At 40.5% G+C, this 138855-nt stretch overlaps 1 protein-coding gene across 2 annotated transcripts; it reads right to left on the reverse strand.

Moving 5' to 3' along the window:
* Window positions 1–9101: 9101 nt before the first annotated feature.
* CLIC4 (chloride intracellular channel 4) lies at window positions 9102–98309 on the reverse strand. 2 transcript variants are annotated; one of them, XM_082398480.1, is made up of 6 exons: window positions 98042–98309; window positions 52211–52320; window positions 34667–34792; window positions 27886–27992; window positions 13407–13588; window positions 9102–12701 (listed from the first exon to the last, which is right to left on the reverse strand). In XM_082398480.1, exons 1-6 carry the CDS (start codon window positions 98111–98113, stop codon window positions 12537–12539), a joined length of 762 nt encoding a protein of 253 aa, XP_082254606.1. In that variant the 5' UTR covers window positions 98114–98309; the 3' UTR covers window positions 9102–12536. The 2 variants fall into 2 exon arrangements, with proteins under 2 accessions (XP_082254606.1, XP_082254607.1); XM_082398481.1 differs by lacking the exon at window positions 98042–98309 and adding an exon at window positions 97507–97530.
* Between the last annotated feature and the right edge of the window lie 40546 nt (window positions 98310–138855).

The following is a 138855-nucleotide window of genomic DNA, read 5'->3' on the forward strand; positions in this document are numbered from 1 at the left end:
AAATAGAAATAAGATTAAGTTATCAAAGACACTGCTCCCTGCTAGCTGAAGCACAGAGGGATGGCATTCGTGCACAGGCGCTGGGGGCGTGTAAATTCATGAGATATTTCTGGCAAGCCACTTAGTGATTATCAAAAGCCTGGAAAATGTTCCTACCTTTGGTTCACTTTTTTTTTTTTTACCATTTCTTTAGAAACTTTTCAGCAAATAATTTGGTGATATTTATCAATCTTCTTAAGATGTTTGTACTTTTGACTCACATTTCTGATTATTTTCTCCAAAACCTAAAAGTTGAAATTCGGCCGAAGATGTATGTACGTAAAGAGATGTTTTCTGCAATGTGAACGTGTAATAATGAAAAGCTGGAAAGAACCTAAATGCCCTACAGTCCAGGAGCTGTTGAGTCAATTACCGTGTGTCCATATGACTGAAAGCATTGGGTAAAGAGCCATGTAATATTCAAGGGTTCCAGATGACGTGGGGAAATGCTTATGATGTAATAGGTTTGCAATGGGAAGCAAGCTCTAAACATCCTAAAGAAAAAAATTTTAGCCAATAGACTGGAAAATACGCCACCTCTGGGTGGTGAATTTGGGGGAAATTTGTATATGTGCTTCTTTACCCTTTTCTGTACTTTCCAAAATTTCTACAATGTGCAGAATTACTTTGATAATCACTTAAGCAGTTAAAAACCTGTAAAAAAAAAATTATTCTTGATACACTCTCGATTTTCCTAGTGAAAAGCAATTGTTCCCTTTATGAATCGGCATAAGGTAGGCTCAATAAACATTCGTGAGTGAATGAATGAATAGTGCTTTTAAGTCTCTTGTGAATTGTTTCTCACCTTCTGCTTTTATTGCCTGGTTATTTATGTTTATGTCTTTCTCCCTTATGATGCTGGAAGTTCCCAGAAGGCAGAAATCACGTGTCTCCGTTCATTCACATCTAGCCAGTGCCTTACGTCCAGGAGGAACTCAAAGTGTTATTTTTTAATGAATGTAGCATTTCATAAGTTAAGTGTGTTTTAACATGAGATAAATATTCTGGATGCCAAAGACTATGTTAAACCCATGTCTTATGAAGTAAGGAAACTCACTGAAAGCCATGGACAAGGGGGTCAAGAAGGGGTTCTAGTGGCAACTCTGCCCCTACCTGGTAGCCATCATGTGTTTATGACAAATCCGCTGTCTAGTCCTGAGAGCACTGTCCTAGGAGTCCCCATGCTGCAATTAACTACCTATGGGGTCTTGGGCAAGTCACTCATCCTTAGTTCATTCAGTGATGAACCAAAGGTGCTGGAGTATTTCTAGCACTGCTGTCACTATGATTTCTAAAAAGCATCTGATAATGAAAGTTGGTTTGGAATAGCAAGGTGAAAGGTATCTTTAGAACATGGCAAAATTCTTCTTAAAAAGAAACCAATAACCTCTATTGATAATCAAGTCAATAATGTGCACCCAAGAGCTGGGCGCCACTTCATTTACATTTTGTCTTTATCTTCGATTTTTAAAATAATTAAATAAGGCAACCTTAAGGTTCTGGTAAGGTCCATGGGATTTCTGGAGCATCTGTAGAGATGAGGAACAATTCCTCTACAGTAAACGATTTCAGAGAATGCGATCACATCACTGAAGTGCCAGTGAAGGCAGGGAATGGAGAGGGCCCTGGGCTTTTCTTCTCCTGCCCCTTCCTTGTTGGGGAGACCTCCGTTCATCCACAGCAGGGTGGTTTCGCTGGCTTACAGTGACCTCTGCAGACAGCAGGGAGTTGCTGCACGTCTGTCTCTGAGCCAAGGAGGTGGAGAGCCCCTTCTGCTCTCCCTGGCTTCCCAGAGTCCCCCCTCACCAAGCAGGACCATCCCTATTACACAGAAATGGAGCGCCGGTCCCTGCGCTTGGTACGTGGTATTAGAGCCCTTAGCTCTGCTTGCTTCGTCCCCACTTCCCTGTGCGCTTGGGAGGCTGGAGCTGGGCATGGTGCAGCCTTCCTACTAGAAAAGTCTGCTTGGGGAGCTCCGGGCTGCTTCCACCGCCGGGCCAAGAAATCAGCCTTCCTGAGTCCCCAACTTGAGCCCCTCCCAGCACAGGAGAGGGGACAGCACGGAATCCAGCGCCCTGATGGTTAAGCTCTGGAGCCAGACGGCCTCCATCCATTCCTGGCTGCGTGAGCTTGGGCAAATTACTGAACCTGTGGATGCTTAAAGTTCCTTATCTTTAAAATGGGGTTAATAATCATCTCTACCCCAAGAGACTATTGACAAGATTAAAAGACTTGAAACAGTTATATATTTTTTAAACATATTTATACCTATATGTATATAAACTCAGCACGATAACTGGCGCATAGTGTTTAAGGGAAACCATTTATTCTTACTTGATTGAGGAAATCGGAGAACGAGGGAACACTGGAAAAAACGGAAGTATATTCATTTCTTATAAGAAATGGGATCAGAAACGAGTCACTGGCTTTCCCTTTTTTTTCCCCCAAAGACAGCTCGCCTCCCTTGAGGCCACTCCTCCCTCCAAGGCCGTCTGCAGAAGGGACCCCCCTCCTAGCTGTCACGTTCAGCTCTCGGCGCAGGGCCCCTCTCGGGGAGGCGTGCGGGCGGGTCTCTTCCGCAGGCGGCAGGGCTCTCGCCGGTGGCGGTCAGCTGGGCGCCGCGCGGGGCGCCTTCGGGAGCTGGACCCGCGGCCCCGCACCTGGCGCGGTGGCGGCACGCGGCCGGCTGTGGCGCGGGCGAGGCGGGGAGGAGCCCCGGGACTAACCGCGGCAGCACCTCTCCCCCCCTCGTGCCAACTGCCACCAGACCTGTTAGTTTTGCTTCGGAGGCGCTTTCTCCAGCCGCCCCCCGGGGCGGCGAGAGCCGAGCGCGTGCACAAGTGCGAAAGGGCTGCGAGAAACGGGCGCGCGCGGCCCCGGCCGGTTGGGAGGGAAGCCAGAGCTCCCGGCGACCTGACCTCAAAGCAGGGTCCCGCCCCCGAAAAAGGTGCGAGGGGGGCCGGCCCGGCCTCCGGCGGGCTGCAGGCGCCGGGGTGTAGATTAGCGGCTTTGGGGGGAGCGTCCGTTCGCCACAGGAAGGAGGGAAGAGGCCGGAGGTGCCTTCACAGCGCGGCAGCCCTGACAGATCTGATAAAGAGGAAGGAAGCCCTCGAAGCGGCTGAAACGAGCTGCCGGCTCCCCAAACGGACGAGGTCCTGCAGCTGTCACAGCCCTGCTTGCAGCCGCGGGGCAGAAAGGAGGGGAGCCTGCGCCCCCTGCCGGTCGTTTTAGAACGACCATCTCGGGCAAGGAAAGCCGGCAGGGCTTGGGGAAGCGGGCGCGGCCACTGCCTCCTGGGCAGGAGGTGGTAAAGCCCTTGGGATGGTAAGTCCCCAGGGGAATGCGGGGCTTGTCTGGGCCTGGATCCTCTACCTTCGCAAGACACCTGCCCCACAGAAGAAACACAAGAATAGGTTTGCTCCAGCTGGGCTCTGCTTACCTGGCAACCCAAGTTCACCCTAATGAGAAAAGTATCAATAAAAGCACTTCTCAAGATTGCAGAGCACGATCTGTACAGTGCTACATTTCTTGGGCTCTAATTTTGCTGTCACTCACTAGCTGTGTGACCTTGAGCAAGTTTCTTAACCTCCCTGTGCCTCAGTTTCCTCATCTATAAAGTGGGAATCATAGTCTAGATCTCACAGGATTGTTAGGAAGACGGAGTTAATATATGTAAAGTGCTTAGAATAGTTCCTGGCTTACCGAACATATGTCTGTTAAATTAAAATGTTTAAATTTCACTGTAGGGTGTAGGCTTGTTGCACTTGCTGTAACTGGTTCCTTATTCTGGGGATTTTCTTGCTGTCTTTCAATCAAACTGATTTCTAGTTCAATTCCACTACAATCAGAGAACATACTTTGTATGATGTCACTCCTTTGAAATTTGTCGAGGCTTGCTTTATGGGCCAGCGAATGGACTACTTTGCTAAAAGCTCCATGTGCACTTGAAAAGAATGTGCATTCTACAGTTATTGGATGTAGTGTTACAATGTCAATTAAGTCAAATTACTTAATTGAGTTATTCCTTACTGTGTGTGGGGGGGGGTGGGGGGGTGGTTTATTTCCTGCTCATTCTGTCAGTGAGAGCTATGTTAAAACTCTCCAGTTATGATGGTGTATTTGTCTCTTCCTCCTTTCAGCGTCATTAACTTTTGCTGTATGTATCCAAGGCTGTGTTATCAGATGCATATAAATTTAGGACTGTTGTATCTTCGTAATGAATAAAACTTTCATCATTATAAAAGTACATTATACATGGCTGTATTATAAAATGTCCTTTGTCTCTAGTAATACTTCTTGCCTCAAAGCCTGCATTTTATGATTAATAGTTACATCTGCTCTCTTGTGTTTGCAGTGTCAATGAATTAAATCCTTTAATTTCAACCTTTCTGTGTCCTTATAAAGTTTGTTTCTTGTGAATGTCACATATTGGGTTTTGATTATTTTAAAGAGTTTCATACTCCCTTTTAACTGGATTGTTTAGCACACTTATATTGAATATAATTAATGGTGTAGGGTTTATAGCTAACCTTTTGCTGTTTTTCCAAGTTGTCCTGTCCTTTGTTCCTTTAGTCCTTTTGTCCTTTCGGTTTTTTAAATTTACTTATTTATTTATTTATTTATTTTTGGCTGCATTGGGTCTTCATTGCTGCGTGCAGGCTTTCTCTAGTTGCAGCGAGCGGAGGCTACTCTTCGTTTCTGTGCACGGTCTTCTCATTGCGGTGGCTTCTCTTGTTGCAGAGCACGAGCTCTAGGCACGTGGGCTTCAGTAGTTGTGGCTCGCAGGCTCTAGAGTGCAGGCTCAGTAGTTGTGGCGCACGGGCTTAGTTGCTCCGCGGCATGTGGGATCTTCCCAGACCAGGGCTCGAACCCATACCCCCTGCATTGGCAGGTGGATTCTTAACCACTGCGCCACTAGGGAAGTCCCTGTCCTTTCTTCTGGATTCATTGTTTTGTTTTGTTTTTAATTCCATTTTCCCCTTGAATCTTAGATTTTTAAGTTATTCTCATAATTATCTTAATAATACCTAAGTTTCCCTAGAGATTACAGTATTTATCTACAATTTATTACAGTTTTCTTAAATTAGTACTTTTACCGCTTGCCAAATAATGAAAGGATCATACAAGTACATACACTTAAACCTTTCTTCCACCCTTCCATGGTGTTATATATGTATAATATATAGCCACTGTTATGTATTCCACATTATATAATTTTTAACAGTATATGTCTTCAAGACATTACTGCTGCTTAAGTAGTCAATACTCTTTCGTATTTGCCTATATATTTACCCTTTCCATTGCTCTTCATTCTTCCTTCTGGTTCTATACTACCATCTGGGGTCATTTTCCTTTGGGCTGAAGTACTTCCTTAAGTATTTTTGTAGCACAGGTCTGCTGGTGCTTAATTCTTTCAGCTTTTGTCTGTCTGAAAATGCCTTTATTTTGCCTTCCCTTTAGAGAATATTTTCACTAAGTTGGCAGATCTTTTTCAGCGCTTTAAAGATTCTGGCTTCCAAAGTTTCTGCTGAAAAGTCAGCCAACGCTCCTTCAAAGGTTACATGATATTTCTCTCTGGCCATCTTTAGAATTTTCTGTCTTTGGTTTCCAGCAGTTTGACTATGATATTCTTAGGTGTGGTTTTTTTTGTTTTGTTTGGTTTGGTTTTATTCCATAATGAGTTTGCTGAGATTTATGAATCTGTGGGTTGATGTTTGTCAACGGTTTTGGAAAATTCTCAGCCATTATTTCATGAAATATTGCTTCTGCCCCATTCCCTTTTATGTCTGGGACCTCAGTTACATGCTTCTTATGCTCTTTTGTTTGTTTTGTTTGTGCATTCTTCTTACTCTCTGCTTGAATTTTTTCTATTGGCCTATCTTCAAGCACTAATCCTGTCTTCTGCTGTGTGCGCTCTGCTGTTAAACCCACAAGATGAATTCTTAATTTCAGATTTAAGCTTTTATTTCTTTTTTTTTCCAAACAGCTTTACTGAGGTATAATTTACAAACTGTAGAATTCACCCATTTTAGATGAACAAAATTAAATGATTTTTAGCAAATTTATAAAGTTGAGCAGCCATTAGCACAATTTTTTTTTCCTGTTTCCTCTTTAAGAATATATTTTGGATGACATTTAAATTGAACTTTGATTCAAATACAAGGGAAATCGACATCACTAACTTTGCCAATCAACCTGTGTATACACTGATTATCCAAAAGTTTTAAGCAGGCAGAATTGCCCCAGTTGTAATTTTTTTTAATTGAGGTATAATTTATATATCATAAAGTTTACCCTTTTAAAGTATACAATTCAGTGGGTTTTAGTATATTCACAAAGTTGTGCAATCATCACTACTGGCTAATTCCAGAACATTTTCATCACTCCAAAAAGAAACCTGTACTCACTAGCAGTCACTCCCCATTCTCTCCTCCTCCAGCTCTTGGCAACCACTAATCTACTGTCTGTCGCTATAGATTTGTCTATGCTGGCCATTTCATATAAGTGGAACCATAAAATATGTAGCCTTCTGTGTCTGGCTTCACTGAGCATAATGTTTTCAAGGTTCATGTTGTAGCTTGTATCAGTACTTTTTTAATGGTCATTATATCAGTATGTTTATCCAGTCACTGGGTGATGGACATTTAGGTTGTTTCCATTTTTCACTACTATGAAGAATGATGCCATGAACATCTATGTACAATGATGTAGTTTTCAACTCTCCTGGTTATAACCTAGGAGTGGAATTGCTGGATCATAGGGTAGCTCTATGCTTAACTTTTTGAGGAACTGCCGAACTGCTTTCCAAAGTGGCTGCATAATTTTACATTCCCGCTAGCAATGTATGAGAGTTCTAATTTCTCCACATCACTGCACTTATAATTCTGTCTTAACTATAGCCATCCTAGAGGGTGTTTTTTGTGGTTTTTGATTTACACTTCCCTAATGACTAATAATGTTAAGCTTCTATGTATTTATTGGTCATCTGTATATCTTATTTGGAAACATGTATATTTAAATCCTTGCTCATTTTTTAATTAGGTTGTCTTTTTATTACTGAGTTGTAAGAATTCTTTATGTTCTGGATACTAGAACCTTATCTACAATCCATATTTAAAACAGACCGCTCATGTCCATTTGTGGTCAATTCCCTCTCCCACCCCCAGTGACTGGCAACCACTAAGCTGCAGCTGCTTTCTGTGTGTTTCAGGTAAGCCTTCCCTCTAATGAAATTTTGTCTCCTAAGTATTGTGTCATCGTGGGAGATTTCACTCTGCCTCTTGGAGGCCCTGGGCTTAGCTTCTAGCATGGCATGTAGAGCTCTGGAATTCAGCAAATGTCCTGTGAGAAAACCAGTCACATATTTAAGATGTCTCCAGTTTCCAGTATGCCCTATCACCAAGAGCCTTATGATTTTCTTTTACCCAATAGAGCCCTCTCCATGGGCCAAACCCAATCCTCACTTCCAGGCCCAGAATCAGGAAATGCCCCCAAAGGAAAAAATGGCCAGACCATCAGTTCACCTCAGAAAGGCTTCCTCCTCTGAAATCCAATTCATTTAGTCCTTATTGCTTCCAGTTTTCCGATGTTTAAAAATAGTATTTTGGTGTTTTAAACCAGTTTTTTCTGGTAGTTGCAGCAGAGGTGTTGTGTTTGTGTGACTTACTATATCCTACCCAGCAATCACTGTAAGCTTTTAAGACTTTATATCTTGTCAGGCAAGTTTCCTTTCTTTCCCTCCCCCTTCCAGATATATGTTGGCTATTTGGGGGCCACACTTCTTCCATATGAATGTTTTAAATCCATTTATCTGTGTTCCCAAAAAATCCTCTTGGGATTTTGTTGGGAAAATATACTGCATTTATAAATTACTTAAGACAGAATTGAAATTCTTATACTTTTACATTCTCCATCCATGAACATGGTACACCTATCCACTGAGCAGGTTTCTACTAGGTCCTTTGATAATATTTTGTACTTTTCTCCATAAAGGAACTGCACATTCTTTATTAGATTTGATCCTAAATATTTAGAGATTATCTTTTAAAGCACTTCTAATTTTTTAGAATAGGTAATATATTTATGGTACAAATTTCTAAAAGCTCAAAAGTATACACTGACAATTTCCCATCCATTTTTCTCAGTCACCCAGTTTTCTTCCAGAAGAAACCAATGTTACTAATTTTTAATGTAGTTAATATTAGTATATAGTAATTATATTGATTTTTGTTCCTCAATCTTGTATCTAGTAAGCATCTGAATTTTATTATTATTATTATTATTTTGGCTGCCCTGGGTCTTCGTTGCTGCATGCAGGCTTTCTCTAGTTGTGGAAAGCAAGGGCTACTCTTCGTTGTGGTGCACGGGCTTCTCACTGCAGTGGCTTCTCTCGTTGCAGAGCACGGGCTCTAGCCACACAGGCTTCATTAGTTGCAGCAAACAGGCCCTAGAGCACACGGGCTTCAGTAGTTGTGGCTTGTGGGCTCTAGAGCACAGGCTCAGTAGTCGTGGCGCAGAGGCTTAGCTGCTCTGCGGCATGTGGGATCTTCCCAGATCAGGGATCAAACCCATGTCCCCTGCATTGGCAGGCGGATTCTTAACCACTGTGTAACTAGGGAAGTCCCTGAATTTTATTATTTCTAATAGTAGGTTATTTTGAATTTCTTTTTTATATGCATCATTTGCAAAGAAGTCATTTGGTCTATTCTTTTCCATTCCTTATTCTTTTTACTGATTTTACTGCATTGGTGTAGGATTCCTCTAATAAAGCAGCTATGGAAAATAGCTGAATAATAGCTGTGATAGAAGGCAATTCTGTTTTATTTCTGACTTTAATGAGAGGGTTTCTGTTTCATATTTATATATGAAATTTGCTGTAGGTTCTTGGCAGATGTCTTTACTGGGTTAAAAAAAGTTAATCTCTGGTCCTATTTCACTAAGAATGGATAGCATGAAAGTTTTTATAAATTATTTTATGCACCTATTGAGATGATCATATGGGTTTTCTCCTTTAATCTACTAAATGTGCTGAATCGCCAGTCATGAAAAAAAGTAGTCTCAAGTAAAACACTTTTTCCCCAAATTGTTATTTATTTTCATGAGGGGGTAAAAAAGAACCTTTTATGATAGTGAAAATATACTTTATTTTTTAATACAATAGCTGCCAGCAATATACTGGTTCCAGAGAGAGAAAAGAAAATATAAGCATTCTATAATAAGCTTTCATTTTCCTTTTCAACTAATTTAAAGAAAATACTCCAATTCCATTCAACATTATGATTTGGGTGAGTTGAATTTTTTTTCCATGATAAAAATATAATTTTGACAGCCTCAGCCTTAGTAATTTGTAAGGGATGGAATAAAAAAGACCATATAGTATAACAATAATGAATGCTTCCCTCTCTTTGAATCAAATACTGATTATAACCAGTGTACGAAATTGGTTAATCAATAAACTTGATGAAATTGTGTATCAAAATGTTCATGAAAAAATACATTTCTATTTCTTCTCGTTTTTACCATGTAGATATTTTCTAAATGGATATTTTAAATGCACAGAAATAAAAGCTATCTACATGCAACTCTGAAGAGATTCAAAACAACAGAAGTAAATATGCCTAAATTCTAAAGTCAATCAACTGAGTGTAAGAATAAATGTCAGAAACCTCTTCATTGTATACAGATTGCTCAAGGGTTTAAAGATAGTTGTATTAAAAAAAAAAAATAATAAAGGTACTTGTATAAACCAAAGTTACCAAGAAATAAAATCTTACATGAATTTTATCACTAAAGTCAACAATCCTAGTAAAAGAAAATAACAGAACTGTATAGAAAATCTGCACCTACATTTTTTAAAAAGGGAAGTTACATCAGCTGAAATAGTAGACAGCTTTCCAAATGTTGAACACAAAAATTTCTCAGAATCCCTTGGAAATTAGTAAGCTCTTCCATTCAGACTCTAATCTCCTTGTTTAAATGGAACAAAAGGGGTTTAAATGAAGGGGGAAATGATTCAGTAGTGGTAGAAATAATAACAGATGATTTCTACTGTGTCAACCCATATACTACATGAACTGCCATGAAAACTTTCATGTCCCAAATCTCCCAAGACATGAAGCTATGATCTTTCCACAAATGTAAGATGGGGTAAAAAGCATATTCTAGGATCATCTTTCTTACTAGCTTTTGTCCATCTGCCAATCTCAACCTCATCTAACTTCCCTGATAAAGTAATAAGATCTGTCTTTCAACAGAAAAATAATTCTGCCTTCATCAAAATTATAACAGACAGACCCTGCCTTCCTTGGACATCCAGAGAGACAGCCAAGTACAATCATGGGATAAATTTTTAAAAAGGAGAAGAAGAAGAAGAAGAGAATAAATATCCAAAGTGGAAAACACTTCACAACTGAGTTTCAGAATGTGTTTTTTCATCCGTTTGGAGGACTGTAGCTCTTTGCTCATTAGCCTTCTACTCTGCACCACTTAGTCCACTGTTCACTTGAAATAGACACCCCCACTTCTCTTGAATCTTTTCCATGCTTTAAGCTATGAGGCAAGATTCAATATCACCTGATGCCAAGTTACCACTATTGTAAAAGTAAGTGAAAAGTGAAGATGGCTGTCTGTGTATTGGTGCAGAGGTGACATATTCACCCACGGAAGCTACTGCTATAGAATTTCTCAATATATAACCTGATAATGCTTCTTCCTGGAACAAGATAAATCATCATCCAACATTTTATTACAAAAAGGTGGGTACCCAAACTTTTGATCAGCAATAAGGAATTCTAAGAAAGGTAAAGCAAAGAAATCTCCCTGAGCCAAATGGATACAATATGGAGTTTTTCTTATCTTTCTATACCAAGCTAATCACTGATAAGTTTAAAAAATGCAGAATGCTTATTAAAAAATCAAGCTGCTTCCATAAAGCCAGTGCTTACTAAATGTTAGCATATCATAGGAAGAAAACACTGCCATTTTAAAGCAATATACTTAAAATTTCCAAAAGCAGCCTATGAGAAATAGCATTTCTTAAACAAGTTAGGTATAAAAATTACCAAAACATTATTATAGTCACAATCACAGTCTTTGGAGTATTACATAGAAAGTCTTTTTTTTTTTTTAATGAATAAATACATAGCAAACTTTTGTTTTATTTTCACCAAGTTCATCCTCCCTTGTTACAACACAAATAATTCCTGGTTTAGGACTTCAATTTAAGAAACAAACAAACATGAAGACTGCTATTCCTCAATGTGGCTGTAGGAAAATTTAATTGAAGGAAGTGCAATGATTGAGATTAGGCAAAACTGCAGTCAATATGTAGTCACCATGACAACTATAATTTAGTCCAAAAGAAGTGAACCATCCTCTACCCAAAGTCTAACAGTAAATGGGTAATCTATGTGTTTTACCTTGTTTTTAATATAGGATGGATAATGCATTCTTTAGATTATCCACATTAAATGTGCTTTAGAAACAAAATTCTACTTGATATTTTGACAAACCCACACTACATTCCTTAGGTTAATTTTTACATTACTAATCATTGTACTGCTAGAGCTAAATCAACTAAATATCAGTTTACGTAGTGTTGCTCAAACGATCTACAAACAGCAAGGCCGATGCTTACCTAAAAAAGGAGCATTTTTAAAATAAAGGAAGAAAGTAATAATGTTCCAAATGAATGGCACTGGGCAAAATATATATAACCAGTAACATATTTAGACAGAGAGTATCAGGTGCCCATTGGTTTCTCTCATATGCATAAAAGGCTTGAAGAAGATCTTGCAAGTATTGTTCCTCCCTCTAGACTTTTAGCTTCTACATAGTGTCAGATATTATAATTGATATGAAGGATAAATGCGTTTAGGAAAAAGTAAAAATCCACATACAAAGTAAAATAGCAAAATCTGTAGTGACTTTCTGTAGAAGGCTCTCTCCTCTGGTGGTAACATCCTTTAGTACATATCCAGGATAGACTAAATTGAAACAGAATATTTTGATACAGTAGCAATCCTTTCATATACTCTTACTAAATATTATAAAATTCCAAAAATACATAAATATTCCTTGTACCGTGCATTATGCACCAGTTTGGGCCTGATGAGGTTGTGATTACTATTTTAACAGTTAAACAGTGCACCTCAAAAGTTCTGCCATCTATACACAGTGAATGGAGACAGTGGTGAGGGCTCTAGAGAGATGGCAAACTGCCTTTAAAGTGAAAAGTTTTTATGGAGTGTCTCCAAATTAGAGAGGAGGATACAGGGTAGGGGAGGTAGGCAGGGTAAAAGAATTTTAAAATAATACTGCTTAGGAGTATATATTTAAAGATAGCTACTATACCTTGTCTATCCTTTATCCTAATCTGGAATAACTGCATGTTTGTGCAAAATAAAGTTTCTACTTTATAGGAAGAGGAGCAGTCTGTTAGGAAAAGCATGTTCTTAGTCAGGGGAAGATGTGAAGACATCTCTCTCGTAAGTGCTACTTTATTTGGTAAGTCTTTTGGCTACATCACTATATGCTATTTCAACCTCCTTATCACTGGGGCAGGTATTGGTGAACTCATCCCTACTATATGCGTTAGTTAAGTATCTCCAGATGCCGGTCATTCCTTTTGGAATATCAAAGTTGCGATATTTTTTGGCCACCACCTGAAATACAAAGAGATCAAAAGTTAACATTTCTATGCCATGTCTTATAAACCAGACATATATCTGATTTCAGGGCAAATTCTGTGAATCTCTGAAAACTGCTTCTACCTAAAGTCTGTCACCTTCATTCTAACTAGACTTTTAAATAATGATAAGGACTGTACACTACACCAGAGATCCAGAAGTGTGATGGTCATTGCAAATGCCTGCCTTGGCCATCCAGAGAAACAGCCAAGTATAATCACTGGATAAATACTTTAAACACACACACACTAGTTTAGATCTCTGTTTTTCTTCATCTTGATCTTTACTGCACAACCATCCTATATAGCATAGTGTTTCACACAATAAATGCTCAATAAATATTTTCTGCCTTGAAAAGAAAAAGCCAGGTGATCCGAGAACAAAGTTTGATGCTATAAGTCAGTGTAGCCACCACTTCAAAGTTATCTGTTACATCTTTGAATTTTTATGCAGTCACAGAAAAAAAAAATCCTATTTCTCACATGCCTTGATTTTAAGACATAATTTTCCATTTAATCAACCCTAGGGTGTTTCAACTATTGCCTGAACAACATTAAGTTACACTATTTGGGGGGTGCTAAATAGTGTGTGTCAGAAGATCAGCAAAGTTTTACACAGAGGAAGTGCTGTCTTAGTAAACAGATACTAGGTGTAATAGTGCCCCACATCCTGCAGGCCTACCTTGACAATGTGCAGTTTGGGCAGCAGGTTGCAATCAGCTAGTGTCATTTCATTGCCATCCAGAAATTTACGTGTGGAAAACTTAATGTCCTCCATACTATTCTCATCAATTTCATCAGGGAGGGGAGAATTCAGATATTCATCCAGTTTCTGCAGTGTTTTCAAGAGACCCCTCTCCAAGGCTGAAAGAAAGATGGAAATACTCTAAGGAAAACCACCCAAGCCCCAAGTAGAAGCATTACTCCTTCAGTCAATAACTATTTGTCAAATGTTTCTCTGACACTGGAGAACAAAACAGACAAGGTTCCTGCTCTCATGGAGCTTATTTACTTGGGGGAGAGAGATAAGAAAAACAAATTTATAGATAAAATTATAGATAAATATAAAAACAAGCATGATAACTTCAGATAGTGGTATCTATAAAAATTTGTTAATAACTAAATGCCCCATATACAAACACATCATGGCCCAACACAGTTGATATTTAAACTGGGGAAAAAAATGGGTGAGAAAATGCAAACCTATTATTTCAAATCTAGGAAAGAAAATCTTGCCAAGACAGATTCTTGCCCTCAATTTTAAGTCCCGTTCCCGTAAAAATATTTGGATTTATATCCATGAACTGTGTTAAGAAACTCCAATCCAAGCACTCCAAGCAGAGAAGCCTGAAGTTTTTGCACTGCCTTAATATACATAAGAAGCCAAAAATAGCACTATCTTATAATAACATGAAAAAGAGGTCAGATTAGAAAGTTCAATTTACAATCTGAATTGGAGGCCTCATTAGCAAAATAGATGAAGATACTATATGTTATAATTCAGAGAGAAGCGGGATGCAGCCACCCTGTATATCTAGAAAGTCAAGGTTAGTGACCCTTAGCAAAGAGGGGATGGGAACATCATTAGAAAGGAATATGAAATAACAAAAGTCAGATCCTCCCTTATCCCTTTTTGTCTTTTATCCTCTCAACTCACCTTCACCTCCCACTCCCAGAATAGATGAGTTCACACTGATGAGTACAGTACTTGGCCATAAAAGAAAGTTAAAATCATGAGGTGACACTCCATATTAGTTATGTTTGAATAAAGTTGGATCCATCACAGAAAAAGGCAAAGTTTTACATGCTGTATATTAGATATTTCACCAGCAACATAAATGTCCTAACCCTATACCTCTTCTTCCAAACTGTTCCCACTGACTCATCCCTTGATCCCTTCAAAGTAGTCCAGACAATAGATGGTAGTCTTAGCTAGGTAGGAGCTGTAGGCATTACAAGGATTTTAGAAGTACTTAGGAGATAAAAACCTACCGAGCTTGGAAACCAAACTGAATATGGAAAAAGGAGGATAGAAGTATTCAACAAAATACAAATGGAGGCCCTACTACACGCCAAGTTTTGTTCCAAGCATCGTTAAATTCACTACTGAATAAAACATAAAAGGTTCCTACACCCAGTTTATATTTTGGGGAATGAAAGTAGTATAGAGAAGCTGATCAACAAAAGATTCCCAGGGTGAATGCTGGTACCATTGCTGAGACATGTACCTTCCTAGAGGAGAAGCAGATTCAGGAAATGTGGAGATGAGTTCAGTATATGCTGACTTTGAGATGTCTGTAAGACATCTGAGCAGCGATGTCCACAGACAGTTGAGTTCTAGTCTGGAACAGACTAGGCTGGGGCAATATATTTGTAAGTCCTGAAAGCACAAATGAACGCTGAAGCCATGGAAATGAAGGAGAAGCAGAGGGCCTAGGACAGAACCCTAAGGAACATCACTGATGGTGTTGTGTGAGGCAGATAATACATTTTTGTCATTATTCGGCATTTCATTATATGATTATAGAATAAATATATATCCATTCTACTGTTAATGACATTTGTGTTGTTTACAGTTGGGGATTATGACTAACGGTGTAACAAACATTCTTGTGCAAATCTCTTGGTGTGCATCTATTCATATTCCGATCAAAAATGGAATTGTGGATGAGATATCTCATACCTGTTAGAATGGTCATAATCAAAAAGACAAGAAATAACAAGTGTCGGCGAGGATGTGGAGAAAAGGGAACCCTCAGGCACTGTTGATGGGAGTGTAAATTGGTGCAGCCACTGTGGAGAACAGTATGGAGGTTCCTCAAAAAATTAAAAACAGAACTACCATGTAATCCAGCAATATCAATTCTGGGTATTTATCCAATATGGAAACAACCTAAGTGCCCACTGACAAATGAATGGATAAAGAAAATGTGGTGTATATACACACACACACACACACACACACATACATCACATGCATACAATGGAATATTATTAAGCTACAAAAAAGAATGAAATCTTACCATATGCAACAACACAGATGAAACTTGAGGGCATTATGCTAAGTAAAGTAAGTCAAACAGAGAAAGACAAATACCATATGATCTCACTTATATGTAGACTCTTAAAAGACAGACAAACAAACAAGCTCATAGATATAGAGAACAGATTTGTGGTTGCCACAGGCAGGGGGTGGGCAAAATGGATGGAGTGAAAATGATGTAATGTATAGCATGGCAACTACAGTTAATAATACTGTACTGCATATTTGAAAGTTGCTAAGAGTTGTAAATCTCATCACAAGGAAAAGAATTTGTATCTACATGTGGTGATTGATGCTAACTAGATTTATTGTGGTCATCATTTCACATAGTATACAAATATCAAACCATGTAGTACATCTGAAACTAATATAATATATGTCAATGATACCTCAATAAAAAATTTTTTTTCAATTTTTTAAAATGGAGATGTAGGTTATAGGGTATGTGTGTGTTCAGGTTTAGTAGAAACTGTGATCAGTTTTCCAAGTTCGGCACAGCAAGCAGCAGTGTATGGATGTTCCAGTTACTTCACGTCTTCAACAACATTTGGTATTGTCGGTCTCTTTAATTCTAACCACTCTTGGGTATGACGAATTCAGTTTCATGTGTTTTCATATTTATGGACTCTTTGGATATCCTCTTTTTGTAAAGTGCTGTTTGCTCATTTTTCTCTTGGACTGTCTGTTGTACTGACTTGCAGTCTTTATATATGCAGATGCAAATCCTTTGTGGTTATATGTATTATGCATACCTTCTCCCTTTTCACTTGCTTAATGGTGACTTTTGATGAACTTAAGTTACTAAACCTAATGTAGTCCAATTTATTTTTTTCTTTTATGATCAGTACTTTGTGTTCAGCTTAAGAAACCTTACCTGCTCCCAAATTATGAAGCTATTCTCCATTATCTTCTAGAAGATATATTATTTACCATTCATATTTATATCTACAATCCACTTAGAATTGATTGTGTATGGTGTGAGATAGGGATATTTTCTTGACTCTATATTCTGTTCCACTGTTCTATTTGCCTACCCTTCTGTTAATACTACACTGTTTTAACTATTGTACCTTTATAACAAGTCTTGATATCAGGTAGTGGAAGTTTTCAAACACATCTTTCTTCAAGATCATCTTGGCTATTCTTGGCTCCTTACACTTCCCTAATAAACTGTACAATTAGCATGTTAATTTACACACACACACACACACACACACACGTGCTGTTGGACTTTTGAATAATCTATAGATTCAACACAACCCCAACTTGCAAACTGGCATCTTTATAATTTTGAGTCTCCCAATCTATGAATATCATTTCTTTTAAAATTTTTTTATTTTATGAAATTGAAAGAAATTTCAATTTCTTCTGTTTTCTATGTAGAGGCCTTGCCCATTTTTGTTAAATTTATTCCTAAATATTTGACATTTTTTATTGTATAAATATTTTTATCACATTTTCTATTGTTTCTTGCTAACATGCACAAATACAATTGATTTTTATAATAGCCTCATATGCAACCACCCTGCTAATTCACTTTTTTTTATTCTTATGGTTTATCAGTAGATTATTTTAGATTTTCTACATGTACAATTATATTAAGAATATGACAAATTTATCCCTTCTTTTATAAGTCTCATACCTTTCATTACTTTTTCTTGCCTATTATACTGGCCAAGACCTCCAGTACAATGCTAAATAGAAGTGGTGACAGTAAGCATCCTTCTTCAATTCTCAATTTCAAGAGGAAATCTTTCACTACTCCCCTATTATGATGCTTGCTGTAACTTTTCTGCAGATTTTCTGTCAGATTAAGGAAATTCCTTGCTATATCTTTTTTGCAAATTTTTAAAAAATAAACATCTTAATCATAAGTATTAAATTTTATCAAGTACTTTTTCTGCATCAATTGAAATGATCACATAACTTTTCTTTTATTCTATTATTGTAATAATTCAAATAGATTTTTGAATGTCCAAACAATCTTCCATTCCTGAATTAAACTCAACTTGGTTATGTGCATTATCTTTTTTCATATTGCTGGATTGGCATATTTTGTTTTAGGCTTTTACATCTATGTTTGAGAGAGACTGGCCTGAAAGTTACTTTCTTTTGATGTTTTTGTGTGGTTTGACCTCAAAAAGCAAGTTGGAAAGTATTTCCTCTTTTCTGTTTCCCGGAAGAGTATATGCAAGACTGATGTTACATCTTTCCCAAATGCTTAGAAGAGTCCATCAGTGAAGCCATCTTTGTGAAATGGTTTTTAATTATAGATATAAGATGATTCACATCTTGAATCCGTTCTCGCAACAATTTTCTTACACTGTACTTTCTGTAAATTTATGCAATAGTGTTTTCAAATTTATAAGCATAGGGCTTCCCTGGTGGCACAGGGGTTAAGAATCCGCCTGCCAATGCAGGGGACATGGGTTCGATCCCTGGTCCGGGAAGATCCCACATGCTGCGGAGCAACTAAGCCTGTGCGCCACAACTACTGAACCTGTGTTCTAGAGCCCACAAGCCGCAACTACTGAGCCCGCATGCCACAACTACTGAAGCCCGCATGCCTAGAGCCCGTGCTCTGCAACAAGAGAAGCCACCGCAATGAGAAGTCCGCACACTCCAATGAAGACTGACCCCCGCTCACTGCAACTAAAGAAAGCCCACGCGCAGCAACAAAGACCCAACGCAGCCAAATATAAAAATAAATTAAATAATTTTTTTTAAAAATTTATAAACATTGTCATAATATCCAAAAATCATTTAAATGCAAGATCTGTAGTAATCCCTTTATTCCTAATATTGGTTATTGCTGCCTTCTCTCACTTTTCTTAATTTTTCTTGTCAAGGATTTTATCAATTTTCTTATTAGACTTTTCAAAGAACTAACTTTTAGCTTTCCAAATCCTGTCACATTTGTTTTCTATTTCATAAAATTCTACTCTTTTAGTATCTCATTCCTTCTACCTTCTTGATTTGCTGATCTAACTAAACTCCTGAGGTGGATACTTTAAGGTTACCAATTTTTAGCTCTTCTTTTTTGTCATTCATTCATTATTTGGCTGCACCAGGTCTTAGTTGCAGCATGCAGGATCTTTAGTTGCGGCACACAGAATCCTTTAGCTGCGGCATGCGGGATCTAGTTCCCTGACCAGGAATTGAACCCAGGCCCCCTGCATTGGGAGCACAGAGTCTTAACCACTGGACCGCCAGGGAAGTCCCTTCTTTTTTCTAATATATGCATTTAGAGCTATAAATTTTCCTCTGAACACAGCTTTAGTGGTGGTAGCATATAAATTTAGACATGCTATATTTTCATCATGTTATTCTTCAACCCATGGGTTATTGAGAAATGCACTGCTTAATTTTCAAACATGTAGAAATTTTCTAGCTGTACTTTTGTTACTGATATCTAGCTTTTCTTTGTGGTCAGGGAAAATATTCTATACGATTTCAATTTCCATTTTTTAGAAAATTTTTCAGATTTGCTTTATGGCTCAGCTTTACAGTCAATTTTGTGTTCCATGTGCATTTGAAAAACAAGGGTATATTCTGCAGTTGTGGGGCACAGTGAGATTAAATTTATATATCAATGAGATTAAATTTGTTCATTGTATTATTCAATTCTTCTGTATTCTCACTGAATTTTTCTTTTTGGCAGATTCTAACAGTTACTAAGGGAGTAAGCTAAAATCTCCCACCGAGATTGTGGATTAGTTTATTTCTCTTTTAGCTCTGTCAATCTGGTTTATATATTTTGAGGGTAGTTATTTGGTTACACAAATTTAGAATTATTTTATTTTCCTGGTAGGTTAATCTTTTTAAATCAGTCTGAAACATGTTTCATTATCTCTTGCAATACTTCTTTCCTCAAAGTCTACTGTGTGCAATGTCAGCATAGTTTTGCCAACTTTCTTTTGGTTAGTATTTACACCATTTTACATTCAACTTTCCTGGGTCAGTCAGCCTATAGGTCTGTCTATTTATCTATTGGTGTCTATTTCAAATGTAGGAGGGAGGGAGGGAGAAAGAGAGAATTCCTTCTTGTACATAAGCAACACATTTTTAATGCAGTTAGCAAACTCTGTGTTCTACTTGGAGTATTTGAATCATTTACATTTAACGTAATGACTACAAACTGGTTTAGAACTGCCATCATACGTTTGTTTTCTATTTGCCCTCCTGCTCTGTGTTCTCTTCTTCTTTCTTGCCTTCTTTTGGATTAAGTTTTTTTTAAATTATTATTCATTTCCCCCTCTACCTGTGTATCACGCATTCTTTTTTTTTATAATTTTTGAATTTTATTTATTTTTTTATACAGCAGGTTCTTATTAGTCATCAATTTTATACACATCAGTGCATACATGTCAATCCCAATCGCCCAATTCATCACACCACCATCCCCAGCCCCCGTGGCTTTCCCCCCTTGGTGTCCATACGTTTGTTCTCTACATCTGTGTCTCAATTTCTGCCCTGCAAACCGGTTCATCTGTACCATTTTTCTAGGTTCCACATATATGCATTAATATATATTTGTTTTTCTCTTTCTTACTTCAATCTGTATGACAGTCTCTAGATCTATCCATGTCTCAAATGACCCAATTTCGTTCCTTTTTATGGCTGAGTAATATTCCATTTTATATATGTACCACATCTTCTGTATCCATTCGTCTGTCGATGGGCATTTAGGTTGCTTCCATGACCTGGCTATTGTAAATAGTGCTGCAATGAACATTGGGGTGCATGTGTCTTTTTGAATTGTGGTTTTCTCTGGGTATATGCCCAGTAGTGGGATTGCTGGATCATAGTATCACACATTCTTTTGCTAGACTTTGTTTCCTTGACTTAACTAAAGCTTAATTATAACTTTTACCACTTCCAGGATAATGCAAGGACCTTAGAACACTCTAACTGTATTTAATTTCCCTCCTGTCTCACATACTACTATTATTTTGTGTATTAATTTGACTTTTTTTTTTTTGGACTGCGTTGGGTCTTCATTGCTGTGCATGGACTTTCTCTAGGCACGCGGGCTTCAGTAGTTGCAGCACGCGGGCCCTACATGGGCTCAGTACTTGTGGCTTGTGGGCTCTAGAGTGCAGGCTCAGTAGTTGTGGTGCATGGGCTTAGTTGCTCTGCAGCATGTGATATCTTCCCAGACCAGGGATTGAACCCATGCCCCCTGCACTGGCAGGTAGATTCTTAACCACTGCACAACCAGGGAAGTCCCTTGACATATATTTTAAATCCCAGAAGACACTACTGTTCTATACAGACAGTATTCATTTATATTTTATAATATATTTATACTACTCTTTGCTTTCCCTTCCTTCCTGCATCTCTGGGTGTTCATCTGAAATCATTTTCCTTCTGCCCGAAAAACTACTTTTAGTATTTTGTTTAGTGTGAGTCTGCTGAGATGAATGTTCAGTTTTTGTTTATTTGAAAATGTCTACTTTGCTTTTACCATTTAAAATTCATAAATAAAAAACTAATATATTAATCATTACATTCTTATAGTATTTTTCAGTTGAAAAACTTGGTGAACATATGTTAAGAGAACTGATTCTCAGAGCAGCCATGGGACATAGGATGGGTAGATATTATCCTATCTTATAGATACTGAAATAAAGAGACTTTGCCTTTTCTCAAAATCAAAGAAAGGAGATCTGACATCTTGGAATTTGACTTGTTATGACTACCTGAAATTATAAATTGAACTGTGAATTTTAGAGGCTCACAGAAGAGGCAGTAAGAAAAAGCTGACTGGTCAGCAAGTATATGGATCCAGGGCTGTAAACATAAATGTCACATCCTGAGGCAAAAATAAAATATTTGGATGTGTTTACTTTCACTTTTGGAGGGTATGTCACGGCTTACAGAATTCTAATTCATTTTCTTTTAACTCTTTGAAGATATCATAACACTGTCTTCTGGATTCCACTGTTTCTGTTAAGAATCAGTGCTCAGTCTTATTGCTTTTACCTTGAAGAGCTTTCTCTCTGTCACTTTTAAGATTCTATCTCTGGTATTCAGCAATTTGACTATGATGTATACAGGTATAGTTTTATTTGTCCTGCTTGGGTTTTGTAATGCTTGACTCCATGGCTTGTTATCTCTCATCAGTTTGGAAAATTCTTGGCAATTATCTAACCATAGCTTCAACTCCATTTTTTCCTCTTATTCTGGGATTCCAGTTATACACATGTCAAACTTTTTTTATTGTGCCCCACATGTCTTACACTCTTTTCTGTGGTTTGTTTTTTTGTTGGTTTTGTCTTTTTATCTCTCTGTGCTTCCATTAGCTATTTCCTTCTGCCGTATCTTCATGTTCACTAATACTTTCTCATCATTGTCTACTCTGTTAAATTCATCTATTGAGTTCATAATTTCAGATATTACATTTTTAAATTCTAGAACTTCCATTTGATTCTTTTTTACAATGTCCAGTTCTTTGCTGCAATTTTCACCTTGTTCTTTTACTTTTGAATATATATAAGTTATTTTAAAGTATCTGATAACTGAATACCTTGTAGTTTTTAAATGGTTTCATAAAATGTATTAGTTGTATTCAGTCCTTGATATGGGTACTTTCTATTACTATTAGATTTTTAAAGCTGGTAAATTTTTAAACTCAGGGCTGGTTTATACTAAAATGATAGTCTACTAAATCATGAACTTCTTTCTTCATATTCTTGTTAAAATTAATGCATCATTCTTGCTCCCCAACTGTACTATATGTTCTTTGAAGGTAAAGTCTGTGTCTTATGCTTCTTCTTCGGCATATCCCCTTAAATTCACGGCACTTTACCTCAGCATATGGTGGACATTTGGTCTATGTCTGGACAAGACTGAGAAAGGCCAATAGTTAAGTATAAGAGTTTTGAGTTTCATAAATGTATGAAGGAAGTTCAAAAGGCAATTAGGTGAAAATGTAGAATAGACACTTTTAAAGTCAGATGATTGAAGATATTTATACTTGACTTTTATATCTTCGTGGGAAGCTGAGAATAAGGTAGGTACTACATATTGCTATAGAGCACGTAGCCATTTAAAAAATGTAAAAAAGAACTGGTAATATTTTTTACCTAGGTAAATATCAAACAAATTGGAATGTGTTATGTCAAGTGATAGACAACAAGATTAAGATCAAAGAACTACCTGTTTTATTAATAGAAAGTCACTCTAGCCATAGCCAGGATCAAGCTAGTTTATTTCTTAGAGAAAATAGTTAAGAAACAGGCCAATAGAACCCAGTAAAATAAAGTTGAGGAGTTAGGGGAGCTTAACTGCAACTGGGGAAGTGACAGGGAATCAAGCCATTTAAAGATAAAAGATCAAAAATACAAAGGCAATAAATATAACCTTTTATTACTTACATACAAGCTGTTAATAATGCACGCAGTCAGCTGAAATGTAAAGTTTATAAATTAACAAGAAAATGCAATGTGAGAAACAGCTACGTTAGTAAGGAGTCCAGGGCATGATGGAAAATTTTCATGGTTGCACTTAAAAAGAAAAAAAGGAGATAGTAGAATCTCAGGACTGTAAAAGAACAAACTTTTAAAGATTCAATATGCTTCCTGTCAAAAGCAGTGAATACAGAATAAATACATATTAGATATAAGGACTTGTTCTTTGATCAGATTACAATCAACAGGATCATGACCTATAAGGAAGATAATACTGAATTCAAACACTGAAATAATGTCTCAAACGGCACTTGAGTGGTATAACAAGTGCAAGCAAGTTTATGATCTCTGATCTACTCTAAATTAATCCTTTTCCTGAATTAACTCTCAAAAGTATCCAATAGAGAAATAAAATATCCTAAATTTCCAAGGTTTATAACATACAACGCTTATGATCCTACCTGTAAGGCATGGACTAAAATTCAGAAGCTAGCAGAACATTACAATTACTGCTCTATAATTTTGGAAGTAGCAAAGTACCTGCAATGAAGTTGAACTGCTGTACTCGACCAGTGTTAGTGATTTTTCATAGTTAAGAATGTCAGAGTAAAGGGTATATTAATGAAAACAAAGAATGCTGAATTAGTTTGATACAATTTTTATGTATCAAACTAATGAATGGACAACAAAACAAAGAAAAACAAGGTAAAAAGACAATAAAGTTTTAAAGACAAACCATCACAAAGGAATGTGAAATTGGTTAAGATAAAGAAAATGTCAAGATTAACCACTAGAAGGCAGTAGCAGTCCATCAAAAAGTAGCTCCTGACTAGGCCCGTGAGCCACAACTACTGAGCCTGCACGTCTGGAGCCCGTGCTCTGCAACGAGAGGCCGCGATAGTGAGAGGCCCACGCACCGCGATGAAGAGTGGCCCTCACTTGCCACAACTAGAGAAAGCCCTCGCACAGAAACGAAGACCCAACACAGCCAAAAAAAAAAAAAAATTAATTAAAAAAAAAAATGTAGCTCTTTTTTTTTTTTTAAGCTCCTTGTCTTTTGTAATTAAAAAGTAGCACTATTATTCTCTAATACCCCTACTATAGTAATGCCATATCTCTAAGGAGGTATTTCAAAAGTTCTCAAAAAAATTACTAAGTACCACAGAGGCCATACAATCAGTTTTTAAATTAATTGTGAAAATCAAAATATTAACACATACTCTCTCTCTCATACACAGACACACACAAACACACCAGGGTCAGAAGTGTGGGGAAATGAATACTTTCACATTAGTGGGAATATAAACTATTATAGACTTTGGAGAACAAAACCTTTTGACCTATTTGAAATCTAGCACAAGGACATTCACTGGCAGCACAGTTTGTCATAATAAAAAACTTGAGGCAATCTAAATGTCTATCGGTAAGGAAATAGTTAACTAAAAAATCCATATTATGGAATATTAAGCAGCATTTCTAAAAAATGAGGTAGATCTACATTTTGATATGGAAGTATTTCTACCATATAATACATGATAAAGATAACTGCAGAATGTATATATATATAAATACACATTTAAGTACAATGTGTGCATAGAAAAAAAGAAGGATACATACTAACTGCTGGGGAAGAGTTTATATGATGTGACTAAGAAGGGGCACTGAAATTTTATTAATTTCTGTACTATTTTAACTTCTTCAATAAGCATGCGTTATTCTACTACTTGTATAATTTGAATGAGTAAGGGCAAGGCAAAAAGCATTAAATGTAACAAGACAGTTACTGTTGTAGAAAAACAATATAATTTACAGTGAAGAAAAGAATTATGAGCACTTACATGGACAAAACTACTGCTAGTTTTTAAAGCTACTGCTAGTTTTAATAAAAGGGTAATCTTACACAAGCAATTTTTAAATGCCAGGTAACACATCAGTGGAAAACAGGGAGAGGTAATAAGTATGTAAACATGATTAAATACCCAATGCAGTTTCATTGCTACAATGATAAACAACCATCCTCTGATTCCACACACTTTTCCAGAGGGAGAGAGAGAGAGAGAAAGAGAGAGAGGGATGGAGAGAGGGAGGCAAGTAGGGAGGGAGAATAAATCTTGAATAAAAGGGAACTAATCAGAATCTAAAGATTCCTTGCCTCCATTTAAAAATGGGAATTGGGACATTATGAAATATGCCTCGGAGGCTATAATGGTAGATTTCATCACTGCTAAATTCACTGATCTCTTAAGAATATTATAAACATCAACAGACTAATAAATTATCTATTAGTTACATTTGGGAGCTTAATAAATAATATAAATGAATGAAATCACAGAACTGAAAAACACTTAGGAGATCTGGGACAGGTCATAATGAACCCATCCCATAAAAGGAATTACCCATTAATTTCTCTTTTAATGTTTCAAAAAAAACACAAACTGTTACTCCCAATCACCTTGGACATGTTACCGAAAGAATTATATGTTTCATCTATCTATCTATCTATCTATGTTTCCTTTTATTTATTTTATTCTTTAAATCATATTTGCTTACTTTGTACCCCAATATAAGCATTGGCCCTTCTCTTTCACTTTCACTAGCCCAATTGCTGTAGCATCTAGGCATCTAATCCCTTACTTAGAATTAGCTCTTAAAAGGTCTTAAAATTGTCCAAACACATTGGATTTTGTAAAACATTTAATAGGTTTTTAAAACTAATCAAGGGCTTGCCTACTCTGATTTACCATGTAAAATGACAAATCCATCTACATGTAAGTTGTTTATTGTTTCGGGGAATTAGAAGGTGGATGACTAAGACTTATTTAAGGCATTTAATTGCACGAAACAGACAGATAAGAGACCTGCAACAAATATACATAAGGGAGACCCATTAAGCTCCAAAGTGATTTGGAATACTGTTTTCTAAAGTCTCATGGCAGTGACAGGCCACTGTGGGGGGAAGTTGCTTGGTAACTGGAATTCTTATTTACCAATAGGTAATTTAATGTAAAAAGCCTTCTAAGTTCTGCACTGTGTAATCCATTATGTTGTTTGTTCTTATTGGTTACAGCATTCTAAGAACAGTAAGTGTAGGTGGCTACTTAAGACAGTAACAAATTGACAGGAAAAAATAGAATACAAAGTTATACTTAAATGAGTCACTTTCTCCCCTATTCTCTACCCCCATCCCATCCCTCAAAGCAATTGGTTTTTTTTTTTTTTTTAAGCAAACACATTTTATTTCCCTCTCCTCCCCACCAAGTGTCAAAATAAATTCAACCACCCTCTAGTTTCCAAAAGCCACACAGAGAAATAAAAACATTATGACTTTAACTAAGAGAGTTCAAAGAACTATGCAGCAAGAGCATCTGGGTGTAAAAAGAACAGTCACCTGCAGGAAGGAGGGTAGAACAGAAAAGATACTGTCTGTGGATAGGAGGGGCTCCAGTATAACTGTTTACCGAGTATATAAAATTCTCAGACAGAAACAGTAGTCAGAAAAAAAAGCCAATTACTAAGGAAAATTGCTCCCAAACTAAGGCAGCTACTGAAACACATTTAATAAGGCAGGCCTGAGCACTAACGTTTTCCCTTTTTTCCCTTCGCTATAGAAAAAATAAAAGCCTGAATAGCTTGGAAATCTACCCACTGAAATAACATAAGGAAATCAGCAAATGTTTCAATTTTTTAAAATATGTTTATTCTTGCTTAACCAGCACTGATATTTTTTCCCCTTTGGTATTCTTGCTCATTTGCTGCCATAAACTCTACCCAAAGAAACCCACCCAAGCTACCAAAGAGTCTAAAATTATGATGGATTATAGTGTCTTCAGGAGTTGGCTCTTTGGTTATTATTGTTACTTTTAATTAACACTAATCCTCTCTCTATATAGTTTTCCCCAGGAAGAACAATGCTTAACACCCCAAAGAGAAGAAAAGGGGAAATGACTGAATGGTGTCGTTAAGACAAGGTTCATTAAATGGGACCTCTTTCTAAGAGGCTTCCCTTTACTATATGTAAGTTTGGTAAATGAAATAATAAGAGAGTGTCTTTTAATAAATAAAAGAAGGAAGTTGCATCTGTACTACCGAAACAATTCTCACCATGAAAATATGACTTGAAACTAAAATCTTAATTTTAGGATACGGAGAAATTTGGAAGGCTGGTGAGTCCAAATCTCTCTTAGAGCAACTCCAAAAACTGCTCTTAAGGGTAATTAGCACAAAAATCCACCCAGGCTGACTTCAGGTTGCTGGTATGGATAATAAACAAAGATTTGGGAACAGTTTAAATTACGTTGTATCCATCTATTCCAACAACCACAACCACCCGGTCCACTGTTTCTGAGGCACCGCAGTTTTCTGTATAGCTCCCTTCGTGGTAACTTCTCAGAAGAATATGAGAACAAATTTATTCAAAAAACATTTTATCACACATCTACTTTATGCTAGGCACGGTCCCACTAGCAAGAAACAGAGAAAAAAGCAATTTAAGGACTTACCCTGCTTTATCCTCAAATCTCTGATCAACTCTGAAAGCCAGTTTTTGATACTTATGGGAATGTCTGGCCTCCAAAGTAATCATTTATAATCACTGTCATAATAGGGGTTTTTGGTCTTTGTTCCTGTTTTTGTTTTGTTTTGGGGTATTTTTGCGGGGCGGGGGGGAATGGTTCTACAGTGTTAATTCAATCATTTGGTTTTTTTACCTTCATTAGCCTCTGGCCTTGAATTCTTGATATATGCAGAGAATTTGGCAAAGATGTCCATTCCAGCGGTATTTGATTCTGGGTGTTTTGGTGAAAGCTTTAAGTACCTAAATGAAAAATGTAATAACGGATTATAGATCCTCCAAAGATACATTAGCATAAATTCTCTCAATCAAACCATTGTGCTAGCAGTTACTAGACATCTTTTAACAGTTATTACTCTAAGAAATGCTATTATCTGTTTTCCATGATATTTTTAAGATGTGTTTTTTCCTTAGGAAACAAAGTTCTACACAGTGCTTTTGTTCACATATTAATATTCTTGGCAACTAAAGCTCATCCACACTCCACCTCCATTTTATAAATTAGAATGCTGGGGAAACAGTCTACTTGTTCAGAGACTTGTGCCAAGCCCATGGGCGTCTTAGAAAGAGAACTCTAGAGCAGAGCTGTCCAAGAGAACGTTCTGTGATGATGGAAATATTATATATTTGAATTGTCCAAGATGGTAGCCATTAGTGACTTGTGGTTATCTGAATACGAATTTAAATTACTCATAATACAGTTAAAATTCATTTCCTCAGTTACACTAGCCACATTTCAACTGTAGAGCTTTCTCAAATAGGAATGCCAAACAGACAGATCTTTGGTATGCCACACACTGAGCCAGCCATGTATAGCAGTACCACAGAAACCTGACAGTAGGAAAAGAGTCTAAGCTGTCCAAGCTTAGGTTAAGGACAAAAACAGCAGGAGGCCGATCATTCACTTTCCTACACTCAGGATTTTCCAAAACCTCCCATATATTAAATATTGTAAGGGTGACAATGAACAACAGAAAAATAAGACATCAGGAATTTTGCTAACAAGTGCTCTGTTGTGTTGTTACAAAGTCTTTCTACTTTGAGAAAAGACATTCACGACGCAACAGCTTTTTAAAAAAAAAAACACACAAATGTGTATTTCTTATACTTAAATTTTCAAACACACATACCCAATGTTTATTTCTTCCTCAAATTGGAAAATACACGTGAAAAAGCCCAATTCTTTACTTCTCCCTTCAGCAGAGCTTGTATCAGCTCCAAGGAGTCAGGACTAGAGAAGTTCAGACTCTGAGCACCATTTTAGGGAAGACTGATCAGCTTAAAAGCCCTGCAAAACGGGCTGGGGGCCGGTAAGACTATGGAAAAAATCTTACATTGAACTAGTTTAGATTTATTCATATATTTTAAGATGCTGTCTTACTACTTTTCTTTAAATTAAAAATGAAAGTGAGGTATTTTTAGAAAAAAATTTGTTCAGTTGTAAGCTGTAGTTTCAGGTTAGTTTTTATATTCATATCTTTTACGTTTACCATTTTAAATTCAAGAAAAGATATATCTTCTAAATTAGACATAGTACTACATTGGTAAGGAGAATATAAAATATCTATTGAATACCAACATGCTCAAGTTATTTTTCTGTTTAATATCTATTTTTAAGCTTAAAGAGTTCTTCATAATTAGAAATGAAACTAATTATATAATGAGCTTATCAGTGAATGCTTATAGTAAATAAATTTCACCTGTGTGTGAAAATTATACACCTGTGTGTGTATATTATATATATGTGTATGTGTGTATATATATAATATGTATTTTTTTTCCTGCTAACTATAGAAAACTTTACCTTCTCTCTCTTTTTTTTTTCCCTGCCTGAGCTGAAACAGTTAATTCCAGCTTCAACATTCCTGGATTTCCCTTGACTATGAAAACAACCAGCCTCTAATTTAAATGTTTCCACCGCTTATAATACAGTACCTTCATTGACTCATTCCAAACAAAAAATAGTGCAAGGAACAAAATATATTGAAGTGCCTCTTCAATATATCTATGACTTCCTCTAGCCAAGTCCAAATTTACTCTTCTTTTCCCCAACCAATATTTAGCAGTACCAACTTTTTCTAATGAAGTAAACTTCATAATTCTCATAATAACTTATAGACAGGTAGGCTTGAATTACAGATTATTTATATATTCATTATTCATGCATATATTCATTTATTCTAATTATTAAGCATCTACTATGTGTCAGGAATTGTACTAAGTACTGGGGTTGTACTGATCAACACATAAAAGCATGCTTACTAGAGATCTGTTTTAATGAACAGGTAAAAATTAAAAGACCTGCAATCAGCATATCCTTTATTCATATGGAAATAGATGCTATTACAATTTTTAAGAAAAACAGTGTTCTCTAAAGCAGGTTAAACATGTCCTATTCTTCTCCTCCAAGACAATTAAATTTGTACTATTAATTTAATGCATACAATACTATAGTTACAAGAGACCACTCACCTCAATCTCTCATTTTGCCTAAAAGGAAATTATATTCCAGAAAGCTTACATACTTGGCCCCCAAATCACTGGACTAGTTAAAAGTATTGTCAAACTGAAACTCACATCTCCTGTCCCCAGGTCCAGTGTTGTTTTGTTTTTGTTTTATTAAAGATCAAGTTCTAAAAGATAAATCAAATGCTAAACTGGTAGGTCCAAAATCAGCTGTCAACTTTTTTTTGCATTCCCCCCAAACACTGGATTTTAATAATTCATTATTAGTTTTAGCAAACTGCTTGATAAAGCAATACTTTTCAATTATTATGAGCATTCACTTAAACATTTAACAAAAGGAAGGCAAATAATTAATAAAAGGCTATGTGTCAACAACAGAATAGACATGCACATCCAGGGTATTTAGACTTTCAGATCAGTCCTTTATCACATCCTGTATTACATCACTGACTGTTATTAATGGTAGACTAGCTAAGAATACTTCCATCCTTTAAGAAAGATTTCAAACATTTTCTCCTTTCTTGTGTTAATGTAAGAATAAAGTGTGGTTATACAGTCTATTAAATTATCCCTGTAAACTCAAGTTTCGTTGTATTTCTCTTAAAAAAAAAAAAAAAAGGCTTAACAACAGTTTATAGAACTCTTCTCCAAAATTATCTAGCTTCCTCTATCCTTCTATCCTTTTATCAGTAAGTTAGCCAAGTATACAAGCCTGCTTCAGTTAAAAACCCAAATTTCAAAGTTTTTTTGAAAGCTTTTTTTGGGCAAAGTAGTTCCTTCTTTCAAGCAAGGGGAACTGAAAAAAATATCCCCAGAAGAGAAGAAAGATAGTTTCTTCTTTAAAACCTATAGTTACCTTGACCAGCAAAAGCTCCTTGATTTTATCTTTTCATTAGTCTCTAAACTCTAAACAACTCTAGAATAGACAGTTGCCTGTATTTGTATTTGTCATGATTAAATCAGAAATGCTCACGTAAAAACCCCTCTGTTCTCAGTATCATCAAATGCCAAAAACATGTCATTAGAAATCCTAGATTCTAGTCCACCAGCTTGTACAACTCTTCTGCCTTTTGTCCTCATCCTATCTGGAAACAAAAAGGCTTACAATCAGCGTGAGTAGGATCAGCTAAGGACCTGAAGACCTCCTTATCCTACCGAGAAAAGGCAGCCAGCCCCTGGCTGCCCTAGAACAGAAGAAAGGAAGAAGAATGTATGTGATGGTCCCAGAAACACTTCCTCCTCTCATCCTCTAGAAGCAATTCTGCATGACAGAGAATATGCTGTTTGATCCGCATTTCACATTATGTGTTACAGAGCTCACTAAGGGCAGGTACTCCCAATCCAAACATGCTGTTCCAATGCATATAAATAAAAACTCATCAGAAGTTAAACCTCACCTACTTTTTAAAAAGGATTCATTAAATTAAGTTTGAAAACCACCTTCAGTCCCACTTGGTCATCACAGTAAAACAAACTACCTTTGCTTTCTATCTTACCCTTCCTCTAAACTTGAGCTAGCCTTCAATTTTGTACTCACTAAAGCACAATTCCAATTAGAGACTCACATTTTACCTTTTATAAAAGTCAAACATAGGTTTTTGTTTTTACTTGGCTTTGAAAGTAAGTATGCAAACTCTGCCACCATGAACTGTGAAATCCTGGACAAATTATTTGGATTACTCATCTTCAGTTTTTTCATAAAGTCTTTGAGAGGATTAATTGAGATAATCCACAAAATAATCCACAATGCACAGTGCATGGCACATAATTAGCACTTGAATGTTAGTTAATAATAGCAGAGGCATTAGTAACATCAAAAATACTCCCTTCTATATAAAGTAAAATTTTAAACTTTATTTAGAAACTCTCTTCAGAATATAAACTTCAACATAAAAACAAGGAAAATTAACCATAGAGAGAATTTAGTGGATTATGAACCCTTTATAACAGAAAGATCTCCAAGTTTTAAATTAAATTATCTAAACCAAAAGAAAAGATCATTTCTGGTTAGAGTATCTCTATGAATATGCCCAAATGAAATGAAGCTAAATTTTCTATATATGAAAAGCAAAATGAGGGAATTCCCTGGCGGTCCAGTGGTTAGGACTCCGCGCTCTCAATGCCAAGGGCCCGGGTTCAGTCCCTGGCTGGGAAACTAAGATCCCACAAGCCACGTGGCACAGCCAAAAAAAAAAAAAAAAAAAAAGCTACGGTGTCTTACAGAGTACTGGATGCCAAAAAAATTGAATATTTTGATATTAGCTCTACTATTTCTGTTAATATTTATTCCCTCTGAGAAAAATAAGAAAGAATAATGAAAATTATTTTTGTTGTTGTTATTGCTGCTATTGTTGAAGAAGAAGGCTAGAAGAGAATATGAGAAAATGCCCATTTTACTGAAATGGTATATAATGTTATCAGCATACTGATTTCAAAAACGTAAATATCCTTGGAAGGATTTACACAACAAACATTTTAGACAATGCTTTAAAACAACATACAGCTTCCTTCACAGAGAATGAATGTCATTCAAACTGTTTCTCTATTTATAATTTAATGTTGATACAATGATCTACAGTTATGAGAGGAAGATCACTTTCATTAGTGTCTGAGGATAAGATGGCAAATATGGAGCTTTCCTCAGAGCTGACAGACTTTAAGAATAAAAAGGGTAAAATATACATACATACATAAAAAGAGTAAAAGAGATCCAGTATGTTCTATGATGCAAAACAATATCTGAAAAGTTATTTCTACTAAGCTGAATGCATGTTCATAATAGTTCCTTACTTATGTGTATACAGCTTCAATTTATATTTTTACAAGGATCCCAGTTTCGATTTATCAGTATTCTAACTATACACATGGCCTGGAGGAAAAGTCAAATATAGTTTTATTAATGTTGGTCTAGAGAAACTTTACTAGGGATGGAAGGAAGGTTAGGACTCCTGGAAAGTAGAGATAAAAAAGTTTTGAGGCTTACATATGGCTGAGTCACTTCACTGTACAGCAGAAACTAGCACAACATTGTGAAGCAACTGTACCCCAAAAAATAAAAATTAAAAAAAAAAAGAAGTTTGAGGGTCTTAGAAAGACAGGAAGGAAGGCAGAGAATACGCTTTAGAATACACGATTAAGAAAATGAATTTTAAGCTTAGTATAAGATTGCTAAACAGAGGGCAATTCTGTTCACAATTGAAGATGGGCTAGTTGTAGACAGAGGCGTCATTATTCATATGTCTCCTGGCAGCCTTCCTGCCTACCATCCCCAACCCTGCATGCTATGCTCCAGCCACAGCTTTAGGTCCCCCAAAGAAACACTATTTATCCAAAATTATTTTTCTGCTTGGAACGTCTGTCATCCCTTCATTCACCTGCGAAAGGCCTTTTTTTTTTTTTTTCAATTAAAGCTCAGTTCAAGTGTTATCTCTTTCTATAAAGCCTTTTCTGATTCTACTCACTCTCCCACAGCACCACTATCTCTTCATACATATTTGACTGCACTTCTTGAGAGCAGGAACTATCTTATTAACTATTATATCCATAGGGCTTTGTTGCCCAGTAACTGTTTGCAGGATAAACTAATAAATGAAGGAATGAATACTGAGTAACTATTATTTTAGAACTCTCTGACCCATTAATCCCAATTCAGGGAAATTTATCTGTATATATGGAGGGTGAAAGACAACTAACAAGAAAAGGTTTGGGCCAGAAGAAACATTCCAGTTTTCAGGATAATGAAACTGGAAAAGCCTAAAAGAAACCAATGATGCTTTGAACCTATGCCAAGATTACATTATGATGCATAGTTGCAATTTAGGTAACTGTCATTACAGTACATCTATTCCTCAACTACACCTCACAATATAGTAAATAGTTGAGTACTTTAAAATCATTAACCATGTGGGCTAATATGCAAGACTGGGGGATCCAGAACACCTCAAAGAAATACATAAATAAAAATGGAATCCCAGGGACACAATCTAAAAAGTTAATTCCCTTGGGTGGTAGCTTCAGAAAGTTACCTTTAAAATGGCCTGATAGGAAATCTCCCAGCAACCTGTACCACACTCCTGCTTAGATATTCTGGCTGGGTTCAGTTTGAACCTTTCTTTCCCCATGTTTTCTTCTCCCTAAACTTCTCTCTCATTTTGGGACCTCAAATAACCAGTCTTTCCTGACCTATCTCATGTGTCCCAAACCTACTTTCACCAGGTACTCTATAGCTTAATCAGATTCCTACCTTTCTTAGTGTGGCTTACTGGCTTAGCTGGCAGCTAATTCTGACATTTGTGTAGCATTATAATGTATGAAGAAAAGTGCTAGTCATTCCAACTTAATGCTGTGACAATTTAACTCAAGTACAATCAGGAGAAATGTCTCTAAGGGCCAGATAAGACAAACTTTAAAGAGATGGCAATATTTCCATGCATATTTTCTTCAATACTCACTTGGGGGGGCATAAGACTTCTTCAAGAAATTCTTCAATCTTATTTACATCCGTTTTGACCTCATTGTTGAAAGTTATAAATGGTGGGTGGGTCCCCGGAGCCAAGTTCTGCAGGTCTGCAGGCTTCCTGTTAGGCAAAATAGTGGTCAAAATCAGGTCATTTTTTACTCTAACTGAGAAGCAACAATACTTTACATTCTCAGAGTGATTCTAAATTTTAAAATATATAAAAATGAATAAGAAATAGTATTTTTTCCACTAAGTATAACAGCCACAATAGTACTCTAGTAAGAAGCAAACATCCACAAAGCACATAATTTAGGGAAAAAAAATTTAAAGTCTTTGATTTTAACCAAAGACAAAGTTCTTCATTCTCATTCCAAATGTAACTGAGGTACTTATTAGAAATGGAGGTAGAATGAGGGGAAGAAGACTTGGGAAAGTCAGTCTCTAGTCTCAACTCTGGCACCAACTCACTGTGTAAAGATGGGCAAACTATAACTTCTCTACTTCTCTAGGTCTTCCTTTTCTTTTCTTTTTTTTAATAAGGAAGAAGAGCAGCTGATTCCTACAGTCCTTTTCCATAAGATTTCAAACTCAAATGCTACTTCTCCATTTTCCTATAAGTCCAGACTTAACAATGAAAAAGATTATGAGATTTGACTATCTAATATCAAAATTACTTCAATATATAAAAAATAGCATAAACAAAGGTAAGAAGCAACATAGAATGGAAAAAATAGTATAGTAAATAAGAAGGATTTTGTCCAAATTCATCAAAAATTCAAGTAGGTATGGGTCAAAATAAATTGATAAGCAATAGATAAGTGAACACATGGAAAAATGTCCAAGAACCCAATCATCAAAGAAATTCAAAATTAAATAATGAAGACATTTTCCTCCTATGAATTAGGAGAAACTGAAAATACACAGAACACTGATAAAAATGGTGAAACTGGTATGCTACCCTATTAAAAAGCAAAATGGCTCACCTAAGCCTACCAATGAATCCTAGAGTCAATAACATGACAGATATGGTATGCATCCTAATGATAAAATATGAGGTATACATCACCACCTATGAAATATTCTTACCAAATAAGTCAAACCTGCTCTAAAATTAAGTCTCCTTGGGCAGCTGTCTCTAAAATTGTGATCTAGGGGACCCTTTCATCAGATGGTCCATGAGGTCAAAACCATTTGCATAATACTGACATCATTTACCTTTTTCATTCTCATTCTCTCATGCCTGTATAGTGGAGTTTTCCATAGGCTACTTGGTGTGTGTCATCACAAGGTAATATATACAGAAGCAGATATGAGAATCTGTCTTCTGTTAAGGCAGACATTAGATAGGTACAAAAATATAAAACAATGCCACTCTTCTCACTAATTTTGTTTTGGAAAATACAGATATTTTTAATTCTTAAAAAAATTTGTCAGGGCTTCCCTGGTGGCGCAGTGGTTGAGAATCTGCCTGCTAATGCAGGGGACACGGGTTCGAGCCCTGGTCTGGGAAGATCCCACATGCCGCGGAGCAACTAGGCCCGTGAGCCACAGCTGCTGAGCCTGCGCGTCTGGAGCCTGTGCCCCGCAACGGGAGGGGCCGCGATAGTGAGAGGCCCGCGCACCGCGATGAAGAGTGGCCCCCGCTTGCCGCAACTAGAGAAAGCCCTCACATGAAACGAAGACCCAACACAGCCAAAAATAAATTAAATAAATAAATAAAGTAGCTATTAATTTAAAAAAAAATTTTTTGTGATAACAATGAGTTCATGATTGTTTTACTTAAATGAATTAGTAAATATTTTAAATTTCTCAGTTTTAATTTCTAATATAGTAAAATCAATAATAACGGAAAGCTCTTTGAGGTCCTCAGTAATTTAAGATTATAAAGGGGTCCTGGCAGGAATAAAGACACAGACCTACTAGAGAATGGACTTGAGGATATGGGGAGGGGGAAGGGTAAACTGTGACAAAGTGAGAGAGTGGCATGGACATATATACACTACCAAACGTAAAATAGATAGCTAGTGGGAAGCAACCGCATAGCACAGGGAGATCAGCTCAGTGCTTTGTGACCACCTAGAGGGGTGGGATAGGGAGGGTGGGAGGGAGGGAGATGCAAGAGGGAAGAGATATGGTAACATATGTATATGTATAACTGATTCACTTTGTTATAAAGCAGAAACTAACACACCATTGTAAAGCAATTATACTCCAATAAAGATGTTAAAAAAAAAAAAAAAAGATAAAGGGGTGTTGGGACCAAAAAGTTCATTTACAGGAAACACAAGGAGTTACAGAACAAAGTTAAATGATACCACAAGGAAGCAATCAGCCAAATCCAGAATTTGGGGCAATCTACAGTTCAACTAATTAGATTTCTATCAGTCAATGGCATGGGGACAAAAAGCCGCAAATGGGAGTTTGAAGGGATTGTTGTGGATTAAGAAAAATTTAAGAGACATAACAACCAAATATGAGTAGAATTTGTTTGAATCCTAATTTGAACAAACCAGACAAAGATAAGATATTTTGGAGACAACTGGGGAAACTGGATTGTATACTGGGAACTAGATGTTATAATGGCATTGTGGTTAGTTAAGGACATGTCATTATTGTTTGGAGATGTACACTGAAATGAGTAGAGGTGAAATGACAGGATTCCTGGGATGTGCTTTAAAATATTTCAGGGGAAAAAAAAAAAGAAAAGAAAAGAAAGAAAAAGAAGCAAAAAGGGGACAAAGCAACTGGGAGCGAAATCTTAACCGAATTGAAGTTATGGGGAAGTTTATTCTTTCTGTGTATATGTTTGAATACTTTCATAATTAAAAAGATGAACTTAAAAAACTTAAACTTAAAAAAATATTATAATATAATATATTGCTTCAAAGAACTTTTCCCCCTACTATAGACCTTCCTTCCTTCCATCCTTACCACAAATGCATGGAATTTGAATAAATAAAGGATATCTTTAAGTGTATCATGAAGGTGAAATACTTTGTCATTAAAAAGAATTTTTAAAATAGAGTGTACCCTAAAATCTATACTCAGCCCAGCTTTTCAATTATGGTCTTATTCATATCAATTCTCTCTCTTTCTTTCTTTCCCTCCCATTGCCCTGCACACACACCCTTGTCTCTCTCTCAATTTAGGTTTGGAAAGTGCCTCATCTATTACTACATTGTAATCAAATATATAAAGACTTATTAATTATCCAATTAGTCCAAATGTTCTAACTCAGAGCCTCCCTCTACTCAAGTTCTAGAGCCTATCTCCTTCCCAAGCCAAAGAAAACTAAGACTATCTATCAACTGCTACAAAAACCTAAGCTCCGAAAGAGAACTTTATTTTTTTTAAATTTATTTATTCATTTATTTATTTATATTTTTGGTTGTGTTGGGTCTTCGTTTCTACGCGAGGGCTTTCTCTAGTTGCGGCAAGCGGGGGCCACTCTTCATCGCGGTGCGCGGGCCTCTCACTATCACGGCCTCTCTTGTTGCGGAGCACAGCCTCCAGACACGCAGGCTCAGTAGTTGTGGCTCACAGGCCCAGCCGCTCCGTGGCACGTGGGATCCTCCCAGACCAGGGCTCGAACCCGTGTCCCCTGCATTGGCAGGCAGACTCTCAACCACTGCACCACCAAGGAAGCCCCCAAAAGAGAACTTTTTAAAGTCAAAATCTGATTTAATTTTCAACTCTTGATTCTTTTACTGAGCATTCCTTGGTTGGACAAGGTAAAGTTGAGCACAAAATGATTGGAATACATGAAACTTGAGTAAGTCTTCCAGATGCACATTTATTTAAATAGTGAGGTATGCCTATAAGGTTTCAGTAACTTTTATAAGTACTCAGCTCCAAGTCAGAACTAATCCTGTTCTGTTTTTCATTTCACTGTTTTTCTCTCCCCACCTCTGGCCATACCATGTGGCTTGCAGGATCTTAGTTCCCTGACCAGGGACTGAACCTGGGCCCACGGCAAGGAAAGTGCACAGTTCTAACCACTAGACTGCCAGGGAATTCCACATTTCACTGGTTTCTTTTTGTTCTTCCTTCTTACTCATCATCTTAACCACCTGTTCTTTGATCACTAAAGGGTCCAGCATGTCCAAGACCACAGTCAACTCTAATCTTCAAGTCACCCACTCATGTTCTCACTCAGACTCACATTTGTTCCCACTTATAATTTACTTCCTACTCAACTCAGGAAGACCTTGTACATAATCAAGAGTCCAGAAATCCTAACAGTTTAGGGTTTATATATTTATTTTCAAATCCTAACACTTTAAAGTTTAAAAAGGTAGCACAAAGGTAAGCAAGAACAACAGTATCTCACCACAGCAAGTAGGGCTAATAAAACTGTATAAAGTACACAAGAGAAAGAGAATACACACATTTCCCATCAATGCCAGTGACGAATAAGAATGTTCTTTAATCTCATCATACACAAACTGTGATCACCTGGAAGCCACTTTTCTCATTCCAAAGTTATAAAACATATCCACCAACATTTTTATGACTAACAAACAGTCCATTAATGCCTAAATATAAGGTAATAATTTTTTTATGAACAGGGTGGATTTAGGTAAGGGAGAAGAAAGAAATCAATGCTTTAAAATAACCCATAAGGGAGGGCGGCAAAATAAATAGCAGCTATTACTTCTATAATAAATTATGACAGCTTTCAAGATCTCAAATCAAAAATATTTATTAGAGGAGGGATAAAGTTAGCATGGTAGAGAAGAAAGAACCAAAGACCGAATAAAAAGGACCTGGTTAAAGTCCCAAATTGAACAGTTCTACCATTCACCAGCTATGTGACTAAGTAAATCACAACCTCTTTGGGTCTAGATTTCCTCATTTGTACTATGGATATAAGACTGGCTCTGCCTGTAAAGATCAAATCAAATAATGGGTGTGACAGTGAACTAAACTTTATACAAGTGATGAAATTGGCAGTTTTAAACTCTGAGTCTGATGGTTCAAAACTGGTTATCTAGCATTAACTGGTAATAAGAAATCTGATTAATATAGAAGTGTGTAAGTAAAGTGAAACCAGGCATATGTTTACCAATTTTCCTTAACATTAATGACTAGCAAATAGTCCTTCTTGTTTCTGCTAAAAGGCTATAAAGATTTTTTTTTTAAAGATGATAAAACTATTTTCAGGATTAACTGTTGAGATAAAGCACAATCATGTTAGGTCCTTACTCCAAGTGAAAGTAAATTTGAGAAGAAACTTTAATGCCCCTAACAGATCAGTAGACGCCAAATAAATGGACAAGTTGTACGCATTGAAGTGACTCACTTAGAGGTTGTTATCAAGTCAGCAAACAGATAAAATCTAAGATTCTTCAACTTCAAGTCCTCACTGGCACTCTAAGGTCTCGGGTGTTTCATTTGACCCACAAAGGCTCATTTTTACAGATGCTTCGCAGAAACTTAACATTTCAAGAACTGCAGTGTGAGAAAAATGAAACTGAATAAGCAATGGCTAAAATTTTCAGGGCACCTTTGGTTTTTTTCATAAAAGGTCTTCAATAAATATTCAAGAATTCATTCAAATTCATTCAAATGCTTCCCTTAAGTGATATCTAGGAAAAGCAAAATGCATAGAATTCATGCCTTGAGATGAGAGCGTGAATATTCTCCAATATCTTGGGGGCTTTTTATTTTCACCATTACTTACCAGAGTAAGTTTGTTTCTAGACGAAGAAAAGGAAATATATAAAGAGAAGAAACTAGGGGGGACCTTCAAGATGGCGGAGGAGTGAGACCTGGAGATCACCTTCCTCCCCACAAATACATCAAAAAGACTTCTACAAGTGGAACAACTCCTAAAGAACACCTACTGAACACTGGCAGAAGACCTCAGACTTCCCAAAAGGCAAGAAACTCCCCACGTACCTGGGTAGGGCAAAAGAGAAAAGAAAAAACAGAGACAAAAGACTAGGGATGGGACCTGCACCTCTGGGACGGAGCTGTGAAGGAGGAAAACTCTCCACACACTAGGAAGCCCCTTCACTGGTGGAAACAAGGGGTAGGCAGGGGGGAAGCTTTGAAGCCATGGAGGAGAGCGCAGCAACAGGGGTGCAGAGGGCAAAGCGGAGAGATTCCCGCACAGAGATCGGTGCCAACCAGCTCTCACCAGCCTGAGAGGCTTGTCTGCTCACCCGCCGGGGCGGGCGGGGGCTGGGAGCTGAGGCTCGGGCTTCGGAGGTCAGATCTCAGGGAGAGGACTGGGGTTGGCTTCGTGAACACAGCCTGAGGGGGCTAGTGCACCACAGCTAGTCGGGAGGGAGTCCGGGAAAAAGTCTGGACCTGCCAAAGAGGCAAGAGACCATTGTTTCAGGGTGCACGAGGAGAAGGGATTCCTTTCCCGTGTGCCCACAGGAGGCAGAGCACTGCCTAAGAGAGCTCCAGAGACGGGCACGAGCCATGGCTATCAGCTCGGACCCCAGAGACGGGCATGAAACGCTAAGGCTGCTGCCACTGCCACCAAGAATCCTGTGTGCAAGCACAGGTCACTACCCACACCACAGCCCCCGGAGGCTGTGCAGCCCACCACTGCCAGGGTCCCGTGATCCAGGCACAACTTCCCTGGGAGAACACACGGCGCCTCAGGCTGTTGCAATGTCACGCTGGCCTCTGCTGCCACAGGCTCGCCCTGTATTCCAATTATGACTACCGTACCCCTCCCTGTCCCTGGCATGAGTGAGCCAGAGCCCCCTAATCAGCCGCTGCTTTAACCCTCTCCTGTCTGGGCAGGGAACAGATGCCTGAGGGCAACCTACAAGCAGAGGCAGGGCCAAAACCAAAGCTGAACCCCAGGAGCTGGGCGAACAAAGAGGAGAAAGGGAAATTTCTCCGTGCAGCCTCAGGAACCGCGGATTAAATCCCCACAGTCAACTTGAAGTAACCTGCATCTGTGGAATACCTGAATGGACAACGAATCGTCCCAAAATTGAGGTGGTGGACTTTAGGAGCAACTGTAGACTTGGGGTTTGCTGTCTGTGACTGATTTGTTTCTGATATTTATGTTTATCTTAGTTTAGTTTTTAGCACTTGTTATCATTGGTGTACTTGTTTACTGGTTTGTTCGCTCTCTTTTTTTTAATTATTATTATTTTTTATGTTAATAATTTATTTTTCTTTCTTTTTTTCTCCCTTTTCTTCTGAGCTGTGTGGCTGACAGGGTCTTGGTGCTCCGGCCTGGTGTCAGGCCTGAGCCTCTGAGGTGTGAGAGCCGACTTCAGGAAACTGGACCAACAGAAACCTCCTGGCCCCACCTAATATCAATCGGCGAGAGCTCTCCCAGAGATCTCCATCTCAACGCTAAGACCCAGCTCCACCCAACGGCCAGCAAGCCACTGAAACAACCTCACCCACTGGGGGCAGACACCAAAAACAATGGGAACTATGAACCTGCAGCCTGCGAAAAGGAGACCCCAAACACAGTAAGTTAAACAAAATGAGAAGACAGAGAAATATGCAGCAGATGAAGGAGCAAGGTAAACACCCACCAGACCAAACAAATGAAGAGGAAATAGGCGGTCTACTTGAAAAAGAATTCAGAGTAATGATAGTAAAGATCCAAAATCTTGGAAATAGAATGGAGAAAATACAAGAAACATTTAACAAGGACCTAGAAGAACTAAAGAGCAAACAAACAATGATGAACAACACAATAAATGAAATTAAAATATCTCTAGAAGGAATCAATAGCAGAATAACTGAGGCAGAAGAACAGTAAGTGACGTGGAAGGTAAAATAGTGGAAATAACTACCACAGAGCAGAATAAAGAAAAAAGAATGAAAAGAATTGAGGACAGCCTCAGAGACCTCTGGGATAACATTAAACGCACCAACATTCGAATTATAGGGGTCCCAGAAGAAGAAGAGAAAAAGAAAGGGACTGAGAAAATATTTGAAGAGATTATAGTTGAAAACTTCCTTAATATGGGAAAATAAATAGTCAATCAAGTCCAGGAAGCACAGAGAGTCCCATACAGGATATATCCAAGGAGAAACATGCGAAGACACATATAAATCAAACTATCAAAAATTAAATGCAAAGAAAAAATATTAAAAGCAGCAAGGGAAAAGCAACAAATAACATACAAGGGAATCCCCACAAGGTTAATACATGATCTTTCAGCAGAAACTCTATAAGCCAGAAGGGAGTGGCAGGACATATTTAAAGTGATGAAAGGGAAAAACCTACAACCAAGATTACTCTACCCAGAAAGTATCTCATTCAGATCTGACAGAGAAATTAAAACCTTTACAGACAAGCAAAATTTAAGAGAATTCAACATCACCAAACTAGCTTTACAACAAATGCTAAAGGAACTTCTCTAGGCAGGAAACACAAGAGAAGGAAAAGACCTCCAAAAACAAACCCAAAACAATTAAGAAAATGGTAATAGGAACATACATATCGATAATTACCTTAAATGTAAATGGATTAGATGCTCCAACCAAAAGACATAGACTGGCTGAATGGATACAAAAACAAGACCTGTATATATGCTGTCTACAAGAGACCCACTTCAGACCTAGGGACACATACAGACTGAAAGTGAGGGGATGGAAAATGTATTCCATGCAAATGGAAATCAAAAGAAAGCTGGAGTAGCAATTCTCGTATCAGACAAAATAGACTTTAAAATAAAGACTACTATAAGGGATCCATCCAAGAAGAAGGTTGTAAATATTTATGCACCCAACATATAGGAGCACCTCAATACATAAGGAAAATGCTAACAGCCATAAAAGGGGAAATCAACAGCAACACAATAATAGTAGGGGACTTTAACACCCCACTTTCACCAATGGACAGATCATCCAAAATGAAAATAAATAAGGAAACACAAGCTTTAAATGACACATTAGACAAGATGGACTTAATTGATATTTATAGGACATTCCATCCCAAAACAACAGAATACACTTTCTTCTCAAGTGCTCATGGAACATTCTCCAGAATAGATCATATCTTGGGTCACAAATCAAGCCTTGGTAAATTTAACAAAATTGAAATCATATCAAGTATCTTTTCCGACCACAACGCTATGAGACTAGGTATCAGTTACAGGAAAAAACCTGTAAAAAATTCAAACACATGGAGGCTAAACAATACACTACTAAATAACCAGGAGATCACTGAGGAAATCAAAAAATACCTAGAAACAAATGACAATGAAAACATAATGACCCAAAACCTGTGGGATGCAGCAAAAGCAGTTCTAAGAGGGATGTTTATAGCAATACAATCCTACCTCAAAAAACAAGAAACATCTCAAATAAACAACCTAACCTTACACCGAAAGCAATTAGAAAAAGAAGGACAAAAAAACCCCAAAGTTAGCAGAAGGAAAGAAATCATAAAGATCAAATCAGAAATAAATGAAAAAGAAATGAAGGAAACAACATCAAAGATCAATAAAACTAAAAGCTGGTTCTTTGAGAAGATAAACAAAATTGATAAACCATTAGCCAGACTCATCCAGAAAAAAAGGGAGAAGACTCAAATGAACAGAATTAGAAATTAAAAAGAAGTAACAGCTGACACTGCAGAAATACAAAGGATCATGAGAGATTACTACAAGCAGCTATATGCCAATAAAATGGACAACCTGGAAGAAATGGACAACTTCTTAGAAAAGCACAAGCTTCTGAGACTGAACCAGGAAGAAACAGAAAATATAAACAGACCAATCACAAGCAGTGAAATTGAAACTGTGATTAAAAATCTTGCAACAAACAAAAGCCCAGGACCAGATGGCTTCACAGGCAAATTCTATCAAACATTTAGAGAAGCGTTAACACCTATCCTTCTGAAACTCTTCCAAAATATATAGCAGAGGGAGGAACACTCCCAAACTCATTCTACGAGGCCACCATCACCCTGATACCAAAACCAGACAAAGAGGTCACAAAAAAAGAAAACTACAGGCCAATATCGCTGATGAACATAGATGCAAAAATCCTCAACAAAATACTAGCAAACAGAATCCAACAGCACATTAAAAGGATCATACACCACGATCAAGTGGGGTTTAATCCCAGGAATGCAAGGATGCTTCAATATACACAAATCAATCAATATGATACACCATATTAACAAATTGAAGGATAAAAACCATATGATAATCTCAATAGATGCAGAAAAAGCTTTCAGCAAAATTCAACACCCATTTATGATAAAAACTCTCTAGAAAGTAGTCACAGAGGGAAGCTACCTCAACATAATATAGGCCATATATGACAAACCCACAGCCAACATCGTTCTCAATGGTGAAAAACTGAAACCATTTCCGCTAAGATTAGGAACAAGACAAGGTTGCCCACTCTCACCACTATTATTCAACATAGTTTTGGAAGTTTTAGCCACAGCAGTCAGAGAAGAAAAAGAAATAAAAGGAAACCAAATCAGAAAAGAAGAATTAAAACTGTCACTGTTTGCAGATGACATGATACTATACATAGAGAATCCTAAAGATGCTACCAGAAAACTACTAGAGCTAATCAATGAATCTAGTAAAGTTGCAGGATACAAAATTAATGCACAGAAATCTCTTGCATTCCTATACACTAACGACGAAAAATCTGAAAGAGAAATTAAGGAAACACTCCCATTTACCACTGCAACAAAAAGAATAAAATACCTAGGGATAAACCTACCTAAGGAGACAAAAGACCTGTATGCAGAAAACTATAAGACAATGATGAAAGAAATTAAAGATGATACAAACAGATGGAGAGATATACCATGTTCTTGGGTTGGAAGAATCAACATTGTGAAAATGACTATACTACCCAAAGCAATCTACAGAGTCAATGTAATCCCTATCAAACTACCAATGGCATTTTTCACAGAACTAGAACAAAAAATTTCACAATTTGTATGGAAACACAAAAGACCCCGAATAGCTAAAGCAATCTTGAGAAAGAAAAACGGAGCTGGAGGCATCAGGCTCCCTGACTTCAGACTATACTACAAAGCTACAGTAATCAAGACAATATGGTGCTGACACAAAAACAGAAATACAGATCAATGGAACAGGATAGAAAGCCCAGAGATAAACACACACACATATGGTCACCTTACCTTTGATAAAGGAGGCAAGACTATACAATGGAGAAAAGACAGCCTCTTCAATAAGTGGTGCTGGGAAAACTGGACAGGTACATGTAAAAGTATGAAATTAGAACACTCCCTAACACCATACACAAAAATAAACTCAAAATGGATTAAAGACCTAAATGTAAGGCCAGACACTATCAAACTCTTAGAGGAAAACATAGGCAGAACACTCTATGACATAAATCACAGCAAGATCCTTTTTGACCCACCTCCTAGAGAAATGGAAATAAAAACATAAATAAACAAATGGGACCTAATGAAACTTAAAAGCTTTTGCCCAGCAAAGGAAACCATAAACAAGATGAAAATAGGAGAAAATATTTGCAAACGAAGCAACTGACGAAGGATTAATCTCCAAAATATATAAGCAGCTCATGCAGCTCAATTTCAAAAAAACAACCCAATCCAAAAATGGGCAGAAGACCTAAACAGACATTTCTCTGAAGAAGATATACAGATTGCCAACAAACACATGAAAGGATGCTCAACATCACTAATCATTAGAGAAATGCAAATCAAAACTGCAATGAGGTATCACCTCACACTGGACAGAATGGCCATCATCAAAAAATCTACAAACAATAAATGCTGGAGAGGGTGTGGAGAAAAAGGAACCCTCTTGCACTGCTGGTGGGAATGTAAATTGACACAGCCTCTATGGAGAACAGTATGGAGGTTCCTTAAAAAACTACAAATAGAACTACCATATGACCCAGCGATCCCACTACCGGGCATATACCCTGAGAAAACCATAATTCAAAAAGAGTCATGTACCACAATGTTCACTGCAGCACTATTTACAATAGCCAGGACATGGAAGCAACCTAAGTGTCCATCAAGAGATGAATGGATAAAGAAGATGTGGCACATATATACAATGGAATATTACTCAGCCATAAAAAGAAACAAAATTGAGTTATTTGTAGTGAGGTGGTTGGACCTAGAGTCTGTCATACAGAGTGAAGTAAGTCAGAAAGGGAAAAACAAATACCATATGCTAACACATATATAGGGAATCTAAAAAAAAAAAAAAGGTTCTGATGAACCTAGGGGCAGGACAGGAATAAAGACGCAGACATAGAGAATGGACTTGAGGACACAGGGAGGGGGACGGGTAGGCTGGGATGAAGTGAGAGAGTGGCATGGACATATATACACTACCAAATGTAAAATAGATAGCTAGTAGGAAGCAGATGCATAGCACAGGGAGATCAGCTCAGTGCTTTGTGACCACCTAGAGGGGTGGGATAGGGAGGGTGGGAGGGAGACGCAAGAGGGAGGGGATATGGGGATGTATGTATACATATAGCTGATTCACTTTGTTATACAGCAGAAACTAACACAACATTGTAAAGCAACTATACTCCAATGAAGATGTTTAAAAATTTTTTTTAATTTTAAAAAAATCTAAAAACTGGATCATGAATACTCATAAAAAAAAAACTAAAATAAGAAACAGAAAGAAAGGGAAAGATAGGAATGAAAAGGAGACACCTTATAGGAGCTAATACTTTAAGCAACTTAAGTGGCTTAATTGCAATTAAAATTTAATTCACCACAAAAAACTGGAGGCCCTCGGGCTGGTGGCCCGGTTCCAGCTGCTTGGTATAAAATGAGTACAGCACAGCCACAGGACACTGGAGCTGGTCCTTAAAAATGACCTACTGTAACTAGTTGACTCACTAAAGGGAGAGAAAACAATACTAAGTATGTAGACTTACACGTTAATTGAGTTCCCTTTTAAAACTTTAAAGGTGTTGATTTTCAAGGCATAGAATTATTTCATACAAATCAAGGGAATGCTGGACACCAGATGGCAAATAAGCAAAAAAAGGTAACAACACAAATCTTTTGTTTCAGATCACTTTACTCCTATTAATTATCCTTCATTAGATTTGCTATATTCTGACTAATACTAAAGTCACTAACTGAATGACTGAATTGTGAACATCAAACCACACACACCAAGATCCCAGTTACTAAGTATTTTGTCTGTGTGTCCCATTCAACCTGTTAAAGGATTTTATTTATTGTGATTAAATGTGGTATACTGCTGATCTCTGTCTACTTTAATGTCAACTTGTGGAGCAATCATTTTAGAACAAAATAGCACCCATGAAAAGGTATCAAATTCAGCTTTTATAATGCTCAACAGATTTTATTTATAGTTTATAAGCAGAGTTTATACTGACAACAGGTTTAGAAAACCTTTCACTAACAATCCATTTTTCTATTTCAGCTCTTAGTGTCCTCAACAGGATTTTTCATCTTTGAAATTACCTTGAAAAAGAACATAAAGACATGTGGCAGTGGCAGTGGCAGTGAAATTCTGTCTGTCTCTGCCTCTAACTCTCTCTGTCTCTATCTCTCTCTGTTTCACACACACACACAGGGTATGTATACATGTGATTCAGAATGCATTCATGAGACCCATATCGTGAATTGTAGGACCATTCTAACGAGGGCTTCACGTAGCCCAAGTCAACTTTACGAAGGGGAAGAACAGTCTGTACTTTCCTGACTGACCAGCAGCAGGAAATGAATGATTTCTCTAAAAGGCTGGCCTGTTCCACTCCACTTAGTCTCTCTGTATGTGTTATTCATGCTGCTGTGTACTGAAGATGTACCTGGAACTCAAAATGATCTCTCAACTTGCTGAAGACTATTTTCAGAACGGTAGAACCACAGAGACATGATAATGAAAGCAAATTACCTGAAGAATCTATTTGGAAATCAGATTTTGTTCTGAGTTTATAACTCCTTTTAAGATATACAGAACTAACAGTTTTATAGTTCTGCTGTAACATTTTAAACTATAACAAAATTGTTAAACTATCATAATAATAATCCAAAACCTTATGCCATGATCATGGCAATTTACTTGTAGGTCTGACTCATACAATGTTACAAATGGTATGCTGACTTCTGAAGCAGAAGGAACTGGTGACACCACAAAGGATGAGATAGTTTCAATGTTTAAGGTGGGAATGGGAAAAATGAAAACAAATATTTCCCAGACTTTTAAAGTGGTCTTCTCCAATTTATCTATTTTCTCAGAGAATATCATGGAGGAGGAATTTTACTCACTGGTAATATAGCAGATATCACTGCTTTTACAATAAAAAGTTAATTTCTTAAAGTTATCGTTTCCACTCTCTTTTCCCAAAACCAGAAGAGTTTACCCTAACAACTATATGGCCACACTCAGCTATATCCAAGTCAGTGTCTCAGTGTGTGTATGTATGTGTGTGTCTCTCTCTCTTATTACTGTTCTCACGCTTTCTTCTTTCTCTTCCCCCAGCCTACCTCTCAGGCTTATCTGTGCTCTAATGATGCTGATCTCTGATTCAAGAACTTCTGAGCATAATGAAGACAGTGGAAGTCTTCAAATAAAGATCTTGATCACTGCCATGAACCTGTCAGCCACAAAGGCCCTGTAACACCAGTGTGATAAAAATAATAAATTCTATTCAATAATAGGTCTGAAAATGGTCTGATAACAGTAGTAAAAAGTACCCTGAACAGTGTTTAGCACGTAATAGACAATGAAGAAATGTTAGTTTATTTCTCCCTTCTTTCTTATTGAAATGAAAAATGAGGTAACTGACCTCCAAGAAGATGAGACAGCTTGCCCAAGGTCCCAGCTAAATCAGAGCTAGGGCTCTCTCCGCACAGAACCAGGTCTCTACCCCTAACACTTTCTGCTATGCCATGGTTGCTCCCCTTCTGATGACATGTGATAACATCCTGAAATGTGTCCCATATTTTAATATTTTCACTTATATTTACCTGAAGCTTTTGTTCAAATGGCAGTTGATATAAACCTAAATTCCTAAAGCCTGGGAACTTTTTCTTTTAATCTGAAAGTTCTGTAATACGACTGCAGCGTAAACAGAAAATTAGGTTTAGAAATTACTCCCCCAAAAGTATGAAGGCAGCACTGGCAGGAAGCAATGGGAGGTTGTTCCAAGCCTCACAAGGGCATATGAGTACCACCAGCATAGTCACTAACACCGACTGAGTTTCAAAGAGAACGTGTTACACAGTGCCAGAACTAGAAACTGGCTTGTTCTTATGGATGAAATGTCATTTAACAATAATTTTTTCAGAGCAGAGAGTGGGCTTCTAAAAAGCTCTCAGTAGAGTTCTATTGCTCTCCGCCAGTTCGTTCTGGGATCAGTACATTTCACCAAGAAATTAGGCAATTATCAGGAAAAGCAGGAAAATAAGCACTATAGGCACTGAATCTTTCTCCCCCACAGCTTTCTAAAAACAATCATATTTAAAGTTTTAAAGTTAAGAATATATTATGAAAGGTACTTTTTACTACAGCATGTTTTAGTCCTCTGTGACAACTTTATTTTATTTACACTGGTTTTTTTTTTTTGAGCCAACGTTCACTCTCTTGGGGTACCTTCTCTTTGAAATCTTACTTAAGACTATATATAAGCATGTAAACTCATAGAAAAGGTCTGGAAGGATGATAAAGACCAAACCTAAATGCAATTATCTCTGTGAAGGGGAACCTGATGACCAAGGTTAGGGATGAAGGGGACTCATTATCATGTACTACTTGCACACTTTTAATTGACCTTAAGAAGGATTTTTTTATATGTACTGTAGACCTAAGACTTTTAAAGAAAGCTAAAGAATATAGGCTCCAGTATTAAGTGCTCTCTGTAGATTTTACACAAAGCTCTAGGAAATAAACACACGTCTTCTTTGAGTAGCAAATTTTCCAATTAGGAGGGCCTGAATCTTTCATCCTACTTCCCATGTGTCACTTTTTACATGTAGGGTACATTACTCCTAAACATATACAAATCCCCAAATATCAATCAACTTCCAAGAATAATGCCGTCAAAACTTTGTAAATGAAAAATGAAACAGATGACTTAGAAACAGCCGTTATGAGTTCACTTCCTTTTCTGAACCAGATTCCCATCGTTTATGGTTCTATTACTGGTGTGCACCACAATCAAACACTGTATTGAGCTGTTCAAAGAAGGCTTTTTCAAAGCATGTTAGTCAACTCACTTGCTCCAAGCCAAAAATGGAATAGGAGAAATCCATGTATTTTAAGACACACTAAGGGTGTGTGCTTGGCGGCATGGTCTATTTTTAGGAGTTATATTGGGAAACTCCCTTTGTGAATGCATGTAGGAAAAAAACAGTAATAGAAGGGTAACTATATAAATTATTTCATTCTTACAATAGCTCTGTCCAATATGAGCTAGGTATGTCTTCAAATGAGCCTGTTGTTCTTACAATTCCCAAAGGCTTATTTCTACATTCATATATATAACCAAAGGGGTTCCTGGAAGACTTTATGGCTTATTTTCAATAAATAGATTTTAAGTCTACAAAATCTCAATTAAGTGAAGTAAAAATAAATCTTAAGGAACTGACAGGGGTCCCAGAGAATGCTAACCTAGAACAGGGAATGGGATTACAGCTGTCAGGTAATTCTCACATTGTGATGCCCAGAAGGAGAATGTTCATGAATTCTGCTACCCATCAAGTGATAGCCTGTCATTATTCTTTTCTTGGATACTGCTCATGTCTAATGCTTAAAAAGTAAGTAGCAAAGCATTTTTTGCTTTGTGGCATTTGTGTCAAGAGGAATACATTTCCACTGCCAAATCCCAGATTTTCTCTTGGTAAAAATGTTCTCAACCCTTGGTTTAAATCTTTTTTTTTTTTTTTTAAGTATGAATGTTCTTCGCCTCAGACCTGTTTGCTAAGGGAGAATAGAAGTTACTGAGTAAAAAAAGCTTACTGCTTATCAGGATCAGGGCTCTTCTCAGCCCTCTCCACTTTGGTCTGTAGAGAGAAAGTCAGAAACAACCCTTCACCTAGCAAGAACAATCACAGGGCCATAGATAACTGCTCTTATTCTATAACTGTATTTAACCAAATATGGTTAAAATCATATTATAGAAAACTCCTATTATGCTTTGAAAAGTAGATGAAATGAAAAAGACCACAGCAGTAATCAGCCTCCAAAAATCCCACTCTTGGCTTTAAAGATCCAGATTATATAAGCCATGTGTCTACGAGCACATTTGAGAAGTCGTCTGCTTAGAAAGTTCTGCATAGTTACATGTTTATCTGTAAAGTCAAAGATTTCACTGCTTCTACACTAAAACAGCTCCCGGTGCTGCTCTTGATATTATAAGGTAAACATACAGTAAGTTCCTAAAAAGACTGAGAGGCCACAAGCAATATACTTACATTGTGAATTATCCATAATACTTATACAAGTTAAATGTGCCCATAAATCAGCTGAACTTTAATACATTTCTTTATAGAACATATGCAAGCAAAGTGAGGGATGAGGAGAGGATCAAACTGAAAACAGCAAGTTGATCCCCAACTACAACCAAATCTTACCTTTTCAGGTCAACAGTTGTGACACTAAACACAACTCCTTTGAGCCAAAGAATCATGAAGAGCCTCTGGGAAAAGGGGCAGTTTCCTATGCTTTCACCATCACTGCCAGCCTGGGAAACAGAAATAAACATTAAAAATCAAGGCCAAAGTGATGATACACAAAACAATAGACCTTTTCCTGAATTTTAGTCACGGGTACTAGGAGACAGGAAAAGTTGCACTGTGGAAGGAAGAAATTCAGGTCTTTCATTTGCCCCTTTCTCTTTTTTTTGTTTTGGCCACACTGCGCGGCTTGCAGGATCTTAGTTCCCTGACCAGGGATTGAACCCAAGCCCTTGGGAGTGAAAGCACAGAGTCCTAACCACTGGACCACCAGGGAATTCCCACCTCATTTTCTTAAAAATGGCCAGTCTAATATAGCGCTGTCCAAGAGAGCTGTCTGCAATGATAGAAATTATCTGAATTACCACTGTCCAATACAGTAGTTATTTGTGATATGTGGCTAATGAGTACTTAAAATGTGGCTAGTTCAAATGAACTGAATTTTATTTACTTTTAATTAATTTATATTTAAACAGCCACACGTGGCTAATGGCTACCTTATTGGACAGCACAGGTCCAATCAATCCCTAGGGGGTACATATATCCTTGCGCCAGGGCAAAGACTATCATAGGTTTTATGAAACGTAAGTCATTTCTTGTTCTATGAGACAGTATTCTTTACAGGGCAACATAAAAAGGGAAACGTGTGCCTGTCTCCAAAGGGTAAAATAACTGCCAACCTCCCCCACATTAAACAAAATTATTCATGGGACTTCCCTGGTGGTCCAGTGGTTAAGACTCCACACTCCCAATGCAGGGGGCCCGGCTTCTATCCCTGGTCAGGGAACTAGATCCCACACGCTGCACTAAGAGCCCGCATGCCGCAACTAAAATATCCCGCATGTCGCAACTAAGACACGGTGCAGCCAAACAAATAAATAAATAATTTTTTAAAAATTATTCATTATAAAAATCCCATACCCAGTTTACACATTCCTTCAGGGAACAAGAAAATAACAAAAGATATCTTTATAATAAGTTATTTGTAATCCTACTTAATAAATGAAGCAGCTGAATTCCCTGAGCTCTACGATAACACAATTTTCCTAAAAATTAGAGTGGGACAAATCTTGAATTCCATCAAGTATGCCCCCCAAGTTTAAAAAGGAGGGAGGGGGGAGCAGGAAATGAAAGAGCGAGCAAGCAGGCTGGAAGAGGACATTCTGACACTCACTAGCAGCCAACACAGCCCTCTTCACCATAAAGTCTATGAATAGAGTCAGAAACTAACTTTCAACAAGTCACTCAAAGATGCTGGTAGAAGTACTGTTTATTAACCTAAAGCAAGTCTCAAAAACTTCAGAAGCCATTTCAGTAAAATGCTACATTAGTAAAGTCATTAATTCCTAAACTAACGGGGAAATGGAGGGGAGTTAAAAAAAAATAAAAGCAGTTACCTGATTAAATATAATACAGGGGAATCCCCTGGTGGCGCAGAGGTTGGGAATCCGCCTACCAATGCAGGGGACACAGGTTCAAGCCCTGGTCCAGGAAGATCCCATAGGCCGTGGAGCAACTAAGCCCGTGTGCCACAACTACTGAGCCCGCGTGCCACAACTACTGAAGCCCACGTGCCCTAGAGCCCGTGCTCCACAAGAAGAGAAGCCACCGAAATGAGAAGGCTGCACACTGCAACGAAGAGTAACCCCTGCTCGCCACAACTAGAGAAAGCCCATGTGCAGCAACAAAGACCCAACGCAGCCAAAAATTAATTAATTAATTAATTAATTAATTAAAAAGCACAGCATGTGCACTCTTCAGGATAAATCTGGAAAACGCCTTTGTATTAACTTCTCTCCTAAAACTCATGACAATTCAAATAAGAAGTATTGCCATGAGTAAGTTTTTCCAAAGTCATAAGAGCACTAGAAAATTGGCAGCTACTAGCCAGACGATGTTTTCATAAAGTAGAGTGAAACTGTGGAAAAACTCGGAGGTCCAGTAGTCATAAATCAAAAACTAACTCCTTAAAAAAAAAAAAAAACTAACTCCTTTAATCCAAGCTGTACTAATAAAATTCCATTTCAACAAAGTTAAAGGATCGAGAATCACAACTAGCTGCTGGACAATCATCGACAGGAAGACACTGGGACTCACCAAAAAAGATACCCCACATCCAAAGACAAAGGAGAAGCCACTATGAGACGGTAGGAGGGGCGCAATCAGAGTAAAATCAAATCCCATAACTGGTGGGTGGGTGACTCACAGACTGGCAAACACTTATACCACAGAAGTCCACCCACTGGAGTGAAGGTTCTGAGCCCCACGTCAGGCTTCCCAACCTGGGGATCCAGTAACGGGAGGAGGAATTCATAGAGAATCAGACTTTGAAGCCTAGAGGGAATTGATTGCAGGACTTCGACAGGACTGGGGGAAACAGAGACTCCACTCTTGGAGGGCGCACACAAAATAGTGTGCGCATCAGGACCCAGGGGAAGGAGCAGTGACCCCGGGGGAGAGAGAACCAGACCTACCTGCTAGTGTTGGAAGGTCTCCTGCAGAGGCGGGGGGTGGCTCTGTTTCACCATGGGGACAAGGACACTGGCAGCAGAAGTTCTGGGAAGTACTCCTTGGCGTGAGCCCTCCCAGAGTCTGTCATTAGCCCCACCAAAGAGCCCAGGTAGGCTCCAGTGTTGGGTTGCCTCAGGCAAAACAACCAACAGGGAGGGAACCCAGCCCCACCCATCAACAGTCAAGTGGATTAAAGTTTTAATGAGCTCTGACCACCACAGCAACAGTCAGCTCTACCCACCACCAGAGCCTCCCATGAAGCCTCTTAGATAACCTCAACCACCAGAGGTCAGACAGCAGAAGCAAGAAAAACTACAATCCTGCAGCCTGTGGAACAAAAACCACATTCACAGAAAGACAGACAAGATGAAAAGGCAGAGGGCTATATACCAGATGAAGGAACAAGATAAAACCCCAGAAAAACAACTAAATGAAGTGGAGATAGGCAACCTTCCAGAAAAAGAATTCAGAATAATGATAGTGAAGATGATCCAGGACCTCGGAATAAGAATGGAGGCAAAGATCGAGAAGATGCAAGAAATGTTTAACAAAGACCTAGAAGAATTAAAGAACAAACAAACAGAGATGAACAATACACTAACTGAAATGAAAACTACAGTAGAAGGAATCAATAGCAATATAACTCAGGCATTAGAACAGATAAGTGACCTGGAAGACAGAATGGTGGAATTCACTGCTGCGGAACAGAATAAAGTAAAAAGAATGAAAAGAAATGAAGACAGCCTAAGAGACCTCTGGGACAACATTAAACGCAACAACATTCGCATTATAGGGGTCCCAGAAGGAGAAAAGAGAGAGAAAAGACCAGAGAAAATATTGGAAGAGATTATAGTCGAAAACTTCCCTAACATGGGAAAGGAAATAGCCACCCAAGTCCAGGAAGCGCAGAGAGTCCCATACAGGATAAACCCAAGGAGAAACACGCCGAGACACATAGTAATCAAATTGGCAAAAATTAAAGACAAAGAAAAATTATTGAAAGCAGCAAGGGAAAAACGACAAATAACATACAAGGGAACTCCCATAAGGTTAACAGCTGATTTCTCAGCAGAAACTCTACAAGCCAGAAGGGAGTGGCATGATATACTTCAAGTGATGAAAGGGAAGAACCTACAACCAAGAGTACTCTACCCAGCAAGGATCTCATTCACATTCGATGGAGAAATCAAAAGCTTTACAGACAAGCAAAAGCTAAGAGAATTCAGCACCACCAAACCAGCTCTACAACAAATGCTAAAGGAACTTCTCTAAGTGGCAAACACAAGAGAAGATAAGGACCTACAAAAACAAACCCAAAACAATTAAGAAAATGGTCATAGTAACATACATATCGATAATTACCTTAAAGGTGAATGGATTAAATGCTCCAACCAAAAGACACAGGCTTGCTGAATGGATACAAAAACAAGACCCATATATATGCTGTCTACAAGAGACCCACTTCAGACCTAGGGACACATACAGACTGAAAGTGAGGGGATGGAAAAAGATATTCCACGCAAATCAAAATCAAAAGAAAGCTGGAGTAGCTATACTCATATCAGATAAAATAGACTTTAAAATAAAGAATGTTACAACAGACAAGGAAGGACACTACATAATGATCAAGGGATCAATCCAAGAAGAAGATATAACAATTATAAATATATATGCACCCAACAAAGGAGCACCTCAATACATAAGGCAACTGCTAATAGCTATAAAAGAGGAAATCAACAGTAACACAATAATAATGGGGGACTTTAACACCTCACTTACATCAATGGACAGATCATCCAAAATGAAAATAAATAAGGAAACAGAAGCTTTAAATGACACAATAGACCAGATAGATTTGATTGATATTTATAGAACATTCCATCCAAAAACAGCAGATTACACTTTCTTCTCAAGTGCGCACAGAACATTCTCCAGGATAGATCACATCTTGGGTCACAAATCAAGCCTCAGTAAATTTAAGAAAATTGAAAAAAAAAAAAATGAAAAAAAAGAAAATTGAAATCATATCAAACATCTTTTCTGATCACGACGTTATGAGATTAGAAGTGAATTACAGGGAAACAAACATAAAAAACACAAATACATGGAGGCTAAACAATACGTTACTAAATAAGCAAGAGATCACTGAAGAAATCAAAGAGGAAATCAAAAAATACCTAGACACAAATGACAGTGAAAACACAACGATCCAAAACCTATGGGATGCAGCAAAAGCAGTTCTAAGAGGGAAGTTAATAGCTATACAAGCCTACCTAAAGAAAAAAGAAAAATCTCAAGTAAACAATCTAACCTTACACCTAAAGGAAGTAGAGAAAGAAGAACAAACAAAACCCAAAGTTAGCAGAAGGAAAGAAATCATAAAGATCAGACCAGAAATAAATGAAATAGAAACAAAACAATAGCAAAGATCACTAAAACTAAAAGCTGGTTCTTTGAGAAGATACACAAAATTGATAAGTCATTAGGCAGACTCATCAAGAAAAAGAGGGAGAGGACTCAAATCAATAAAATTAGAAATGAAAAAGGAGAAGTTACAACAGACACCGCAGAAATACAAAGCATCCTAAGAGACTACTACAAGCAACTCTATGCCAATAAAATGGACAACCTGGAAGAAATGGACAAATTCTTAAAAAGGTATAACCTTCCAAGACTGAACCAGGAATAAACAGAAAATATGAACAGACCAATCACAAGTAATGAAATTGAAACTGTGATTAAAAATCTTCCAACAAACAAAAGCCCAGGACCAGATGGCTTCACAGCTGAATTCTATCAAACATTTAGAGAAGAGCTAACACCCATGCTTCTCAAACTCTTCCAAAAAATTGCAGAGGAAGGAACACTCCCAAACTCATTCTATGAGGCCACCATCACCCTGATACCAAAACCAGACAAAGATACTACAAAAAAAGAAAATTACAGACCAATATCACTGATGAATATACATGCAAAAATCCTCAACAAAATACTAGCCAACAGAATCCAACAACACATTAAAAGGATCATACACCACCATCAAGTGGGATTTATCCCAGGGATGCAAGGATTCTTCAATATATGCAAATCAACCAATGTGATACACCATATTAACAATTGAAGAATAAAAACCATATGATCATCTCAATAGATGCAGAAAAAGCTTTTGACAAAATTCAACACCCATTTATGATAAAAACTCTCCAGAAAGTGGGCATAGAGGGAGCCTACCTCAACATAATAAAGGCCATATACGACAAACCCACAGCAAACATCATTCTCAATGGGGAAAAACTGAAAGCATTTCCTCTAAGATCAGGAACGAGACAAGGATGTCCACTCTCATCACTATTATTCAATATAGTTTTGGAAGTCCTAGCCACGGCAATCAGAGAAGAAAAAGAAATAAAAGGAATACAATTGGAAAAGAAGAAGTAAAACTGTCACTGTTTGCAGATGACATGATACTATACATAGAGAATCCTAAAAGTGCCACCAGAAAACTACTAGAGCTAATCAATGAACTTGGTAAAGTTGCAGGATACAAAATTAATGCACAGAAATCTCTTGCATTCTTATACACTAATGATGAAAAATCTGAAAGAGAAATTATGGAAACACTCCCATTTACCATTGCAACAAAAAGAATAAAATACCTAGGAATAAACCTACCTAGGGAGACAAAAGACCTGTATGCAGAAAACTATAAGACACTGATGAAAGAAATTAAAGATGATACCAACAGATGGAGAGATATACCATGTTCTTGGATTGGAAGAATCAATATTGTGAAAATGACTATACTACCCAAAGCAATCTACAGATTCTATGCAATCCCTATCAAATTACCAATGGCATTTTTTAAGGAACTAGAACAAATCATCTTAAAATTTGTACGGAGACACAAAAGACCCCGAATAGCCAAAGCAGTCTTGAGGGAAAAAAACGGAGCTGGAGGAATCAGACTCCCTGACTTCAGACTATACTACAAAGCTACAGTAATCAAGACAATATGGTACTGGCACAAAAACAGAAACATAGATCAATGGAACAAGATAGAAAGCCCAGAGATAAACCCACGCACCTATGGTCAACTAATCTATGACAAAGGAGGCAAAGATATACAATGGAGAAAAGACAGTCTCTTCAATAAGTGGTGCTGGGAAAACTGGACAGCTACATGTAAAAGAATGAAATTAGAACACTCCCTAACACCATGCACAAAAATAAACTCAAAATGGATTCAAGACCTAAATGTAAGACTGGACACTATAAAACTCTTAGAGGAAAACATAGAAAGAACACTCTTTGACATAAATCACAGCAAGATCCTTTTTGACCCAACTCCTAGAGTAACGGAAATAAAAACAAAAATAAACAAATGGGACCTAATGAAACTTCAAAGCTTTTGCACAGCAAAGGAAACCATAAACAAGACGAAAAGACAACCCTCAGAAAGGGAGAAAATATTTGCAAACGAATCAACGGACAAAGGATTAATCTCCAAAATATATAAACAGCTCATTCAGCTCAATATTAAAGAAACAAACAACTCAATCCAAAAATGGGCAGAAGACCTAAATAGACATTTCTCCAAAGAAGACATACAGATGGCCAAGAAGCACATGAAAAGATGCTCAACATCACTAATTATTAGAGAAATGCAAATCAAAACTACAGTGAGGTATCACCTCACACCTGTTAGAATGGGCATCATCAGAAAATCTACAAACAACAAATGCTGGAGAGGGTGTGGAGAAAAGAGAACCCTCTTGCATGTTGGTGGGAATGTAAATTGACACAGCCACTATGGAGAACAGTATGGAGGTTCCTTAAAAAACTAAAAATAGAATTACCATATGACCCAGCAATCCCACTACTGGGCGTATACCCAGAGAAAACTGTAATTCAAAAAGACACATGCACCCCAATGTTCATTGCAGCACTATTTACAATAGCCAGGTCATGGAAGCAACCTAAATGCCCATCAACAGACGAATGGATAAAGAAGTTGTGGTACATATATACAATGGAATATTACTCAGCCATAAAAAGGAACGAAATTGAGTCATTTGTTGAGACGTGGATGGATCTAGAGACTGTCATACAGAGTGAAGTAAGTCAGAAAGAGAAAAACAAATATCGTATATTAACGCATGTATGTGGAACCTAGAAAAATGGTACAGATGAACCGGTTTGCAGGGTGAAGTTGAGACACAGATGTAGAGAACAAACGTATGGATACCAAGGGGGGAAAACTGTGGTGGGGAGGGGATGCTGGTGTGCTGAATTGGGCGATTGGGATTGACATGTATACAGTGATGTGTATAAAACTGATGACTGATTAAAAAAAAAAAAAACAAAGTTAAAGGATCAAAATTACTCTCTTCAGTATGAATTACAATAAATACAACCTATTGGTACAACTGACTGAGGAGGTGAGGAGGATATTATGGTATAATGGAAAGCATACTACACTGGGAATCAGGGTATCTTATTCTGCACCCAGTTTTTATTAATGTTAAAAATGAACACATAGCATCTAAAAAAAGTATGCTGTTTTTTTTTTACTGCTTCTAACAGTAACATATACACTCATTTAAAATTTTTTTTATTAAATGAAAGATTCTTTAAATTCTATACTGCTTTAAAATTTTCAAAAATTTCACACATGATTTCATATAATCCCAAAATAACCCTTTTATACTCCTACCCCTCTATTGCCCCTCCCCCCACTAGTAACCACTAGTTCGTGCTCTATATCTGTGAGTCTGCTTCTTCTGTTTTATTCACTAGTTTGTTACATTTTTTAGATTCCACATATAAGTGATATCATACAGTATTTGTCTTTCTCTGTCTGACTTATTTCACTTAGCATAATGCCCTCCACGTCCATCCATGTTGCTGCAAATGGCAAAATTTCATTCTTTTTTATGGCTGAGTAGTATTCCATTGTATACATACACCACATCTTCTTTATCCGTTCATCTGTTGATGGACACTTAGGTTATTTCCATACCATCACAATTGTAAATAATGCTGCTATGAACACTGAGGTGCGTGTATCTTTTTGAATTAGTGTTTTTGTTTTTTTCAGATATACATCCAGGAGTGGGACTCCTGGGTCATATAGCAGTCCAATTTTTAGTTTTTGGGGAAACCTCCATACTGCTTTCCACAGTGGCTGCACCAATTTACATTCCCACCAATAGTGTCCAAGGGTTCCCTTTTCTCCACATCCTTGCCAACATCTGCAATTTGCGTTCTTTTTGATGATCGCCATTCTGACCGGTGTAAGGTGATATCTCATTGTGGTTTTCATTTGCATTTCCCTGATTATTAGTGATGTTGAGCATCTTTTCATGTGCCTGTTGGCCATCTGCATTTCCTCTTTGGAAAAATGTCTATTCAGTTCTTCAGCCCATTTTTTAATCTGGTTGTTTGTTTTTTTAATGTTGAGTTGTATGAGCTGTTTATATATTTTGGATATTAATGGGTATTAACCCCTTATCAGTCACATCATTTGCAAATGTCTTCTTCCATTCAGTAGGTTGTGTTTTCATTTTGTCATTGGTTTCCTTCACTATGCAAAAGCTTTTAAGTTTCATTAGGTCCCATTTGTTTATTTTTGCTTTTGTTTCCTTTGCTTTAGTAGACGGATCCAAACAAATATTGCTGCAATTTATGTCAAAGAGTGTTCTATGTGACTTTTAAGTTAATCTATATCAAAGGAAGCCATTTTATAAATTTAGACAGCTAATTTAGATAGAATCTATGCTAAAGGTAAAACTTTAAAACCTCACTTATCTATGTTTTCCTCTAGGAGTTTTATAGTATCTGGTCTTACATTTAGGTTTTTAATCAATTTGAGTTTATTTTTTTGTGTGTATGGTATTAGAGAATGTTCTAATTTCATTCTTTTACATGTGGCTCCAGTTTTCTCAACACTATTTATTGAAAAGACTGTCTTTTCTCCATCGTATATTCTTGCCTCCTTTGTCGTAGATTAATTGACCATAGGTGCGTGGGTTTATTTCTGGGATTTCTATCCTGTTCCATTGAACTATAAGTTTGTCTTTGTGCCAATACCATACAGTTTTGATTACTATAGCTTTGTAGTATATTCTGAGGTCAGGGAGCATGATTTCTCCCCCTCTGTTCTTCTCTCCAAGATTGTTTTGGCTACTTGGGGTCTTTTGTGTTTTCATACAATTTTTTAAATTATTTGTTCTAGTTCTGTGGAAAATGCCATTGGTATTTTGATAGGGATTGCACTGATCTGTAGATTGCCTTGGGTGTTATGGTCATTTTAACAATATTAATTCTTCCAGTCCAAGAACATGGTATATCTTTCCATCTGTTTCTGTTGTCTTCAATGTCTTTCATCAGTGTTTTATAGTTTTCTGAGTATAGGTCTTTTACCTCTATTATTTTTAAAATAAAAACTGAAACACTACAGAAAGTCAGAGTTCCCCTACCCTTGAACCATTCACTAGTTATTCTTCTAGATTTTTATTTTCTATGTACACACTACTTTTTTCTTTTAAACATGTGATCACACTATACAGCTTTTTAAAATATTTTATTCCCAAACTAATATAATCAACCCTCTGGAGGCTATAATGCCCCCACCAGGATGGTATCAGAGAAGGCCAAAGAGGGAGCCAGGCTTTAAACCCTGCCAGCCAGTAATGAGAAACCCCCCTTTTTTCTTGGTTGGAAGAGAGGGAAGCAGAGGGGTGTCAGAGGAGGAGGCCTAGTAGATAGTAGTCAGGATTTTCAACATCAACCAGCTGTAATGAGGCCACCTCGACTGGGGTGTCAGTGGAGACCACATGGGGAGCTGGAACCCTCACCCCTGCCCAACAATAATGAGGAGCCTCCCCACCTTGGGTATCAATGGAGGCCGAGTGGGGCACCTGGACTTCTATCTCCACTTGGATGTCTATGTCCATCTGGCTTCTCCTTCCCACTGCCATTCTTCTCTCCTACCCCCCTCCAGAGCAATGTCAGAGAAGTCTTATTTGAGTGTCAGAGAAGTTTAAACAGAAGGTTTAAACAAGATCCAGAGTTCTACAACATAATAAGAAAATGTTCAGGTTTCAATTGAAAATCCCTTGTCATACCAAGAACCATATCAAACTGAATGAAAAAAAGCAATCAAAAGATGTCAACATCAAGATGACATAAACGTTAGAATTAGCTGACAAAGATTTTAAAGCAGCCATGATAAAAATGCTTCAATGAGCAATTATGAACAGCTTAAAATAAACATAAAAATAGCCTCAGCAAGGAAATTCAAGACACAAAGAAGAACCAGAAATTTAAGAACTGAAAAATACAATAACTGAAATAAAAAGCTCAGAGGATGGGCTCAACAGCCAATGCAGAGGACAGAGGAAAGAATTGGTGAACTGAAAAACAGAATAATAAAAATTACCCAATCTGAACAACAGAAAGAAGATAGATAGAAAATTTAATACTTCTTATATATTTCCATATTTTAATGTCATCTAATGGTCATTTTTGAAGGCTTCACTGTATGCTATTGACCCAACAATTTCATATCTAGAAATTTATTCTATAGAAACACTTACACAGATGTCCAAGGGTACAAGAGGAAGGAAATATAAAGTGTTGTTTATAATAGCAAAACACTGGGGATCTCCCAATGCCCATCAGTAAAGGATTTGTTAAATGATATCACACCACCAGAGGGTGGAAGTCAGGGCTAACCCATTCGGCCTTCGCTGGCATGGGTGGAAAACAGGATCATAGATTTTTCCTGTGATGTTTGGAATAGAGCAGCTATTGTCTGAAAGTTTTCTGTCCTGCTTAGGTTGCCCCTTTCCTGGTTTTTTGGCTAGAGAGAGCAGCTTTTTGTCAGAGTTTTTGTTGTTGTTTTTGTCTACAACTGTTGGAGTTTCCAGGTTGCTGCGTTCTATAGCACCAAGTCTGGGATGTATGAAGCAAAAACCCAGGAAACTCACCACCACCATCCAATCCATCTTCCCCAAAGTGGAGGTTTCTCAGATATATTAAATTTAAAAAGCAAAATTAATACAATGGATTATTACTAAGCCATAAAAAAGAATGAAATAATGCCATTTGCAGCAACATGGATAGACCTAGAGATTATCATGATAAGCAAAATAAGTCAGAAAGAGAAAGACAAATACCATATGATATCGCTTATATGTAAAATCTAAAACACAACACAAATGAACATATCTACGAAACAGAAACAGGCTCACATAGAGAACAGACTTCTGGTTGCCAAGGTGGGGTGGGGGGGAGGGAAGGAGTGGGAGTTTGGAATTAGCAGATGCAAACTGTTATATATAGGATGGATAAACAACAAGGTCCTACTATATAGCACAGGGAACTATATTCAATATCCTGTGATAAACCATAATGGAAAAGAACATGAAAAAGAATATATATATGTATAACAATCATTTTGCTGTACAGCAGAAATTAACATAACATTGCAAATCAACTATATTTCAATAAAATTTACAAAAATTAAAAAACAAAATTAAAGATATATGAAAGGTGATATATATATACATAAAATGGAATATTATTTGATAATAAAAAGCAATACATTACTGATACATGTTATAACTTGGATGAACTTCGAAAAATTATGCTAAATAAAAGGAACCAGTCACAAAAGACCACATATTATATGATTCCATTTATATGAAATGTCCAAACTAGGCAAATCCACAGAGACAGAAAGTAGATTAGCAGTTGCCTAGGGCTGGTAGAGGGGAGGAAAGAAAGGGGAGTTGGGAATGACTGTTAATGGGTAAAAGGTTTCTTTTTGGAGTGATAAAAATGTTCTAAAATTAGACTGTGGTGATGGTTGCATAACTTTGTGAATATACCAAAAAAACACTGAATTGTACACTTTAAATGGGTGAACTGAATTATATCTCAGTAAAGCTGTTTTTAAAATACATAGACTCAGGACTTCCCTGGTGGCACAGAATCTGCCCACCAACGCAGGGGACACGGGTTCAAGCCCTGGTCCGTAAAGATCCCACATGCCACGCAGCAACTAAGCCCATGACTACTGAGCCTGTGCTCTAGAGACCGTGAGCCACAACTACTGAGCCGTGTGCCACAACTACTGAGACCACATGCCACAACTACTGAAGCCCGTGCATCAGCCTGTGCTCCGCAACAAGAGAAGCGACCGCAACGAGAAGCCCGCGCACTGCAACAAAGAGCAGCCCCCGCTCGCTGTAACTAGAGAAAGCCTGCGCAGCAACGAAGACCCAACGCAGCCAAAAATAAATAAATATATATATATATATAAATTTTTTTTAAATCTTATAAAAAAATAAATAAAATACATAGACACAGATTACAAGTATAAATATCACATACTGGACAAAATTTTAATTTGCAATACATAAATAGTTTTTAAACTATAACTTCATATTACAGAAAACATACATGTCTATATTTCTTAAAAATTAGAAAATCCAAATAATCAAAGCAAAAACATGAACAATACCACTGACAGAAATAACCACCAATTCCAGACAAATAATGAATCTTAGCATTCATTTACGTTTTGTTCTTACAAAAGGAGTAGTTTTGTTTAATTTGCTATCTAGGGTTCTTCTCATACACTCACTGTTCCGCACCCTTCCCCCGCCCCACCTCTGTTGTAATTCTTGAATTGCCTAATACCAGTATTTATTCAGAAACTACTGGATTAACTCCTACATTGCAGAAGAGGGGTCAGTGGTAGGTGCCATAAATATTTTAATGTTTTACTAATTCAAGGTTAAGGAACTGCTCACTTAGAAAACCCAGTTTAATCAGTTTTCAGAATAGTCAGATTTTAAAACACCCTAGAGGGGCTTTCCTGGTGGCGCAGTGGTTAAGAATCCACCTGCCAATGCAGGGAACATGGGTTCGAGCCCTGGTCCCGGAAGATCCCACATGCTGCGGAGCAACTAAGCCTGTGCGCCACAACTACTGAGCCTGCGCTCTACAGCCCGCGAGCCACAACTACTGAAGCCCACACGCCTAGAGCCCGTGCTCCGCAACAAGAGAAGCCGCCGCAATGAGAAGCCCATGCATCGCAACTAGAGAAAGTCCAAGCGCAGCAACGAAGACCCAACACAGCCAAAATAAATAACTAAATTAAAAAAAAAAACAAAGAAACACCCTAGAAAGAGAGCTTTAACTTGGTTCCTCTTTATTTCTTTGTGTTTAAGGGACTGGGGGTGAGGGATGACTACGACTAGGGGAAGAGAAAGAGAAGCTGGGACCTCAAGGTAAGAATGGGCTCCTGACCACTAACTTACCAATATTTTCCTTGACATATTTTCAAGGAAATGTATGAGAACAGTGTGTAGCTGAAAGAATGAACTTTAAAACTTTAAGAGCTCACTTACCTTTAATGTGGTTTCTATGTAAATTAGCTGTCTAAAAATTCACAAAATGGCTTCCTTTGATTTAGATTAACTTAAAAGTCACAAAACAACACAATAAATGCGCAAAGTCACCTGGCTTCTATTATCTATTTCTTCAGAGTTTTTGCTAAACATGCTGGAACCAAGGTTTAGAGTCTACAGGTTTAATAAGCTGTTATCCTTCTACAGGGTCTGCAGAGTATGGAGGAAATAACAATGTTTAGATTAAGACATATCTGGATTTGAATCCTGACTTCACTAAGTATTAGCTGTGTGACCTTCGGTGAAATACTTAACATTGTGAAACTTACGTGATATTATAAGGATCAAATCAGTTAAGGTACACACAGTTCCTGGCACATGGTAAGAGTTCAGTAAATGTTACCTGACATTAAAGATACTTCATGCACAGAGCTCAAGGCCTAACAACAGGTTCTTCAGTTCTAGCACTGTCATTAGAATCCCTAGGTTACATCATTTAGAAAATAAGAGAGGGGAATGAATCTAAGTATTTTCTACGTTAAGTTCTTCCAAATGACATATATTATGCCCTAATACTTTAAGAAATATGGTCTATATAAAGTTTAAATAGTCCACTAAATGGAGTGAAGCAAAGATATCCTTTATTTGAGAAGATGTCAAAAATCTCTGGCCATGCAAAGAATGTATCACTGTTTCCTGGCCATAACCATATCATAGAAATAATTCTATAAATAAACTCAAAGGATATGTAATGGAAGAATTACCGTATCCCAAGCTCTGCCTGGGATGTATTTTATGTAAATAAAAATACAGACAGCCAATGACAGGACACTGAAAGGACCTCAGTTGCTACCATTTTCTTGTTCAGTATCACCAATTCATGAAGTCTACTCTCCAGAAGGGAGCCCGTGCAATTTAGAGAACTGATTAGTTCGAAATTACATAAGGATTAGATACCAGGCTTAGATGAAACTCCAGGGTAGGCTGTTAGGGTTCATATGAAACATTTACCATGTTGAAGACAAACTCTATACTCTCCCAAAACAAGCTCTTCACATGTGTTAATCTAGTTAATCCTTATATCCTCTCACTCAGCAGAGGATGGTGGTTAAGAGTTAAGAGCCAGACTCTCAGACAACTCCAGCACTTCCTAGCTGTGTGACTTTGAAAAAGTGATTTAACCTCTCTGGGCCTGTTTTTGTCTTCTATAAAATGGGAACAGTAACATGACCTACCTCACTGAATTGTTTGGAAGAACTGAATGAATTACTATATTAAAGGGCTTAGAACAGCACAATGCTCTAAAACAGGGGAACGGGGAGGGAATTGTTCATTGTATACACTTTCATACTTTTTGATATTTGTACCATGCACATGAATCTTTCATTTAACAACAAAAAAGCAAGCAGTCAAAAACCTTCCCACCCTAAACATATGAAAATTAAGTAAAACACAAGTTATAGAATGAATGTGGAAAAGCCCTGAAAACGAAAGACACCTACATAGGAGCAGGATTCTAGAACTCTTAGGATACATAAAAATCCATAAGGAAATGGGTTTAAAACACAGATTACCAGGTCTCACCTCCAGACACTGATTCAGTATGTCTGTGGTAGGGTTCAGGAATCTGCAATTTTTAACAAGCACTCCAAACAATTCTAATTCTGATGCATTTGGTAGGCAGACCATATTTTGGTAAACACTGACATGGAGGAAAAACATGCCAAAAAATTTTAAATAAAAAGACTGGAAGGATGTTTACTCTATGGTTAAACTGTGAATTCCTCATGATGCCTTCTGGACTCTGCTCTTTGTAAGCCAGCAACCTCGTCACCATTTGCTGGGGTCAGATTTGATAAATAACAGCCTCCTCTCGTACTCTGAAGTAATGCCACGCTATGCTATCTTGCCTCACACTTGGCAAGAGCCAAGTTACTTAAACCAAACTAGCCTAGAGCCCCTTAAAACCTAGACACTCAAATTCAAGAACACTCTCATTCCACAAAAACTAAGAAGCAGAGGCAAGTACCTTTTAGTGCAAAACAATATAACATTAATGTTTCTTAAAGCTTATCTTAAGACCACATACAATGTCAAGGACAATTATGATGACCCAGAGTCCTTTATAGATCAAGTCCTTTATGCTTGTTGCAGGATGGTTATATCTGGTTTTAGAAGAACAATTATAAATTTTAATTAGTATATTATACTATTCAATGATTTGACTTGTCAAGAGAAAAAAAGAAAAGATACTGCTGTGACTTAGGGATGAGAACCAATACCTGACTTGCAAAATAGGCTGGATTTTCCACTGAGAAACTATATAACCATGGGTAAATCACTTAATCTCTTTGGGTCTTAGTTTCCTATTCTGGAAAGGGGAGGTTGGGGGGTATGGTGGAGACTGATTTACAGAGTTGATAACTGTTATGCTGTAATACAAGATATATCCCTACTCTTAGGGAATGCACACTGAAGTATTTAGGGGTAAAGGGCTACAGTCTACACAACTTACAAAAGAAAGAGTAAACAACAAAGCAAATGGGGTAAAATGTTAACAATAGGTAAACCTGGGTAAAAGGTGTCTTTGTACTGTTCTTATTCTTATAACTTGTCTGTAAGTTTGAAATTATTTCCAAATAAAGTTGTTTTCAATTGTTAATCTAGTTTCCACTTCCATTCTAAATAGTTTCTAACTATATTATAACTCACTTTTATTATGTCATTTATGTATTATCTCCAAGGACAGATAAAAGTCTTTTTTAATTAAAATTTTTATTTTTTAATCATTCATCAACCAAGTGAGGACCTACACTAAACACTGAAAATCCAGTGATAAACAAGAGAAGACATGGTTCCTGCCTTTGTATTACCTGTGGTCTACAAAGTTTAATCTGAATAATTTAAAAATTTGAGAATACACAAAGTAAAAATGTCACTATAGGATACAGTGAAACTCAAAATATACCCCCCCCAAAAAAATATATATATATACCCCCCCAACTTTATCACAATTGTAATAATACTTGTTTAGCATTTTCTCATAAACATCCCCCAATAAATCATGATTTTGTGAGTTTTAGTCTTAAGGGCTTGCCATGGCTCCTCCTCTGAGTTGGTGATTCATCTTATAACAGGAGACTTGATGTTCTCTTGCTTTAGTCTAAATCACTGTGAATTGAGAAATCATTTAAAACTATACAAAGATGTCTCTTCACTTTATTCTTAAATTTTAAAAAAGGAGGGAACAATTAAAGCACAGCCAAAGTTTATCATGCTTACCTATCTGAAATAACCCACTAAAATCTATAGTTATTACTAAAGTCATCAAGATTCAAAGTTACTTGAATGCTGTTGGAAGAAATAGCTAAGATACACAATTTAGCCAATTGTTTTAGCTAAATGTCAAGGTTTAGTGAAAAAGCTCTCCCACAACTATCCACAGTTAAACCTGTCAAATGGGAGTGACAATTCAATTACAGTAGTTTCGAAGGTTGCCTGTTTCTGTTTCCTTCAGTTAGTGATCAAATTATGATTCAACTAATATAGCTAATAATTTAATTTTTTTTAAACTTGTAAACATGTACAATAGTCTTTAAAAATGAGGTCTTGAAAAAGGTCTCTCTCCTCCTTTCCTATTGCCTTTCCCACCAGTATCCTTGAGGATCCATACTACTATTCCATTATCCCCTCCCATTCATCCTGTACAATAGTCAACATAAATCTGGACACTTCCGTGACTAAAATCACATTATCCTCCATCTGAAATGCCCCTGCTGCACCTGCCCTTCTGGTCAAGCTCAAGCCTCTCCCCCAAGAGAACTTTCTAAATCACTCTAGCCCAAACCAATTACCTGTCCAATTACCCACCCAGCTTTTCAAACCCTGATGTCAACACAAATCAGCAGAGGATCTTGTTAAAATGCAGATTCTTATTCAGTAGATCCAGGGTGAGGCCCAAGATTCTGCATCTCTTACAAACGCCCAGGGAACAGCAACTCTATGTTAGTTTTTAAAAATTAATCATGACTTGCCTTGTGATCTCTTAAATCACTACTGTGAATTATTACTTTAATATTCATATCTCTGCACTGTATCTCTGAACTAGACTACAAACTTATTGACACCCCGTACTTTTTTTTTTCTTTCTATAGGACTTCATCTACTGCAGATGCCTTACTATTTATTAGCTTTCTGTTGATTACTAACAATGAAAGCCTTTGAGTTACAAAAAAAGGTTATCAGTATAGAAAAAACTTACTAAGTCAAATCTTTCTGATTTAATAAGTTTTCTCAAAAAATTTAATTAGGTCTCCAAATCACCTTGGGATAGAGCTAACAAACCACAGAAGCCACACAGCAAAATCTGATAGTTGCCTGCCCAAGATCCATTCTCCCCTTTCTTTTGCTGATAGAACTTGAAATTTTTTTTTATCAGGAATCCATTCCTCCCTCCCCCAAGTGACACAGGAGATGATACCCCAACCCCCAGTTCTAGGGGTAAATCCTGACTGATTCTAAGCCAGTCATGAGAGTTCCAGTCCCCTTGCCAGGGACTGACCTACTGTAATCATATGACTCAGTTCTAATCAACACAACAGTCACCTGAGAAAAGTTTCTCACTCTTAAGACAAAGACAGCAGAAGAAGAAACCCTTCGATGAGAAACCTGTGGCTGATGTGGCCAACTTGATACTGCCTGAGGCTGCAACCAACACCAAAAGAGGACAGACCCAAAAGAATCACAAGGGAGCCAGTCTTCCTATTAGACTTCTTTCTTAGATACGCTGCCTTAGTGGTTCAAGACAACTTGGGGCAAAGTTTTCTGTTACTTACAATCATAAGTATCCAAACCAATATCTCTATTTGTCTCCAATTAAGACTAGCAGGAAGAATGAAAATATGTAAGTGTGGTAAGGAATGAAAAAAGAAAACTCTCAATATAAGTGAAAGGAGATATAATAACCAGGGCTCTGGTTTGTTTACAATTAATTCTATTTTCATAGGCTGCCATTTAGACTTCACGCTAGGATTTCAGTAGTCTGTGTAGTACTTGCCACTGAAGTTCAAGCTATGGGCTGTATTTCCTCATTCACAGAACACCTTTTATACACCTCCTTGCCTAGGATCCAGATATATTTATTCAACATTCAATACATATTTACTGAGGACCTACTATCCTCCCAAGCACTGGAAGTTGGCACTGGAGAAACAACTGTGAATGAGACAGATAAGACCTGACTTCATGAAACCTTCATTTTTATGGAAGAAACAGATAATAAATATATCAAGTTAAAAACTTTAAACTGCAATAAGTGCCTAAAGGGAAACAAAGTACTAAGAGAGAGGACAAGGAGCACCTACTTTAGATAAGATGGTCATAAAAGATCTCTTAGACCTAAAGAATGAGACGAAGCCAGCCCTGCAAAGAGCCAGTATGACTAGATTGCTGTAAGTACTAGAGAAAGTGGTATTGGGAGGGGCCAGATCATGAAAGACTTTCTAGACCAAATTAAGGAGTTCAAACTTACGTTCACAGAGGGAATAACTTTTCATTCGTTTAACAAATGTTTACCAAGTACCTACTATGTAGAAAGAAATCATTTAACACAATGGTTAACAGCAAGGATTCTGAAGGCTGAGAGCCTGGGCTGATATATGGGTTCTTCTTCTTAACCACCTGTATGATATTGGGCACTTAACCTCTCTGGAACTCAGTTTCCTTGTATGTAAAATGGGAATAATACCTACTTCACAGAATTATTATGAGATTAAATGAGCTAATATATGAAAATCTCTTATAATATTGCTCAGCATGTGGTAAGTGCTTGGTAACAAAGTATGTGCCAAGTAGAGAATATATTCCTTACTTCACAGAGCATGCACGTGCGTGTGTGTGTGTGTGTGTGTGTGTGTGTGTGTGTGCTGGGAGGGGAGAATATGCCACAGAATGGGATAATGGGATACCCCTGAAGGGTTTTAGTGGGCAGAGGTATATGAAGGTAAAATCAGATTTCAATTTTAAGACAATAAATAACACTTGCTACCATATGGAAAACAGGTTGGGGGCATGGAGCTGATGAATTATGGAAGCTGGGAGGCCTACTATAATAGTCCCAGTGGAATGTGGCTTGGATTAGGTAGAGGCAATGAAGATGGAAAGAAATGCATGGATTAAATTGAACTGGGAAGGGTATAATCCTATAGAGTTGTGGATGGTTTGGATGTGGTAAGTGAGGGAAAGAAAGAAATCGAGTACCTCCTAGATTTCTGGTTTGAGCAACTAGGTAGAGAAAAGCCTCAAGATGGAGGTGAGGGTTTGTCTGCCTATACTTTGCTGAAGGATAGAAAGAGAAATCCCTTCAAGAGATAACCACAGAGCTATAATCTTGGCTTGAAAATATTTCTCAGGTGTGTGAGGCTACAAACCAAAATTAACATTGTTTATATCTCAGGACAGACTTCGGGAAAGGTAGAAACAGGGGTATTAACTTTATAGACCTCTGTACTGTTTTGGTTTTTTTTTTAGATTTAAGGAAGTTTTTAAAGAAAATGTTCCAAATGTTTATACATGATAATCTTATTCCTGCCCCAATCACTGTCAAAATATTAAGCTGTTTAAATACGATAGCATTTTTTTCAAGCACTATGAAGAATTCAAAAGAAATTCTGAATACAAAGCTGTTACTCAAAAACTACTACTGGAAATAACATAGGGAATTAATGACAGTTGAAAAAGATTCTACTGAGTACTACTTTTGTTCTCTGTTACATATTTGAACTGTATGCTGAAAATGAAAACAAAAGCTCTAATCCATACTAAAATCAAATCTGAAATGTCTCAGCCAGAATCGTTTGTTAAAACTAAGTGCCAGGGCTTCCCTGATGGCGCAGTGGTTAAAAATCTGCCTGCCAATGCAGGGGACACGGGTTCAAGCCCTGTTCCGGGAAGATCCCACATGCCGCGGAGCAACTAAGCCCGTGCGCCACAACTACTGAGCCAGCGCTCTGGAGCCCATGTGCCACAACTACTGAAGCCCGTGCGCCTGGAGCCCATGCTCTGCAACAGGAGAGGCCACCGCAATGAGAAGCCCGCGTGCCACAACGGAGAGTGGCCCCTGCTCGCTGCGACTGGAGAGAGCCTGTGCGCAGCAACGAAGACCCAAAGCAGCCAAAAATGAATAAATAAAATAAATTAAAAAAAAAAAAACCCACTAAGTGCCAGATATACAATGACCAGACTTTCCATCTAAGCACAACAGAACCATAATGGAAAAAACAAGCTCTGCTGGAATGTTTACATTCACTCATCAAAAGCCTAAAATAGGAGGAACAAAGTCTATTATCTCTTCAGAACAAATTATAACCCATATAACTAAAAATACTGCACGATAAGAAAAGAAAAAAAAGAGAGCCAAAGGTATAACCCTTTTTCTTGTCTGGATCGACCTTGAATCTACTCCCTATAAGAATCAACTACAATAAATGAAAATGCTGCCAAAATTGCCTGCAAACAAGTTAATAGCCACTGTTTAATTTAGCAGTTGATTTCTCACTCAACATGCACTATTTGAAAGTGCTTTATATAGATACATTAATCCTCACAATACCCATATGAAGTTAGGTATTGATTTCCTCATATTTCAAACAAGGAAACTGAGATTTAGAGAAACTGAGTAACCTGCCATAGGTCACACAACTGAGGAGTGGTAAAACTGAAGTCTGAACTCTAAGTCCATGCTATTAACCACTTTTACAGTTTCTAACACCAAGATAAGAAGGAAATGCTGGAATTGTACCTGCTTAGTCTCATGATTTGTGTGGTACAACCACCAACTCACACAGATGGACATGACTATTATCAAGTAAGATAAGTTACCTGAACCACAACCATTACAATGTGATCCAGAATTGTTATTTAAATTTTCTAGCAGCCATATTTTAAAAAGAAAAAAAAGTGAAATTAATTTAAATATTTTATTTTATTCAATATATCTAAAATATTATCATTTGAACATATAATCAACATAAAGTTATTACATTCTTTTCTTTGTACTAAATCTTTGAAATCTGGTGTATGTTTTATACTTAGAGTACATCTCAATTCACACAAGCACTTAATAGCCACATATGGCTAGCCACATATCATACTAGACAGCACATGGCTAGAGAAAAAGCCTCTGAACAACAAACACTAACGTATGTCACCTAGACCATGTACTAAGGGTCATGTACCTGACTCATCAACTCAACATTCAAACCCTCAGAAATTATTTACTCTTATTTCAAACAAACTTTAACAAGTTTGTTTATCTGGCTTACCCAAACCACAAAAGATTACAATAGAAAATTAAAGGAAATGGGCTGCATCAATAGAGACCAGTTGACAAAGGAAGAAATAGAAAACACACACAAACACACACGCACCCATGCAGGCACACACACAGGAGATTCAAAAAGCACAACAGCTGAGGCCATTTAGCAGAAAGGCAAAAATACTCTTACATACCTCAATAGATCCTTAGGCCATCATGGCATTACTGAATTTGTATTCAGAATGCTGATATTGACAGTTAAATTCAGCATTTTAAGAAGTCAGGAAATATTAGTATATTTTAGAAATATTTTCACTTAAAATCAATTCGAGAACTCTATACTATTTTTGCAAATATTCTATAAATCTAAAACTATTCCAAAATTATAAAGTTAATTTTAAAAATCAATTTGAAGCTTTTAGTATGGCCAAGTAGTTCCCATAAGATCAACCCTTTGCCCCCATAACAATGATAACATCTAGACAAAAAAAAACCACTTGGGGTGAACTACACTGGAGAATGAACAAAAGCAAGCAGATGCTGGATGGGAGTTGATACCTGCAAGGGAAATACAATGGACAAGTTTCCCCAATTTTTATCTTTTAACCTTGTGCCATGCAGGGCAGCTAAAATTCCAATGAACGATTCACAGTCCTGCTGGCGTGAAGAACCAAAGGACAGAGTTTAAAGAAACCATCACCCCCAGAAAATAATGTCGAACACCACAAAAAAGAGAACCAGAGAGGGGGAGCCCTAAAATCTGCACAAAACTCTGTCCAGATGTCTGGCTGATCCCTGGCCTACATATGCACAGGGCAGATTCCAAGTAGGCCAGCTAAAAGAACTGAACTGAAATTTGAGCTGCCACCCACCAGAGGAGAGAGAGTTTTTCAGTTTGAGTTGGGAGGGGGAGGGGGAAGGGGAGGGGGAGAGGGAGAGGGAGAGAAAGAAAGAGAAAGAAAGAAAAAGAAAGAAAGGAAGGAAGGAAGGAAGGAAGGAAGGAAGGAAAAGAAAGAAAGAAAGGAAGGAAGGAAGGAAGGAAGGAAGGAAGGAAGGAAGGAAGAAAGAAAGAAAGAAAGGAAGGAAGGAAGGAAGAAAGGAAGAAAGGAACGGGAAGAAAGAAAGAAAGAAAGGGAAAGAGAAGGAAGGAAGGAAGGGAGGGAGGGACGGAAGAAAAAGAAAAGGGAGAGAGAGAGAGACAGATAGATCAATACTCTTCAGAAGAACATAACAAAATCCAAAGTTTCTATTGATACAACTTATCATTCACAATATCAGAATACAATCCAAATGATTCCCCATAAAAACAGGAAAACATGACCCATTCTCAAGAGAAAAAATAATCAAGGAGATACACGCTAAACAGACCTAGATGCCACATTTTGCAGACAAGGATTTTTAAAGCAGTTATTATAACTATGTTCAAAGACACAAAGAAAAATAAGCTCATGATAAAAAAGATAGGAAATCTCAGTAGAGAGAGACCACAAAAAAGAATAAAATGTAAAATTCTAGAACTAAAAAATGCAATATCTGAAAATTTTTAAAAACCACAAGATGAGCTTAACAGTAGAATAGAGAAAAGAGTCTATGAATGTGAAGACAGATGCAAGAAACTACTCAATCTGAAGAAGAGAAAAAAACAAACAAGTGAAAAAAATCGACAGAGCCTCAAAGACCTATGAAAATATCAAAAGGTCTATATATTTAAATAGAGTCTCAGAAGGAGAGGAGAGAATGAGGCAAAAAAATCTCAAGAAATAACAGCTGAACTTTTCCCAAATTAAGACAAATTTACAGATTCAAGAAGTTTCATTAACATCAAGTAGGAATAATATAAAGAAAGTCACACCTAGGTATATCATAATTAAAATGCTTAAAAAGCAAAAAGAGACAATCCTAAAAGTAACTAGAAAAAAAACTACACTGCATACAAAGGAATAATGATTCAAATGACAGCTGAATTCTCATCAGAAATAATGGAGGCCAGAAAACATGGAACTACATTTTTAAAATACTGAAATAGAAACAACAACAAAAATCACCCCAAAATCTTACATCCCACAAAAATATCTTTAAAGAATGGAAGTGAAATCAAGACATTTTCAGATAAAACTATGTAGAATTTGAATGTTTGACATTTAAATGAGTTAATTTCAGGAACACAGAAAACTAATTAATGTTTATTATATTAAGGCATGATTATATTATTTTAAAAAAGAAACAGGTGCCCTTCACAATTACATATTCTCACTTTGGTCACATACAAAAAAATGTATCTCAAACTTTTTCAATGGCTAAGCCTCATTCTTTTAACATCTTCTAACCAAAGATAAATTCACTAACTGCCAGTGTTCCCTTGCTTATCAGCTGAAGACAAATATGTTAGAGCGGTGAGTGAAATTCTTATGCAAGTCAAAATCCAGCAGCCCACCTCCCCTAAGGGCAAGTTAAAAGTATACATGCTGTAGTATAAACTAAATTCAGAAAGAGTCCTGGGAGAGAAAGAAAATAATTAAGTGTTCAAAAAATACTCCTCCTCCCCAATCTGTGCTTACAGCAACTACTTAACTTTAGCACGTAAGAGCTATTTCTCTTTATCAACAAGTTCCCAGACCAAGCAATTTTAACTAGAAATTCCATCAAGAGTTCAGCAGTAGAGTCAAAAACTTCTCCCTTTGTAAAGAATCTAAATTCTCCAGAAAGTTTTTAAAGAGATTACACTTTAGGTAAATAAAAGGAAAATGAAGAATTCAGAGGATAAATGAGATTTGTGAGGGACTTTAAAAACAATTACATGGGGACTTCCCTGTTGGTCCAGTGGTGGAGAGTCTGTCTTCCAATGCAGGGAACGTGGGTTCGATCCCTGGTCGGGGAACCAAGATCCCACATGCCGCAGGGCAAGTAAGCCAGTGTGCCTCAACTAGAGAGCCCGCATGCTGCAAACTACAGAGCCCACGCACCCTGGAACCCGCGCACCACAACTAGAGAGAGAAAACCCACAAGCCACAACTAGAGAGAAGCCCACACGCCCCAACGAAAGATCCCGCATGCCTCAACAAAGATCCTGCGTGCCTTAACGAAGATCCCGCATGCCTCGATGAAGACCTGATGCAGCCAAAAAAACACAATTGCATGATATGGTTATGCACAGAAAATTGGCTATAAAGATACACATTACAGCACTGGGGTTTTTTTCCTTAAGCTATTTATTTATTTATTTATTTTTGCAGTTTTTTTTTTTTTAATTGAAGTACAGCTAATTTACAATATTGTGTTAGTTTTAGGTGTACAGCAAAGTGATTCAGTTATATATATATATCAATATTTCAGATTATTTTCCATTATAGAATATTACAAGATATTGAATATAGTTCCCTGTGCTATACAGTAAATCCTTGTTGCTTATCTATTTTACATATAGTAGTGTACATACGTTAATCCCATACTCCACCCCTCCCTTTCTCCTTTGGTAACTATAGATTTGTTTTCTATGTCTACAAGTCTGTTTCTGTTTTGTAATATATAGATTCATTTGTACTATTTTTTAGATTTCACATAAAGTGATAGCATATAATATTTGTCTTTCTCTGTCTGACTTACTTCACTTAGTATGATAATCTCTAGATCCATCCATGTTGCTGCAAATGGCAGTATTTCATTCTTTTTTATGGCTGAGTAATATTCCACTGTGTGTGTGTGTGTGTGTGTGTGTGTGTGTGTGTGTGTGTGTGTGTGTGTGTATACCACATCTTTGTAAACCAATCGTCTGTTGATGGGCACTTGGGTTGTTTCCATGTCCTGGCTGTTGTAAATAGTGCTGCTATGAACACTGGGATGCACGTATCTTTCCAAATTAGAGTTTTCACCTTTTTCAGTTATATGCCCAAGAGTGGGTGGGATTGCTGGATCATATGGTAGCTCTATTCTTAGTTTTGTTTTGTTTTTTTAATAAATTTATTTATTTATTTATATTTATTTTTGGCTGTGTTGGGTCTTCGTTTACGTGCAAGGGCTTTCTCTAGTTGCGACGAGCGGGGGCCACTCTTCATCGCGGTGCACGGGCCTCTCACTGTCGCGGCCTCTCCTGTTGCTGAGCACAGGCTCCAGACGCGCAGGCTCAGTAGTTGTGGCTCACGGGCTCAGTTGCTCCGCGGCATGTGGGATCTTCCCAGACCAGGGCTCGAACCCGTGTCTCCTGCATTGGCAGGCAGATTCTCAACCACTGCGCCACCAGGGAAGCCCTATTCTTGGTTTTTTAAGGAACCTCATACTGTTTTCCATAGTGGCTGCACCAATTTACATTCCCACCAACAGTGTAGGAGGGTTCCCTTTTCTCCACACTCTCCAGCATTTATTATTTGTAGACTTTTTGATGATAGTCATTCTTACTGGTTTGAGGTGATACCTCATTGTAGTTTTGACTTGCATTTCTCTAATAATTAGCAATGTTGAGCATCTTTTCATGTGCTCATTACACTACAGTATTATGTTTTTTAATTTAATTTTTATTTTATATTGGAGTATAGTTGATTTACAGTGTTGTGTTAGTTTCAGAGGTAAGCAAAGTGATTCAGTTACACATATACATATATCCATTCTTTTTCAGATTCTTTTCTCATATAGGTTATTACAGAATATTGAATAGAGTTCCCTGTGCTAAACAGTAGGTCCTTGTTGATTATTTTATATACAGTAGTGTGTATCTGTTAATCCCAAACTCCTAATTTATCCCTCCCCCCTACCTTTCCCTTTTGGTAATCATAAATTTGTTTACAAAGCTGGTGAGTCTGTTTCTGTTTTGTAAATAAGTTCATTTGTATCATTTTTTTAGATTCCACATATAAGTTATGTCATATGATATTTGTCTTTCTCTGACTTACTTCATTTAGTATGATAATCTCTAGGCCCATCCATCCATAATGCAAAGGACATTATTTCATTCCTTTATATGGCTGAGTAATATTCCATTGTATATATGTACCACATCTTCTTTATCCATTCCTCTGCTGATGGACATTTAGGATGCTTCCATGTCTTGGCTATTGTAAATAGTGCTGCAATGAACACTGGGGTGCATGTATCTTCTCGAATGATGGTTTTCTCCAGATATATGCCCAGGAGTGGGATTGCTGGATCATATGGTAACTCTATTTTTAGCTTTTTAAGGAACCTTCATACTGTTCTCCATAGTGATTGTACCAATTTACATTCCTACCCTATAGTGTAGGAGGGTTCCCTTTTCCCCACACCCTCTCCAGCATTTATTATTTGTAGACTTTTTATTTTTTTATTTTTTTTGGCCACACCACGCGGCATTGAGGATCTTAGTTCCCCGACCAGAGATCGAACCCATGCCCCCTGAAGTGGAAGCACAGAGTCTTAACCACTGGACTCCGCCAGGGAAGTCCCTATTTGTAGACTTTTTGATGATAGCCATTCTAACCAGTTTGAAGTGATACCTCATTGTAGTTTTGATTTGCATTTCTCTAATAACTAGCGATGTTGAGCATCTTTTCATGTGCTCATTACACTACAGTATTATTTAATAGCTAAATTTTGGACCTCTAAATGACTAAGAACAAAGGATTAATAACAACAATAAGCAATGCAAAACTGAAATCATAAAAATGCTATAGAATATTTTAATATAAAATACTCACACACAATAAACATATGAATGAATGATTCTTTGGTATTTTATTTTGGAGTATCTATGTTTAACTTTTCATTAGGGTTTCCCTGGTGGCGCAGTGGTTGAGAGTCTGCCTGCCAATGCAGGGGACACAGGTTCGAGCCCTGGTCTGGGAAGATCCCACATGCCGCGGATCGACTAGGCCCATGAGCCACAATTGCTGAGCCTGCGCGTCTGGAGCCTGTGTTCCGCAACAAGAGAGGCCGCGATAGTGAGAGGCCCATGCACCGCGATGAAGAGTGGCCCCCACTTGCCGCAACTAGAGAAAGCCCTCGCACAGAAACGAAGACCCAACACAGCCATAAATAAATAAATACATAAATAAATAAATAAAATTTTTAAAAAATTTTTTCATTAAAACATATTACAAAATAAGTTTCTTTTAAAACTATATACTCAACAACATATTGCAGCTGTGAAAAGTTACTTACCATTTCAATGCACAGGTGTCTTAAATATGATAAAGGCAAATTTTAACTTAAAACAGTGCTTTATTTGTTTTATTTTAGACATAACAAAATATTTATCTTTCAGGTAGTTCATCTGGAAATACAACATCTTTCTGGTAAAATAATTTGCTCTTGAAAAACTTTTAATTTCTCTGGCAAACTGCTCCCATTATCACTGATAAATTTCATTGGCTCCATTTATATTTTTTTCTAATAAACTACTTCCAATTATGAAAATTTAATTATCTGGACCTGATTTTGAAATCTCAAGTCTCAACTTTCTGTGTGGGCCTAAACACCCAAGACTCAGGCTACTTTGGGTACATAAAATAAATCCAGACTAGAGTGTTCATCACTTCTAAGAAACACACCCACTTTACAGATGAGAACAACAACTTAAACCTGATCTTTCAGTTATATAATTTGAAGATTCTTGACCTCTAAACCAATCTGTTATTAAGTTTAGATCAATGGCTATCTATCTAGTGAGCAGCTTAGTCATAAAACCTAAATTACAAGTCTCAAATTCAATAACTGAACACTATTTTTATTTCTGGTATTTTACTATGAGTTAATATAGAACACAATACCAGAAACAGACTTAATACTCTCTTACTCGCTTCTATTCCCGGACTACACATACCAATTTGTCCCAAAACGTTAATAGATACTTACTGAATTGATGAGTTATCTCCTATATGACAAGATTTGTGTTAGGTGAGAAATAAAAGATGAAGAAAATAATCCCTGACCCTGATCTCCTGGAATTCACATTCTAACTGGAACAATGATATGAAGAAAAATGATTCAGATGAGTGGCAGAACATGCAACCGCACAACGTGCTCCAGACAGATGGTAGGAAGGGTTAGCTCTGCTGAGGAAGCACAAAGATCAGAGAAGGATTCAGAAGATAGCTGAACTAAACCTTGGAGGGCATTTGGTTTCATGAACTAAAACCCTTGAAATATGTTAAGATAAACTTTTTACAGAGTTAGTTGTATTTTAAAATATTTCTAATAAAGATATGCTATAAAGGTAGATCATTCTTCTCTTCAGCAGCACAGTACATTGCTAAGTGCCTGAATGTTTTGGCATGCCTGCAAAGGGCTCTGAGAAGGAGCACAAGAGCTGCAAACATTTATTGTGGGTAAGAATGCTTTGGGGGGACTTTTAAAAGTCCTTATTGAGAAGGACCTGTGGTTCTGGCCAGAAACAGGAGATTTCTTCATTCTGTTCTACTACGATACCTGTACTAACCAACCAATCAGAAGAATCCTATTACTACCTGGCCACACTGAGATCTGACTTAATGGTTAAACACCAAATAAACCAAGAAGATACTAAGTAAAACAGATGACAGCAAGACAACAAGTCTAGCCTCACAGTAAAAATATGTGTGAAAAAGACTTAAGGGTAAAACGAACTAAACAAACAAACAAACAAAAGATAGAGATAGGAAAATAACAAGAGAGTCAAGAAACTAAAATATTTATTACACCCCCTCAAAAAGAGGCTTAAGCAGGAGTTCCCTGGTGGCCTAGTGGTTAGGATTCCAGGCTTTCACTACCATGGCTGGGATTCAATCCCTGGTCACGGAACAGAGATCCGCAAGACCCGCAGAGCAGCCAAAAAAAAAAAGAGGCATAAGTAACTATTCCTTACACACAAAGCAGAATATTTTAAATTTATGTTTGCTTAAAGGAAGATTCCTTATAAAAAAAATTTTTAAGGGACATGGAAGGCAGACCATAGGACTAATCAGTTTGGTAACCTTTTAGTGAGCCAAAAGTTAAAAAACAAAACAAAACAAAAAAATTAAAGAAAAAAACCCAGATCCAAAAGCACTGGCTGATCTCATTAGCTCTGCTTAAGAAACTTTATAGATGTGACTTCACTCCTGGAATACACATCTATATTTAGTTTATACCTAATATGGATAAAGTCCTGAACTAACAGCCATTTCCTCTCTCCACAAAAAGAAACTTCCTTGCTTTTTTTCTGTCAACAATGCAAAGATTAGTGTAAGCTCCTCTGAAGGGAGAGGTTAAAAAAAAAAAAAGAACAGGAAAACTAAAACTAACAATTTAATACATGATTTTTGTTAAACTTGGGACTGTTTAACACTTCTAAATTGGAAAACAATCCTAAAATCAAATATGTGATGTTCAAGTCAAGTCCCTCAACAAGTTTATAAATAAACCCTTAAAGTACTTTTAAAAATACTAATTAACCAGGCCCCCAAAATGCAAAGAGATGAGGTAATGGAAAGTTTACAGTTTCCTTTCAAATTTAACCAAGAGAACTGGAAGCACCAAACTCATTTAACAACTATCTAGGCTCACTGGTTGTTAGTGTTTTCGAAATATTCTTAAACATTCTCTGAATTCTTTCTTTTTTATTTTTCAGGGTGACTGAAAACAGCAAATAGTGAAAATAAAACTCCGTTCTGTAAAAATTCAAGTTTCAAACAGAGAAAAAGAATATAAACAAATAAAAACGCTCTTAGTGGTTAAGAGTCAGTCTCTCTGAATCACAAAGACCTTGGTACGAATCCCAGTACTGCTATGTACCAGCCCTGTGAGCACACACAAGAAATGACCTAAACCTCATGTGCAAAACAGTACCGATAGTTCCTATTTCTGAGTTTATATGAGGATTAAATTACATAACATATGTAAAGGGCTTGGCACACTGTGCCTGAACCACAGTAAGCACTCGATGCTACCTATTATCTTACGACTGTTACTCTGACTTTAATAGGAAAACAAAAACCTACTGCTCATTTTTATACACCAGTGTACTCTATCTTATATAGGAATAAATTAAGTAGTTTCAAAAAGCTTATAACATTATAAAATGAAGGATTTTAAAGTCACTTTATGATCCTTACATCATCTATCAATTACAGCCATGCCAAAGTTTACCATAAAAATCAAGGAACAGTGAAATGTAGTAGCACAGGGAGCTAAGTGAAACCTATATATATGCCAAGATCCATAAGTCAAAAGTACTTCTGCAGAACCACTAGATCCTATATGTTTTAGATTATCCCTCTTTATTTCTTTTGTGCTCTCACAAAAAAGAAAAAGAAGAAAGAAAGAAAAAGAAAAAGAAGACAAAACAAAGAAATAAAAAACAAGAAAAACACTCTTGATAATAATGGACTCTCAGCTTTAGCTACAGTCCAGAAAGAGCTGCTGAGGCAGATGTTCTAAGATGGCAGAGTCCAATCTGACTGTCCTTTAGTTACCTAACAAGTGTCAACAGGATCATGGTTCACTGAAGTTAATTCAGGAATAAGTTCAGGTCTAATCTTGGACTTTTTTTTGTACTAAACCTGCTCTTCTGATAAACAATGGAAAGTTCCCCACCTATTTGTAACGGCAGCCTGGCAGATGCTTCTCACAGTAACATCCTGGAGGTTGAAAGCATATATGTTAAACATACAAACTATCCATGGGCAGTCTTAACTCAGCATTCCCAAAGGTCCATGGGATAACAAGCAAACAATGCTTACTGTGTCAGCCACTAAGTGCTTTTCTTATATTAACTCTTTTAATTTTCACCAAAACCCAAGAAGTAAATACTATTACCCCAGTGGAGACACTAAGGCACAAAGGGAGAACTAGGGTTGAAACAGTCTACATTGCTCCAGAACCTATGCTCTTAACCACTACCCTACAGCAACAATGTAACACAAAGATCCAGTCTTCCAAATGACACCTCAATTGCCTACTTGAAGTATTAATTCTAATTATCTTCAATTCTGAAATAGACTATTTCAGTGCCTACATAAGGAATACAAATGATACTTCAAGTCTACAATCATCCTCTGGGTCTGACTTTGGGATCTCGAATCTCAAATATTACACAGGACAGAAAGAACCTTTATAAGCAACACTGAGGCAACACCATAATCTAGCACACAGGTCCCTGCTGAGTCATCAGGAGAATGACAGCAACTCTTGGGGCTTGTGGGCTGTCAAACCACAAACTTAGGGCCAGAACACAGCTGTGGACTCTCCCTTCAATCTTTTTTATTTTGCAAGGAAAAAAAGGTAACTGTTCATTTCAATCTAAAGTAACAATGATTTTGAGGCTCTAAATCAAAACTGCAAATATGAACTGAGCCCAGTGATTTGCATTCTACTCCCAGCTTATTCCTCTGGCTTCTCTATATGAAGATTTCTGTGAATTTAACAGGCATCTGCTTTTCCCCAATAATGTGATCTTTTATTTCTTCTTTTCCCCCCAGTCTCCTCTGGAATCAACCCTGTTCAAGGGAAGAGGAAAAAAAAAAGCTTCTGTATATTCCTTCAGCAAATATTTTCTGGAAGAACAATCAAATGAGTTAATACATGTAATGCAGTAAACAGTGCCTGGCACATAGAAAGCACCTTGTAAATATTTATATTAGTTCAATTAAGTATGAAATACTCTTCTACATTTCTATCTCGTGCATTTGGAAGATGCAACAGAAAAAAAGTCAGTGAGATTAAGTGTCTATTCTAAATGTACACAAACTAGATCTTCCTTGCAGTAAAAAGTCCTCCAAGTCAGTGACTTATGATGATTCTCATGGGAAATATTTTCCCCTTTAAGATGATGGTGTTAAGTGTTCCTTCCTACATTATAGCTCTTACAGCTGATACTTTTTTTTTTCTTAAAGCCTTCCCTTGACATTATCCTCTTCTACCTACCAACCTGTCTCTTCTACACAGCCAAGCTCCTTGTTAGAATTTGGCTTTACTCATTGACCCCACTCTCTTACTTCCTCTGCACTCTTCCACCCACTCTATTATGGCTTCCCCACCACCACTCCACCAAAGCTGTTACTACTAAGCTTACCGATGACTTCCAGGCTGATAAAGCAAATACACACTCATCTGACTTGACACAACTGGTCGCTTCCTCCTTACAAACTTCTCCTAGTTTCCTTGGCACCTTGCTCTCATAGTTTTCCTCTTCCCACTACTGCTTGATTGCAACTCCTCCTAGTTCTCCTTTTCCAGATTCTCTGTTATACAACCCCTTAGTGTTGTGAGTTCCTCAGAACTTGGTCCTGGGCATTCTCCCTATTCTTCACTCCTCCACAGAATGATCTCACACACTTTAAATACCACATAAACAAACAAACAAATCAAATATGTCTACACACACACTCACACACACACACGCACTCAAGTTCCAAATCTCCCTACTCTGCCTAGACTTCTTTCTGAGCATCAGGTCTGTACATCCAGCTTCCTACTAGACATCTCCACTTGACATCTCGGTCATCTCACACTCATTAAGTCAAAAACAACACTGTCTGCTCCTCCTCCATCTCAATAAAAGGCACCTCTATCAACCAGTGATTCTACTAAAATACCCAAGTCATTTTTCACACTTCTCTCTTTCTCAGAACTCCTTTTTCAGTATCTTCCTATGTACTCCACTTCCAAAATTCATCTCAAATCCATTCTCTTCTCTCCATCACCATCCTAATCCAAACCACCACCATCATCTTTCTCCATCACAACAGCCTGCAAGTAGTGTTCCTTGTTTCCACTCTTGCCTCTCTTCATTTTCCACAGAACGGCTGGACTACTCATCCTAAAATGCAGATCAAATCATGACACTCCCTTTGAGAACTGCCTTTTTACTAAGGATAAAACTCACATGACGGGACTTCCCTGGTGACGCAGTGGTTAAGAATCCACTTGCCGGGCTTCCCTGGTGGCGCAGTGGTTGAGAGTCTGCCTGCCAATGCGGGGGACGCGGGTTCGAGCCCTGGGCTGGGAAGATCCCACATGCCGCGGAGCGACTGGGCCCGTGAGCCACAATTACTGAGCCTGCGCATCTGGAGCCTGTGCTCCGCAACAGGAGAGGCCACGATGGTGAGAGGCCCGCGCACCGCGATGAGGAGTGGCCCCCACTTGCCACAGCTAGAGACAGCCCTCGCAGAGAAATGAAGACCCAACACAGCCATAAATAAAATAAATAAATAAATAAATAAAAAATTTAGAATAGCTTTAAAAAAAAAAAAAAGAATCCACTTGCCAATGCAAGGCACATGGGTTCGATCCCTGGTCCAGGAAGATCCCACACGCCGCGCAGCAACTAAGCCCATGCGCCACAACTACTGAGCCTGTGCTCTAGAGCCTGCAAGCCACAACTACTGAGCCCATGCACCACAACTACTGAAGCCCGCGTGCCTAGAGCCTGTGCTCTGCAACAAGAGAAGCCACTGCAATGAGAAGCCCGCATACCGCAACATAGAGTAGCCCCTGCTCGCCGCAACTAGAGAAAGCCCGTGCGCAGCAATGAAGACCCAACGCAGCCAAAAATAAATAAATAAAATAAATTTATATTAAAAAAACCTCACATGACACACAAGAACCTCCATGATGTAGCCTGTCTATTCCTCACTCTACACCTCAGTCTTGTTCTCTCTATTCCAGCCAAGCTCTCCATTTGTTGAATACTTCCAGCCTTTACATATGCCAATTCCTCCAGCCTGGAATGCTCTTCCTCTCATTCTTCCCCTAATTACTATTCATCCTACAAGTCATTTTCTCAAAGAAGTCCCCATTAAGCTTCCATCTAAATTGAATTTCCTGTCATTCTTTCTCAAGACACCCTGTTCTTGTCCTTAATGTAATTATATACTATATTTGTGTATTTTTTTAACATATGCCTCTCTCACTAGACAACAGGTTCCATGAGGTCTTAAAATATTCAAATTTAACACATCACAAACTAAACTCCTGATCTCTCCATCAGAACTAGCCCTTCCCAAAGGCTTCCCCATCTCAGTTAATGGCAACTCCATCACTCTAGTTGTTCAGAACAAAAATCTCAGAATCATCTTTGACTTCTCCTTCTTTCACGTTCCACATCCAATCCATCAGGAAATCCTGTGATCTCCATCTTAGAAATATATCCAGAATTAGACTACTTCTCACCTCAGTCCAAGCCACCATCATTTCTTGCCTGAATTACTAAGCAGCCTCCTATTTAGCCTCCCTGATTCTGCCCTCACCTCCCTATGCTACTTTCTGCAAGGCTACAGACTCAACAGAATGTCCTGTTAAATCGAAAAGAGCACACCCCCCTATCATTCTCTATACTCCTTACCCTATTTCATTTTTCTTCATAGCACTTTTCACTAGTAGACATACGTTTATTTTTTGCCTTCCCCAACTGAATATGAATGCCATAATGTTCTTTGATGTATCCAAGTCCCTAGAAACAGTGCTTCAATATTTGTTAAACAATTGAATGAAAAAAGAACGAATACTATTCTGGCAGGCAGAAATTGAAGGTAGGGGGAGAGGCTGGCAAAGCCAAAGATATTTCAAATGAAAGAAACAAGAGCAAAAATCTTCCATGAAGGCAGAGTAGTACAGGGCATGTTGAAGACCAATCTGCCTAGAACATGAGGTATATTTGCAGCTGCAGTGGGGGAAAAGACTGAAAACACAAGTCAGGATCATGATCTGAAAGACTATGAATATGAATGCTAGATCATGGAGTTTGTATCTAATTCAATAAACAACTAGAGAAAGTAGGATCCATTTAAGATTTATGGCAAGAAGTATCACAGTTTTATTTTAGACAAAATTACAGAATATAACACAACTAATTATTGAGGGAAAGGATAAAAGTTTCTTCAAACTGATAATATACAATACTTGGTAGATTCAGTAATACTAACTACCCTTCATCTGTTAGAATACAACATAAACATTTCACTCATCTCTAAGTCAATTATGTCATGAAGGTTGCCACATAAATCATTTCTTAAGGTCTTAATTCAACTGGACTTTAAAAAGCACATGAGACAAAAAGTCACTGTATTACATGGGAAAAAGCCATCATCAACCATGGCTCATTTACTCATCCTCTGTCCATTAAGCTGTTCTGTGAGCTCCTTGAAGACAAGGGAACCTGTTCTTATTTCTTTCCCTCTCCAGCACTTAGTGCATGGAAAGTATTCAATATTTGCTTCTATAATGATCCCTATACTGTACTCGACTGTTCCCAGACAAAGATTGCATCTTATATCCTCCAACTATAAAATGGGCATACCTCACCTACTAGACAGTTATTGAAGGGGAAAATTAATGCTAAAAAATATTTTGACTTTTCAAAACAGATTTCTCCTAAAGAGCACAAAGGAGGGCCTACCTTCAAACCATTTAATCAATATCTATACTATGAGCAATTCTAGGTGTTGGCAGATTTCACAACATAAAAGCTTCCCTTCTTCAAGCAAAGATCAAACAGGGTAAATGTTCTTTTAGTGCCATTAGGAAGGTAAATCCAACCTGAGTTTCTCTGATAAAACCTAAATAAAGTAAATTTTCTTTAAACCAACTCACTTAACTCAATACATGTTACATACTAGATTGGGCTTCACTGTGCATTCTTCCAAGAATTCTGCTGTCATGAAGAACATTAAAATATTATACATAAAATGTCATCAATAATTCATGCAAGTTTATGAATAAGATTAGGACGCATAACAAAATAGCAACAGCAGTCATTTCAAGAAAAAGGGAATATACATAATTTTTATTTTATGGTGCTTTTCTGTATTCTCAGTTGTCTACGGTAAACAAGTGTTGCTTTTATAACTGGAAAAAAAACACTTTTTTAAAGCACAATACATACAAATGAATATACTAGGAAGCAGAAGGAAAATGACATTACTTTTCAAATTTAGGGCCAATATTTAAACTAAAACAGACTAAGGTTAGATACTATTTATTCTGAGTCACTTTTTTTAGGTACATTTGCAATCAAGGGTCCTGCTGACAATTACAAAATGTAAGTAAAGTCCATGTTATTGATGGCTAGCAACAGTTTTTACTTGATTTAATGAAGAATCAAAAAGCCCTCAACATTTTTAAATCAAAAATTTAGATTCCTGTGTTAACTAAAATATTCTGTAACTTAGAAGATCAAATAATACAAAACTTCACACTCTTCATAAGTTTATGTCTCTGCAAATTTTTCAGTTAAGTCTTGCGCATATGTATATTCAAAGCCAAAATTTCATTTAAGTCTAACCATCTTCTTTTCTCTCGATTAGTCTATGTAGTCTGGTCTCACCACTCTTCCATTTCCCTACATAGCACAATGGCCTGATTTGGTTGTCTTTAGCTTTTAATGAACTTTCACTCTAGCAATCTACCACCTGGTCTCCACCTCCATAATAAAGCAACTGGTTGTTAGCTGAGGAAAACATGCACAGAACTCACATATTCTTAAAAAAGTACTTAATTACTTCAGCTTTCATCTAATTGTTTGTCTTTGTATCCTCCAATGTTTGTTCAGATTCTTCTTTTTCCTTCTCTCACACATACAAATAAATAGCTACGCTGCATGATGGCAAAATTCAGTACTTAAATTATTACAGATGATTGACATTTTTACTATTCTATTATAATGAAAACTTAATCATTTTCACAAAAATGAATTATTTCACCTGTAAAGTTGGAAGTAATAATTTTATTACCAAAAAAATGTAAAAAACCTGTTACACCTTTGCTTAGAGTCACACTGTATTTCAGCTCTAAGCAAAGCAAAAAAAAAAAAAATCTACAGAACAAAATCTATGCTCTGAGGGTCAATACATGGCCCTGGTTCTAATATTGTTACTTCTTCAAAGTATTTTTTTTTTAATTTATTTGTTTTATTTATTCATTTTTGGCTGCATTGGATCTTCGTTGTGGTACACGGGCTTCTCATTGCAGTGGCTTCTCTTGTTGCAGAGCACGGGCTGTAGGCACACGGGCTTCAGTAGTTGTGGCTCGCAGGCTCTAGAGCACAGGCTCAGTAGTTGTGGCGCACGGGCTTAGTTGCTCCGTGGCATGTGGAATCTTCCCGGACCAGGGCTCAAACCCATGTCCCCTGCATTGGCAGGCGGATTCTTAACCGCTGCACCACCAGGGAAGCCCTCTTCAAAATACTGATATTAAAATATAAAAGACTCCTAGGTCATCTTTGGCACAACTTTCAAGTATAGTCTCATTTATCTACATAAGTTGTTATTTTCATAAATTTAGACTAATACAGTCTCCTGGTTTTATATTTTAAATAAAGGAAAATAACAGAAACCAAACAAGGCTAACTGATATTCCTTATACCATTTCTTGGTACTGAGCACTGACGGATAAAAGTCAGGTCTCCAAAAAGACAAAAGGATTAAAACTTCCAGAGAATTCACAAACCGATGCCCTGAATTAAGTTTAGATTTCTGTTAAATCATACTTGGACAGTTTGTAATCACGACCTTAATGTTATTTTCCTTCAGAAACTCCCTTTCCATTTTCTACAGGAACCTATACAATGGGCAAACCTATCCTAACTTACTCCCCTACTTAATCAAAATCTTAATTCATGCCTTAATCACACTTCCCATCCTGGCTAACAAATTTCCCTTTAATAGACTCACTAATTCCCTATTCAGGAGACATTAGAACGCTGAGGCTCCACAGTGCCAATGAAACAGGAAGTGGGAAAGTCTTGCTCACCATCCTTTTACCAGCTTCCAGGCATCTCTGTAAGCATCCTTCCAAACCAGCTCAGATTTTTAGTGAGAGCCAGGTCCTCCGCATTGCCTCTTTCCTATTATTATTCCTACCGTTAGGTTTTTTAATTTTTTTTTAATCGACGTATAGTTGATTTACAATGTCGTGTTAGTTTCAGGTGTACAGCACAGTAATTCAGTTTTATACACACACACACATTCTTTTTCAGATTCTTTTCCTTTATAGGTTATTACGAAATATGGAGTATAGTTCCCTGTGCTATACAGCAGGTCCTTGTTGGTTATCTCCTGTATATATAGTAGTGTGTATATGTTAATCCCAACCTCCTAATTTATCCCTCCCACCCACCCACCCCTTACCGTTAGACTTTTCATGTGTTCAGTCACCTTGTCTCAGAATCCTCCCATCTCTTACCCATTTTGGGCCCCTTTCTCTCAGAATTTTACATTTAACCAAAATTATCACCTTGGCCTTTGCTCAGAGGGGCACTGTTAGGTCTTCAAGAACAGCTCAGACAAAACATAATAAGAATAGAGTTCCCATTAACTTCACATTTTTACATTCATTTCTAGCTCCTGAATTTTCCCCTATGGAAACCTCAAATGAATGTCAAACCAAGTCATCCAAGGTAACACTGTCTTGATGTTGAGTTAGTTTTTGTTCAATTATTAAAACAAAGTTCTCAGCATCATTGCCTATAGAAAATTTATTTCATCTGTCTGTGTTTAAAAAAAAAAAAAAAAAAAAACCTGCCCTCAAAACAAAATATAAAGAACTCCCGGGCTTCCCTGGTGGCGCAGTGGTTAAGAATCCGCCTGCAAGTGCAGGGCACACGGGTTCGAGCCCTGGGCCGGGAAGATCCCACATGCTGCGGAGCAACTATGCCCGTGCACCACAGCTTCCGAGCCTGCGCTCTAGAGCCCGCAAGCCACAACTACTGAGCCCACGCGCGACAACTACTGAAGTCCACGCGCCTAGAGCCTGTGCTCTGAAACAAGAGAAGCCACCGCAATGAGAAGCCCGCGCACCTCAACGAAGAGTAGCCCCCACTTGCCGCAACTAGAGAAAGCCCGTGTGCAGCAATGAAGACCCAACGCAGCCAAAACTAAATAAATAAAAAAAATTAATTTAAAAAAAAAAAGAACTCCCATTTTATACTGTAAAAAAACAGCTGAGAGTTTGCCCATCTGTACAATCCATTTGCACCTTCCCAAATGCTGCTGGGAAGTTGTTGAATAGACAGCAATCCAAAAAGTAGGGAAGTGTTGGGAGAACAAACAAGACTAAAAGTTAGGTTTTAAAAGTCTCATTCTCAACTTTTAAATAACTTCTCTCCTTGGCACTATGGGTTTGAATCATTGCTGGGTCCTTCTTCTTCAAAAGTATCATCTGTCTACTGTTTCCTGGCATAACGAGTTTACGAATGATGTCAAAACTAATATTCCCATTCTTGGCTATTCCCAATTCACTTATTCCAGCCACTTTTTCAAGGTCAAGTTAAAGCTTACTTCCATCTTTCCCCACATGTCCTGGCCCAACTTAATGTGAACCACATTTGACTCGTTAAGCATGTACCATCCTGTATTGTTTTCTTTCCAATAAAATTTATAAACCTAAAGGTAGAAAATGTTTAATAATTTCTTATATCTCCCATAGTACCTAACTCAGTATTAGGCACTTCCTTCATGCCAACAAATGCTTTAAATCACAGATAATAAGATGGAAGTGACTTTAACGATCATGTAGCCCAAACCTTTCTTCTATACCTTGCCTGTATGAATTACGCTCGACACTCAGAATGCCACCATTTAGCACAATGGTTCCTAATCCCCCAAAAAAAGACTCATATAGAATTTTAAATGTAATTTCAATGATTTACAGAATCCCCTGAATTCTATTAAGGAAGCCCACATTTAAGAATAATATACTATTGGAGGGGGGACTTCCCTAGTGGTCCAGTGGTTAAGAATCCGCCTTCCAGTGCAGGGGATGTGGGTTTGATCTCTGGTCAGGGAACTAGGATCCCACATGCCGCGGGGCAACTAAGCCCGCACGCAGCAACTACTGAGCCCTTGGGCCACAACTAGAAAGCCCTCATGCCGCAACTACAGAGCCCATGCGCCACAACTAAAGAGAAGCCCGCACGCCGCAAGGAAGAGCCCACGTGCTGCAATTAAGACCCGACGCAGCCAAATAAATAAATAAATAAATAATTTTTTAAAAAAAAGAATAATATACTTTTGGGAATTCCCTGGAAGTCCAGTGGTTAGGACTCTGCATTTTCACTGCCAAGGGCCTGGGTTCAATCCCTGGTTGGGAAACTAAGATCCTGCAAAGCCACACTGTATGGCCGAAAAAAAAGAATATACTATCATCAACAACAAAAATAGGTGTCTACTGTGTGCCAAGCACTATTCCTAATACTTACATAGAGTGATATATGGTTAGATCACATTTCCCAGCACTCCTTGCAGTTAGACAAAACCATGTGATTAAAGTTCTCCCCATTGGAGTATGAAAGGAAGTGACAGGTAGAAGTTCTGGGCTGGGGGCCTTGACATGAGCCTCCTCCATACTCTTCACCTCCCACAGCTGCAACCAGAACTTCTCAGCAACCAGCTTTGCCAGCTGTGAGGAGGACAATGCTATGGGGGTTGGTGGAAAAAGAAGCTGGAAAGACTTTGGTCCCTAAATGACTCTAAGGAGAAAAGCCACCAACATCTAGAACACCCTCCCTGGGTTGCTAAGTGAGAAAGGAAATAAGTTTCCATTTTGTCTGAACCACTGTTTGGGGCACATTACAGTATTTCTTACAGAAGCTTAGACTACCCTAATAAATACACATAGATCACCAGTTAATCCCCTCGGCAACCCTATAAAATTGTGTTATTATTATTATCCTGATATTAGAGGTCAAGAAACTGAGGTACTGAGAACTCAAGAAACTTCCCTGACACACTACTAGAAGCCAGATTCAAGCCAAGAAGTCTGGCTCCAGGGTCCACACACATTAAAAATCCTGCCAAATATCTCAAAAGAAGCATTCTTATGTGTTAAGCCACTCTGCACCAGATTAACTTTTTACACCACCCCAATTCTAACAGTTTAGAGATGACTGCCAACAGTGAGTGTCCCAATGCAAAATGGCATGCCAACAACTTTAAATTCCAACCAATAAAACTAAACTCTGCAAAGGGACTCCTCCTAAACCAAAATCAGAAATACCATCACATCATACCAAAGATCCTAGTGGGGGCTGGGGGGAAGGCAGCAGTGTCAATAGGAGTTAGGCATATACAAGGAAAGGAAAAATCCAAAAATTCAGTCTCTTCTCAACTTCTCTCATTTCGTTGTTCAACACAATATTGACTTCTACCCAATACAGAATCTTGGCTTCCAAATTCTGAACGTAACCATGAAGAAATATTGGTGGAAAATACATGGCAGATACATGAAAAGATCAGAAGTACCAAAAAAATGGAGGGGAAAAAAGATAGATAAAACCACACAGAGTCTTGGAGGCTGGAGGCTAGGCAAAGTTGAACAAATGAAGGACCAAGGTTTGAGACTCAGACTACCAGGCTCTAATAAGTAAGTAGCTCTCAATTCCGAAGCATGCCAGACGCATATATTAACACCAAAATGCTCAGAAAGAAGGAAACAATCTCATTTCAACTATATGGTACCCTCTTTGGTACCGACTCAGAACAATATTCAGACCTTAACCTCAAGGAACTTACTGCCTATCTAGCAGGGGAGATGTGCATACAAATAAGTATATACAAAATGACACACAACTAGCATTTATTTACTTACTGTGTACTAGACACTGTTCTAAGCTTATTATCACCACATATATTAACTAATTTAATCCCATGAGGTTGGTCTATTAATATCCCACCTATGCAGATGAGGCAGAGAGGTTTATGTGTCCTGGGACACACAATTAGTAAGTGGACAAATTGGATTAGAAACCCGGCAGCAGATAAGAGACCTTATGACCTTGCTAAAGGGTTTGAACTTCACCTTATTAATCAGTGGTCCCCAAGTGGGGCTGGTGTATCAAAATATATACATCTACTAGGCCTCTCAGGGTAGGGAAAGAGGGCATTCTAACTCTTGAGGATGACTGCCTTTGTAAGCCTCTTTTACTATTGGGAGGGTACCCTATCCTATAGGTGTTGGGGTAAACAAACAAAAATGGAGCACTGCTGTTATACAAGTAACGAGGATTCACTGGGCTCATGGACAGACAACTCCAAAAACAATACTCACAAGGAAAGAAATGTAGCTGTGAGTCCAGTCACACTAGTTGGGAAGGTCCTAGCCTATTTCTGTTCAATTTAATGCTACCTAAACAGGTAGCACTTTTACACTCATTTCCTTTAAGTGTAGATAACAGTTTTCTGCTACAAACTCAGATATCTCTTAGCAGAATAATTAACACTGTTTAACACACCACACTGGACAACCACAGCCTCTGCCCTTTCAGTGCTGTCAAAATAATTGTATTTACAAGGGGATTTTCCCCCATTTGCATTTCCCACACATAGATTTTGGAAATCAAGAACACTCTTTACTACAATTTACCTGGCCCCTTTTTCCCCTTTGAAACAGTTATCCTGATTTACATCAGTATAAAGTTTTACCTATGCCAAACCACAGGGCAGCAGAAAACATTTCATCTCTTACTCCACAAAGGAGGGAAACAAGTCTCAGAGAGGGAAAACAACTTGCCCAGGTTAAACCAGCCAGTGAGTGCAGAACTGTGACTTGAACCTGGTTCTCTGCCAACAAGCCCAGTGACAAAGGCTTACAACTAGTGATAAGCAGGATGCTTTCAGGTGGCTCACAAACACTTTTTCTTTTAATAGTTATGCACACACACACACACAATAGTTATGTACATAAGAAATACAGTCACCACACTTAATCCACAGTTTCACAGGTATTGCTTAGGGCAATGTGTTTATGTTTTTTAAAAAACGGGCTGAATTTAGTAAATAATAATACCAATTCAACACATATATGGAAAACTAAGAAGGGGTATGCAAGTGACTCAAGTTTGGGAAACACCTCTCTCCTTCTAACAAAAGTTAAATTAATAGTAAGTAGGGCATTAAGCATTGATCTCCTCGTCTCTAATTCATATACTTTATTTCTTTTTCTTGTCTTATTGTATTGGCTAGACCTCCAGTACAATGCTGAAAAGAAGCCATTACTGATAGTACCCTTATCTGACACTAAACTTAATGATACTTCTAAAGTAACATGTTTAAGTAACATGTTTTTTAGGTGTTTAGTAGATACACTGTTTTTGAATTTATGGAAATTCTTTCCTATTCCTGGCTCAGTGAAATTTTTTGAACATTTATCTCTGACCCACTCTTCTCCCTTCTCCACGCTGTCTCCCACTCCTCTTCCTTTTTCTTATTTCAGGTTTCTTCCTACATTCCCTGCATCTCAAAGTACTATATCTGCCGCTCGAAGCAACTGAGAGACTCGTTGAAGATATTCTGGGGTTCTATACCTGTCTGTTGTTTCAGTTCCCTGAATCAAAATGTTTCTAAAACTGATAACTGAAAGAAAATCCTAAAACAAACACTGTTTCCATCACTTGCAGATCATTTCTTCTTTCCATGTCTCAAACACACCCTTCAGTGTCTCCCGTTCTTTAAAATAAAAACTCAGGAAAAAAACAACAAAATTGTTCTGGATTTCTGTTAAACTCTCCAATTCAGAGCCTGGTTCTGAAAGAGCCTGCTTAAGTAAGTGACTAAGAAAGAAAATCTCGAGGATTTTAAAGAAGTTTTGAGGGAGGCAGTTGAATCCAGATGTTCATAACTTCTATCTTTCTCCTTTGCTAAAACGAAAAATATTAAAGAAAAAAGGAAAGGGCTAGAGGTAGTACTTGTCTACAAATACGGTAGTTTCAGGATATATAAACTGAAAAGACCAGAAGGGAAAAATCAACCCTTTAAAGCCCAAGCAAGTGAGGAGTTCTTTCCCTCATCAGTTTTTCTTTCAAAACAAAAGGGCACACACAATCTTTCCCGAGGCAGCAACACCGAGGGGAGCAGCCAGAATGTTGCATCATACAAAACACTCGCGCTTGAGAAACAAGAAAATCAGATGGTGGTAAAATAACTAAGACAGAAAAACCCAAGTTGGGAATCTCGGTCTTTTCCTGAGGCCCAGGAATGTCTGCTCTTTTTAAAAAATTGTTTCAGATGGAATCGAAAATTAAAGTTACAGTTTCCTACCAGCCGGGAGCGAAACGCTCAGAAAGCGTTCAAAGAAGTTCAGCTCATCAGCTCACGACGGGCTCGAGGCTTCGCCTCCCGGGCTGGGGGTGAACTTGGGAGAGCCGAGGGCTGGGGTGGGGTGAGGTGAGGTCGGGCGTCCGGGCGGTGGCGGGGGAAAGGGGGTGACAGGACCCACCCCTGCCCGGGTCCCAGGGGCACCCGGGGGGAGGGGGGCAGCTAGTCCCACCCGGACGCGGGACGACGGTGCGGCGTCCGCCGAGGCCAGGGCGGCGGGAGGCAGTGCCCCCCCGTCCAGCAGTGCTGTCTTTCTGGGGTCCCGGTCCCACCCCGGCTCCCTCGACGGGCCTCGGCGGCGGGAAGGCGCGGGTGGCCGAAGACAATGGCCCGGGGGCGCGGGAGCAGCGCTCCCCCTCGGCCCGGGCGCGGGGCGCCGCGCGGGGGCGCTGCGGCTGAGGAGCGCCCAGGGACGCCGCCCCCCGCGGCCGGGCGAGCGCCGGGGGTTCGGCGGGGTGGGACGGCGGCGAGCGCTCACCTTGACGAAGAGCTCGATGATGGGTTCTTTGTCCTCCTCCTTCAACCCGTTCAGCGGCATCGACAACGCCATGGCCGGTTCGGCTGGGCTCCGCGGACGGCGGCAGCTGCTTCTGCTCCGGGGCTGCTCTAGCTACGGGCTCCTGCCGCGTTGCGCCTCCCTGGACAGTCCCGGCGTCTAACTCGCCTCAGCCTCGGCGCCTCAGGGTCCGTTCCTCAGCACCGCCCCACGCCCAGCTCACCACTCTTGAGTGAGCCGCAGCCCCAGCCGTTTCAAGTCGCTGGGCGGGGTACCGGGGGCGGGGCCTCGTTTGGGGGCGGGGCCAAAGCTCGGCGTCTCCGGACTCCCGGGAGGAAAGAGGACAGCCGGGGCTCGGGGGCGTGGCCTCGGGTGAGGGAGGTGGGCGGACCGCTCTGGCTCCTTGAGGCAGCTAAGGCGGCTTGACTTAGGCTCGGGGAGCGGCCTTGGTAGGGACCGAAAGAAGGCAAGGCTTGGGCGGGCGGTGGGCGGGATTCTGAGCCTCGCCTCCAGAGGAGATGGAAGGGAAAGTCCCCCGGGGACCAGCGCCTGACACCGCCTCCCGCCGAAGCGCGGGCGCGTCCTCGCAGCTGCTGCTGGCGCTGTGCCAGGTGACCTCAGCTTTCCGTCGTCTGGAGAGGCGAGAAGGCGCCTCCCGCCCTCTCCCCCGCTGCAGCCCCCAGGACTCATCGCCCTTTCCCGCAGCAGTCGCCTCCCCAACGCCCTGTGTTAGGCGGAGCTCCCTTTTCCTTTTTGGGAAAGTTTTCATCCCCTTAGAAACACCGTTTTTTCCCTCCTCTGACTTCTTCATTTTCCCGTTTGACTCTCCCGTTACTTCTGTCTTGGGAGCCAGCGTATTCACAAATATTTATGAGGCCCTACAGTGTTCCAGGCCCCCGGTGATAAACGGCACGGACGCGATCCCTCTCCTCTGAGAGCCTACAGTCTTGAACGGCAAGCCCAGTGCCTGAAGGCTACAACGAACTGCCAAGCCGTTGTCCATACGGTTCCCCTTTCCTGGCGTGATTTCTTTCCCCATTCACCTGGCAAACCTGAGTGTGCATCAGAATCACCTGGGTGTCACACCCAGACCTGCTTTACCCAATTCTCTGATTCTCCTCCGGTGGGGAAGGGAGAAATTCACATTTTAACAAGCACCAGGACTTTTTTTTTTCACTATTACTTGGTACTGTTGCTCTAAATCTACCTACACTTTCAATCTTAGTCAATGAATACATTTGGCTGATTAACAACAGAGTCTACTGTTTGCTAAAGATAGCACCAGGAAGTTTTTGATGTAGGTGGTCCTCAAACTGGAAAAACTGTACTGGGGTTTGAAGCCACTGAGGACAGGGGCTGTGATACTTTGAGCCAGGCACCGGGTCTGGGTTTGCTACTGTTGACTGCCTGGGGCAAATGTCACCCCCTCTGGAAACAGTTACTTGTCCCTTCTTCTGACTTTCGGTAATACATGACTCAGCTACTCCTCCTCGCCTTCCAGTTTAAGTTGAAGGCTGAGTCCTGAGAGGGCCAGCCCTAGGTTTGTCTTTCCACATCCTCAGTGCATAGCACATATCAGAACGTTTGAACAAACTGAAGGTATGCGTGAAAATACAGTGAAACCTGCAGTTTCTCCCTCTCCCAGTCTATAGCAAGTTGCTCAAATATTCTTGCAGGGACTCTGTTAAAGAAGCATCCTACCCCAGAGCACATGATCTGGAGTCAGACTAAGTCCTGAAACTGCAAGATTCTGAAATCCCTAAGCCTCAGTTTCATTCTCTAGATGGGCGGGTGGGACTGTTACTGGTCCGTGCCTTACCACACGTCCTGCTCAGTCAGTGATAGCTGTTATCACTGCACTGGGCCTTGTACTGTCCCTGTCCAACCCTGTAGGCTAGGATGGCATCATATTCAACTGTCTCCAAGACCAGCTTGTTTGTTGGAAAGAAGTAAACGCCAGGAGGCTGTCCCCTAGATGGGGACTTGAACCAAAAAAACAAAACAAACAAACAAAAACAAAACTGAAGTGTCTGGCTGGACTCTGAACTAAACCCAGTGTTAGTTTTTCATGGAATCAGGAACGTGAACCAAAGTTCCCTTCCAGTGTCTCCCTGCCTGAAAAGAAACCAAAATAGTGAACCAGTTCAAAGCAGATTCTGGTCTAAAACGATCAAATGGAACCTCAGAGATGGCCTCAGACTGGCCCTGAGGCAAAGGAATATTTCAAGGTGGTCCTGTTTTCGGAGGTGTGCCCAAGGTTTATCAAATTCAGTTTGAATCAGCGAATATTACCTGCAGTGTCTGTTGATGGCCCCATGCTGGCCTCACAGCACCAGGATATGGAGATGACCAAGGCCTGGAAGGATGAGCAAGCCAAGGTTTTTTAGGCCTTATTGACTCAGATCCTGACTGAGAGAAAGCCAGTGACATTCTCCTTCACAGAGCCTTGAGGTAGAGATGATCGCCGAGGCTCAGACCCAGAGCCTGTGCTTTGAAACCTGATCACAACCACTCATACCTATGTTTCCCAATTTCCAACCCCATGTGGCTCACATGGATGGGCAGTGCCAGTCTGGGGAGAGGGAGAGAGGGAGATAAACAGGGTGTGTATGTGGGGGAGGGTCCACAAGCATATTGCATTCAAGTCTCATATTCCAATTTTGAAATGCAAGCATATTTTGCATTCTATACTCGTTTGTTTTTATAACACACACACAGATCTTGAAGATGGGTAGAGATGTGTTCTCCTCCCTCGTCCACCCCCACCGCATTCTGACCTCATCTCTTATTTCTCTCCCCTTTGCTCTCCATCCCAGCCACACCTGCCTCTTTGCTATTCCTTGAATGTGCCAAATGCACTCTTGCCTCAGGGCCTTTGCACTTGCTCTTCTCCCTCTGTGGAATAATCTTCCCCCGGAATTCCTGCAACTCACATTCCTTTGCCTCCCTCAGGTCTTTGCTCAAATACCACTTTCTCAGAGAAATCTCCCTAAATATCATCCTACTCAACATTGCAAGTAGTTGGATCTTATTCTACCCTCCACTTTATTTCTCTCCATAACACTTATCACCCTCTGAAATATATCTTACTTATTATTTGCACGTTGTCTGTCTCCTGCACAAACACAAACTCCATGAGGGCAGGGATTTTTGTTTAATTTTGCTTATGGCTAATATTCCCAGCTCATAGAACAGCTCATGGTACACAATAAGAATTTATGGAATGGGTGTATGTGCCATGTTTAAGCTGAGGTTTCCTGTACCCCTGACATACCATTTGGAAAGTCTTGCTCACCCCATCTGAGAAGCCAGGTGGTTTGTGTTTGTTTATGATTGCCGCTAAATAAGAAGCCAGGTTTTCCAAAGGACAAGATGGCACCTCCAGAAAGCCTCCCCTGGTGACACACTTTCCTCTTCCCACTCCTGATTCTATGGTGCTGCTGGCGGACTGTCTCAACCCCACTCTCTGCAATTTAGGCAGTAAAGTGCTATGTATGTGGACTCTGGGCCAGACTGCCTGGGTTCCAGTCCTGCCACTGTCATTTGCTAGCTCAGGATAACTTATTTAACCTCGCTGTGTTCACCTTTCTCCTCTGTAAAAATGGGTCTAAAAATAGTACCTAATAATAGTTATGATTGTTCATAAGCAAAAAGGATTGTTGATAAATAAGTCCATGTTGAATGCTTAGAATGGTGCCTGGCCCATGGAAAGTGCTCTGTAGGGACTAGCTGTTGGTCTTATACCCATCTGTCCATAATCTCAACTATTGAGCTCCCATGCTGCATGCCAGATACCTAGCTGAGTGTTTTTATATGCAATCACATTTATTCCTCATGGCGTTTCAGATGAATAGTTTTCAATGTCCGCATTTAACAGTTAAGGAAACTGGGGAATGGAGGAGATAAACACAAGTAATTCAGCTGGGAAGATGGCAGAGCTGAGATTTCAACCCACAACTGTCTCTTCACCACACTGTATACTTAGTGGGTATGGGAAAAGGTAAGCTCCTAACCATCCTTCAAGGCCCAACTCAAATATCCCCCTGCTCCAAGGAGCTTCCTTCCACCAGTGCATTAGTCTGGATTCTACATCACCCATCAAGGAGGTCAGGTGGTGTTGCAGGTACCAGTGTGAGCTTCCCTAGCAAACTGCCTGATTTTTTTTTTTTTAAGTTTAAATCCTTTTATTTTTTTTTTAACATCTTTATTGGAGTATAATTGCTTTACAATGGTGTGTTAGTTTCTGCTTTAGAACAAAGTGAATCAGTTATACATATACATATGTTCCCATATCTCTTCCCTCTTGCGTCTCCCTCCCTCCCACCCTCCCTATCCCACCCCTCTAGGTGGTCACAAAGCACCGAGCTGATCTCCCTGTGCTATGCGGCTGCTTCCCACTAGCTATCTATTTTACATTTGGTAGTGTATATATGTCCATGCCACTCTCTCACCCTGTCACATCTTACCCCTTCCCCTCCCCATATCCTCAAGTTCATTCTCTAGTAGGTCTGTGTCTTTATTCCTGTCTTGCCACTAGGTTCTTCATGACTTTTTTTTTTTTTTCTTAGATTCCATATACATGTGTTAGCATACGGTATTTGTTTTTCTCTTTCTGACTTACTTCATTCTGTATGACAGACTCTAGGTCCAACCACCTCACTACAAATAACTCCATTTCATTTCTTTTTATGGCTGAGTAATATTCCATTGTATATATGTGTCACATCTTCTTTATCCATTCATCCGATGATGGACACTTAGGTTGCTTCCATGTCCTGGCTATTGTAAATAGAGCTGCAATGAACATTTTGGTACATGACTCTTTTTGAATTATGGTTTTCTCAGGGTGTATGCCCAGTAGTGGGATTGCTGGGTTGTATGTTAGTTCTTTTTTTAGTTTTTTAAGGAACCTCCATACTGTTCTCCATAGTGGCTGTATCAGTTTACATTCCCACCAACAGTGCAAGAGGGTTCCCTTTTCTCCACACCCTCTCCAGCATTTATTGTTTCTAGATTTTTTGATGATGGCCATTCTGACCGGTGTGAGATGATATCTCATTGTCATTTTGATTTGCATTTCTCTAATGATTAATGATGTTGAGCATTCTTTCATGTGTCTCTTGGCAATCTGTATATCTTCTTTGGAGAAATGTCTATTTAGGTCTTCTGCCCATTTTTGGATTGGGTTGTTTGCTTTTTTGTTATTGAGCTGCATGAGCTGCTTGTAAATCTTGGAGATTAATCCTTTGTCAGTTGCTTCATTTGCAAATATTTTCTCCCATTCTGAGGGTTGTCTTTTGGTCTTGTTTATGGTTTCCTTTGCTGTGCAAAAGCTTTTAAGTTTCATTAGGTCCCATTTGTTTATTTTTGTTTTTATTTCCATTTCTCTAGGAGTTGGGTCAAAAAGGATCTTGCTGTGATTTATGTCATAGAGTGTTCTGCCTATGTTTTCCTCTAAGAGTTTGATAGTGTCTGGACTTACATTTATGTCTTTAATCCATTTTGAGTTTATTTTTGTGTATGGTGTTAGGGAGTGTTCTAATTTCATACTTTTACATGTACCTGTCCAGTTTTCCCAGCACCACTTATTGAAGAGGCTGTCTTTTCTCCACTGTATATGCTTGCCTCCTTTATCAAAGATAAGGTGACCATAGGTGTGTGGGTTTATCTCTGGGCTTTCTATCCTGTTCCATTGATCTATATTTCTGTTTTTGTGCCAGTACCAAACTGTCTTGATTACTGTAGCTTTGTAATATAGTCTGAAGTCAGGGAGCCTGATTCCTCCAGCTCCATTTTTCATTCTCAAGATTGCTTTGGCTATTCGGGGTCTTTTGTGTTTCCATACAAATTGTGAAATTTTTTGTTCTAGTTCTGTGAAAAATGCCAGTGGTAGTTTGATAGGGATTGCATTGAATCTGTAGATTGCTTTGGGTAGTAGAGTCATTTTCACAATGTTGATTCTTCCAATCCAAGAACATGGTATATCTCTCCATCTATTTGTATCATCTTTAATTTCTTTCATCAGTGTCTTATAATTTTCTGCATACAGGTCTTTTGTCTCCTTAGGTAGGTTTATTCCTAGATATTTTATTCTTTTTGTTGCAATGGTAAACGGGAGTGTTTTCTTAATTTCACTTTCAGATTTTTCATCATTAGTGTATAGGAATGCAAGAGATTTCTGTGCATTAATTTTGTATCCTGCTACTTTACCAAATTCATTGATTATCTCTAGTAGTTTTCTGGTAGCATCTTTAGGATTCTCTATGTATAGTATCATGTCATTTGCAAACAGTGACAGCTTTACTTCTTCTTTTCCGATTTGGATTCCTTTTATTTCTTTTTCTTCTCTGATTGCTGTGGCTAACACTTCCAAAACTATGTTGAATAATAGTGGTGAGAGTGGGCAACCTTGTCTTGTTCTTAAACTGCCTGATTTTGAATTCCAGTTGGATCAGTTACTTAACTCAAGCAAGTTTCCTCACCACTACAACAATTAGGTTCTACAATAGAACCTAACAAAGTCACTTTGAGGATTAAATGAGATAATACATGTAAAGCATTTAATTATAAGCATTTAATAAATGTTAGCTATTATTACTATTCATATCAATGTCTTCTTCCTTGGTATACTGTGAGATTCTTGGAGTAAAAGGAACCTATATCCATCTTTAGTTGAGCAAAATATTTAATTTCCCATCTGTGTGATTTTGAGCAATCCTCTCTATAGCTTGATTCTTCATATAAAATGATGATAATTACAATATCTTCCTCATAGGGTTGTTATGGAGATTAAACAGGTAATTAATGTAAAGCACTTAACACACTGCCTGGCATATACTAAGTGCTCAGTGAACATTAGAGGCAGACTTTGGAGATGTGAGTTCGGTTCCAGACCACTGCAATAAAGTGAATATCTTTTTTTTTTTTTAATACATTTATTTATTTATTTATTTTTGGCTGCTTTGGGTCTTCATTGCTGGGCGCAGGCTTTCTCTAGTTGCAGCGAGCAGGGCCTACTCTTCATTGCGGTGTGCGGGCTTCTCATTGTGGTGGCTTCTCTTGTTGCGGAGCACGGACTCTAGGCGTGCAGGCTTCATTAGTTGTGGTACGCGGGCTCAGCAGTTGTGGCTCAATGGGCTCTAGAGCACAGGCTCAGTAGTTGTGGCACACAGGCTTAGTTGCTACGTGGCATGTGGGATCTTCCCAGGCCAAGGCTCAAACCCGTGTCCACTGCATTGGCAGGTGGATTCTTAACCACTACACCACCAGGGAAGCCCTAAAGTGAAAATCTTAATAAAGCAAGTCACACAAATTTTTTGGTTTCCCTGTGCATATAAAAGTTATGTTTGCTCTATACTGTAGTGTATTAAGTGTGCAATAGCATTATGCCTGAAAAAATAATGTACATACCTTAATTTAAAAATAATGCTTTTAGGGACTTCCCTGGTGGCTCAGTGGTTAAGAATCTGCCTGCCAATGCAGGGGACATGGGTTCGATCCCTGGGCTGGGAAGATCCCACATGCCACAGAGCAATTGAGTCCGTGCACCACAACTACTGAGCCTGTGCTCTTGAGCCCGCGAGTCACAACTACTGAGCCCGCATGCCACAACTACTGAAGCCCATACGCCTAGAGCCCGTGCTCTGCAACAAGAGAAGCCACCACAATGATAAGCCCACACACCACAACAAAGAATAGCCCCTGCTCGCCGCAACTAGAGAAAGCCCACACGCAGCAATGAAGACCCAACACAACCAAAAACAAATAAAATAAATAAATTTATTTTTTTTAAAAGCTCTTTAAATAAATAAATAAATAATGCTGTTAAGGATTTCCCGGTGGTCCAGTGGTTAGGACTCTGTGCTTTCACTGCCGAGGGTGCAGGTTTGATCCCTGGTTGGGGAACTAAGATCCCGCAAGCCACGCGGGCACAGCCAAAAAAAGTTAAAATATTTGCAGATGACACAACCAGCAAGGGATTAGTCTCCAAAATTTACAAACAGCTCATGAGGCTTAATATTATCAAAACAAACAACCCAATCAAAAAATGGGCAGAAGACCTAAATAGACATTTCTCCAAAGAAGACATACAGATGGCCAAGAGGCACATGAAAAGATGTCCAACATCGCTAATTATTAGAGAAATGCAAATCAAAACTACAATGAGATATCACCTCACACCAGTCAAAATGGCTATCATCAAAAAATCCACAAACAATAAATGCGGGAGAGGGTGTGGAGAGAAGGAAACCCGCCTACACTGTTGGTGGGAATGTAAACTGGTGCAGCCACTATGGAGAACAGTATGAGTTCCTCAAAAAACTAAAAATAGAGCTACCATATGACCCTGCAATCCCACTCCTTGGCATATATCCGGAGAAAAGCATGGTCCAAAAGGATACATGCACCCCAGTGTTCATTGCAGCACTGTTTACAATAGCCAAGACATGGAAGCAACCTAAATGTCCATCAACAGAGAAGTGGATAAAGAAGATGTGGTACATATATACAATGGAACATTACTCAGCCATTAAAAAGAATGAAATAATGCCATTTGCAGCAACATGGATGGACCTAGAGATTGTCATACTGAGTGAAGTAAGTCAGACAGAGAAAGAGAAATATTGTATGATACCCCTTATTGTGGAATCTAAAAGGAAATGATACAAATGAACTTATTTACAAAACAGAAACAGAGTCACAGACTTAGAGAACAAACTTATGGTTATGGTTTTGAGGGTCAGGGGAAGGGTGGGGGAAAGGGATAGTTAGGGAGTTTGGGATGTACACATTGCTATATTTAAAATGGATAACCAACAGGGACCTACTGTATAGCACAGGGAACTCTGCTCAATATTATCTGGCAGCCCAGGTGGGAGGGGAGCTTGAGGGAGAATGGATACATGTATATGTATGGCTGAGTGCACTTTGCTGTGCACCTGAAACTATCACAACATTGTTAATCGCCTATACTCCAATATAAAATAAAAAGTTTAAAAACATTTTTTAGTTAAAAATTAAATTTTAAAAATTTTTAATTTTTAAAATAAATTAAAAATTAATTACTTTAAAATAAAAAATAAAAATAATGCTGTTGGTACACTAGACCTGGGTCTCAAATACGTTTTCTTTGCTAGCTAAGTGACAATGGGAAAAATAGCAAATTAGTCTCTAAGCCTCAGTTTCTTTATTTATGAGATAGGGATGATAATAATGCTAATTTCACAGGGTAATTGTAAGGATTAAGTGAGATAATACATGTAAAGGATTTAGCAGAGTACTTGGCACATTATAGGTGTGAGATACATTTTAAAAATACATAAATAAATTAAAATAATGGTGTTGGGAAATGGTGCCAATAGACTTGCTCTATGCAGGGTTGCCAAAACCCTTCAGTTTGTAACAAATGCAATATCTGCAAAGCACAATAAAGTACGATAAGATCATGTATGCCTATAGTCATTATTTATGCTCTCCTATGCCTAACTCAGTGCCTGGGGCATAATAAACTAATAATAATCTTGATAAGATTGAGTGAAAGAATAAATAAAATTTAAACATTGTCTTTTAACTTCCCATGTGCTAAGTTTCACATCATTGTTTCTCTCACTACGCCTATAATAGGTGCTTAATTAATCTCTAGTGATGTCAGTCAACCCAGTTATGGAAAATTCCAATGCAGCTTTGAACTTCAAATGTGTCCCAAAGATATGAATTAGGTCCTATAAAATCCTGCTAATTGTGACTGAGCCATCATTTTGGCTAAAGTTTAACCTGAATGCTGTGTCCACAGAAGCACCAACTTTCCAGCCTCCCTGTAGATATGGGCTCCCCTGGAGGAAGCAAAGTCACTCAACAAACATAGGAGCTGGAGACACATTTCAGTTCAGCTTTTCTAGGTTCTAGAAATGGAGTTCCAGTGTGTGGGTCCAAGAACTGAGGTGTTCTTCCTGGCCACAGGCTCTACTACACAGACCTTTATTGAAAGGAGGACCATTCAGGTACCATTTGTAACAAGGATACAGCAGAGAGGCTGAGGCTCAGAGACTCAAGCAGTGTGCCTAGGGTCACACAGCTGGAAAAGCAGCAGAGCCAATAATCAAACCCAGATCTCTTTGTCCTTGTGCCCAGGCCCTGGCCAGCCATCTGCTCATAATACCAGCCTCCAAGAGTTCTTAGGAGCATTCAGAAAGATGGTACATAAAGTTTTCGGCACAAGGTAGGCATTCAAAATATGTCACCTCTGCTTCTTCTGCACAAACCCCTCTCTAACCCCTTCTCTCTTTCGTTTCATCGTCCTAAGATCAAAAATTTTGCATAACAGGCCTCAGTTCAAATTCCAACTCTGCCACTCACCAGCTAAGGCAAATCATTTCACCTTGCCAAGCCTCAGTTTCTTCTGTCAAGTGTGGGAATAATGTCTATAACAGAGGCTTATGTTGAGTCAGGGAGAGAAGGGGAAGTTTACACAGATGTAAGAGGTCACCATTCACATCAAAAAGAGTTTATTAACAAAGCATCCATGGGTGCAGGATCTACTGGGCTGACTGTCTTCAACATTAGTTCCAAAGAAAAACAACTGGAAATCTATTACCAACAATAAACAACCTGCTGAATGTGATAAGATATCAAGTTAATATTTTTTTAGAAAGCAGTGCCTTCCTATATTCAAAGCCCCACTAGTTAGAAATTTGGAAGAAAATGTCTCAATTATTAAAGCAACCAAAAACATAAAACTATCTGGGAAATAGGAAATCATCTCAATAATATGTGAAGTTCTATTCGAAAAAATGTTAATGCTTTTGAGAAACATATATATGTGAGACAATATATATATTCACCAAAAAAACCTTGAAAATGCTTGGATAAATGGAGACGCATAATCTATTCTTGGATAGGAAGACTCAAAATCATTGTGACAGTAGGTCTTTCTATCGATATATTAGTCAAAAATTTAATGTGATACTCGTATATCATCTTTGCATGCCTGTATATCACATTCTCATACCATACTCATCTTTTCATAACTATATATCACATGTGCATTTCTCTCTGGAAGGATACACAAGGAATTGGGCACAAGTGTTTATCCCCAGAAAGGAGAACTAGGTCACTGAGGACAGAGGTGTAGATTTGTTTAGTATATACTGTTTTTTACATAAATTTAAAATTTTGTCCTTTGGGTGTGTATTACCTCTCCCAAAAATTGGCTTAAAAAAGGAAAAAAAACAAACAAACAGTTGAAAGACCATTCTGAGTGAGTGCAATTAAGCCTAAACTTGTGGACAGTCACCTTTCCAGCTCTGCAGTAGGGAGCTATGTGACTCGGGGCACGGCTCACCCTGCCTGCCTTCTTGGTTTCTTGCCCTGTCACACAGCTGGGTGGGAGCAAAGCTGAGAACTCGTGTCCCCTGGCTTTGCATCTGATGCCTTTCCACTGCATCCAGCTGTTTTTCTGTGAGCACTGGTTTTGAGGATGGTGACCAGCTTTTGTGCCTGGCACACACACACACACACACACACACACATACAATATTAGAACCATGTGGGTGCAATGCAGATCTATTCCCCTGGGAGCAGAAACCCTACCCTGAGCCCCTTTCTGCCCTGCTCGCCTGGAGACTGTCTCGTCTTGGGAAAGTTACAGGTTTCATTTTGTTACTTGAAAGCTGCTGCAGCCAGGAAGGGAACCCGAGTTGACTTGGAGCCAGGGCCTTAATTGGATTGGATCCCCATGGAGGCCATTAGCCTCTCACTCCAGCTTGGCAGGGAGGAAATACTGCCTCCCCGACCCCAGTCCCCACTCACATACACCCCAGCCAAGATCTTCAATGGCCTACCACCCAAATAAGGTACTGTATTAAGTTTCCAATTATTTTTATTCTCCCTTCCATTTGAACAGCTCTTTACTGTTTCCAGACACTAGCATATACTGTAAGTATTGTGAGTAGTCACATTTGATCTCTTTATTTACTCGTGGCACAAATTTTTATTGAGGGCCTTCTATATGCCAGGCATTGTTCCAGGCCCAGGACAGACAACATCTTGGCTTTCACAAACACTACATTCTATTTAGGAAGACAGATAACAAACCAATACCCAGGCCAATATGCCTATGTCAGGAGGTAATAAGAGTTGTAAAGAAGAATAAATCAGAGGAAGATGATGGAGAGAGGTGCTGTGCGTCAGGGGTAGGAACAGCTTCTCCAATAAGATGACATTTAAGTAAAGAGCTGAAGGAAGGGAAGGCAATACCTAGGCAAACAGTGCTTTAGGCAGAGGGAACAACAAGTGCAAAGGCACTGAGGCAAGAATTTCCTTGGTATGTTGGAGGAACACTAAATAGGCAGATGAGAAATAAAAGGTCTGACTTGTTTGCTGAGACCTCCTACCAATTCAGTGGCTCTTGTCCATTTCTTTGCCTAGTGAACACTGAAGAGTAACAGAGGGTTTAGAAAAACTTTAGGGAATTCCCTGGCGGTCCAGTGGTTAGGACTCTGTGCTTTCACTGCCGGGGCCTGGGTTCAATCCCTGGTCGGGGAACTAAGATCTCATGAGCCACAGGGCGCAGCCAAAAAAAAAAGAAAAACTTCTTTAGCTGGATAACAAAAATCATTCCATGATGATAAATAACCCAACCCCAAAAGAAAAAGTTGATATTTTTGGAGGCTATCCATGGCTATATTACCCATAAGGGCAAAAAACAATTATATATTAATAATTATGTTTTTATTATGTTATATATAATATATTTTATAACATAGATATGTATATATATTATATATAGATATGTATATATTATAATATAGATGTTATATACATACATATATAGATATGCATATATAAATATTTATATGTATGCATATCTATATCTATATCTATATCTATATCTGTATAACCACTAATCATTAAAAGAGAGAACTAATGTTTGTAGGCGGAACACTGTGCTTATAACACTCTACATTGAGCCTCTGTATAGGAGGAAGCTATGGCTCAGGGAAGACACGAGACTTGTTTAAGATCACACAGCCGGGGTTTAAATTCAGGTCCACTTGTATGCTTGTCACCCCCTCTAGACCCTAAGCTCGTGAGGACAGATCCATGTCTATCTGCTTTACCCTTGTATGACCGGCACATACACAGGGCCTGGCCCAAAGCTGATGCTCAAAAAATGTTGACTAGGGCTTCCCTGGTGGCGCAGTGGTTGAGAATCTGCCTGCCAATGCAGGGGACACGGGTTCGAGCCCTGGTCTGGGAAGATCCCACATGCCGCGGAGCGACTAGGCCCGTGAGCCACAACTACTGAGCCTGTGCGTCTGGAGCCTGTGCTCCGCAACAAGAGAGGCCGCGATAGTGAGAGGCCCGCGCACCGCGATGAAGAGGCCCCCGCTCGCCGCAACTAGAGGAAGCCCTTCCACAGAAACGAAGACCCAACACAGCCATAAATAAATAAATTAAAAAAAAAAAAAAATGTTGACTAAACAGTTGAAGATCTCTATCTTCAAAGCCTGTTCAGATTCTAATACACCACTTTGCTTCCCTGTCAAAATACGATCCAACAAATCATTGGAATATTCGGCAACTGTTAAAAATTACTCAAATAAAACATAGTTTAAAAAAAAAAAACTATAGTTCATCTATATGATGGAATAATACACAGTCACTTAAAATGATGTTTAAGGTTGCTGAGAATGGCGCGGCTGATGGGGGTAGGAACTAGTGGAACTGGCCACCAGGATGATGGCATTCTGTGCCTGGTGGCCTCAGTTCAGTGTCACTCACTGCTCCCTCAGCCCACATCCCCGATTCTACCTCCACCCCAGCTCCAACCTCCTAGCCAAGCCGAACATAGCCTGGAGGCTCAGAAATAATAATGATGACCACCATCATCATCACTATTATTATTATTAGAGTTTACACTATTATTAGAGATGCATTGAGCACTTAATATGTGCCTGCATATACAATCTCATTTAATACCTACAACCCAAGTCCAGTATTATTATTGAACCCCATTTGCCAGAGGAGGAAACTGAGGCTTAGAGAAATTCAATCACTCGCCCAAGTCAAATAGCTGGTAAGTAAGAGGCAGAGCTGGGATTTGAATCCAAGTCTATTCAGACTCCAGACAGTGCACTTTATTGCGCTGCCGCCTCCCATCGCCCACAGACACCCTGTGGGCAGTGCCCTGAATTCAACAGTCTTCCTCCAGGTGCCTGCTCTGCCCTTTACCCCTTGACCTAAGACCATGGACACGACTTTCAACATAGAGAAATAGTTATCACCGCTAGATCTGGTGGCCTTGACTCAGATGAGGTGCCCATTTCCTACTGCCTAAAGGTGCAGGGACAGCCAGCTGTCGCCCCAGGAGAACGTCAGGGGTGGGTCTCCACCACCCAGCTGCTTCCCTGCAACATCAGACCAAAAATCGACAATCCTTTCCAGCCATAAAGTTTGATTTGAATAAGGACATTTCTTCTCCATCCTTGGGTAGCCACAGTTCATTTATTAGAGTGGTACTTTGGTACTTTGAGGCCTGAACAGTCAGTTCTTTAGATCACAGCTAGGTAGCAGAGGGGGACGTTAAACTATTTGAAATTCAAGCAGGCAAGTGTATTTTTTCAAAGCTGAGAAGTGTCCTTCACGCTTCAAAAGAATAAACACATCCCCAGCTCTGAGCTGTGCTGAATCTCAGCAGCCAGAGGAGACCCGCAAGCGGGGGAACGAGAAATGCAGCGGGTCTGTGTTTTCCCAGCTGCATCCCATGCCCCGTGGTCCAGTTCCCTCACTTGTTGGTGGCTTGGTGATACTTGGAGGTGCAGACTTGGTTGGTTGATTTGTTTGTTTCCCATATAAAACAACTGCTCATCTCTTCAAATAGTGCTACGCTTCCTATTGCAATGTCCATATTTGGACCAGGACCACCAGTGTTTGTGTACACACAGGGGACAGTCCCTAACAGAAGGACAACAGCCTTTCCTGAGCTGATCACAGACATGGCCAGGGTCCTGAAGGTTGAGCCCAACACTTATTTTCTTTCCCATCAGGTTCGCCTCTTCGTTTTCAAGTGAGGCTCTAAAAGGAGTCCTTTCTTCCCCGGAACATGCCCATATCCTTCAGCTGCTGGATCTACCCTGTCAAGGCAGAGACCAGAGTCCCTGGATTCAACCAGCAGGGCTCCCAAGTGGGGTAAACATGTCCAAACCCCACATAATGCTGAAATAGTATCCTAGGAGGGGCCACATGCCAGTTCCACAGTGAGGAGGATGACAGGGACGAGACGGTAAAAGGGGACTGGGCACCTCTTCCTGCTGAGCAGAAATAAACACTACAAGAATCTGCAGGAACAGGATATTTACATGACCTTAAAGTATCCCCTTGCTTTTTCCTGGCAAGGGGGGAAATTGTAACTTATACAGTGGAGAAACCAGCCCACCTCTTAACGGGGTGATCAAAATGAGTACCCTCTCCAGGCAGACAGACATTGGGGGCTTCTGGAAGTGATACCCTGACAAACACACAGTATCACTTTGGTAATATACCAGCTGAGAATGCATAACCCGAATCTAATCATGAGGAGACATCAGATACACCCAAATCGAGTAACAGTCTATAAAATAACTGCTCTGTATTCTTCAAGATTTCAATGTCACGAAGGCAAAGAAAGGCAGGGTGCTGTTCCAGATTAGAGGAGAGTAAAAAGATGTGACAGCCAAATGCAGCACACAACCTGGCCTGGAGCTCGTACTAGAGTGAAAAGAATACCATAAAGAGCATTACTGCGTCAATTGACAGGATTGCAACATGGATAGTAATTAAAGTATTATATCAATGTTAAATTTCCTGAATTTCATTGTCGTACTGTGGCTATGTCAGAGAATATCCTTGTTTTTTGGAAATACGTACTGAAGTGTTAATGGGTACAGGGATGTGATGTCTGCAATCTACTCTCAAATGGTTCAGAAACCATAGTATGTATCCTAGAATTATATGTGTCTATTTATCTATCTACCTACCTATATCTAATATCTATCATCTATCTACCTCTACCTATCTATCTATCTATCTATAGAGAGAGAAAATAAACATGGCAAAATGCAAAAAATTTATGATTCCTGGTGAAAGATATTTAATAGCTTTTGTATTATTCTTGCAACTTTACTGTTAGTTTGAAATTATTTTAAATTAAAATAAACATCATAGTAGTCCAGAGGGAGGAAAAGCTGGATCCCTAACTGAAATCCAGGGAATTTTTTCCCCTCATCTTGGAGTGACTGAACTGGCAGAACTCATTCTATGACTTCTCTCTTTCAGAAGACTTTTTTGCGGGTTGGTTGGTTTCCCTTTTGTTAATAGCCAGGAAGACACTCCAGCCTCTTAGATCGTCACCACTGGGGCCACCCCGACTCTGGCTGTAGGGGCTGGGCGGTCGGCTCACCCACTGGCCTTTCCAGGAATTTGGAGCCTCTGGGCCCCGAGCTGGAGAGTGAGGGGGAAGAAGCACTGTTATGCCCTTTCCAAAAAGCCCTTCATGACTCCTCTCTCCGCAGAGACTGGTCCAGCACCCCACCCCCTATTGTCTTGAGTGGGCCAGGAATCAGCAGAACCGGAACTGGGAACCACCTTTTTGTTTCCTGCTTGTCAGACATTCAAAAGACACTTGTCAAGTGCTCCCCACTCAGTTTGTGGCATAAATGACTGTTGTCTTTTCTAAAGAGGCAATGTGCGTAGTGGTTAAGGATCCCAATGCTAAATTCAGACTGCCTGAGCCAGGCACTGCTAGCACGTGACTCACACGTCACTTTACCTGCAGCAAGCCTCTTCACCTCCAGGAGCCTCAGTTTTCCTCCTCTGTAAAATGGGGACAACGTGCTACCTCATAGGCTCCTTGAAACTACTGAATGGGATAGATACTTCATGGAAAGAGCTGGCCCATGCTAAATGCTCAACAAATGTTCGTTGTTATTGTTATTATTAACCACAGGTCCTGCCCTCCCAGAGTCTGCAGCTGGCCAAGAAAACCACAAATTTAAGAAGAAATATCAGCAAAGCCTGATAACTGCTGGATTAGGGGAAGTACACATAATTTCCAGGTGCTATGAAAGCACAGAGTGGGGGCATCTATCTTAGTCTGGGGTGGAAGACAGTCAACAAAGTTTTTTCAAGAGGGAATAGTGTTTAACACAGACATAAACTGAGCATCTGCTCTGCGCCAGACACTGTGCTAGGTCCTGTGAACACCGCAAAATAGAACACAAAATAGAGTCTCTGATCTCACAGAACTGTCATTCTAGGGGGAAGGCAGGCTCCTCACAAACAGATGAATAAACACGTAATATGTCAGGAGGTGATGTGCTATGATAAAAAAATGAAACAGTTTAAGGGGACAGAATGTTTGCCCATCTATGAAATGGGAATACTACAAGTACCTAACTTAAACCCCTGTGACAATGATCAAATGAAATATTGCATAGAAGGTACTTAGTAGCCCAGTGTCTGATAAGGAGTATTAGGTACTGTACATGATTTGCAAGTGCTCAGGAAATATTTATTAATCTGAATGGATTATTTCATTTATTTAACAAGAATTTTTCAAGAATGTTTTAATATGTACCAGACCCTGAGTGAACATTAGGACATGACCCAGCCACAGTCGTGAAGCTCATAATAGCCTAGTGGGGGTGACAGATAAACAAACCATTCCAAACATCGTGTGATAAGAACTAAGAGTTATTCAGAGTTTACTACGTACCAGGCACTATTTTGAACACTTTATCTGCATTAAGTCGTATAATCTTTACAACAACTCTAAGTGCTATTTTACAAATGAGGAAACTGAGGCCCAGAGAGGTTAGGTCATTAGCCCTGAGTTACACAGTCAGTGTAAAAGTGGCACAGCTAGAATTCTGCACTAGGGAATCCCAGTGTGGAAGAGGGCCCGCCCCTGACAGGATGGATCAAGGAGGGCTTCCTGGAGGAGGTCCCATCTAAGATGAGGTTTGCAAGATCGGTCGCTATTAGCTGTGCAGATGGGGGAGAGGGACTGTTCAGGTGGAGGGAACAGCCTGTGCATGGGCCTGAAGTGAGAGAAGGTGCCCTTTTGGCACCAGCCATCAGTCTGAGATCAGAGAGTGGAGAGGATGAAGCTGAACAGAGGGTAGGGTCAATCAGGGAGGGCCTTGTACTGCCCTAAGAAATGTGCCCTTTCTCCATGGTGTGGAGGTTTCAGTGAGGAGCTCCAGGTTTGAGAGGGGGAAGAAACCTCATGAATTCAAACACTTTGCGGGGGAAGGAGTACAAAGTGGGGCAGACAGGGGGGTGGGGCATCTTTGCAGTTCTGCTCCCCGAGCTGTCTGGCACCCACTTCAGAGGAATCAGCGACTTGGCTGGGAGACAAGGCAAGTCAGCCTTCCAGTCTGACCCAGGGTCTCTCCCAAAGGGATGTCTCTTAAAGAACCAGAACACAGAAGTGGAGGGGGACCCCAGAGATGGATCCCAAGTATGGCAACCATGGGGCCCAGTGGGAATTTGGGGCTTGGGTCTGGTTCTTCTTCTTGACTGAAAAAAAAGATCACAAAACTTTTTTGAGAGGTTATGCAAGCATATGGTAAGATAAATAAATAATAATTCAAGCAGCCCAGGGAGCCTACAGCCCAAGGGCAGCCCCTCCCCCCCAGTCTCTCATTTCCCCTTCCTCAGGCTGCACACAATCATTTTCCTGGGTTTCCTTCCAAAGATATTCTATGCACATGTGCATAGGTTTATGTAGATGCAGCCAATAGAGGAATTTTTAAAATGAATTTTAATGTTCTTCTTTGTTGGGAGGGAATCCATTAAAAAGTAAAATATATTCATTGTAGGGAAGGTTGGAAAAAAACAAAACTAAACTAAAAGAAAAGAAAAGCAGAACAAAGAACTAAGCTGCAAAGGCAATCACTGCTAAAATTGCCAACCCAGGATCTCTGCTTTAATAAGAAAAACAAATAACCTTTGAATGGCATGGTAAAAAGCAGCTTTGTATTCTTTACCAAGTTCCACCTGCCTCCTCCTAATGGCATGATATTTGAAATAATGAGAAGTATTATTATTTCAAAAGAGAGAACGGAGACCTGAAGAACTCAAGTCCTAGGAAGGAAGGTCTCCTGGCTCTAGAGCCTCTTTCACATCAGTTCCCCCACCTTCTCCCTGTCTCCCAGGCCTCAGGAGGGGGGCCAGCTCCCTGCCCACTGGAGACAAAACCTTCTTGAACCTTTGTCTGCCAGATGCAGGTCCCCCTGCTGCAGCCACCACCAGCTGCAGTGACTCACAGAATGACGCATTGGCCTGCTGGAACTTCTCTCTCTCCACTGCTGCTCTCCTCCTGCTGGGATGGTGACCAGCGAGGAAGGTACAGGGCATGTTGAAAGCACAGGGTTTGGGGTCAGACTGCTTAGATTTGAAGCCCAGGTCTGCCATGGCCAGCTGTGTGATCTTAGGCAAATTACTTATCACTCTGTGTCTCATTTTCCCCATCTGTAAAATGGGATAGTAGTAGTACTTCCTCCTAGAGCTGTCATGAGGATTAAATGCCCAGAAAATACACACACACAGCAAGTGCTCAGTAATGTTACTGTTATTCTGGTCCTCTCAGCCTATAGGTGAGGTGGGGAAGAGTGAGTTCTGTGCCCTGAGGGCCCCGTCTCACATTCCACCTCCCTGCCCCAGGCTACTCTGCCTACAAGCCCCAGCTTCCCCAAGCCCACAGATCTTTGCTCATGCTGTACCCTCTGACCCTCTTCCCAGGCTTTCCAGGCCGAGGAAATCTTTCTCATATTTCAGGATTCAGAGGCGAAGCCTCCAGGGATCCTCCCAGAAACACACCCTCCACCCTCAGTCCAAATAAACCTCTTCCTCCTCTGGATCCGGCACCACCGGACACTGGGTGAGCACACTGTATTGAAATCATTTGTGTAACCCAGGGGTCCCCCAGGTCCTCAGCTAACTAGGGTCACTAGTTCTTTAAAGTTGCATCCACATCCCCCTTATACCTTCCCAACAGAGTCCTCTTCCTGCCACCCTCCCTATTCTGGGAAAGCTTGCCCCAATTTCAGCTCCAGGGGTGGAGACAGAGGAGGCTAATCCAATCAGCTCCTGGCATTGTTTTGGTGCTGTTATTGGTCCAGGGATGACCACATGACACAGCTTGCCCAATCAGACTGAAGGGAAGGCCTTAACTGTCTGGTTTAGGGACACAGCCTCTTTCTCTTGCTCGGGAAGAGTGAGGATGCAGGATGCTCCAGGTGTTGCTGGCAGCCACCTTGCCATCAAGAGGGTAGCTTGGATTGAAGCCAATGTGCAGAGCAGGAGACAGAAAGCTTCTAGGTCCTTATGCCATCATTGAACCACTGAGGTTCAACTCCTGAGGCCAGGAATGCCCAGGGACTTCCTGTTGGTGAAATAACAAATTCCCTTAATGTTTACGCCAACTGAGTCAGGTGTTCACATCTTCACTGATCCCAGTGCAAGAGCTCACATCTAATTTATTGAGCACTTACTATGTGCCAGGCACTGTTCCAAGAGATTTACATGCATAAATCCATTAAACACAGCTACCTTAATAGGTAGATGTGATCTGTGTCATAGTTAATAGTACATTTTCTGGAGTGAGACCTCCTGGGTTTTCACATCTCTGCTACTTATTATATAAACTTAACCTTCCTATGCCTCATTTTCCTCATCCGAAAACAGAACCTATTTCATAGGGTTGCAGTAAGAATTAAAATAGGGTAATCCACATAAGGTATACTAATATCAGTGCCTAGCACATAGTAGGTGCTGAAAAATATTAGTCTTTGTGTTATTATTCCCATTTTACAGATGAAACCAAGGCTCAGGGAGTGTATGACAGGACCTAAGTTTACACATGTAGTAAGTGTATCAAACTTGCATAACTTAGCTTTAAAGTTTGCAGTCTTAACCGCATGGCTCAAACCCCCAGGGCCTGCCTGGTAAGAAGCCCAGGAGATGTGCAGGTTATAGGCAGCGCATCTCACCAGCCTCCCAGGGCTGCATTTACTGAGTTCTCAGTCTCCAGATGACTCTAGTGTCCCGTGTGTGCTGTGCACACCCCCAGTCCCACTCCTGGAACGCGGCTCCATCCTTCCCACCCTCACAATTTACCCCACGAGGCTGGGGTATGGCAGATGATCTGGAAGGTTGGTGGTGACCGTGGGGAGAGCCACCACTAAAAGATAAAATTTGAATATTAAATATCCATCTTCTTAAAAGTCCAGCAAACATTTCCATCCTAGGAACTTTCAGACTCTAGACAGGTTGCTTCTTTCTTCCAGCTGCATTTCTCTGCTCTCATCCCCTCCTCCTGCTTTCAGGCCTCAGGTCTCCCCTTATTTTCTTGCCCAAGGCCTCCCTCCACCCTCCAGGCCTCCAGGCTGTGGTCAGCGAGAGGGCAGTGCCCAAGGTGGCCATTACTGTATTTGGCCATGCAGAGACCCTCATCTTCCTGGAGGGGTGCCGTGCCCAGGTTTTAATCGAACACGTATTTCCTCCCCCCGTGGTCTGGGAGCATCTTGCAGCTCTGGGTTGGGGGGATTCGGGCCTCTGGCTCCAGGGCACAGCCTTATTCCGGTGAGTATCCGAGAAAGGAAGGATGAATTTAATGCACTCCTCGCCCTTTCCTACTGGCTGCTTGCCCCACCTCCTGGTGAGTCAGCACCGAAGCCAGGCCTCTCAACCTTTCCTGTTCTCTCCTCGGGCTCCGGAAGAACAGCAGGATATGAGCTACTCCCAGGCTGCTTTTTGACTTGACAGAGTGGCAGGTGTTGGCAGGCTGTCCCCCAGAGGCTGGATCCATTGCTCAGTTCTCCACATCTCACGGCCAATCCCCGCCTCTCACCCCAAGGATGGGAGAATCTGTGCACTTCAGCTCCTGAACCGAGGGGGCAGGATCAGAGAAGGTCGGAAACTGAATCTGGAGCCAGAGGGTGTGAATCCTGAGTACACTAACTCCCTGCCTCAGTTGCCTCATTTGTGAAAAAATGGGATAATAAGAGTCCTTCCCTCCAAGACTGCAAAGAGTGAATGCATATATATCTGTAAAGACCTCAAAAGAGTGCCTGGAACATAAAAAGCACTAAGTCAGTGTTTGTTTCATAGAAAAACATAAATTCAGTAAACATTTAGTGAGGGTCCACCATGTGCCAGGTCCAGGCCAGGCTCTGGGGACACAGCGGTGAGCAAAGCAAGAACAAGAAGGACACAGCAGCTCCCTTGAAGAAAGGACATCTGGCCTCTCTCCCAGAGTGAGTGATTCAGTAGGGTGGGCTGGAACCCGTTATCTCTTAGGAAATGGCCCTGATAGCCAAGTCTAAGGCTTGTGGAGGGGCAGGTTGTTGCCCAAAGTCTTATAGCTGGAGAATAATAAAAACAAGCACATCCTTAATGTGCCAGACATATAGTTGCTTTATTATTGTCTTGTCATTGTCCCCGATTCACAAGAGAGGAACTGAGCACAGAGAGGTTGAGTCACTTGCTCAAGGTCACACTGCTAGGAAATGGTAGAGCCAGGACTGAGCCCCAAACAGCCTGGCTGAGGAAACAGCAAAATGAGACTAATAATCAACTGTCTTTCGCTGAGTACCCACAACACATACTGCAAAACACATCATCTTCTTTTACCCTCACACCACCAGATCAAGTAGGTACCATTACTGTCCCCATTTCACAGATGAAGAAACTGAGGCCCAAGGTTATTATGTGATCAAGTTCTCACATCCAGGCAGTGGCAGAGCTGAGGTTTCTAGAAACTAGACCAACTGGCCACCCCAGACCTATTAATTCCCAGCAGCTTTTCCTAGCCTGGCTGGAGCCCGTGTTGTCCCCCTCTATCCTTTCTGGGCCCAAGGGAGTGCGTGCAGAGAATACAGAAGCCGTTGAACCACAATCTGGACAAATGAGCATTATGAGTCGAGTCCTTCTGCCAAGCACAGAAAGCCCTAAAATGTAGCCAGAGCCAAGTGGACGATGTCCTGGGCCAGCCACAGCCCCACTCCCTCCAGCCTGACCCTGAGGTCCAGGGTTCTCTGGGAAGACTGGACTCTATCAGGCTCAGAACACACTAGTGGGAACAGCAGTGCTCAGCTCTGCTGGATCCTCCACACACATTATATGAAGGTTGAACTTCACAACCTTATGAAGAAGGTTCTAGTTTTGTCCCCATTTTGCAAGGGGCAGGACAGTTCTGGAGACAGGCTGTGAGAGTTCCAACTTCAGCTCTGCCACCTCCTAGTCACGGCCTCAGGCAACACTTAACCTCTCTGGGCCTCAGTTGCCTCATTTATTATGAGGATAATACTAGTGCCTACACTCAGAGGGTGGACAAAAAATTAGAGGTGCCAGGACATGTGAAGCACTTAGAACAATGCCCAGCACGTAATAAGCACTATGCGTTTGCCATTTTAAGGAAACTGAGGCTCAAAGAAGTTCTATGACTTGCCCCGTATTACACGAGTGCCACGTGGAAGAGCCAGGACTTGGACTCAAGTCTGTTCAATTTCAAAGCAGCCCTCACATCACACATTAAGGGCATCGAGCTCCTTGATGGATGAGCAGGATTTTAGATTGAAGGGAGACAGACATTTTAAGTTGAGGAAAGAGCATTTGCACAGAGGTGGGAATGGGCCATAGAGCTGCCTAGTAGTAGTGCCAGAGTCAGGGCCCCATCCCCACCGTACCAACACCCAGCCGGGGCCTGCCCAGTCTGATGGCAATTCAGATCATTTCACAAGTATTTCCTGAGCCCCTGCTATGTGCCAGGCAGCGGCAGAAGGCATGGAGACAAGGGGGAGATGCAAAAGATGCCTGGCTGGGATGCCCCAGCTGTTACTGGAAGGGCTGTTTCAAGGACCAAGACCACGTCACCCTTTTGCTATGGGCCTGCAGATGCCAGCGAGAGCGTGGGCTGAGGGCCCAGCCTCCCTTCCCCCCCAGAACCCCATGACTAACTCTTTCCCTCCATCTGCTCCCACACTTACTCGTCCCCCCACCCCCAGGCCCCAGGGAATCCCATCTCTGTGGGCCTGGTTGTGGGGCGGTCACCTTAGCATCAGGCGGTAGTGGTGGCAGGGGCTGAGCACCTTCCCTTCTCCCAGCCTTAGCCACCCCTTCCTGAGTTTCTGACCTCCTCCTCCATGCCCCTGGGGCCTGGGACATCACCCCTCGGGCTCCAGAGGGGCCATCGCCTCCCTCTGGTGAAAGGAGCCATTGTGAGACCAGCCTGGGAGCTGGCAGGCGCTGGGCTGGCACACGTGGCTCTCCCAGAGGCCCTGGGTCCAGCCGTTCCTGCCTCTGGCTGCTTGGGCCTGCCCGGAGGGGAGGGAGGAGGCGTGAGGAGGCTTGGGCTGCTGTAGGGGCTACTGGGCCTCCTGCAGGTGCGCCCCGAAGATATGCTGCGTTCTGATTTCCACCTGCCTCAGGGCTGAAGGAGGAGGCTGGAGGGCAGAGCACTCTGCTGGAGCCTTTAGAACCTTGGAGCAGGAAGCACTTGCCATCTGGCCCTGGCATATTTGGGGCCTTCACCAAACTGAAAGCCATGGTGTGCTAGACAAGGCCAGAGCCTTGTTCCCCAGCAAGCCCAGCCAAGCCTGCTGAGCCCTGGAGGGAGAGGCAGGGCACCGAGGCCATCTAGGAAGGGTTATGAGGTTTGGGGGTGGACGGTGAGGAAGGGAGGAACCTAGGACTTGCAGTTTCACCACAGACTGCCAGAGACCTTCCAGACAGAGCCTGTGATGATGATGTCATAATATTTAGCTACTATTTATTGAGCGCTTACTAAGTGTTGGGCACGGTGCCAAAGACTTTATCTCATTTAGTCCTTAGAACAACCATATAAGGGGGGGGGGTGTTATCTATCTGTAGGGCTGTTGTGTCCAGTTGTGCAGGTTGTTCACTGCACAAGGGGACCCAGCCAAGGCAGGTGTGCGAAGACTCTAATCCACCCAGTGCTCTAATCACTAATGCTATTCCCGGAGGTTTGTGTCTTTAAAATGTTCTTTTCTCTTTATGTTACAGCTGAGGGAAGGTAGGTTATGAGGAGATTAAATGACTTGTTCAAGGCTTCGTAACTAGTAAGTGACAGATCTGGGATTTAAACTCAGAACTGCCTTCCCTGGTGGTCCAGTGTGTAAGACTCTGCGTTCCCAATGCAGGGGGCCCAGGTTCTATCCCTGGTCGGGGAACTAGATCCCGCATGCCGCCACTAAGACCCTTCGCAGCCTAAATAAATAAATATCAAAAAAACAGAAAAAGAACTATCTGACTCCTAAACCTCTCTAGTAACCACGGTGCTGTGTTCAGGCCTGTTCACTTGCACTCCTCTCTACCATCTTCTTTCCTCTGGCCGCGGCTGCGCAGAGCCGGCATTGTGGTGGGGAGGAAAAGCCTGTGCAGGGAGGCAGGACAACTCACCTGGGCTGCAGTCCCCGCTCTACCGCTTATTATTCACATTTCCTCTCCACACCTCATTCTTCTCATCTGTAATGTGGGTATGTCACTTAGAGTTCTTGAGAAGCCAGCAACAGAAAGCAGCTTTGGCTTTTACTTAAATGACAACGAACAAAAGGAATGCCTTGGAAGGATCTGGGGCTGCCCAGAGAATGGGAGGAGGAGCTGAACTAGGGCCACTGCAGGCATCCAGCAGCAGGGACCAATGAACAGCACCTTTAGGCTAGTTCCCTAAATAATAAACCAGGTCCTGTTATCGGAAGAAGAGGGCATGGTTGTGGCAGCCCAAAGCAACTCGTGTGCACATCTGGGAGGAAGATGGCCTGCTCGTAGGGATGGCCTGAATCAGGCGAGCTCTGCTGGGGAAGCTCTTTGCAGGCTGTAAATGAGCAGGAGACACACAGAAGCATCACGTGTCCCGCCTATGGGCCGAGGAGGCAGTGTCGGCGTCTGGTCCTGGCTTGGCCACTGACTGGTTATGTGCCCTTGGGCAGCTCACTTTTCCTTCTGGACCAGAGTTTCTTCATCTGTAGGAGGAAGGTGATCATCTTCAAGGCCAGCTTTTAGCTCACTAAGGTGTTAGTAACCCATTCCAGAGGGATTTTGGTTATTACAAGATGTTCCCGGGAGCCATTGCTCAACTTGAAAGAATGAATCATGAATGGTAGAATTTCAGGCATCCATGAAGATGATATTGGGTGGGGTTTAGTGTGGTCCCACCAAGTGGATAAACACCCAGTTTGCCTAGGAGACCAAGCAAGGAGAGGGGCAACATGAGCACAGGGCCCTGACCTCATGCCTCAAGAGGGCTGCGGAGATCCCTGCTTGGGGGCAAGAGGTTAGTCATGGTTGAGATTTCGTTTGCTGGAGGGCTTCTGGGCAGAGGAAGCAGAGCTAGCTAACAGGAGACAGGGGGCTGCTCAAGTCAGAGTGCCTTTGTTAAAGGGACACATCGATTTGTGCCAGCAGACTGAGGCGCCGTGCAAAGAGGACATCAATGCTCCTCTCTGGGCCTCAGTTTCTACCTCTGTCAAATGGGGAGAAGGTCACTGTCATGCCAACTTCAGGGGGCCTTTCTGAGGATCAAATGGTATAGTACACATGAAAGAAAGCCTGAGGAAGCATAGGGCCCAGGTGTTGGATAAGGACAAGAAGGTAAGCCTCATGGGGCAGGGCCTGTTCACTGCTGGGGTCCAGCACAAAAATTACTTGTTGGGGCTTCCCTGGTGGTCCGCCTGACAGTGCAGGGGACACGGGTTCGAGCCCTGGTCCGGGAAGATCCCACATGCCGCAGAGCAACTAAGCCCGTGCGCCACAACTACTGAGTCCGAGTGCCACAACTACCGAAGCCCACGCACCTAGAGCCCGTGCTCTGCAACAAGAGAAGCCACCCAATGAGAGGTCCACGCACCGCAACGAAGAGTAGCCCCCGCTCGCCGCAACTACAGAAAAGTCCACACGTGGCAACAAAAAACCCAACGCAGACAAAAAAATAAAAATAAATAAAAATTTTAAAAATTACTTGTTGAATATTAATAGCTAACATGTAACATGTACTTATGTTCCAAGCACAGTTCTAAAGTTTTCCAAGTATGTACTCTTTTAATCTTTATAATAATACAAGCACTGTTATTATCATTCCCGTTTAGAGATAAGGAAGCTGAGGTACGGAGAGATTATGTCACCTGCCCAAGGCCATGCAGGTAGTAAGATGTAGAGCTGGGCTTTGAACCCAGGCAGTCTGGCTCTAGGGCCTGGGCTCTTAAGCATGCCTGTCTGACTGAGTTACTAAATGAGTGAATGAATGAATGAGTGAATGAATGAATGAATTAGCATGGGCATTTACGAATGAGGTTTGGGGTTCAGGGTCCTCAAATCTTTGCTTTGGGAACATGAGCTGAAGCTTCCAGCAAGAATTCCTCTTTTTTCTCAGCCTATCAGCAAGTTCTGGTGTTTACAGAAGACACTTTGCAAATGCAAGATTGTGTCCAAAACAGGTCTCATCATCTTCCTCCAAACCTGCTCGTCCTCTTCCTCTCCTCTTTCCCAATCTCAGCTCCTGCTACCACTGAGGACAGTTGCTCAAGATAGAAACTTCCAAGTCATTGTTGACACTTTTCTCTCTCTCACCTGGCGAGTCTCTGGCCAGCTCCTCAAGGTCACAGCAGAAACTTTATCTCACAGCAAGTTCCTCCAGGTGTCACCCCTCTCATCCTCCAAGTATAACAGCTTGCTAGGGGTCCCCTGTGCTTTAAGATTTCATGAAAAATGGGCTTTTATATCTTATCTCACTGTGATGGGACTCATGGCTGGTCTCCTGTTCCAGTTAAACTATTGCTGGAAAACGAATTAACCAAAAACCTTAGTGGCTTAAAGCAATATCATTTTGTGACTGTGTCTCACGGATCTGTGGGTTGACGGCACTCAGCTAGGCTGGGTTCTTTCTCAGGGTTCCTCGCGTGGCTGTGATCAGATGGTGGACGGAGTTGGAGTGATGTAGAGGCTTCCTCCACTCACATGTCTGGCAGTTGACCCTGGTTGTCAGCTGGGATGTCACCTGGGGCTGTTGGCCAGAACACTTACACGTGGCCTCTTAATGTACCCTGGGCACAGCATGGCAGCTGGATTCCAAGAATAAGTGTTCCTAGAAATAGGAAGTGAACCTTCCAGTCTCTTAAGATTTGGGTCACTTCCCGTATTCTATTGGTCAAGCAGTCACAAAATCCATATTCAAGGGGAGGACATACACAACCCCACATTTTGATGGGAGGAGTATAAAGCATTCGGGGACCACGTTTTAGAACCACCACACCTCCTAACCTCTCTGAGGACTCTTAGGAAGGGGTCCATTTCTCCTAGTCAATCTCTTCACTTCCTCCTTCCGTATAACCTGCTTCTGCTGAATTCTTTATCTCCTTTAGTTCTCAACTCCCTTGAAGGCCCTTTCCACACCACTGGCAGCCCAAAGGTTGAACATAGCCTTCCCTTTGTAAAAACTTTCCCCAAGTTCATGTGTCAAGATGTGGTAGACATTCACTGATTCATGGGTGGTGGGCGAGGGGGGTTGCCTGGCAAGGCAGCTGTGTACAGATTATTATTATTTCCCTGAACAATTAGGTTCTCTGCCCCCTCTCCTTCCCAGGGCATCCCAGCTGCATACAGGGGGCTCTCTTCCCACAATTACAATGTCTTTTTAGCCAAGAGAACTGCTGGAAACAGCCAGTTCCCTCCCCTAAGAGGAAATCAGGGGCCAGAACATTTCCCCTTCTCCACTCTTGGAGTTGGAGGGGCCCTGAGACATCCTCTAGCTCAACATCTTCCAGACCGTGTTCCTGGGAGCAGTTTTTTTTCTTACGCTGCTCACAGATGTTCTGTAGAGGTAGTGTGATCAAATGTGTGTGGTAAATTCTGGGTTAACGTGAAGCAGGCTTCCTCTGACTTCAGTACCATCAGACACCATCCTGCTATCAAGGGAAGCCTCTGATCACTTCTGTGCAATACGGTGCCACTGGCCACATGTGTCTATTGAGCACTGGAAATGTGGCTGGTGAGGAACTGAATTTTAAATTCCAGTTCATTTAGGGCTTCCCTGGTGGTGCAGTGGTTAAGAATCCGCCTGCGAATGCAGGGGACACGGGTTCGAGCCCTGGTCCAGGAAGATCCCACATGCCACAGAGCAACTAAGCCCGTGCGCCACAACTACTGAGCCTGCACTCTAGAGCCCATGAGCCACAACTACTGAGCCTGTGTGCCACAACTACTGAAGCCCGCATGCCTAGAGCCTGTGCTCCACAACAAGAGAAGCCACCACAGTGAGAAGCCTGAGCACCGCAACAAAGAGTAGCTCCCGCTCACTGCAACCAGAGAAAAGCCCATGCGCAGCAACGAAGACCCAATGCAGCCAAAAATAAAAAAAATTAAAAAATAAAAATTCTAGTTCATTTAAATTAACTTAATTTAAAGAATCACATTTGGCTAGTGGGCACTATATTGGAGAACACAGCCCCAGAGCCTTTTATATTCTAATAGGTGTTCAATGGCTTTTCCCAACATGTTTGATCAAAGATTCAATCTCTTTCTCTTTTTGTGTATGGTGTGCTATTAACCCCTGTCTTGTAGTTTGGGACCTTCTCTGGTCCAATCCTCACTTGACAGATGAGAAAACTGATCCCAGAGAGGGGAAGGGACTTTCCCAAGGTCACACAGCAAGTTAGATGCCCAGCTGAGGCTTGAATGCAAACCTCTTCTCTCTCCTGGTCCAGCTCTACCTCTCATGTCTTTTGACTGCTTTAACTAAGGGTTGACACCAAAAGGAAGAACCGACACTGAGTTTGTTTAGGGTCCAGTTCTGTGGCAGGAGCTCGCCCATACATGGACTCCTTTCATCCTCTCAATAACCCTGTGAGGTGGGAATTAGTAGCCCCAATATATACATAGGAAAACTGAGGCTCAAAGAGGGGAAGAGACTTGCCCAAAGCGATACATGTGGCCATTGCTTGAAATGATCAGAGCTGTGTCCAAAACGGGCAATCGGCAGGGAGAAGGTGGGGAAACACCAGGAAGGAGAAGAATAAGCCTCCGTAACCAATGAACAAAGAATTGGGGTGGGGGTAGGAGCACAGGAAACTGGCCCAGGCCCACAGGAAAATCAGGATAAGAGGCGAAAACACTTGAAAAAGACAAAGCTAAAAAATGACCCCAAACGTCAGTGTCCAGGGATGAGTGGGCCTCTGGTCCTTGGACAGCCATTCTATAGGTTGAATGGCAACCAATGGGGGAGTTGGTGTGAATGCACTGGCCAACAGGGGAAGTCATGACAAGCTGGCGAGTGAGAGAACCAATCAGATCCTGTCTTATATGAGGTTTGGCTCTAGAAGGTGTAAATATGGTTTATAACAGCCAAAGAAGCAGAATGAGGGAACAGGTGGTTGCCTTGACTTAAAATTGTGTAAATGCTGCAGCCACAGACGTGAGCAAATGAGCAATGGCTGGTTCAGAAGAAGGGATGACTTAAGAGCCCTCAACCAATAATGAGTAATTAGGGACAATGGATGGCATTGTGCTGTGTGGGTAGTTAGAGCACCATCACAGGAGATATTCAAGACTTCTTGTCTGCAGAATGGAGGCTGGGAAGGGATTAGCTGCTGGGAAGGCATCACTTTCTCCACCCTCCACATGTCTTTTAGAGAAGGCAACCATACCCCCATTCTCAGGGTCTGCTCCCACAACCCTGGCTCATGGGCAGTGGCCCCTCAGCTGGCCAATCAGGTTCACTCTCCTAGAATTTGAGATTGAAACCTAAACACCGGCCTCTGTCTGGTGTTTGAACTGAGAGGACCTGCAGAGCTGGGGCTGAGGCAGCCAGGAGTCCTGAGAAAGCTAGTGATCGGAGAAAGGGAGAAAAAAGTAGGCGTGCAGCCCAGATGGGCAACGGTGGTGGCGGGTGATGTCATTTTCTTCTGGTTTTGTTTCTGGCCCCTTGGAGCTGGGGATGCTTTTCCAGCCCTTGCCCTTACACAAGGATCCTGCCAGTAACCCTCTCCACCTACCGCCCCCCCACTTATGCTTAAGTAGGCTGAGGGGGTTCTGTCCTTGTAACTAAAGTGAGGTGTGTGTGTGTGTGTGTGTGTGCATGTGTGTGTGTGTTTGTGTTTGGGTGTTGGGGGAAATGTATTCAATGTTGTGCCTGTGAGAGTCTGGGTGCCTTGTGAGGGTATATCCTTTTCTCTGACCTCAGGTGGTCTTCCCATGTGTGACGTCAGGGGTTGAAGAAGAGGCTGTTCTGACAGCCAGCTTTCTGTTGCAATGCTAAGTTCCTCGGAAAAACCACATTCATTCAACAAGTCAATCATTCATTCTACAAATGTTTATTGAATGCCTACCATGTGCCAAGCACTGTTCTAGGCAAAAGGGATGAGGCAGTGAATAAAACAGATAAAAACAAACAAACTAAACGTTCATGCAAGATCGGCCTCAGTTTTTCCATCTAGAAAGTGGAGCGGGGGCCCCGGGCAAGAGACCTGGAACCCAAGAGGCAGGCGAGGTGGGTGGGTGGTGACGCCTCCTGGGCTTGTGTTGCAGGCTGGGCTGGGCTGGGCCTGCCAGCGGGCCTGGCCCCAGCCCCATTCCTGGCCACTGGGCTCCCCAAGCAGCTGGCCTTCACCTGTCACCGCTTAGCAATCCCTATTTGGCCTGGGGGCTTCCCCACCCGCCCTCTGACTCACCCCCTGGGCCTTCCCCAAGCCCCTCCTTTGACCTTTGTGTGTGGTGGGATCCTGGAATACCAGGCAGCGTTCAAATACCAGGACCACCACTTTCTGGCTATGTGACCTCAGGCAAGCTTCTTATTCTCTGTGCCTCCGTGTCTCCCTCTGTGAAGTGGGTATAATAATAGCATCTTACCTCATAGGTGGTGGGAGAATATACAGCTGGCACATGAAGTACTGATGGCGCAGTGCGGCCTAAGGAAGCTCCTCGTTGTTACAGCAGGAGCTTCAGTTTTCTCCTCTGACCCAGCTGGGCCACCTTGAGCAAGTCTCTTCTCCTCTGAGGCAGACCCCTTCTTCCTCAGAAACAAAACCGCCCTCTCAGCATCCAGCCTCCAGGGGGGGCCCGCCCCCCGGTTAGGGAACAGACCCAGTGATTGGTTACGGCAATTCTGGCCCATGACAAGTGAGGGGAAGTCTGCTGGGAGCTCCAAGGAGGGTCCCCCCTCTTAAAAGGGGTGACGAGGGAGGAGAGAGTTCCCTGCTTGCCTCCAGATGCCATTGTTGGCTTGCGGCCCCTGAAACTGTGGCAGCCTTTCCGGGGACTGTGAGGGAGGGAGGAGCCTAGATGCGGAGGCTGAAGCCCCGGTGAGGGAAAGAGCCGGGTCCTCAGGGCCTGTGGGGACCCTGGATAAAAAGCTGGCACTTGCCGGACTTAGAACTTTGGGGGGGTTGTCAATTAAATGTATTGATGGTTTAAGCCACTTTCAGTTGGCTTTTCTGTTACTTGAAGCTGACAGAATCCTGACTGATAGACTCTCCTGAGCCTCAGTTTTCTCATCTGTAAGATGGAGGTGATCGTTCCTACCTCACAGAACTGTGCACATTATAGGGGAGAACATGTGTGGGAAGTCCAGCGGCCTCTACGTAACAAGGGGCTCCCTCCTCTCTTCCTCTGCCCGGCCCAGGACCCGGTGCTGCCTCACTTCCTGCCGCTGCGCTGGCCGCAGGTCCCCGACGTGCCTCCCAGGCTTGACGGGGTGTCCTCTGCGGGCCCAGCACGACGGGAACCAACGCAGACGTCAACCCCAGGCCCTCGGTGAGTCAACGAAAGAGGGAACCAGGGCTGGTTCTCTTCCCAGGCGAGTGGCAGCTGGGAGAGGCAGCTAGACCTTGGGGCTGAGTCAGGCTCTGCCACAGCCTCGGCGTGGGTCGCCAGTCCGCCACAGCCGTGCCTCTAGGCCTCAGCTATTTTATCTGTAAACTGGGAATAACAGTGGCGCCTGCTTCCCAGACGTGCTCTGACGAATTGAGCAGGTGTGGTCAGGTGCTTGGCGGCCGCAGGAGCTCGAAAGTGGCAGCTCCCTTAGTCCTTGACTCCCCATGACAGCTTTCTGGTCCTTAAAAGCCTGCGACTCTGGGGATCGTGATATCCAGCTTTTTTTTCTTTCTTTTTTAATTTATTTTTGGCTGCACTGGGTCTTCGTTGCTGCGCATGGGCTTTTCTCTAGTTGCAGCGAGCGGGGGCTACTCTTCGTTGCGGTGCGCGGGCTTCTCATTGCAGTGGCTTTTCTTGTTGTGGAGCATGGGCCAGCTTTTTTTTAAATAGTGCAACTTCTTCAGATAAAATCTTGTGCACAGGAACACTCATAGCAGGAACGTACATTTGCGATAGCTAAAACTAGAAACAACCCAAATGCCCATCGACAGGTCACTGGGTAAACAATGGTGGTGCATCCATCCGTACGACAGAACACCAGGCAGCATTAAAAAGGGATGGACTATTGATACAGGTACCAACATAGATGAATCTCAAAGTAATTATGCTGAGTGAAAGAAGCCAGACCAAAAAAAGGAAATACTGTATGAGTCCATTTACATAAAAAAATCTAGAAAATGCCAAATGGCGTGTGGTGACAGAAAGCAGACGGGTGGTTCCTGGGCAACGGGGGAACTGAAAAGGGGCACAAGGAAACTTTTGAGGGTGGTGGATAAGTTTGCTCTCTTGATTGTGGATGGTTTCCCGAGTGTACATATATGGGAAAACTTATCAAAGTGTACACTTTAAGTACGCCAGTTTATTGTGCATCAGCTGTGCCTCAGTAAAGCCTTAAAAACAAAACAAAAGTCTCACGTGAAAGCCCAATGCATAAAAATTGAAAGTGAAGGACAGGGACTTCCCTGGTGGCACAGTGGTTAAGACTCCATGCTCCCAATGCAGGGGGCCTGGGTTCGATCCCCCGCCAGGGAGCTAGGTCCCACATGCATGCCGCAACTAAGAGTTCATACATGCCATATCTAAGGAGCCCACCTGCTGCAACTAAGGAGCCAGTGAGCTGCAACTAAGGATCCCATGAGGCACAACGAAAGGAGCCCGCCTGCCGCAACTAAGACCCGGTACAATCAAATAAATAAATAAATTTTTTAAAAAAAGTGAAGGACAGAGCAGCTCTGGGGGGGTGGAGTGAGGGTTGGAGTACCAGCTCATGCCCTTGACCTCTCCCCACCACCCAGGAACACCTTCGGCTCGCTCCACCTGGAGCTGCAGGGTCCACTGTGTCTCCACTAAGCACGTTTCAAAGGAACACGGACACTGCTGGGAGAGGGGAAGGGCCCTGTGTAAAGTCACACAGTCTGAATGGAGTAGAACCAGGGGCAGAAGGCTGGATTCCCCCCCTGGGTGGCCGAACTCTTTCCAACAGGCACTGGGAGTGGACTGAGTGTCCATCCCTGGCCCCCAGGATGGTCCAGCAGCACAATCAGTAAACGGGTCCGAGATTCACCCTGTGTTCAACCGTATACTAGGCTCCGAGGGGAGCCCAGAAGTAAGCAGGCCCCAGCTTCTCATCCTTAAGGACCCCTCAGCCTAATTGGGAGCAAGAAAGACCTAGGATTCGGGGAGAATCAGAGACACAAAATCATAAAGACAGCTTGAGTGTGGAATCCCTGGGCTGAAGGACGGCGACCACCAACCAAGAGGGCAGCACGTGCGTGTTCCTCTGGCGGCCCGGGGAAGAAGGATGAGCGGCGCTTTGTGACAGGCACAGCACGTGGCTCTTGCTCCGCCCCAGGGTGAGACTGCAGTGATGCCGGTGCCCTTCGCCGATGTTCCTATTTCACAGGGGAGACACTGAGGCCCAGAGAGGGGATAGAACTAAACCAGAACCAGAGCCTGGGCGTCCCGACTCCAAATCCCAGTCTCCTTCCAAAGCTGCCCCTCGATAGGGCTGGGCGGTTGGCCATCACTGCTGGGGTCTGGAGTCCGCTGTTCCTCCTGGCAGGGTGGGCACTGGGGGCTGGGCCTTGGGTAGGACAGTGAGAGCAGGGCAGGGTGAGGAGAGGATTACAGCCAGCCCATCGCAGCCTATCCCTGGCTGCTGCTGCTGGGTCAGGCGATGACAGCCTTCCTCCCCACTGAGCCCTCTGGAATGCTTGGAACTCGGTGGTGACGGTCCAGAGTTTCTCTTGCCCTGGAGGGCCCTGGAGTGGAGGGAAGTTCCATATAAGAACCCAGAGCTTTGGCCTTTCCTCCTGCCCTGCCTCTTCCTTTGCAGGGGACTTTGTGTACACCAAGCATGGAAACAGCCACTCTGGGACACTTGGCCTACCCTGGTCAGCCTGCCTACTTCCTTCCCCAGCTCCTGATCCAGGATTAAGAAAAACAACGATCTGTAACATTTAGACAGCTCTGCAGTACAAAAGGCATGCTCTCACACACGCCTTCACTACAAATGTTTTTCCACCCCTCCCGAGTTCTTATAATTCAGGTGAGAATCATTATCCCCATTTTAAGAGTAAGGAAACGGAAGCTCAGAGCACTGGGAGATCTGCCCTGGCCACAGAACTAGTGAGTGTTCAGAGTTTATTCGAGATGCCAAGTCTCTGGATTCCTAGTTTTGCCCCACCCTTGTGCTCCTGTTAATACCAAGAGGGAGTGCTGTGTGATGGAAAACACAGCAGCCTCTGAGACATTCAAGTTTGAATCCCAGCTCCACTGCTTCCTTTTGCTTGCGTTTCCTTGGACAGTTACTTCACCCCTCTGGTTTTCATGGTCCTTTATCTGTAAAAGGGGGTAATAATAGTAACCACCCAGCAGGGTTGACGTGTGAATGAAACGAAACGCTCACACATGAAGTACTTGGCACACGGTGAGCAGAAAGTACTCAATAAATGACAGCGGCTATTTTATCCCAGGCCCTGGAGGCGAGACCATGTTGTCCTGAAGGTCTACCTGGCCCTGTCTCCTCGCTGGCTTCTGGGAGGATCGAATGAGATGGCAGATGGCAAAGGGCATAAAGTGTATGCCTTTATCTCTGCTAAGATACGAATGACCACACAAGACCCAGATTGTCTGAGTGAGGCTACTTCTCAGATTTCATGTCTCCTCTGGACAGAAGGGAACTAAGAAAATCCTAAAGCATGTTCGGGCAAGTTAGTGTAAACTTCTTTCATAAAAGAGGGCACTGAGGCCCCGAGAGGAGGAGGGACCTGCTCACAGTCACACAGCAAGGCAGGGTGGAGGTGGACTTACAACCCTTCCCACTTGACCATGGGATTGATTCCTCTGTCCTGCTCCTCCCAAAGGGGCCTGACCCGGAGAGACTTGGAGATTGTTGCCCAATGTTTAAGGGCAGGTCCAGGGTGGAAAAGCCATGTCTTAGCAGGAGCCACCGGTGGAAAAATGAATATGATGGGTCATGAATCAACAGAGCAGTGAGGTTTTCCCACATCTATCTTCACTGGTAGTCATGGAACCCTGGCATGTACCTTGTTTTAGGAAAAGGACTTCTCCTCAAGCCTGGGCCCAGCTCTCACCACTGTACTTAAGAGGGTCACCGTCAGACAAGGCAGGTCTGGAGAATGAGATGAGGCAGATGAAGGCACTTCCCATGAGGCACTGGAGGTACTAACCCGGACTCTTTGATTTGCATGAACCAGAAAACCCAGCTCAAACTGGCTTCAGCAATAAGGGGAATAGGACATCCCTGGTGGCGCGGTGGTTAAGAATCCACCTGCCAATGTAGGGGACACGGGTTTGAGCCCTGGGCCGGGAAGATCCCACATGCCGCAGAGCAACTAAGCCCGTGCACCACAACTACTGAGCCTGCGCTCTAGAGCCCGTGAGCCACAACTACTGAAGCCCACGCACCCAGAGCATGTACTCTGCAGCAAGAGAAACCACCACAGTGAGAAGCCCGTGCACCACAACAAAGAGTATCCCCCGCTCGCCGCAACTAGAGAAAGCCCGCACACAGCAACGAGGACCCAATGCAGCCAAAAATAAATAAATTAATTAATAATAATAATAATAAATCAATAAGGGGAATGAACTAACTCATGCATCTAAACTTTCAGAGATGGATCCTCAGGTGTGAGCTTGGTCCAGCAGCTCAAGTGATTTCACTATAGTGGTGGGTTAAAACCAGTCCATAACAAAAGGGAACCTTCCTACGCTGTTGGTGGAATGTAAATTGGTGCAGCCACTAGGGAAAACAGTATTAAGTTTCCTTACAAAACTAAAAATAGAGTTGCCATATGATCCAGCAATCCCACTCCTGGGCGTATATCCAGAGAAAACTCTAATTTGAAAAGATACATGCACCCCAATGTTCATAGCAGCCCTATTTACAATAGCCAAGATATGGAAGCAAGTTAAATGTCCATCAACAGAGGAATGGATAAAGAAGATGTGGTACATATATACAGTGGAGTACTACTCAGCCATAAAAAAAGAATGAAATAAAGCCATTTGCAGCAACATGGATGGACCTAGAGATGATCATACTAAGTGAAGTAAGTCAGACAAAGACAAATACCATATGATATCACTTATATGTGGAATCTAAAATATGGCATATATGAACTTATTTATGAAACAGAAATAGACCCACAGACATACAAAACAAACTTAGGGTTACCAAAGGGGAAAGGGGGTGGAGGAGGGATAAAGTAGGAGTTTGGGATTAGCAGATACAAACTACTGTATATAAAATAGGTAAACAAGGTCATACTGTATAGCACAGAAAACTAGATTCAATGTCCTGTAATAAACCACAATGGAAAAGAATATGGAAAAGAATATGAAAAAGAATATGTATATATAAGTATAAATGAGTCACTTTACTGTACACCAGAAACAAATACAGCATTGTAAATCAACTATACTTCAATTTTTTTAAAAAAATCCATAAAAAAAAATAAAAAACAATCCACAAATACTTCAACACTCCTTTCAAAGGAAGCCTAATTATTCTCCCTTTGAGTGTGGGCTGGACTCAGTGACTTGCTTATGGAGGATAGAAAAAAGTGGAAATGAGAGCATGCAACTTCAGAGACTAGGTTCTAGAAGGCACTGTTTTTCCCGCCCCCAGCTCTCCAGCAGAAGCCATCTGCCATGGAGAGGTCCACTTGGTGAGGAACCGAGGCCTCCTCCCAACAATTATGTACATGAGTCATCTTGGAAGTGGGTCTTCCAGCCCCAGTCAAGCCTTCGGATGAATGCAGCCCCAGCCAACATCTTCCTATAAACTCATGAGACCCTGAGCCAGAACCACCTATCTAGGCTCTCCGGATTCCCAACCACAAAGCATGTGGAATAAATGTTTGCTGGTTTTTTTTTTTTTTTAATATATTTATTTATTTATTTTTGGCTGCATTGGGTCTTCGTTGCTGCTCACAGGCTTTCTCTAGTTGTGGCGAGCAGGGGCTACTCTTCATTGCAGTGCACGGCCTTCTCATTGTGGTGGCTTCTTTTTGTTGCCAAGCACAGGCTCTAGGGGCGTGGGCTATAGTAGTTGCAGCACGTGGGCTCAGTAGTTGTGGCTTGAGGGCTCTAGAGCACAGGCTCAGTAGTTGTGGCACACAGGCTTAGTTGCTCTGCGGCATGTGGGATCTTCCCAGACCAGGGATTGAACCCGTGTCCCCTGCATTGGCAGGCAGATTCTAAACTGCTGTGCCACCAGGGAAGTCTCATGTTTGCTGTTTTAAGCTCTTAAGTTTAGGGTGCTCTGTACACAACAACAGTAACATAAAAACACAGACCAGGTTCTATTTCTCCATGAAGTCTCTTGGTCCTGCCTTCTGCCATCCTCCATATACTGGCTTCATCCTCAAAAGGGATCCTCTTTTGGCAGAAGAGCTGCTGCACCTCCAGCTCTCACATTCCCACAACAGACTCTCCAGGGAACAGTATCCCTCCCAGTAGTTCTGCAGAAGCAAAAAGCAGCTCCGCCCCTCTAAAAGCCATGCCGACTTCTGACAAATCACTGGCTCTGGCTGAGGTAGTGTCCGTCTTTGTGACCGAGGATATGGGGATGATGCGTTGCTTGGTCTAAGCCATCAGAGCCCACTCTGGAGCTGGAGGTGCCACCCCAACCCCCAGCCAATCACATGGGATTCCAATAGAGCCAAATATGGCTCTGATGGTGGGAGAGATGGGGAACAGATGCTGGGAAGCCACATAATAGCCATGACGTCATGGTAGTGGTGGTGGAATACTCAGGAACAGGAAATTTCCCACGGGCCTGAGCATCCTCCAGAGTGAAGTGGTAACAGGGCTTAGAGGTTAAGGTGAGGCCTCTGCAATCGGGCAGCATCCAAATCCTGGATCTATACTCACCAGCTTATGTGACCTATCTGGGCCTTGGTTCCTTCATCTATAAAATGGGGTTAGAATGCCCAGGAATGCAGGTGGAAGAATGAAATGAGGTGCAGTAAAGGCTCAATAAATAAGTCCTACTGTTCATTCAAATTCTTCACTGAGCACACACTGTTGCTTGACTGTCTCTTTCCCTGGCTAGACAAAGAGGCACCCAAAGGAAGAGACCGTGGTCATGTCTTTGTCTTGGTAACCCCAGTGCTTGGCGCACAGTAGGCATACACATCTGCAGGTCTGAATCATTTGGAAAAGGGAGTAAATGTTCTTTTTGGCTCCAAGGGACAGGGCTAAGACCAAGGCCTCTGTGTGGAAGTCCTAGGGATCAGGATTCAATTTGCTCTAAAGGAGAACTTTCAGATCAAAGGAATAGAGATATCCATAGTTATAAAAGAAAATGAAAGGAATATTTATGGAAGAATTACTATGTGCCAGAAATGAGCCTAAGCCTGTTTCAGGTCCTGTTGTGTTTAATCCTCACAAGTCTATGAGGTAAATACTATTATTAACCCATTTCACAGGTGAAGAAACTGATGCAGAAGACGATTGAGTTTGTTCATTTACTCACTCATTTACCAAATGAGTGCCTTTCCTGTGTCAGGCCCTGGGGATTCACCCATCAACAAAGCAGACAAGTGTTTGAATCACCCGCTGAGCAAAGAGCAAAGCTGAGACATTAAAACCCAGCTGGATTTGTCTTCAGAGCTCGAGTGCATGACTATTACATGGATTCCTTCCAGAACAGGATCCTCATAAAGTAGTGAGTTTCCTGTCACTGAAGGTGTGCAAGTGAGAACCGGAGACAGCTCGGGGCTGGCTGTAAGGAATTCCAACTTGGGATGGACTGGGTGACCTGCAAGGGCCCCATGGCTTTTCTTCAAGCTCTGGAGCCGTCCAGAGAGCCTCTGAGCACTGAATCGGGAAGAAAGATAGGGATGGAGGGAAAAGGAAAGAGGAAGAAAAAGGGGAAGCGGGAGGGGCGGACTGACTTCTAGGGCGTGAGCTCGCACTGTGGGCACCCAGGGCCCGGGCGCCACCTAGTGGAAGAATGTGAGAAGCTGCTGGAACAGGAGAGAGAGACAAAATGAAGGAGCTGGCGGTAGGGACGTGGACAGAGAAATTGAGAGTGTGACAGATGAATGTGTTCCTGCTTCAGCGTTCCAGACCCTTCTGTGCATAACACTGTATATAATGTAAGATATATGTGCGTTATAAAATATAATGTAAGACTTCTTTCTCCACATTTTGACCTCTCTGGGATCTCCATGCGTCTTTACAATGAACGGCATGATATTTAATAGATGGTGGTGCATCCTCCAATTGCCAGCATCCAAGCTTTGATAAAACTTGGCCATAACTCTCACTGATGAAGCCTTCATGATGCTCCAGGCATGAGCCAAGCCCTTGACATGCATTATCTTATTGAATCTATGCCCATT

This window comes from Balaenoptera borealis, assembly GCF_965194805.1.
Source record: "Balaenoptera borealis genome assembly, chromosome: 1".
Classification (NCBI taxonomy): Eukaryota; Metazoa; Chordata; class Mammalia; order Artiodactyla; family Balaenopteridae; genus Balaenoptera; species Balaenoptera borealis.

Excerpts from the sequence above, each read along its gene's own strand:
- CLIC4 (XM_082398480.1), bottom strand. The coding sequence starts at position 98,113 with ATGGCGTTGTCGATGCCGCTGAACGGGTTGAAGGAGGAGGACAAAGAA. Across the intron at positions 52,321-98,041 it reads TCATCGAGCTCTTCGTCAAG|GCTGGCAGTGATGGTGAAAG; the intron begins GTGAGCGCTCGC and ends TCTGTTTCCCAG. Across the intron at positions 13,589-27,885 it reads AAGGCCAGAGGCTAATGAAG|CCTTGGAGAGGGGTCTCTTG; the intron begins GTAAAAAAACCA and ends TCTTTCTTTCAG.